This window comes from Perognathus longimembris, chromosome 3 (assembly GCF_023159225.1).
Source record: "Perognathus longimembris pacificus isolate PPM17 chromosome 3, ASM2315922v1, whole genome shotgun sequence".
Taxonomy (NCBI): domain Eukaryota; kingdom Metazoa; phylum Chordata; class Mammalia; order Rodentia; family Heteromyidae; genus Perognathus; species Perognathus longimembris.
This window is the reverse complement of record NC_063163.1, coordinates 86,975,474-87,082,776: the sequence shown is the minus strand read 5'-3', so window position 1 is coordinate 87,082,776 and position 107,303 is coordinate 86,975,474. Positions and strand designations below refer to the sequence as shown.

Here is a 107,303-nt window from a genome sequence, read left to right as displayed (position 1 = left end):
CTGGCCAAAAAAAAAAAAAAAAGAAGCCAGGGACAGTGCTTAGGCCCTGAGTCCCAAGCCCCATGACTGGCCAAAAAAAAAAGTTTATCCAACTAAAAAGCATGGGGGAGGGGAGGGGCTGGGAATATGGCTTAGTGGTAGAGTGCTTGTCTAGCATGTATGAAGCCTTGGGTTCAATTCTTTTTTTTTTTTTTTTTGGCCAGTCCTGGGCCTTGAACTCAGGGCCTGAGCACTGTCCCTGGCTTCTTTTTTTTGCTCAAGGCTAGCACTCTGCCACTTGAGCCACAGCGCCCCTTCTGGCCGTTTTCTGTATATGTGGTGCTGGGGAATTGAACCCAGGGCCTCATGTATACGAGGCAGGCACTCTTGCCACTAGGCCATATCCCCAGCCCTGGGTTCAATTCTTTAGTACCACATAAACAGAAAAAGCTGTAAGTGGTGCTGTGGCTCAAGTGGTAGAGTGCTGGCCTTGAGCAAATGAAGCTCAGGAACAGTGTCCAGGCCCTGAGTTCAAGCCCTAGGACTGGAGGAAGAAAGGAATGAAGGAAGGAAGGAAGGAAGGAAGGAAGGAAGGAAGGAAGGAAGGAAGACAGACGCACAGGGGATCAATGGGAAAACTGTTTGAGTGCTTATTTTGCACTAGTGTGAAACAATTAACTCCTGTAGTCCTACTCCTCATCCTGCTGTGGGACTAAGTTATTGTCCAGGTGTTAGGCTGGAACTCAATATGAAGGAGACAGTGTAAACTCAAATCAGCTAGGTGCTGGTAGCTCCTACCTATAATCCTAGCCACTCAGGAGGCTGAGATCTGAGGATCATGGTTCAAAGCCAGCCCTGGCAGGAAAGTTCATGAGACTTATGTCCAGTTAAGTACCAGAAAACTGGAACTGATGCTGAGGCTCAAAGTGGTAGAATGCTAGCTTTGAGAGAAAAAGCTCAGGGTCAGAGCCCAGAGCCTCAGTTCAGCCCCAAGACCAACAACAAAACCCTCCAGAAGTCCACTGTAATGCAGTCTTTAAAAATATAAAAATGCGGGGCTGGGGATATGGCCTAGTGGCAAGAGTGCTTGCCTCATATACATGAAGCCCTGGGTTCGATTCCCCAGCACCACATATATAGAAAATGGCCAGAAGGGGTGCTGTGGCTCAAGTGGTAGAGTGCTAGCCTTGAGCAAAAGGAAGCCAGGGACAGTGCTCAGGCCCTGAGTCCAAGGCCCAGGACTGGCCAAAAAATATATATATATAAAAAGAAAAAAAATATATATATAAATGCGGGGGCTGGGAATATGGCCTAGTGGCAAGAGTGCTTGCCTCATATACATGAAGTTCTGGGTTCGATTCCCCAGCACCACATATATAGAAAATGGCCAGAAGTGGCACTGTGGCTCAAGTGGCAGAGTGCTAGCCTTGAGCAAAAAGAAGCCAGGGACAGTGCTCAGACCCTGAGTTCAAGCCCCAGGACTGGGAAGAAAAAAAAATACCCCTTGGGAGGCATAGTAGACAGCCTCCTTTGAATGGACAGTTCCACTTAGCGTTTTCTGGTGGTATTTGGAGGTTAAGAGTCTCATGACTTTCCTGTTCCAGCTGGCTTTGAACCTCAATCCTCACATTCCAGCCTCTTAAACAGTCACGATTACAGTTGCAAGCCACCATTGCTAGGCCAGATCATAATTCTTAATGATAAACTTGTATGAATCAGTAGAGAAAAATGGCTTATGGCTGCACCCCACATTGGTAATATGTACTAGATTCTGAGACAAAGACCACCATCTGGCCTAGGGAAACGCTAGATATTAGAACATTAGAACGTGTGTGACTTAAGACTTGAATGGGGACGAAGGCCTCACTAATATATTTACTTTGTTAGGAATTTATTGCATTTCTAAAAGCATTCTCTTCTTGCCTGTCCAGCCAGGAAGCAAGATTCTTTGAATAAAGGTCAGGAAGTACCCTCCTGATTATGTTCTTCCAGAGGGGTGGGGTACCATAGAGGAAGAAGCCTGGGGTCCCTCAGCCACGAATGAGTCCTTGCAACATCTTGGGTTCCCCTGAGAGCTGCAGATTTCTGCCTGGAGCTGCCAAGCTTCTGGGGTTGCCATGGTCCATGGGAGTGAAATGCTGGCGGCCCTCTGTTTACAGTGGGCCGAGCAGGGGAGCAGGCGGCAGCAGTGTCTCTTCCAGTCCCTTTGAAAAGCTTTCATAGCCAATCCATGGGCGGGAGGAGCAAGGACAGGACGTGAACCTGGGCTTTGGTCCAAGCCACTGGGGAGAATAAAGGAGGCCTTTCTTAAATTCACGGTGCGATTGTTTCAAAGGAGCTTTAGACCCTCGAGGTTCCCCCCCACCCGCCTTCCTCGCCCTCCCCCCCTTCCCAAAGAGGAGCTGAACCTGCTGTGCAAGGAAACTTACGACTGGTTTCAAATCATTTCTCTCCCCGGCCTGGAGGGAAGAGGAGAGGGCCAACAAATTAATCCATCAGCATCCTCCTGACCCCGCCGGCCCGCCTCCCAATGGCTACGATGTGATTGGGAAGGAGGCCACGGTAAGGGGGCCACGGAAGGGGCGCGCGCGCGCGCGCGCGCGCGCGTGTGTGCGTGTGTGTGTGTGTGTGTGTGAAGGAGGTGACTTGCAAAATTCCGGGGACACTTTGCCGAAGCTGGAGAACCAAAATGATGAGGCGCCCGTCGCACGTGGCTCTCCATCCCCGGCACCAGAGGGTTTAGGGTTCGCTGGAGCTGGGGCTCGTGGATGAGGGTGGTAGATGGTGGGCGCAGACAAAGGGGCGGCGGCGGAGGTCAGGGTCGCGGGGGCGTGGCCACGAGCGGGGCGTGGCCGCGGAAGGGGCGTGGCCACGGCGGCGGCGGCGCGTCACGTCCCCCTCCTTCCCCCCTCCCCCCATCCACGTCCTCCCGGAGACTACGCGCCGGGAGGCGGGAGGAGGAGGAGGAGGAGGTGGAGGCGGCGGCGGAGGCGGCGGCGGCGGGAAGAGGAGGCGGCGGCGGCGGCGGCGGCTGCTGCTGCGCTGCTGCTGCGGTGAGGCAGGTGGCGACTACCCGCGGCGTCCGCGTCCGAGGTGGTGAGCTGGGGGCGCGTGGGCCTCTCCCCTTCCTCATCCTCAGCCGACTCGGAGGTGCCGAGTGTGTGTGTGTGTGTGTGTGTCTGTGTGTGTGTGTGTGTGTGTGTCTGTGCGGAACCGAACCCCGCGTGCCGGCCCTCCTCTGAGAGAACCCGGGGGAGCCCCAGAACCCCGGCCCCCGGGGTGAGCCGGCCGGGCGTCTGGACGGGCGTCGGGTCCGTCCTGTCAGCGCCTGGCCGGGCCTTGGCGTCTTTCCGCCCGCCTCAAGATGGAGCGTGGATCCTTGCTCTGTGCCGCCCCGGCGCCGCCGCGTCCTCGCTTCTCTCCTCGGTCTTCCGCGGCCGTGGTGGGGGGGGGGGGATCGCGGGTGGCGGGACCCTGTCCTTTCCCGGGCCTTCGCCCGGTCGGACCTGTTGCCCCCGAGCGCCGCCGCGGCCGCGCTACCTGTGCCGGGCTCGCGAGCCGGAATGGAGGGCGTCTTTGCCGGTGCCGCCCCAGCCTGGCCCGGCCCGGCCCGGCCCGGCCCGGCGCCTCGGCTTTTGTTTTTTTCCCGGGCCGAGTGGTGATTGTCAGAGAAGGTGGGAGGTCGGCGATCGAGGGCGTGTGTGTGTGTAGGGGGAACGTGGTCTCCGAAATCACCGCTGCCGGGTAACCCGAACCTTCTGGGCCCGGGCTCAGAAAGACAGATGACACTTGGTCCAAGCACAAGCTTCTTGGCCCTCCTAATTTGAAGGTCTTTCTTGCTCTGCGAGAAATCTGGGTTTCGATTCATAGGTTGGGGGTTTAGCCCTCCAAATCTGGAGGTCCCTTTCACTTTAGGTGGCTTTCTCAGCGGACTGGAGCCTGGAGAGCGCCACCCCTCCTTCCCCGGGGCCCCACCTCGAATGACACGTTAGGTCCGGGATCCGTGTGGATTTGTTTTTAGAAAAGAAAAAAAAAATTGGGCGCCAATGACTGCTTTTATAAAGGAGGGTGGGGAAGATACTGTATTTTCCTCGTGTGTGTGTGTGTGTGTGTGTGTGTGTGTGTGTGTGAGAGAGAGAGAGAGAGAGAGAGAGAGAGAGAGAGAGAGAGAGAGAGAGCGAGAGCAAGAGAGAGAGAGAGAGAGCAAGAGAGAGAGAGAGAGCGCAAGAGAGCGAGAGTGTGATTCAGCAGCCTGGCCTCCTTCCTCTTCCAGGACTGTGTCTGACTGGTTTGAGCTCTCTTTTAAGTATCCGTGCTGCGGCTTCCAATTGCTTTTATGGTTATTATTCTGGGATTTTATTATTACTACTCTTAACGATGTGTCTCAGAATCGGGAGAGCAGTGTGTGTTTGGCTTCCAGGTTTAATGATAACCTTTTGCAAAATTTCTCAAGTATGTTGGTTCTTCAGCTTTGGAGCAATTTTTTTTTTTTTGGTTATTGTTCTGAAAACAGTGATACTGAACACTTATTGAGAGCTTCTTATGGCTAGATTGTGGGCAGGTGTATTAAAAAAAAATCTCATTTAATCAGCTGTCCAACCCGAAGGCAGTACTGTCATTATCCCATTTTACAGAGAGGGCAGAGAAAGGTCAAATAACTTGAGAGTCATGCTAATGAAGGATGTTGTCAGGATTTGTACCCAGGTCCTTTGACTCTGGGTGCTTATTTTTGTTAGTTATGTGAATCTCGGGTGAAGACCAAGGCTAGCTTTTTGAAAGCAAAGGAAAGGGGTAATTGGCGGAGGGCTTCAGCCCCGTATTTTTTTTTTTTTGAGGTAAGTGGGTAAGCACAGCTTAGGCTTCTTCAAAGGGGTAAAAACAAACTGGTGGATGGCTGAGTAGGTGTCTGTGTGAAGATGAGGATTTTATGTACTTCTCTACTCTTTGAATCATTGCTTGAGCACAAGAAACCAGCCTGGCTCCTGTCCTTAAGGAGTTTAGAACTTGGTGCTCATCTTATTTACCTTCTTTTCCTCTTATTTTAACTAGTAGTACCCTGTTTGATACAGTGTTTATGACCCATAATGGGTATGAACTGACCCAGTAGTTTGACTCTTGTGTTTTTCTTTTTCCTTTTGTGTTGCTAGGGAAGATGGCAGGGCCCTGGGCATGTTAGGCAAGCTTTCAACTACTGAGCATCTCCAATAGCTCTTGTGTTTCCAAGTGCTGTCTGCTGGGTTTCAAAACCTGGTGGGCGGTGTATAGGAGATAAATTGGGCCTCTTACATCCTTTGCAGAGGTAGGCCCCTTAGTATTTGTCCCATATTGGTCAGACGGTGTTCATTATTATGACAAGTGGATTTGTGGTCTTCATCAAATGTATTTATCTAGGGAAAGGACCTCATCTTTTACTTATAGTATCTTCTATAAAATTCCTGTGGTGTGCTATGCATGAGGTCCATAAATTTCAAAACTGGTTTTACAGAAGTGAAAGCTAAAGAAAAACAGAAACAGAAGCCAGTGTAGTATAGACATAGGAAGATGTTTAGTATTTAACATTAAAAAAAAGAAAAAAAAACTTGGTCAGCCAGTTGTAGTGCATGCCTGTAGTCCCAGCACATGAGAGGCTGGCGTAGGAAAATCATTTGAGCCCAAGAATTCAAGTCTAACCTCAGAAAATTAGCAAGGTTAAGTCTCAAAAAGATCAGAAGCAGCCCAGTGCAAGTGACTCATGCTTATAATCTAACTATTCAAAAGGTTGTCTCCAGGACTGGCAGCAAACAAACAAATCAGAAACAAAACCAGGGGCTGGGGATATAGCCTAGTGGCAAGAGTGCCTGCCTCGGATACACAAGGCCCTAGGTTGATTCCCCAGCACCACATATACAGAAAACGGCCAAGAAGCGGCGCTGTGGCTCAAGTGGCAGAGTGCTAGCCTTGCGCGGTAAGAAGCCAGGGACAGTGCTCAGGCCCTGAGTCCAAGGCCCAGGACTGGCCAAAAAAAAAACAAAAACCAAAACCAATAAACCCTTTGTTTATGTAGTGTTAACTGAAGTGAGAGTTTTCACCTTATGTAATTTTTTTTGGGGGGGGAGGGGTTGGTCATGGGCTTGAAATGAAGGCCTGGATACTGTCTCTGAGTTCTTCTGCTCAAAGGCTAGTTCTCTACCACTTTGAGCCACAGTTCTACTTCAGGTTTTCTGGTGGTCAATTGGAGATAAGACTCTCACAGACTTTCCTGCCCCAGCTGGCTTTGAATGGCTTCCTCAGTAGCTAGGATTACAGGTGTGAGCTACTGGTGCCCACTTAAGAATGTGACTTTTGGGTAGAAATGTAAAGGTACTTAGGGAAGGTCAGTTCTAAAGGGAAGTGCCTCCTAGGAAGGAGGAGTAGCATGTGTAAGGTTCCTGAGGTAGAAAGCTTTGAGGGGGCAGATAAAAGATACAGATGATTTTGATGCTATGTTACTTATTAATTTATTTTCATTTCCGGATCAAACCCAGGATCACACATTTGATAGGATGTGTTGTCCAGGTTGGCCGGAACTTGTGATCCTCCCACCTCAGTATTTATGATTACAAGTATGCATCATCATATCTGGCAGAGTTAATGATTAGGGAAACTGAGGCCCAAACATTTGGACCTGAAAGGTTATACAGCTAGTGAATACAGAGCTAGAAATTGATTGAACTCTGATTTATGGTACAAAGCACAGAAAATCTTAGCAATAGAACTTCAAGTAACTGCTCAATTTTCATTCAGACTTGCTATTGAGTGTATACTTTCCTATTTGTATGTATTTATTCAGGATTTTTGCTTAATCCAGGGAAGGCATGTAATGATATTGCCACATATAGCCCTCATTTCCAGTTGTGGTCATGGCAGTAAATCCTTCCTTTTTAGTCTTAAACATTGCATGATATTTGCAGGATACTGGTAGCTCAAGCCTGTTATCCTAGCTAGTCAGGAGGCTGAGATCTAAAGATCATGGTTTGAAGCCAGGGAGGACAGGAAAATCTGTGAGACTCTTAAATCCAATTAACTACCTAAAAAACACAAGTGTGTGACCTAAAGTGGTAGAGTGCTAGCCTTGAACACAAAAGCTCAAGGACAGTGCCCAGTCCCTGAGTTCAAGCCCCATGCATGACCAGGTTAAAAAAATAGCATGATGGGGCTGGGAATATGGCCTTGTGGCAAGAGTGCTTGCGTCATATACATAAAGCCTTGGGTTTGATTCCTCAGCACCACAGATATAGAAAAAGGCCAGAAGTGGCGCTGTGGCTCAAGCCACAGAGTGCTAACCTTGAGCAAAAAAGAAGCCAGGGACAGTGTTCAGGCCTTGAGTTCAAGCCCCAGGACTGGCAAAAAAAAAAAAAAAAAAAGCATGGTTCAAACTCTAGGTTTAGTATGTCTTTATATAATTATTAGGGAGGCTTTAAACACTGACAGCATCTTAACATATTTTTAACATATCTAGTGTGTTTCCCATTTAAGTGAAATTCAGATAATACATATGCTTTAAATCAGCATTTGAGTTACGGTGCCCTGTCAAGAGAAAACACATTGACTGATGATACTGTACAAGAATTTCAGGGAAGAATGACCTCTTTAGATTTTAATCAGGAGAACAGAGGGAGGCCTTTTCTAGTAGGTTGGCAATCTTGAATTTGGCTAGGACATCTGGATTAATATCCTGGTCCTGGCATGAAGTACCAAGGAATCTTGGCCACAAGTAGGAAAGAGTTGTGTGGTTTTTTTTTTTTTTTTTCAAATCTCCATCTGGTACTTCTAGAGGGACAGATTCCACTAACACTAACTCAATGGGTGGGTCAGTTTTTTAATTAGCCATTTATTATGATCTAGCAACATCTTAAAAGGATTATTTGTGAAAACTTTGAAAAGAGAAAGTAGTCATATTACAGAATTTTTGTTGGGAAACTTGCCCTGTATCTTAGTGTCTGGGGAAAGACAGATTCTCATCTGCCTTTTAGAAATCCTGGTGAGACTAATGCAGACATTTTGCTGTCCTGCTGTTTTTATCTGAGTATAAAATCTAATAAGTGTCCAACTTGAATTAAATTTGATATTTGTATTGTGTTTTGTTTACTATATCTGACTGTAACTTAGATAAGATCTCAGTTTAACTGTGCCCATTTTTGACACTTAAAAATTGCCAAAATCTTGAATAATAGTGTCATCTTTGAAATTAAGGGTCTGAAGATCCAGATGTTAAGATGTGCACATCATCTAGAATTTGAATTTTATATATAGAGGGAAGGCAGCTTTAATTAGTTTTCTCCCAGATTATACAAATTCTTTTCTTTTTTTTTTTTTTTGCCAGTCCTGGGGCTTGGACTCAGGGCCTGAAGGCACTGTCCCTGGCTTCTTTTTGCTCAAGGCTAGCACTCTGTCACTTGAGCCACAACGCCACTTCTGGCCGTTTTCTGTATATGTGTATAAGAGACAAGCACTCTTGCCACTAGGCCATATCCCCCAGCCCTATACAAATTCTTTTACACAAGGGATACACTGAAATAAATGGTATATTTTCTCCTGTCCCCTTTTCAGGAATAATAAGCGATATTAAAGATGCTTTCCTCCTCCACCTTTCTTCCCTTGCACCAGGGTTTGAATTCACAACCATGTGTTTACAAGTTTGGCACTCTACAATGTGGGCCACACTTCCAGTTCTCTTTTTTTTTTTTTTTTTTGCCAGTCCTGGGCCTTGGACTCAGGGCCTGAGCACTGTTCCTGGCTTCTTTTTGCTCAAGGCTAGCACTCTGCCACTGCCATGTGGTGCTGGGGAATCGAACCCAGGGCTTCATGTATACGAGGCAAGCACTCTTGCCACTAGGCTATATTCCCAGCCCCCAGTTCTCTTTTTTTACTAAGTGGATCAATGAATGTAAAACTCAATAAACGTTTAGAACTCTTGTTCTCCTATTCTTGTAGTCTTGTGTCTTCCCAATTTAATTTATTTTTGTTGGTGGTGGGGCTTGAATTCTGGGCCTGGACACTGTCCCTGAGCTCTTCAGCTCAAAGCTAGCACTCTACCACTTGAGCCACAGAACCACTTCCATTTTTCTATTGATTAATTGGAGATAAGAGTCTCATGGGGACTTTCCTACCTAGGTTTGCTGCAAACCAGGATCCTCAGATCTCAGCCTCCTGAGTAGCTAGGTTTACAGGCATTAGCCACTGGCACCTGGCTTCAAATCTATTTTTATTCTATCTATCTATCTATCTATCTAGATATCTATCTCTCTTTCTATCTATTTTTTTTTTTTTTTGGCCAGTCCTGGGCCTTGGACTCAGGGCCTGAGCACTGTCCCTGGCTTCTTAAGGCTAGCACTCTGCCACTTGAGGCACAGCGCCACTTCTGGCCATTTTCTGTATATGTGGTGCTGGGGAATTGAACCCAGGGCCTCATGTATACGAGGCAAGCACTCTTGCCACTAGGCCATATCCCCAGCCCTCTTAATCTATTTAAAAAGAAAGTTGAGAGCCGGGTGCTGGTGGTTCACACTGTAATCATAGCTACTCAGGAGACTGAGATCTGAGGATCATGGTTCCAAGCCACTCCAGGTAAGAAAGTCCATGACATTTATCTCTAATTAACCACTAGAAAGCTGAAAGTGGAGCTAGTGGAGCTGTGGTAGAGCATTAGCCTTGAGCAAAAAGAGCTCAGGGACAGTGTCCAAGCCCTGAGTTCAAGCCCCAGGACTGACCAAAAATAAAAAAAAGTTGAGGTTTCAGCTCCTCAATTTTATTCTAATATTTAAATAAGAATGGGGGAGAAGGACTTTTCCTGGTTTAAGAAATTAAAACCTTCCTGCCATACTTTTTTTTTTTTTTGTGCCAGTCCTAGGGCTTGGACTCATGACCTGAGCACTGTCCCTGGCTTCTCTTTGCTCAAGGCTAGTACTCTGCCACTTGAGCCACAGTGCCACCTCTGGCCTTTTTCTGTATATGTGGTGCTGAGGAATCGAACCCAGGGCTTCATGTATATGAGGCAAGCACTCTTGCCACTAGGCCATATTTCTAGCCCCCCCCCTTCCATGCTTAAAAAAATTTTTTTTTCTGGTCTTGGGCCTTGAACTCAGGGTCTGGGCACTGTCCTTGACCTTCTTTTGCTCAAGGCTAGCACTCTGCCACTTGAGGGACAGCCCCACTCTGGCTTTTTGTGTATGTGGTACTGAGGAATGGAACTCAGGGCTTCATGCATGCTAGGCAAGCACTCTACCACTAGGCCATATTCCCAGCTCTTTATTAATTTGTTTAAGAAAATTATTATTTTAGAGGTGATAAACAGCAGGGTTACATTTACATACACCAGGTGACAAGTACATTTCCTTTTCTGCAGTGTTACCTGTTCCCTCATTCTCTCCTATTCTCTTCTTCCCATCTCCACCCACGAGTTGCATAGTTTACTTCCATCAATGTCCAGTGCCATTCACTGCTGCACTTTTTCCCCCTTTTTCCTTGGATTCTGTGCCTTCCACGTACCCTCCCACAGATGTGCACCGGAACAGTCCACATATAAGGTAAAGAATACAGAATCATCAGGGAGGAAAAAAAAAAACAAATTAAGAAAAAAAAGTCCTTTGTTTCCATGTTTTTACTGTTTATTTCAGTATGTATATTATTTTCTATACATATGAAGAGGTGCTTGGGTATTGGACCTTTGTGATTCTCTCCTAAGACTATCTTCTTTTGGTCTCACTGTATGTGAGTATGTAGAATCCCTGTAATTTGTCATATCCCAGTGTGTTTTAGATCTAACTTCTGCACATCAGGGAGAAGATACTCATCAGGGAGAACATGCATTTATCTCTCTGATCTTGGCTTACTTCACTCAACATGATTTGTTCTAGTTCTATCTATTTCCCTGCAAATGACATTATTTTATACTTTGTAATGTCTGTGTAAAATTCCATTATATGTAGGTACTACATCTTTTGGATCCACTTATCTATTGTGAGGCATCTGGGTTGTTTCCATATCTTGGCTATTGTGAATAGCATGGCAGTGAACATGGATGTGCAGGTGTCCTTATCATATCCTTGCTCATGATGCTCAGGGTAGATGCCTAGGAGTGGTATGAAGGTCTATGTTCAGTTTTTTGAGGAACCTCCAGACTGCTTTCCAGACTGGTTGTACTAATTTACATTCCTATCAGCAGTGCATATACCCCACCAGCATTTGTTGTTCAAATTAAAAATGTTGCCTGCCATGTTTTAGAAAGTTAATTTGAGTAGGAGTGTCTTGCCATTATTGAAGGGCACATTTTTTAATGAACATTTGTCAGTGAAGAACTTGTAATATATGAGAAGTTAAATATTCAGCATGGAAAAGCAACTTGTGCTCCTCCTGTCAGAACTTGTGCCTTGCTGACTTTCAGGCCCTTTTGGTTGTCAGATTTCTTTCCTATAGTTTAATTAAAGGTGGGGCTTTTCTTTCTGAAGTCTGCTGTGTGTATCTTAATAGAAGATTACCTAAACAAGTAAATTCAGCCAACACTAAAGGTGGGATATAAAATCTAAATGAAACCAAGGTATAGTTTTTACTGGCAGCTTCTAGGTTTGTTGTTCAGAAACTATCTTAGAGATTTGGGAGTGCATTGAGTAGACTGATGTTCTCTCTCTCTCTCTCTCTCTCTCTCTCTCTCTCTCTCTCTCTCTCTCTCTCTCTCTCACTCTCTCTGCCAGTCCTAGGGCTTGAACTCAGGGCCTGGACACTGTCCTGGAGCTCCTTTTGCTGAAGGCTAGCACTCTACCACTTGAGCCACAGTGCTACTTCTGGCTTTTTCTGTTTATGTGGTACTGTGGGCTTCAGGCATGCTAGGCAAGCACTTTACCAATAAGCTGCATTCCCAGCCTCTAGACTGATCTCTTTGAAATAGCCAAGTGGCATAGTATTGTGAAAATGGAAATGTAGTTGTTTTTGGCATGAGCTCTCAAGACTTACAACAATTATTAAATCTATTCATTTGTGAGTAAAAATGCAAAAATTTTATAAAATAGAGAGAACCAGTCTGGGTACCAGTGGCTCATACATGTAATCCTAGCTTCTCAGTGGTGTTGAAATCTGAGGATGGATGTTCAAAGCCAGCTGGGCAAAAAATTCTATGAGACTATGGGGCTGGGAATGCAGCTTAGCAGTAAAGTGCTTGCCTAGCATGCATGAAGCCCTGCGTTCGATTCCTTAGCACCATATAAACAGACAAAAGGCAGAAGTGGCACTCTGGCTCAAGTGGTGGAGTGCTAGCCTTGAGCAAAAAGCAGCCAGGGACAGTGCTCAGGCCCTGAGTTCAAGCCCCAGGACTGACCAAAAAACCCCAAAATAATTCTATGAAACTACCTTCAATTAAGCAGCAAAAAGCAGGAAGTGTCGCTATACCTCAGGTAGTATGACCAGCCTTGAGCCAAAAAAAAAAAAAAAAAAGCTAATGGACTGTGCTTAGTTTCAGCTCCTGAGTTCCAGCTCCAGTACTGGCACAAAGTGAGGAGGGAGAGAAGAGAGAAAGGATAGAAGAGAGACGAGACAATAAGGAAGTCTGTGATTGTTCTGAGTTTTCTGCGACCTTTTCTTGTTCAGAACAAGCAGTTGGTGTGCTTTTGCTTCTAGGGTGGGCCACATGTGACTGTTTAAGGGCAGGCAGCAATATGCCTTCCTTTGTGAAGACTGGAAAGGGAAGCCACTGTTAATGTGCCTCAAGAGTGTCTCTTCATCTGTCTGTCATATAGAATAGATCAGAAACATGGTGTTAGCATACTTTAGGGTCAGGAGTCCTTAATCTATATATGGAGGTTTAAATCCTAGACTAGACTCTCAAGTAACTGTGACCTCCCCAAGTGATTTTACTTTTAGAATTAGTTTCTTCAGTGGTAAAATGAGGAAGTTGAACCAGATTGCAAAGGTCTCTTCGGAGTCTAAAATTTTACATTGCTATATTAAGCACGTTGTTCCCTTTTATACATTAGTATAATTGAGTGCTGGTGATCTAGTAAGTTCTTCAGGGAGATACTAACCAGGTCTAGTAATGTTAATCTCTTTTAAGATCTGTTTCTAAGCCAGTGGTAAACAATAGCGTTACGAAGGCACAGGAATTTTGTAGAATGTGAAAATGAGCAGAAAAGCTCAAATTATTCAGCTTACCATGTTCCCTTTTTTCTTTTCTTCTAAATTCCCTTGCAGATGGAAGAACTTGTATATGTAAGCCATATGAACATAAAATAAATCCTCCAGCTGAGCTGTGCAGACATTCATAGTCTCAGGCAGTTGCATCATAGCACAGAGTCCATCTTTAAAAAAACATTAATATACCAGCCCTCTGCCTGGGTTGGTTTTTAACTTTCTCTTCTGACTTTTTAAAAAAACTGCTATGGTTACAACTTGTACTCCTTACTGTATAGTACACATTATGTTTTAAGAACATGTAATTTTCAAGCACAACATCATTTTTCAAAGGGTTACGATTACTATTGGTTTTGATGAAAGGTATTATAAAACTTTCTATTTACCATCAATATTGTATTGTGTGATATTTTCTAACCAACACTTAATGCTGACAGGTTAATTTTATAAATTGCTCTGTAAGGGCTCAGTTAGAAACTGGAAGACTTCCTTGTAATACTTTTAATTAAAGAGCCAATTAATTTTGTGACTCTCACTGGCTCCTGTCAGTCCTTTAGATTCTAAGCAAGCTTTTCACATTGATCCTTTTAAACAGTAGCTACTTTATTTACTTATATTTCGTACTAAAATTTAGCCTTGCTAATGATTAGCAGTTGACTTTTTTTTTTTTGGCCAGTCCTGGGGCTCGGAGCACAGGCCCTGAGCACTGTCCCTGGCTTTTTTTTGTGCAAGGCTAGCATTCTACCTCTTGAGCCATAGAGCCACTTCTGGCTTTTTTTGCTTATGTGGTACTAAGGAATCGAATCCAGGGCTTCACTCTGCCTCCATGCCAGAATCCCAGCCCCTGTGAGAATCCTATCTCCATTTAACTACCAGAAAACAGGAAGTGGAGCTGTAACTCAAAGTGTAGGGGTCTAGCCTTGAGCACAGAAGTTCAGGGATGATGCTCAGGCCCTGATTTCAAGCCCCATGACTGACAAAAAAAAAAAAAAAAAGAAGTTATAAATTGGTATGAAATGTACATACACACTAATGTAGAAAAACACTAGTGAAGGTAGACCTATGACAGAAGGTGAGCAAAGATTCAGAACTATGGCTTCAGGAATCATGTTAACAGTTTTTCTTTTGTTACTGTCTTGACAGGCTGAAAAGCGAACCAGGGTGATTGACTTAATGATCATAAATTAACAAGGACCCTCCCTTGTTACAAATGCATATGTTGAGAACCATGTTTCTGTGTGTAATACTGGGGTTTGAACTCAAGGCTTTATGCTTGCTAGGTTGGTGTTCTACCACTTGAGCTATGTCCCTAGCCCTGTTTTGCTTTATTTTTCAGATAGAGGGGTTTTTGTTTTTGTTTTTTTAACACTATTTCTGCATCTCTGCTTCCCGAGTATCTGGAATTATAGATGAGAGCCACTGTGCTTCACTGAGAACCATGTTTTTGAAGATAGCTGTGAGTACTCTAATTCTGACACCTAACTCATTAGGGTTGGTATAAGTAAATCTGGTAAAGACAAGATGATAAACATGTTATTGGAATGAAAGTATGAACACATACATGATAATTTTGTGGCTTCTTTTATATTTTAGTTTTATCTGTACCTTTCATGTGTCTTCTTTTATTCAGGAAGGGGTAGTATTGGGATTTGAACTAGGGGCCTTATACTTGCTAGACAAGCAATCTATTCCTGAACCATGCTCCCAACCTTTTTTTAAAAAAATTATTTATTTTATGTATTTATTTTTTGCCAGTCCTGGGCCTTGGACTCAGGGTCTGAGCACTGTCCCTGGGTTCTTTTTGCTCAAGGCTAGCACTCTACCACTTGAGCCACAGCGCCACTTCTGGCCGTTTTCTGTATATGTGATGCTGGGGAATCAAACCCAGGGCTTCATGTATATGAGGCAAGCACTCTTGCCACTAGGCCATATTCCCAGCCGCTCCCAACCTTTTTTTGCTGTAGTTTGTTTTTCAGATAGGGTCTCATACTTTGCCTAGGGTGGCCATGGACAAAAATTCTCTTATTTCCACCTTTTTTGGGGGACAAGGTTTCCATACAGAGTTGATAAGTCCAGCATCTAACTGGATTCTGCCTCATGGTATTACTCTGTCACATCTAGTTCTTTTTATTTATTTATTTTTAATTTTTTTTGGCAGTCCTGGGCCTTGGACTCAGGGCCTGATCATTGTCCCTGGCTTCCCTGCTCAAGGCTAGCACTCTGCCACTTGAGCCACAGCGCTACGTCTGGCCGTTTTCTATATATGTGGTGCTGGGGAATCGAACCCACGGCTTCATGTGTACAAGTCAAGCACTCTTGCCACTAGGCCATGTTCCCAACCCCTAGTTCTTTCTTATCCCCCCCACCCCTCTCTCTCTCTCTCTGTATGTGTGTGTGAGCACGTGCTCATATGCCTTGATGCTGGGGCTTGAACTCAAGTCCTCATGTTCTCACTTGCTTTACAAAAAGCTTAAGGCCTGGTACTCTACCCCTTGAGCCAAATCTTCACTTAATGTGCACTTTTTGTGCATATTAATTAGGCATGAGCTTCTCAGGCCCTTTTCTGCATCTCTGGCTTCAAACCTGTTCCTCAGACCTCAGCCTTCTGGAGTACTAGGATTGTGGGACGTGAGCCACTAGTGAGCCACTAGTGCTTACCTTTTTTTTTTTTTTTTTTTTGATATACGGTCTTGTTTCCTTCCTAAGCTGACTTCCCATTGTACCTGGGATGATAAGCACAAGCCATCATGCTCTGCTTCTTTCCATCATGCTCTGCTTCTTTCCATTGAAAGGAGATTTTTGTTTGTTTGTTTTGTTTTTTTGGCCAGTCCTAGGCCGTGAACTCAGGGCCTGAGCACTGTCCCTGGCTTCTTTTTTGCTCAAGGCTAGCACTCTGCCACTTGAGCCACAGCGCCATTTCTGGCCATTTTCTGTATATGTGGTGCTGGGGAATCGAACCCAGGGCCTCATATATACGAGGCAAGCACTCTTGCCACTAGGCCATATCCCCAGCCCCTGAGAGGAGATGTTTTTTAAACTGGCCTAAAGAGGGCTTGTGAGCTTACTGATTGGATTTTAGTAGTCCACTTGTAAAGTTGAAATACCTGACCTTTTTTTTAGTTCATTTCTGAATAGAAAATATGCAAATACTTTCAATTTTGTGTTTTCCAGACATTTCTGTTTATTTAGAAATGTGAAATTAAAAGAAAAACAAACGGAATAATTTGCCTTTCTTTTGTGGGGTACCAGGGAGTTTGGAAAGCTACCCAGTGTTGTGTAAGTGTTTTCAGTGGCTGTGGCCAAACAGCTCAGGTTACTCCTGTGTTGGGGGAGGGGACAGCAAGTGACACAGCATACAGCAGACACTTACATAACCATGACTTAAGGGAATAGAAATAAGCTGTGAATGAACTTCTCAAATCCAGGGAGATGATGTTAGAACATAAGGCTTTTAATTTTTCTGCAAGTCTGACTTAAAAGTCAGCATCAAGAGCATCTTTATCTCAAACTAGACTTCTGTGATTTCCTTTTGTTATTAAGCTCATGGCAACAGTACATTTTAGAATAGAAGGATGCTCAGAATTCTCAGACTGTAGCTGTCTGCAGGTTAATTACTGAACCTGTCCTTTGCTGTTTCCTTAGGGATTGTCCAGCAAGCCTGGCTTCCATGCCAGTCTATTTCTGGAAGCTTGGTGCTACACTCCCTCTCCTGGCAGGTTAAATTCATTGCAAATTCTTGAATCTCCTTTTGCAGCAGAGTAATTACCAAGTTTAGTAAATAAAGGAGTGTTTTCGTTTTGCTGATGAGGGGTGGGGTGGACTGAGCTGAGGTAGAAATGTGATTTGCCCAAGGCAGTTTAGCTATACTCAGTGCCAGGAGGCTGCTCTTGTTGGAAGTATCTTATCTGATTTGGGCTCCTTCTTCAGAGTAGTTTTACTTTGGCAAAGATAGAGAGCCTCCATCTCTTTCACTTCTGAATCCTTACCTTTCACTTACAGGGAAATTCAAACAGTAGGTGTTAATTAAAATCATATCCTCTGGTTGTAAGTGAGAATACTGGGGCTGGGAATGTGGCTTAGTAGTAAAGTGCTTGCCTAGCATGCATGAAGCCCTGGGTTCTATTCCTCAGCACCACATAAACAGAAAAGCCCTGAAGTAGTGTTGTGGCTCAAGTGATACAGTGCTAGCCTTAAACAAAAGGAAGCCAGGGACAGTGCTCAGGCCCTGAGTTCCATCCCTAGGACTAACAACAACAACAAAAAAAGTGAGAATACTGAATTCTGGGGAGGGGTTAAATAAGTTGTTCAAGGTCATGGAGCTGGGACAGAATCCTGGTATTTCATTTCCCAGACAAGCTTGTTTTTCATACTTTGTTTTTTTGGTGGGTCATGGGTTTCAATTCTGGGCCTGGGTCCCTGAGCTCTTCAGCTCAAAGCTTGCATTTTGCCACTTGAGCCACAGTGCCACTTCTAGTTTCCTGGTGGTTAATTGGAGATAAAATTCTCACGGACTTTCCTGCCTGCACTGGCTTCTTTTTGCTCAAGGCTAGCACTCTACTACTTGAGCCACAGCTTTTGGCATTTTCTATATATGTGGTGCTGAGGAATCAAACCCAGAGCTTCACACATGCTAGGCAAGCACTCTACTGCTAAGCCACATTCCTAGCCCCTGGCTTTTTCTTTTTATGTGGTACTGAGGAATCGAACCCAGGGCTTCATGGATGCAAGGCAAGCACTCTACTACTAAGCCACATTCCCAGCCACTATACATTTCTTAAGACTTATGTTGGGCTGGATGGGATAGATTTTCAGGTGAGTGAGTGAGTGTGTGTGTGTGTGTGTGTGTGTGTGTGTGTGTGTGTGTGTGTGTTGGTCATGGGGCTTGAACTCAGGGCCTAGGCACTGCCCCTGCGTTCTTTTTGCTCAAGACCAGCTCTCTACCACTTTGAGCTACAGTGCCACTTCTGGTTTTCTGGTGGTTAACTGGAGATGAGTCTTGTGGCCTTTCCTTCCTGGGCTGGTTTTGAACCTCGATCCTCAGATCTCAGCCTCCTAAGTAGCTAGGATTACAGGTATGAGTTACCAGCACCCAGCTAAAACACTTATTGAAAGTTTCAACACCTATACAAGAGTAGAGGAGTGGGACCATCACTCTACATGAATGCTGACAGCTCATCATCGTCATACTTGCCTAGGGCTGGAGTCATAGCTATTAAAAAAGCAAGTTGTTTTTTTTTTAATCCTTATTCTTTACTGGTTTGTAAATTCCAAAATTCTGAAAAGGGGAAACACCAAACACCTGGCCATTTTGCCTTTTCTTAGCAGATACATGCTGTCCACAGCTATAGCAAGGCCTTATACTTCTAACATTTTCAGAATGAACATTTTTACATCTTCACTCCTCTCAGTAAGGATAAATATTGGTGTTATTGAAGTTAGCAATATGTTAAGATGGCAAGGAAAGCTTATAATTTACTTCCTACTCAGAATTTTTCAATATAGCTTAATTTTCCAAGAGAAAAGCCAGAAAGTATTTGAAGTCAAACCAAAATAACAACTTGGAAATTTGCAGTCTATGTATGTCTGTTACTGATGTTGTTCTGCTTCTTAGGTGCGTGGGCTTTTCTCTACTCACCTGTTGCTTCTGCCTAGGTGGAGAGTGATGCTGCTCAACTCAGATGGGAAGATAAAAGGTTCATTTCATTCTTCATTAGCTGTAGGTTCCAGGATACAGAACCCCCCCCCCCCTTTCCTTTAACGTGATGAGGCTGCATCTCAGAGCAACCTCAGAATTTCTGTTTGTGAGGTCACTAGCATGACCTCAGAGCCAGATGGTTAAACATGTTGCCTAGCTTCTGGTAGTATGTGAGCTGAAGCCTGGCCTGATTCCACAGACACAATGAGGTACCAGTTTTTTTCCTACTTCCAGATGTGCATTGACTCTTCAGCTTCTGTAGATAAAACCTGAATAGTAGTGTCGCCCCCTATATTTTGCTGAAAGAGATTATGATAAGCAAATAAGGTTAGGCAGCCAACTCTACCACTTTAGCCATCATCCCTCCACTCCCTCTTTGTGTTGGTTATCTTGGAGGTAGGGTCTCAGTTTCTCCCTGGCTGGCTTGGACTGCCATCTTCCGACTTTTGATCCTTGCATTGCTAAAGATGACAGGTATGTGTCACCCAGCCATTAGTTGAGATTGTGTCTTGTGACCTTTTTGCCTGTGCTGGCTTTGAACTACTATTCATCCATCTCTCTCCCAAGTAGCTAGCATTAAAAGGTTGATTGAGTCACCTTCCCTAGCTAGATTGGGCCTGCCTGCCCCTCCCTCCCTCCCTCCCTCCCTCCCTCCTCCCTCTCTCCCTCCCCCCCCCCCCCTCTCTCTCTCTCTCTCTCTTCCTTGTCTGGCCTGGGAACTGTCCCTGAGCTGTTTTTGTTTTTGCTCAAGGCTAGCTAGCGCTCTACCACTTGAGCCACAGTGCCACTTCCAGCTTTTTCTGTTGATGTGGTACTGAGGAATCAAACCCAGGGCTTCATGCACGGTAGGCAAGCACTTTACCACTGAGCCACATTCCCAGCCTAGGCAGAGCTTTAAAGCCAGATTAATATCCCAAGTTGTGATATACCTCATATCTGGTCTAAATATCAAAGACAAAGGCCAAGATACTTACTTTAGAGAAAACCCTTAGAAAACCTTCCCTCTTAGGTTTTTCCAAATACGTGTATGGTTATACTTCTTAAAGTGTCAGCTTATCCTCCACATTAGGAGCATAGCATGTAGGAACATTTTATCATAATGTATAAAATAACTAAACTAAAAAAGGGCTGGCATGGCTCAGGTATCAGAATTTTTATTTTTATTGATTTATTTTTGTCTGTTGTGGGGCTTGAATTCAGGTCTGGGTGCAGTCTCTGAGCTACTTTGTCCTCAAGGCTAGCAGTCTATCACTTTGAGCCAGAGCACCACTTCCAGTTTTTGAGTAGTTAATTGGAGATAAAGAGTCCCATGGGGACTTTTCTGCCTAGCTGGCTTCAAACTTCTATACCCAGATTTCAGCCTTCTAAATAGCTAAGATTAAAGGCATTAGCCACTGGCACCCAACCACAGAAATGTTTTTAACAATGAAAACGGAGCTAAAACAATAAAATATTATTCACAAATAAAAATTTACTTCTAATTGGCAGTTTCAGATTTCTGTAATCTATGGGTATAGATTAGCTAATTCCTAAAATTTATAAGGTTAAAAAATTAGGGAGTAATGGTCTGGGAATATGGTTTAGTGGTAGCCTAGCATGCATGAAGCCCTGGATTCGATTCCCTTAGTACCATATCATCAAAAAAAGCTGGAAGTGGCACTGTGGCTCAAGTGGTAGAGTGCTAGCCTTGAACAAAAGAATCCCAAGGACAGTGCCTAGGTCTTGAGTTCAAGCCCCAGAGCTGGTTAAAAAGAAGTTTTACCTATTTCAGGTCTTACTTTGCCTCTTAAATTCGTAGGTAACACAGGAAACAAGACAAACTTCCTGGGGGCTGGGAATATGGCCTAGTGGCAAGAGCGCTTGCCTCGTATACCTGAAGCCCTGGATTCGATTCCCCAGCACCACATATATAGAAAATGGCCAGAAGTGGCGCTGTGGCTCAAGTGGCAGAGTGCTAGCCTTGAGCAAAAAGAAGCCAAGAGTGCTTGCCTCGTATACATGAGGCCCTGGGTTCGATTCCTCAGCACCACATATACAGAAAATGGCCAGAAGTGGCGCTGTGGCTCAAGTGGCAGAGTGCTAGCCTTGAGCAAAAACGAAGCCAGGGACTCAGGCCCTGAGTCCAAGGCCCAGGACTGGAAAAAAAAAAAAAAAAAGACAAACTTCCTCTAGTGTTGATGTTTAGCAGCATGGCTTCCTGTTTTGAGAGACAAGGAAGAGAGCAGAAAGGGATTGCCCAGCTCAATAACTTATGGTGCTGCCTTACTCCTTGGAACTGGGGTGCCTTTCTGGAAGTAGATCTTCTCCCTGACTCTCCTATTTGAGAATACAAGCAAAGTAGCTATTTTTTACTTCAGAGGTGAGGTAAGCGCAAAAGAGAAACATTTTAAAAGTAGTTCTTGGCTTCATGTCATTAAGCAAGGTATAAAACATCTTGATATGTGTATGTTACAGTATTATTATTTGGAAAGCAAGATTATAAAGCACTGTAACTGCCTTTATAAAAATAAAGTTCTTATACAGTTTCCTAAGATTTTTTTCATTTGGGGTGATCTGTTCATTTTGTCATAATGATGTAGCTGTTCTTTTTTGGAACCCTTAGAGCCATGAGTGATGAACATTGAGCAATTGAGCTAGTCATTACTAACTTGTGTTACCAATAAAATGCCAGTCACTGTGGCTCACACTCTAATTCCAGCTTACTACGGAGGCAGAAATTAGGAGGAGTTTGGAATGAGGCCAGACTAGGCAAAACGTTACAAAACTCCATCTCAATCAAGTTGAGCATGGTGATACACATTTGTGATTCCAGCTGTATGGAAGGTTATAGATAGGAAGATCAAGATGGCCCTAGACAAAATTGTTGAGACCCTACCAGAAAATTATCTAATGCAAAAAAAAAAAAAAAAAAAGACTGCGGTATGACTTAAGTGGTGAGAAAATACTTAGTAAGTATGATCCTGAGTTCAAAACCCCAGTGTTACCAATAAGTGAAAAAGCAAGTAAATAAAAATTAAAATGTGAGTGGAGTTATGTTCCCCTCTCAGATCTCAGTGAACTCAGTAGCTAGGATTATAGACATGAGCCATCTGCACCTGGTTGGTTTTTTAATTTTATTTCATTTTGGAAGAATTTAAGTAGCACATATAGCTAGTGGTGGCCATGTTTGAAAGAGCAAATGTAGAATACTGTCTTACAGTTTCTTCCAAGAAGATTTATAGTCTGGTGGAATCTGTAGTCTACACATAGATAGCCAAGTGTGCTGGGTGCTATGAAAAGTGTACAGACTTGTATATGAGCAATGGAAGGATGAACAGATTTGCACTGGTGAAGATCCTGGTAGGTTTTGTGGAGAAGGTGAATGCTGGTGCATACCCTCGAGTTAGGTGTCGACAGGTAAAGCTAGCTAGAATTAGAAAGGCCATTCAGGGTGGAAGGAACTCCTGAAACAAGCAGTGGGGAGGGCTCCAGGTGAGTCAGTCATGTGGATGATTCACATGCATGTAATTGAGAAATTGAGCCTCAGATCACTTCTTGATCAATAATTGAACAGTGGTTCTAAAATGCTAGCATTAGAATCACCTGCAGGGCTTGTTAGATTCTGTAGCTGACCTAACTGTTCAATAGATTTGAGGTTTTCATTTGTCTTAGGTTCTTTTTTTAAAATTTTATTTATTAATTTTTTTGACAGGGTGTGCAAAAGGGGTATGTCTTAGGTTCTTAATAATGCTGATACTGCACACTTTGAGTACCAGTGCATCCTGAGTTGTGTATATAAGTCCTTGGTGTTACTGCACACTGGAGTTCTTATGACTCTGAGTCACAAACCTGGTTTTATCATAGGTTGCAACCTCAGGCTTTCTGTACTCAGCCTCTTGCATTGCTGGAACATTAGTAATGAAAGTGGTAGGTACTGAACTTGTATTCTTGGCATCCAAGTCTTTAAATATCTCAACTGGAGTCACAAGATTCTTGACATTCTTTTAAGCCTTTGTGACCCCAAATGTGAAGCAAAAATGAATATAGGAGCAGTGGCGAAAATTCATATCTATTGATATTTGCGTATTAGAAATTACAACTGTTATTTTAAAATATTAATCTTCAAAATAATAAAATCATCTTACATGGGGCTGGGAATATGGCCTAGTAGAAAGAGTGCTTGCCTCCTATATGAAGCCCTGGGTTCGATTCCCCAGCACCACATATACAGAAAATGGCCACAAGTGGCACTGTGGCTCAAGTGGTAGAGTGCTATAGCCTTGAGCAAAAACCAGGGACAGTGCTCAGGCTCTGAGTCCAAGCCCCAGGACTGGCAAAAAGAAATCATCTTACATAATTTCTTTTTCTCTTTTCTTTCTTGGTACTAAGGATCTAACCCAGGATGTTGCACTTGCTAGGCAAGCACTTTGCCACCTTGCTACATTCCAGCCCTTATATAAGTTTTTTTTGTTGTTGTTGGTTTTGTTTTTGTCAGACCTGGGCCTTGGACTCAGGGCCTGAGCACTGTCCCTGGCTTCTCTTTGCTCAAGGCTAGCACTCTACCATTTGAGCCATAGTGCCACTTCTGGCTGTTTTGTATATATGTGGTGCTAGGGAATCGAACCCAGGGCTTCGTGTATACGAGTCAACCATTCTTGCTACTAGACCATATTCCCAGCCTTGTGGTTTTTTTGTTGTTGTTTTGTTGTGTGTGTGTGTGTATGTGTGTGTGTGTGTGTGTGTGTGTGTGTGTGTGTTTGGTTTTTTTTGTGCCAGTCCTGGGGCTTTGAATTCAGGGCCTGAGCACTGTCCCTAGCTTCTTTTCTTTGTGTTTTTTTTTTTTTTAATTAAATTTTATTGACAGGGGCTGGGGATATGGCCTAGTGGCAAGAGTGTTTGCCTCGTATACATGAGGCCCTGGGTTCAATTCCTCAGCACCACATATATACAGAAAACAGCCAGAAGTGGCACTGTGGCTCAAGTGGCAGAGTGCTAGCCTTGAGCAAAAAGAAGCCAGGGACAGTGCTCAGGCCCTGAGTCCAAGCCCTAGGATTGGCAAAAAAAAAAAAAAATATATATATATATATGTATATATATATATATATATATATATAGACAAGGTATTGTGCAAAGGGGGTACAGTTACATAATAAGGCAGTGAGTGCATTACTTGTGATATCTTACACCCTCATGTTTCTTTCCCTTCCCTAGATCAGGTAGGCATATATACAATATCCAGTGTACCAAAATCATATACAGTAACCATGTAGGTAGCCAAAGGAAATTCACCTAGAACTTTAAAGGTAATGGCAACAATAGAATCCTCCTGTGTCCTTCTCTTGGAGTTGTTTTTGCTTATCTTCATCTTATATGATTGTGTGTACATAGCTGTTGAGCTATTGTGATCCTCTGATAGGTCTATTCTAGACCTTTTATGTTTAGTAGTTGTTTGGTTTTAGATACATAATGTAAAGTCGCTGACCCAAACATGTGAAAATACCATTTGAAAAGAAGTTTGTTGTTTGGCAGACCTGGTCTCTACTGTCCCCCTCCCCCCAACAGTCATATATCAAGGAGACCATGCCCCTTTGTTCTCTGTGTTCTAGGCTTGTCTCACTCAATCTTTTTTTTTTTTTGCCAGTCCTGGGCCTTGGACTCAGGGCCTGAGCACTGTCCCTGGCTTCTTTTTGCTCAAGGCTAGCACTCTGCCACTTGAGCCACAGTGCCACTTCTGGACATTTTCTATATATGTGGTGCTGGGGAATCGAACCCAGGGCCTCATGTATATGAGGGAGGCACTCTTGCCACTAGGCCATATCCCCAGCCCCTCACTCAATCTTATTTGTTCAAGTTTGACCATTTCCCTGCAAATACCAATATTTTATCATTTCTAATCACTATGTAGTATTCCATTGTGTATAGGTACCACATTTTTTTAATCCATTCATTTGTAGTGGGACATCTGGGCTGTTTCCATATTTTGGCTGCTGTGAATTGTGCAGTGATAAACATGGATATGCAGATGTCTTTATGATATCCTGAGACCTGTTGTTCAGGATAGATGCCTAGGAGTGGTATGGCTGGGTCATAGGGTATGTCTATGCTGAGCATTTTTTTTTTGGCCAGTACTGGGGCTTGGACTCAGGGCCTGAGCACTGTCCCTGCTCCAGGCTAGCACTCTGCCAACTTGAGCCACAGCGCCACTCCTGGTCTTTTCTATATATGTGGTGCTGAGGAATCGAACCTAGGGCCTCATGTATAGGAGGCAAGCACTCTTGCTACTAGGCCATATTCCTAGCCCTATGCTAAGCTTTTTGAGGAACCTTCATACTGTTTTCCAAAGCAGTTGTACTAATTTGCACTCCCACCAACAGTGGAGAAGGGTTCCTCTTTCCCCGCATCCCCTCCAGCATTTGTTGTTACCTGAGTTCAGAGTATAGGCCATTCTAACTGGAGTGAGGTGGTATCTCAGGGTTGTTTTGATTTGCATTTCCTTTACTGCCAGGGATGTTGAACATTTCCTCATATGTTTCTTTGCCATTTTTATCTCTTCTCCTGTGAAGTCTGCCTTTAGCACCTTTGCCCATTTAATAATTGGTTTACTGAGTTTGGAGGGGGTTAGTTTTTTGAGTTCTCTGTAGATGACAAATATTAGGCCTTTGTCTGTTGCTGTGCTGGTGAAGATCCTTTCCCATATGGTTGGCTGTCTTTCTAGTTTAGTAGCTATGTCTTTAGCTGTGCAGAAACTTTTTATTTTGTAGAAGTCCCATTGTCGAGTCTCTCCCCTATCTGTTGTGCCCCTGGGGCTATGTTCAGGAAGTTCCTACCTGTGCCTATAATAAGTTCTAGTGTCTCGCCTACTCTGTCCTTCAGTAGTTTCAAGGTTTCAGGTCTGATGTTGAGGTCCTAAATCCATTTTGAGTTGATCTTGGTGCATGGTGATAGGCTAGGATCCACTTTGAGTTTTCTACATGTGGCTGTCCATTTTTCCCAGCACCAGTAGTTGAAGAGGCTATGTTTCTTCCATTGTATGTCTTTAGCTCCTTTGTTGAATATCAGCTGACTGTAAGAAGGCAGCTTTATTTCTGGGTCTTCTATCCTATTCCATTGATCTTCAGGTCTGTTTTTATGCCAGTACCAGGCTGTTTTTGTTATAATGGTTCTATAATAGAGTCTGGTATTGTGATTCCTCCTGCGCTGCTTCTTTTGCCTAGATTTGCTTTGGCTATTCTAGGTCTTTTGCTGTTCCATATGAAGTTATGGGTGGTTTTGTCTCAGTGAAGAATGTAGCTGGGATCTTGATGGGGATTGCATTGAATTTGTATAACATTTTGGGCAAAATGGCCGTTTTCACTATATTGATTCTGCCTACCCATGAGCATGGGAGGTCTTTCCATCTCCTGGTAGCCTCTTGGATTTCCCTTTTTAGTTTTTTTTTGCCAGTCCTGGGCCTTGGACTCAGGGCCTGAGCACTGTCCCTGGCTTCCTTTTGCTCAAGGCTAGCACTCTGCCACTTGAGCCACAGCGCCACTTCTGGCCGTTTTCTGTATATGTGGTGCTGGGGAATCAAACCCAGGGCCTCATGTATACGAGGCAAGCTCTCTTGCCACTAGACCATATCCCCAGCCCCCCTTTTTAGATTTTTATAGTTCTCATTAAATAGGTCATTCATGTCTTTGGTTAGGTTAATCCCTAGGTAATTTATTCTTTTTTAGCTATTGCAAATGGCATTATTTCCATAATTTCCTTTTCTGCTTTTACATTGCTGGTGTACAGAAAAGCTGCTGATTTTTGTGGGTTGATTTTGTATCCTGCTACTTTGCCAAAATGGTTTATTAGATCTAGGAGTTTGGGGACTGAGCTTTTTATATCCTTCAGATATAAAATCATGTCATCTACGAATAGGGATAGTTTGATTTCTTTTTTACCATTGTGGATCCCTTTTATGTCCTCCTCTTGCCTATTGCTATGGCGAGGGATTCCAGCACTATGTTGAATAGAAGCAGGGAGAGCGGGCATCCTTGTCTTGTTCCTGAGTTTAGGGGAAATGGTTTTAGTTTTTCCCCATTTAATATGATATTAGTAGTTGGTCTGTTGTATATGGCTTTTATTGTTTTAAAGAATGTTCCCTCTATTCCTGTTCTCTCCAGGGCTTTTAACATATATGGGTATTGTATTTTGTCAAAGGCTTTTTGGGCATTGGCTGAGATGATGATGTGGTTCTTGGTCTTAGCTCTGTTGATGTGGTGAATTACATTTATTGATTTGTGGATGTTGAACCATCCTTGCGTCTGTGGGATGAAGCATACTTGATCGTGATGTATAATTTTCTTGATCAGTTTCTGGATCCTGTTAGCTAATATTTTGTTGAGGAGCTTTGCATCTGTGTTCATTAGTGATATTGGTCTGTAGTTCTCTTTTTTTTGTTGGGTCTTTGCCTGGTTTGGGAATGAGTATGATATTAGCTTCATAGAGTTTGGTATTTCTCCCTCTGTTTCTATTTCGCGAAAGAATTTGAGGAGTATTGATTGGTATTAGCTCCTCACTGAAGATTTTATAGAATTCATTGGTGAATCCATCCGGGCCTGGGCTTTTCTTTGTTGGAAGGCTCTTGATTACATCCTGTATTTCGCTGTAGGTTATTGGTTTATTTAGTTGATTTATTTATTCTTGATTCATTTTGGGCAGTTTATACTTCTCTAAGAATCGATCCATTTCTGTAAAATTTTTGTTCTTTAGTGAGTAAAGAGTCTGGAAATAGTTCCTTATAATTCTTTGACTATCCTGTGTATTTGTTGTGATTTTTCTGGTGGAGTCCCTGATCTTACAGATATGAGTCTCTTCTCTTCTTTTTTTGTAAGTCTTGCAAGGGGTCTGTCCATTTTACTTATTTTTCTCAAAGAACCAGCTTTTAGTTTTATTTGTTGAGTGGTCTTTCTAGTCTCAATCAGTTTTCTCTCTTCTTTAATCTTTGTGATCTCTCTCCTAGTCGTTTTAGGTTCAATTTTTTCTTATTTCTCCAGTCGTTTTAACTGCATAATAAGGTTATTTACCTGTTCTGATTCCATTCTTTTAATGTGTGCGCTGAGGGCAATGATCTTGCCCCTCAGCACTGCCTTTGCTGTATCCCGTAGGTTTCTTTGTGATGTATTTTCATTGTCATTGTCACTTATGAACTCATTAATTTCGTCCTTAATTTGCTCTGTGACCCAAATGTTAGATAACAGTGAGGAGTTTAGCCTTCAAGTATTTGTGTAGTTTCTGTGGTATCCTTTGTTATTGAGGGCTACCTTGATTCCACTGTGATCAGATAGAATACATGGGGTAATGTCAATACTCTTGTATTTGTTGAGGTTCTTTGTGTGGACTATGATATGATCTATTTTGGAGTATGTTCCATGGGCTGCTGAGAAGAATGTGTATTGAGTCTCTGTAGGATAAAAAACACTGTACAGATCTGTCATATCCATGTGGGATATGGTATTACTTAGGTCTTTGCTGGGCTATCTCTAAACCCCGTTCCGTGGGGATCCCGGGCCTATTCGCCCCCTCTGTGTGTTCCCCTTTCGCTCTCACGCATATCCTCTGGCCAGTAGGAAGTAATGCAGAAGCGAGGGCCACGGGTAAGCTCCGGACTGGGTGTGGCCACGAGAATGCCCCCCCTCCCCCATACTCGCCAAGGAGGCCAGATACATGTGGACATCTAGGAGTAAGCTTCAGAAGCTTCCCAAAATTTTATTCAGGGGAGGGGTTTATATAACAGTAATGGTGGCAGGAAGAGGAGGGACTAACTGGGTATTAACGATTGGCTGATGAACTGTCCATCACGGTGATGTCACGGAACTTCCCGCAGAGGTGGAGATCACAGTCCCCCCAGGACCGGCCCCCTGGGCGCAGGCTGGTGCCATTAGGAGACAGGTGCTCCAAGATGAGAGGTGGGACTGGTTTGGGCTGACTTTCTGGTGGTTCCCGACTTGGGGAAGGTAGGAGTGGCTAACAGCCAGCAGTCCCAGGTCTTAAAGGTATAGCTATCCTCGACAGGTCTTTGGCTCCCTTGTGAATCCTCTGTGTGTTGGATCTGTCTTTTGGAGAGAGTGTAGTATTAAAATCTCCCACTATGATTGTATTTGGGTCTATCATGTTCTGTAGTTCTGAAAGAATTTGTTTGACATATTAAGGGCCTCTTTTGTTCAGTGAGTATAAATTTATCATGGTGATGTCTTCCTTCTGGATTTTTCCTTGTATTAATAGGCAGTGTCCTTTTTTATCTTTTTTTTTTGGCCAGTCCTGGGCCTTGGACTCAGGGCCTGAGCACTGTCCCTGGCTTCTTCCCGCTCAAGGCTAGCACTCTGCCACTTGAGCCACAGCGCTGCTTCTGGCCGTTTTCTGTATATGTGGTGCTGGGGAATCGAACCTAGGGCCTCATGTATCCGAGGCAGGCACTCTTGCCACTAGGCTATATCCCCAGCCCCCTTCTTTATCTTTTTGAACTGATTTTTTCTTTTTTTTTTTTTAACCAGTCCTGGGCTTTGACTCAGGGCCTAAGCACTGTCCTGGCTTCTTTTTGCTCAAGGCTAGCACTCTGCCACTTGAGCCACAGCGCCACTTCTGGCCATTCTCTATATATGTGGTGCTGGGGAATCAAACCCAGGGCTTCATGTACACGAGGCAAGCACTCTTGCCTCTAGGCCATATTCCCAGCCCTTGAACTGATTTTATTTTATTTTATTTTATTTTATTTTATTTTATTTTATTTTATTTTTTTATTATTTTTTTTTGGCCAGTCCTGGGCCTTGGACTCAGGGCCTGAGCACTGTCCCTGGCTTCTTCCCGCTCAAGGCTAGCACTCTGCCACTTGAGCCACAGCGCCGCTTCTGGCCATTTTCTGTATATGTGGTGCTGGGGAATCGAACCTAGGGCCTCGTGTATCCGAGGCAGGCACTCTTGCCACTAGGCTATATCCCCAGCCCCTTGAACTGATTTTAATAAGAAGTCTAGCTCGTCTGAAATCAGGATGGCTACCCTTGCTGTTTTGGTAGGTGCATTTGGAAGATCTTGCTCCATCCTTTCATTCACAGCTTGTTTTTGTCCTTTGCTATATGATGGGTCTCTTGAAGACAACAGATAGCTATATTTTGTTTGCGAATCCACTCTGCTAATCTTTTCCTTTTTATTGGAGAGGTTAAACCTTTTATTTTTAAGGAGATCATGGATAGGTGTGTTTTTTTCCCTTCCATTTTCCTGTTAGGCTGTGTTTTGCTTCTTTCCTTTCTTTCTTGTCTTTCTTGATCTATTTTTCCTATTGGGCTCTGGCTATTGTAGTTTCTTTCTGTTTCTGTTTGGAGGTCCTGTACATTTTCTGTTGTTCTGTTGAGTGGTTTTCTCCTCTTAGGATTCTCTGTAAGGCTTTTTTTGTTTTGTTTTTTTGTTTTTGTTCACATATTCCTTTAGTTTCTCTTTGCTATGGAAAGATTTGTTTTTTCCCCTCAAAATTAAATTCTAATTTTGCTGAGTGTCTGGGTTGGCAGTTGTTGGCCTGCAGGACTTGGATGGAGTTCTTCCATTGTAAGTTTGTATGGAGAGGTCTGCCGTGATTCTAATCTTTTTTCCGTTGTAGTATAGTCCTTTGTTTTGATTGCATTCAGAATATGTTCCTTGTTGTTAAAATCTGAGGCCTTGACTATGATGTGTCTGGGGGTATTTCCCTGGCTTCTTTTTGCTCAAGGCTAGCACTCTACCACTTGAGCCACAGCGCCACTTCTGGCTTTTTCTATATATATGGTGCTGACGAATTGAACCCAGAGCTTCATGTATATGAGGTAAACACGTTACCACAAGGCCATATTCCTAGCCCCTTACATAATTTTTTTTTTCCAGACCTGGGGCTTGGACTCAGGGCCTGAGCACTGTCCCTGGCTTCTTTTTGCTCAAGGCTAGCACTCTGCCACTTGAGCCACAGCGCCACTTCTGGGCTTTTCTGTATATGTGGTGCTGAGGAATCGAACCCAGGGCTTCATGTATATGAGGCAAGCACTCTTGCCATATTCCCAGCTCCCTCCACCCCTTTTTTTTAAGCACTGGTTATTTTTGGATGAGGTCTTGATTTTTGCCAAGGCATGTTCCTGGGCCATAATCCACCAATTTTAAGTTTCTGATCATGTGTGGAATAACAGGAGTATACTACCATGTCCTAGCTCCTCCCACTGAGATAGAGTCTTATGGACTTTGTTGCCAAAGCTGGCATAGAACCAAGATCCTAGCCTCTTAATTAGCTAGGATTACATGCCACCAGTGCTGGCATTTCTTTTTTGTTTTACAAATCTGTTTAGTGGCTGACTTATGGCAGTTTGATTTTGAAATGCATGAAGAAAATTGGACTCACAGATGTGTAGGAAAGCAAAAGTATTTAAAGAGTTTTAGATAGTCATGAAGTTTCTTCTCTGTTATCATTCAAAAGACTTGATAGGTTGTATGCCGGGCTAGCTTCACCTTCCCTGGGTCTGGGGATGCTACGATTATTCTCTCTTAAGTGTGTTCCCCTTTTCACCCTCTCCCCTGGGCTCCTGAACAGGGACGCCCAGGGTGGAGTGATGGGACACGTGTAAGCCTCAGTGCACATGACCGAACGAGACTCCTCAGGCCCTGCAAGAAAGACACTCACAGATGCATGGGAGTCTCGGAGAAGACCTCAAGGGCATTCTGATTTATTCAGATGAGGAGCCAAGAGATATACCCCCAAGGGCGGGCACAAGAGAGGGACTACAGGTTGGCCACAAGAGCTGTCCTTCAAGTGATGTCAGGGGACTTCCTTTGTGGGTGGAGACCCAGCCCCCCAAGAGTTGGGTTCTGGGTTCTTGGCCATCAGACACGTGCTCAACCCCAGGGGTACGGGCTTCTCTTCCTGTTAAAGGCAGAAGGGGAGGGTACAGGCTAAAGCCAGCTGTGGCCTCTTAAAGGCACAGCTGTCCCCAACAGTTGTCATTTTTTTTCTTTCTTTTTTTTTTTTTTTTTTTTTTTGCCAGTCCTGGGGCTTGGACTCAGGGCCTGAGCACTGTCCCTGGCTTCTTTTTGCTCAAGGCTAGCACTCTGCCATTTGAGCCACAGCGCCACTTCTGGCCATTTTCTGTATATGTGGTACTGGGGAATTGAACCCAGGGCCTCATGTATGCGAGGCAAACACTCTTGCCACTAGGCCATATCCCCAGCCCCTCATAGACTTTCTTGTCTGAGCTTGTTTCAAACTGTAATCCTCAGATCTCAGCCTCCTAAGTAGCTAAGATTAAAGGGATTATAGGCATGAGTTACCAGTGGACCATGTGTACACACATATGTGTATGTGTGTCTGTTTGTTCTTGTGTGTGTGTGTCTATATATATTTTTTGTTCTATTTTTTGCCAGTCCTGGGGCTTGGTCTTAGGGCCTGATCACTGTCCCTGGCTTCTTTTTGCTCAGGACTAGAACTCTGCCTCTTAGCCACAGCACCACTTCTGGCCTTTTGTATAAATGTGGTGCTAAGGAATCAAATCCAGGGCTTCATGTATACGAGGCAAGCACTCTTGCCCGTAGACCATATTCCCAGCCCCCTATATATTTATGTACATACATACTCATGGATATATAGCACATTTGGATCTAGCCTCTACAAATAAGTGAAAACATGTGACATTTGGCTTATCTTTCAACATGATGGTCTCCCAACTCCATTTTCTTACAAATGAAATGATTTTATTTTTCTTTATGACAGTATAGTATTCCATGGTATATATGTACCGTATTTTTTCTGTACTGATCTGTTGTTGGGCACTCTAATTCTACAGTTTGGGTATTGTGAACAGTACTACAATAAACCTGGATATGCAGATATCCTCCTTTTGTATATTGATTTATACTCTTGTGGGTATATACCCAATACTGGTATGGGAGGGACAGAATGTAGATCTGTTTTTAGTTTTTGAGGAATCTCCACACTAATCTTCATATTGTTTGAACCTAGTGATTGGGGTGAGATGGAATCTTAATATAGTTTTGAGTTGTAGCTCCTGTACATGGTAAAGGATTATAAATATTTTTTCATATTTCTCTTAGTCATTTGTATTTCTTCTTTATTTTTTTAAATTTTTTTAATTTTTTTGCCAGTCCTGGGCCTTGGTCTCAGGGCCTGAGCACTGTCCCTGGCTTCCTTTTTGCTCAAGGCTAGCACTCTGCCACTTGAGGCACAGCGCCACTTCTGGCCATTTTCTGTATATGTGGTGCTGGGGAATCGAACCCAGGGCCTCATGTATATGAGGCAAGCTCTCTCGCCACTAGGCCATATCCCCAGCCCTCTCTTAGTCATTTGTATTTCTTCTTAGAACTGTTTAATTCAGGGGCTGGGGATATGGCCTAGTGGCAAGAGTGCTTGCCTCCTATACATGAGGCCCTGGGTTCAATTCCCCTGCACCACATATACAGAAAACAGCCAGAAGTGGCGCTGTGGCTCAAGTGGCAGAGTGCTAGCCTTGAGCAGAAAGAAGCCAGGGGCAGTGCTCAGGCCCTGAGTTCAAGCCCCATGACTGACAAATTAAATAAATAAATAAAAATAAAACATAAGTAAGAACTGTTTAATTCACTTGCTCATTTACTAATTGGGTTATTTGTTCTCTTGTTTAAGTTTTTGAGCTCTTTTTTTGGCCAGTCTTGGGGCTTGAATTGAGGGCCTGGACGTTTGTCCCTGAGCTTCTTTTGCTCAAGGCTAGCAACTGTAACACTTGAGCCACAGTACCACTTCCAGCTTTTTCTATTTATGTGGTACTAAGGAATTCTAGGGCTTCATACATGCTAGGCAAGCACTCTACCACTAAGCAACACTCCCAGACATTTTGAGCTCTTTGTATACTCTGGTTATTAATCCTTTATCTGTTTTTTTTTTTTTTTTTTTTGGTACTGTGGATCGAACCCAGAACGTTGCACTTGCTAGGCAAGCGCTTTGCCACTGAGCTACATCCCAGCCCTAATCCTTTATCTGTTAAATAGCTTCAAAGATTTTTTTTTCCTACCTGATTCTGGTAATTTGTTTCTTTTGCTGTGCAGGAACTCTTTAATTTGGTATAGTCCCATTTGTCAATTCTTGCTCTCATCTGACTAACCTAGAGTCATATTCAGAAAATATTTACCTGTGCCCACAACTTCCAGGGTTTTTCCTACATTTTCCTGTAGTAGATATAAGGTTTCAGGTTTTACTTTGAGCTCTTTGATCTGTATGGAGTCAATTTTCTTTCTTTCTTTCTTTCTTTTTTGAATCAATTTTTGTACAAGGTAAGAGGTAGGAATCCAGTTTGTCTCTTGTAAGTGAAAAACCAGTTTTTCCAGTACCATTTGTTAAAGAGGCTGTCTTTTCTCTACTCTGTTTTTGTCCCTTTGTTATATACTAGTTGATAGGGTCTCTTGCTATGTTAGTTTTGCTGGTCTCAAATTCCTAGACTTGAGTGTTTTCTTTCTTCTGTACATCTAAGGTCATTTGATATATTTCTTTTTGCAGATTTCATCCAGCAACTAACTTCACCATAGAAACACCCACAGTTGTATTGATGGTTGGGGAAAAATAGTGGCAACAACAAAGGAGAAAAAGCTTTGACCGACAGAGAAAATGAGCATGCTAAAACCAAGTGGGCTTAAGGCCCCCACCAAGATCCTTAAGCCTGGAAATACAACCTTGAAGACACCTGTTGCTGGTAATGCTTTGTTTTTTCTTTAATACCTTATACTGTATGAAGACTTCATTGATTAAGACTTCCAGATAGCCAGGCATGGTGGTACATGCCTGTAATCCCAGTTCCCCCATGGACAGCCTGAGGCAAGGGAATTTCATATTCAAGACCAATCTGGGCCATGTCTCAAAAAAAAATAAATAAAAGAGAGACTTCCAGATATAAAATTCTGTCTTTCTTTTTCCTTTTTGTTTGTGGGTTGTGTGGCTTGAACTCAGGGCCTTGGCTCTATCCCTTTGAGCTACGGTGCCTCTTCTAGTTTTCTGGTGGTTAATTAAAGGTAAGAGTTTCATGGACTTTTCCTGCCCAGGTTGGCTTTGAACCGCAATCCTTAGATTTCAACCTCCTGAGTAGCTAGGATTATAGGTTTAAGCCACCAGTGCCACTAGTCTGTTTTAAAAGATATTGTGATACTAATTGTCCTGTGGTAAGCCACTGACATCAGAGGAGCAGGCAGGACAGTGCCTGTTCAACACATTCTCAAATTTTATATATCTATTTAGCCTACTGTACAAAATACCTTAGGATGGGAATCTGTGAACTACAGCAGTCTATTGTTTAAATTTCTTGGGCTTTTCCAACTTTGTGTGGTTCACTAATACTTGTTCAGGAGACCTTAGGCTTTCCTTTATGGCTTTTTCCAAGACAGAATTCTCCAGAGAATTCCTCCACAGAATCACCTCCTGCTGTTACCTGGTGTACTGCTTTTCTGTCTGCCTTCCAACTCCTTAATTCCTATCTCCATTAGGGCATAGGCTATATATCTCACATTGTTTTGTTTTGGGCTAGTCCTAGGGCTTGAACTCAGGGCCTGGGCACTGTCCCTGAGCTTCTTTTGCTCAAAGCTAGTGCTCTACCACTTGAACCACAGTGCCATTTCTGTTTATGCTGTACTGACGAATTGGACCCAGGGCTTCATGCATGCTAGGCAAGTAATCTACCACTGATTCACATTCCCAAACCTCTCAAGTTGTTTTTATAGGAACTATTTGTATACAGGACCTCACTGAAAATGTATAGAATCAATAAATACAGTATTTCACTTAATCCTCATTTTTAAAGCCCTTGAGAGATGTTACTGTCCCCTTATAGATGAATAAATTAAACTCAGAGAGGTTGTGTTACATCCTGAGATGATGATATGCCTTGTGAATGGTAGGATGTTTAAAAATATGTGCTTTGTCAGTTAACACTAAAATTTAATAAATTCCTCTTGGATGACTACATGGTTGAGTTTCCAGTATAAATATTTTTTCTTCTTGTTAGTCATGGGGCTTGGACTCTGGGCCTGGGTGCTGACCCTGAGCTCTTCCGCTCAAGGCTAGCACTCTACCACTTGAGCCATGGCACCACTTCTGGTTTTCTGGTGCTTAATTGGAAATAAGAGTTTCACGGACTTTCCTGCCTGGCCTGGCTTTGAACCTCGAACCTCAGATCTCAGCCTCCTGAATAGTTAGGATTATACGCGTGAGCCACTGGTGCCTGGCTAAATATTATTTTTGGCAAACTATAAGTGCCCTCTTTCTGATAGGAGAGTATACAAAGTTGTATTACTTTAGCCAGACATTTGGCCAGGTGCTATACTTTTTATTTACTGTGATTTCTATCCCTGTCATTAAAGGCAGGATTAATGCAGTACTTTCGTAGTAAAGACAGCTAGGGCCACAGCACTGACTCCTTTCCTTCATCAAATCTGATTACTAATCTGTTCAGTTAAGTGTTTTGAGCATTTTTCTTTTTTGGGGAAAGGCAGTGCCAGGAATTGAACTCAGGGTCTAGTGCTTACTTAGCTTTACTTCTCTGGCTGGCTATCGTTTAAGCCATGCTTCTAGCCTACCTGCTGGTTAATTAGAGATGGAATCAGGCAGACTTCTGCCCGTGGTGGGTTCAAACCACAATCATCCTCTAGATCTCACCTTTCTGAGTAACAGCTTTAATTTCAAAAGTTGGAATAAAGCCTGTCTCAGTAGATTCAGGTTAGAAGTGGAATCTGACCTATGGATATATAGGTCTTTGTGGGTTTGTGTTTTGGTCCTGGGGCTTGAGCTCAGGGCTTGGGCATGGTCCCCAAACTTCAACTTAAGACTAGAGCTTTACCACTGGAGCCACAATACCACTTCCCATCTTTTCTGAGTAGTTTACTGGAGATGAGAGTCTCATGGACTTTCCTGCTAAGGCTGGCTTCCAACAACAGTCTTCAGACCTCAGCCTCCTGAGTAGCTAGGATTACAGGCATGAGCCACAAGCGCTTATCAAGGTGATTGAGTTTTTACTCCCCAGCTCATTGAGTTTTGACCGCATTGAAAATGATAGAGAAAGTACTCTATTACTGGCTTAAAAATAAGTCAAAACAACTCTCTGTGTACTCCTGTTGCTATTGCTTTTTCTTTTCTCTTTTTTGCCAGTCCTGGGGCTTGCACTCAGAGCCTAGGCACTGTCCCTGAGCTTCTTTTTGCTCTAGGCTAGTACTCTACCACTTGAGCCACAGTACCACTTCTGGCTTGCTTTTTCTGTTTATGTGGTACTCAGGAATTGAACCCATGGCTTCATGCATGCTATGCAAGCACTAAGCCACATTCCTAGCCCCACTATTGTTTTTTCTATTTTACTTTGTTAGAGGATGATTGCTTGAATATGAAATTTAATCTTATGTAATTTTTCTGTTTTCAGCTGCAGCTCCAGTAGAAAAAACAATATCCAGTGAAAAAGCTTCAAGTACTCCATCTCCTGAGACTCAAGAGGAATTTGTGGATGATTTTCGAGTAGGGGAGCGTGTTTGGGTGAACGGGAATAAGCCTGGATTTATCCAATTTCTTGGAGAAACCCAGTTTGCACCAGGCCAGTGGGCTGGAATTGTTTTAGATGAACCCATAGGCAAGAATGATGGTTCTGTAGCAGGAGTTCGGTATTTTCAGTGCGAATCTTTAAAGGGCATATTTACCCGACCTTCAAAGTTAACAAGAAAAATACAAGCAGAAGATGAAGCCAATGGCCTGCAGATGGCTCATGCCTCCAGAACTGCTTCTCCTTTGTCCACTTCTGCAGCTAGCATGGCATCCTCATCCCAGGCCACCCCCTCAAATATTCCCCATAAATCATCCCAACCAACAGCAAAGGATACTTCAGCCACATCTCAGATCAGCAACCTCACAAAAACTGCCAGTGAATCAATTTCCAACCTTTCAGAGGCTGGCTCAATAAAGAAAGGAGAACGGGAGCTCAAAATTGGAGACAGAGTGTTGGTGAGTACATGCACGCATCCTCCTTTTTATAGAAATCTTTGGTTTAGAAATAAGAAACACTCAAAGGAAACTTAGAACTACCTCAACATCCCAAAAGTTTGGAATTGTGGGTGTGTGCCATCATGCCCAGCTTTGCTTCCTCCCCCAAATTATTGATCACCAAAATTCTAACAGAGCTGAGATGATCAGTTCATTAGTATGTAAGAATTTCCCCAGTGCCATCAATCACAGTGCTCACAGTGTATTGTTTCAGGCTTTTTGAATTATTTCCCTGAAATTAACAGCCGTTAAATGCCTCTTGGAGAAAACAGTTGTCTTGACAGTAACTTTGACTCACCCTCAAATAATTCAGAAGATTATTTGAAGAGATTACATCGTCTTTAATATGCTGTGTTTTGTTTTGCCAGTCCTGGGTCTTGAACTCAAAGCCTGAGTACTGTCCCTGGCTTCTTTTTGCTCAAGGCTAGCACTCTACCACTTGAGCCACAGTGCCACTTCTGGATTTTTCTATATATATGGTGCTGAGGAATCAAACCTAGGGTTTCATGTATATGAGGCAAGCACTTTACCACTAGGTCATATTCCCAGCCATATGCTGTGTTTTGTACATGTGATTTTGCTAAAATACTTAGGGTAGGGTGCCAATGGCTCAAACTGTAATCCTAGTTACTCAGGAGGCTGAGATCTGAGGATGGAGGTTCAAAGCCAGCCCAGGCAGGAAAGTTCATGAGACTCATATCCAGTTAATCACAGAAAAAGCCAGAAGTGGGGGCTGGGACTATGGCCTATGGCCTAGTGGCAAGAGTGCTTGCTTCAGCTCTGGGTTTGATTCCTCAGTACCACATATATAGAAAAGGCCAGAAGTGGTGCTTGTGGCTCAAGTGGCAGAGTGCTAGCCTTGAGCAAAAAAGAAGCCAGGGACAGTGCTCAGGCCCAGAGTTTGGCCAAAAGAAAAAAGAAAAAGCCAGAAGTGGCACTGTGGCTCAAGTGGTAGAGTGCTAACCTTGAGGAAAAAGGAGCTGAGTTTAAGACTCAGGACTGGCCAAAAAAAGGTAAACTGACAAGCAAACAAGAAACACTGAGATAAATTAACTTCCAATACTATGAATTTAACACAGTCTCATTAGATTTTTTTCCAGAATTAAAGCCAAATGATTTTAAAAACTTAAGCTTGCTTAAACTAAATGTCTATGACTAGGGCCTAGTTTAATAAGCTAGAGACCCATACAGTGGACTGAGATATAATTATAAAACCAAGAAAGGGTTTTTCCTGTTTTTTTATGAACCAAAAGTCAGTTATGGAACACTGCCTTTTGTTTAAAAGTAAAGAAATAAGAATCCTAGCTACCCAGGAGCTGATATCTGAGCATTGTGGTTCAGTGCCAGCCTAGACAGAAACATCAGGGAGACACTTATCTCTAATTAATCACACAAAAAAAGCTGGAAGTGGAGCTGAGGCTCAAGTGGTAAAGTGCCATCCTTGAGCAAAAGAAGCTCAGGGATAGTACCAGACCTTGAGTTTAAGACTCAGGACTCAGGACCAGCACAAAAGAAAAAAAAAAGATGAAGCTATAAAATTAGTTTATGTTCATTTATTCAGTTTTACAAAACTTCTCTTCTAGGTTGGTGGCACTAAGGCTGGTGTAGTCCGCTTTCTTGGTGAGACTGACTTTGCTAAGGGTGAATGGTGTGGTGTGGAATTAGATGAACCTCTTGGGAAGAATGATGGTGCGGTTGCTGGAACCAGGTAGGACTGGAATTGTATGCCATCATGTTTCTCTCTTGGACATTATAGTGCTGTAGTGTATCTCCCCAAAGGTGTATAATGGAAATGAAAGCTGGGTATGTAGCTCATTAGGAAAGCACTTGCTTAGCATACTCAAGACCCTGGGGCCAGTCCCCAGCATTTGGTGCAGGAATGAGTGTTTGAAGAGCTGTACTTTATTTATTTATTTTTGGCGGGTTGTCGGTCTTGAACTCAGGGCCTGGGCTTTGTTCCTGAGCCTCTCTGTGCTCAAGGCTAGCTTTCTACCACTTGAGCTATAGTGCCAGTGTTGCTTTTTCTGAGTAGTTTATTGGAGATAAGAATATCATGGAGCTTGTCACTGGTAGCTCACACCTATAATCCTAGCTATTCAGGAGGCTAAGATCTGAGGATTGTGGTTCAAAGCCAGCCTGGGCAGGGAAGTCCAGGAGACTCTTGTCTCCAATTAAGTACCAGAAAGCCAGAAATGACACTGTGTCTCAAGTTTTAGAGCACTATCCTTGAGTTAATGAGGTCAGGGACAGCACCCAGGCCTACAATTCAAGCCCCACGACTGAATTTAAACAAACAACAAAAAAAGAGTCTCATGAACTTTCCTTCCCTGCCTTGCTTGGAACTGCAATTCTCAGATCTCAGCCTCCTCAGTAGCTAGGATTACAGGTGTGAGCCACTGGCACCTTGCTGAATTTTTTTTTTTACTATACATTTACCAGATATTAAAAATATTTGTGCCCTTTGCATAGAACCTCAGCTAAATATGAGCAGTCTCATCTCTGTTTCATATTGTTATTAGTGCCCTAACTCCTTAGGCATATTTGTTAACCTACATACATGTGAATGCTGCATTGTGGCAAATATTAACCCCAGTTTGGAGTTAGAATTTTCAGAAAACCTGTCACATGTTATGAAGTAGAAGAGTCCTTAGTTATAGTTGTTAACTTTTTGAAGTTAAATTTTGTTTGCTACTGTTCTCATTGTTCTTGAAAGGTATTTTCAGTGTCAACCCAAATATGGCTTGTTTGCTCCTGTCCACAAAGTGACCAAGATTGGCTTCCCTTCTACAACACCAGCCAAAGCCAAGGCTGCCGCTGTGAGGCGTGTGATGGCCACCACCCCTGCAAGCCTGAAGCGCAGCCCATCTGCCTCTTCCCTCAGCTCCATGAGCTCTGTGGCCTCCTCTGTGAGCAGCAAGCCAAGCCGGACTGGACTAGTAAGCCTCCCTGCTGCCTTATTTTGCACTCTGCATTCTACTCATTTGCAACATCCTTAGTCGAGCCTTGCTTTGCCTGTCCTTGTTCTCAGTGTGGCCCATAGCTAGCTATGAAGTTCTGTGGACGTTTTGAAAAATTAACTCAGACTGCAGTAGGGTTTTTGAGATAGTTTTTAATAGCACGTTTCAGATTCTTGAAGGTTAAAAATCTACTAGTACTTTGTGAATCTGTAGTAAATATTGTTCTTTTCTCTAACATTCTAAGGAAAGTTTCCTCAATATGTAGATTTCATTTTGATTTCAAACAGTTTTAGGAGGAACCAGAGTGTTGAGAAAAGGTGTGTTCTTAGAAATGTAATATCATGTTAATACAGTCTGATCTACTGAAAACAGTTAATGTGTGAGGTGCTCCTGATTTGAGCCAAAGGCAGGCAGAAGGGCCTCTACTTCTGGAACTGGAATAGTGCTGGGAAATGTCATGTGGTGTTCAGTTTCCTCTTTTTTTCTTCACCTGCTCGCCCATTTAGAGCTATGAAAGTAGAATCATCAGAATTGAAATGATGCCTCATTCTTTTTGTTAACATGAAATTTACTGGGGTCAAAGGCTTTCTCCTGACCCCCTTGCGCTCAAGTCTACGTACTTTCTTTGATCTGCTTCACTAGGCAGATACTATTTACCCCAGAAATGGCAGCACAAAATTCTTTTCCAAATGCATTTTGAATCTCTGCTTTGTGATGGTGAGCTTCAGACAAGAATTACTTAAGTTGTGGATCTCTGGTAACAAGGTTCTAGCCCTTGATTTCATTTTGCCTTCTGTACCATCATGATTTGGCAGAGAAAGGCAGCAGCGAAATCTGTGTATTGGGGGGGGTGTGTGTGTGTGGTTCTGCTTCTCCAGAGTTTTTCTTTTTTCATAGTACTGTAGTTTGAACACAGGGTCTTGTGCTTGCCAGTCAGGCACTCTATCACTTGAGGCATGTCAGAGTTTATTCCTTTCAAGTTCAGGAAAAAGAAATACTGCTTCAACTATTTCAGTTTACATCTCAAAAGAAAGACTACATCTTCATAACAACAAGTATCAGTGGACTTTTCTGAGGAAGTCATAAAAAGCACAGTGGAAGGAAGTGAAGAACAAGCTCTAGTATGTAGACAAAGCCTTGTTCAGAGAGCTGTTGCAAACCTTCCCGAGCACCTTGTCCCACTGAAACCCAGGAGCCAGGACGAGAGCAAAGCAATGATGAAGACTGGACCATGGAATTGGTTTTGGGGTTCCAGGGGACCTGCTGCCCCTCTCCAGCAACAGATGCTGAGGGTCCCATGGACAGAGCTTTTATTCATTATCAAACAAGAGAGAGTACTTGCAGAAAGGTTGCTACATCAGAGACTACTTCAAAGAGATAAGGGTATCAGTTGGGTGTGTGTGTGTGTGATAATCCCTGGACTGGCAACTTCCCTTAAACAAGAGGTGATAAGCAAACAACCAATTTGCACAGGCCACCTACCAGCTCCAAAGTCCTGTGATGTTTGGGATTAACTGGTGGAAACTGTAGCCATTGTAATCCTAAACACAATAAGTCTTGACCAAGCCACCCTCAGCATTCCAAGGGACAGAGAATAGCCTTCCAATTCTCTAAGGCTGATCTTATGGTTCTTCATTTACTGTTTCCCACAGAGAGCTCAGAAAGTTCCAGTATGGATGATGTCTGTTCTGCTATTCTAGGAACAATTGGGAAATACTATGTTGTCCTGTTCCCACCAATCTTTCTTTTTTTTTTTTTTTTTTTGCCAGTCGTGGGCCTTGGACTCAGGGCCTGAGCACTGTCCCTGGCTTCTTCTTGCTCAAGGCTAGCACTCTGCCACTTGAGCCACAGCGCCACTTCTGGCCGTTTTTCTGTATATGTGGTGCTGGGGAATCGAACCCAGGGCCTCTTATATACAAGGCAAGCACTCTTGCCACTAGGCCATATCCCCAGCCCCAATCTTTCTTTTTTGTTTTGTTTTGTTTTGCCAGTCCTGGGGCTTGCACTCAGGGCCTGAGCACTGTCCCTGGCTTCTTTTTGCTCAAGACTAGCACTCTACCACTTGAGCCACAGCACCACTTCTGGCTTATGTGGTTTTGAGGAATTGAACCCAGGGCTTCCTGTAAATGAGGCACTAGGCCATATTCCCAGTCCTCCTCCCCCCATCTTTCTTCTTACATTCAGATCAGTTCTAATTTCTCTTAGCTCACTTTATTTATTGAAGAAAATTGATTAAAGAGATTAATCCCTTTGTTTTGTGAGACTACTTGTTTCTGTGTATCTTTTAAGTAGGGTGGCTGTAGTTTCTCAACCAAATATTACTGTGGAAAGAGTATGAAGAGGATATAAAATAATTGAAATTATGATTTAAATTTTCTTGCTCAGAGATATATTTCTGTCTTAGTAGAATGAAATTGAAAGAAAAATTTTATTTTATTTATTTATTTATTTTTGTTTTGGTTCCCTGACCGGGAATCAAAAAAATTATTTTTTAATAACCAGTAATTTACTAAGCACCCATTGGGCATTGTGTATATTGTTAAACCTTAGAATTATGTTTATCACTGTGCCCTTCATTAATGCTTCATTAGTTTTTTGGTGTTTTTTTGCCAGTCCTGGGTCTTGAACTCAGGGCCTGAGCACTGTCCCTGGTTTTTGCTCAAGGCTAGCTAGCATTCTACCACTTGAGCCATAGCGCCACTTCTGGCTTTTTCTGTTTATGGGGTACTGACAAATGGAACCCAAGGCTTCATGCATGCTAGGTAAGCACTCTAGCTAAGCCACATTTCCAGCTCTTCATTAGTTTTTCACAAAACTTGCTTTTTGTCTTGACCATAGTCAAAACTCGGCTTTGCAAAGACATGATGCTATTGAAGGGAATGGAGTACAATCTAATGTTGAAATTCTGTTGCCTTGATCTAGTCATTTATATGGTGTAAACTATAATTCTTCAGTTATCTCTGTTTTCCTTTAACATTTAAAATCATCCTTACCCTTGTAATGGCTCCTTGTTATCTCTGTACAGAGTTTGGGAGCATTTAATGTTCAGGAAGATCTGTTAAGAAGAAAAAGTATAATTTAAACTTATAATAAAAGTAGTAAATTGGTCAAATGAACGACAGAAATGGTAATCCTTTCCCTACCAATATGTTTATGTAAATCAGAGAATTTCCCAAAATAAAACATCAAGAACATCTTTTTAAGTTGCTCCATTTCTTCTGTAATTTCTTAAAACCTGTAGCTATAAGCTTAACACAGAAATGAGAAGGATTATAGTTCAAGAAATATAGAGATTGAAAAGGACATAGTCACAGACTAAAGACTAAGAGAAGAGCAGGAAATATTGTGTACAGTTTTCTTAGAAGAAATGGACAAGAGCCTTGGGCACTGAGACCTTTTTTTCAGAGATATCCCACTATGTTCTAGCCTCCATGACATCTTGGGTTTTATTGGAATTTTTGGCTCTCGTAGAAATCCAGTTGCTGAATTATTAAATGAGAAATCCCCACTACCTTATCAGTCTACACCCTGTAAAGAGGGCTCCACAGACTGATGAAGAGAACATTCAGACAAGTGAAGCTTTGTTAGCAGAAGATGAAGTAAAGGCTGAATTAATCCTGAGCCAGTGACTGCTGAGTCACGGACTTAGACAATGCTTGTCAAGGGAGAAGGCCAGGTCCTCACTCCCAGCTTCCAGAGCCTAGTATACAGAATATACCTTATTTTTTGTCCAGTTACAAGCTGACAGCATCAGAGACTAACAGGTGACATAACTGAACACATTCTTGGAGTCCTATGGGGGGTCATAGGACCCCTATCCCAGTGACCTCCCTCCCCTTGACTCTCTTTCGTCTCCGCTCTCAGTTCTTTTTTCCTTTTTTTTTTTTTTTTGCCAGTCCTGGGCCTTGGACCAGGGCCTGAGCACTGTCCCTGGCTTCCTTTTTGCTCAAGGCTAGAACTCTGCCACTTGAGCCACAGCGCCACTTCTGGCCATTTTCTATGTATGTGGTGCTGAGGAATCGAACCAAGGGCTTCATGTATAAGAGGCAAGCACTCTTGCCACTAGGCCATATTCTCAGCCCCTCAGTTCTTTTTTTTTTCATGCCTTCTCTCCTTTTATTTCTCTTTCTCCACAAACTTCTTATCTCTTTCCCATCCCTCCAACTCAGTGTATGTGTGTAATATTTTCATACATATATACATGTATACACATGATATATTTCTTAAGGCATATATGTCTGGATATATTGTCTGACATATACCTATACACACATACATGCTTTTATGCATCACACACACACACACACACCCTTATATAGCTTTCATTTACTCATGAAGGCTGATTTTTTTTTGTCAGTCCTGGGGCTTGGACTCAGGGCCTGAGCACTGTCCCTGGCTGCTTTTTGCTCAAAGCTAGCACTCTACCTCTTGAGCCACAGTGCCACTTCCGGCCTTTTCTGTTTATGTGGGGCTGAGGAATCAAACCCAGGGCTTCATGCATGCTAGGCAAGCACTCTACTGCTAAGCCACATTCCCAGCCATAAAGGCTGGTTTTTATAAATGCCTTTGGTGATTGGGATTGAAATTCTGGATACTGGATTCCTGGATGAAACTCTTTTGTGCTTTTTCTTTTGAAAGAATGATGAAGAAAAATTTGATAAAAATCAGTTGAAGAATTTGTAACTCCAAGGCTCCTCTCTCTCTCTAAGCTTTTTTGTTCAAGGCTAACACTGTACCACTTGAGTCTCAGTTCCACTTCTAGCTTTTAGCTGGTTAATTAGAGATCAGAGTCTCATAGAGTTTTGTGCCCAGGCTGGGCTTTGAACCATTATCTTGAACGTATCTTCAGATCTCAGCCTCCTGAGTAGCTACAGTACAGGTGTGTGAGCCACTGGTGCCCAGCAAAGGCTGGCCTCTCTGTTACTTAATAGTATATAGAAGCCTAAGAAGCTTTTAGAAAGTTTTAGCCTCAAATCTAAGGATCAAAAAATTGGCCAAAATGTCATCACAAGAAGATTATTTTATTTTATTTTTAGTGATAACCGAAGTTTGAACTCAAGGCCTTGTACTTGCTAGGCAAGTGCTGTACCGCTTGAGCTATGCCTTCAGCCCAGTAAGAAGATAACTCTTAAAGTCAAGCTGAAAGAGTTGAAACTTGTGAAGGGGGAACTGGAATTTTCCTAGATTCCTACAAGGCTTAGTCAGCCAACCTCAGAGTACCTACATCGATCCATATGTTCATCTTGCACATTGATATTGATGTGTTCCTTTCCTGAATACTTCGCAAACCTATGATCTGGGCAACACTCTTGCTTTGCTGAGGAGAAACCTGCCATGCATGCATCGCTTGCTTCCTGCCTTCCTGATAGCACCATCGCTCTTCACTTCTCTGACTTTCCTTTGCAGTTGACTGAAACCTCTTCCCGCTACGCCCGCAAGATATCGGGCACCACTGCCCTCCAGGAGGCACTGAAGGAGAAGCAGCAGCACATTGAGCAGCTGCTGGCTGAGCGGGACCTGGAGCGGGCCGAGGTGGCCAAGGCCACCAGCCACGTGGGGGAGATAGAGCAGGAGCTAGCCCTGGCCCGGGACGGGCATGACCAGGTGAAGTCTGGCACTGACCTTCTACTGGAGATGGTGATGTTTTCTCAACATAGTGAGGAAGCCAAAGATGTGCTCAGAGCCAGGGAGTTAGTCTTGAGACCAGAAATGCATATCAATTTCTTTGCTTGAAAGCTGTGATTTAGGTGTCAGTTTCTATTGTCATAAAAATAAAGTTTTGCTCTTTTTGATTCTACCTCAGCCTTCTGGTCATTAGGTCTAGGTTTTTAGACCACTCTGTTAAGTCACTTGGTTACTAGGACCTTAGCAGGTCCTGTTTGTGGATTACTGTTAACATGTGTTTCAACTTTGGAAACGAAGAGAGTTGTTTTAACATTGTCCTTTGTTGCCTGAGTGGTGTGGTTTTTCATCATCTAGTTTCTAGGATTACTGGTGAGAATAATCTATTAAAATAGAAAGCGGAGTGTTGCCAGGGTTTTAGAGTAATGCCATCCACCACAGTGATGCTTACCTGGATCTGTATCTGCATCAGAAACTGGCTGCTCACTGATATTTCTGCTTCCCTAGCATGTCCTAGAATTGGAGGCCAAGATGGACCAGCTTCGAACAATGGTGGAAGCAGCTGACAGGGAGAAGGTGGAGCTTCTTAACCAACTGGAAGAGGAGAAAAGGTGATCTCCTAAGTGTTCTCTTGTTCAAGTGTGGCCTTTTCCTTTTCATTTCTTAGTAAAAGTTTCCCAGCAACAATTTGATGTTGTCCACCCTTAAAACCAAAGAACCAACTTGTCCTTAGCAAAAATCAAGCTCACACTGGATGAAGAGTATGCTTCGATTTGACTTTATTTAAGAAGTTTGTAATCATTTAGAAATAACCTGATTTATTTAACATTGCTTTGTTTATTAGTTTGTTTGTTTACTTACTTATTTTGCCAGTTCTAGGGCTTGAACTCAGGCCCTAGGCACTGTCCCTGGGCTTCATTTGCTTAAAGTTAGCACTCTATTACATGAGCCACAGCGCCACTTCTGGCTTTTTCTGTTTATGTGGTACTGAAGAATCGAACCCAGGGTTTCATGCATGCTAGGCAAGCACTCTACCATTAATCAACATTCCCAGCCCTTAACATATATATATATATCTTTAAATTTTTATTTATTTATTTATTTTTTGGCCAGTCCTGGGGCTTGGACTCAGGGCCTGAGTACTGTCCCTGGCTTCCTTTTTGCTCAAGGCTAGCACTCTGCCACTTGAGCCACAGCGCCACTTCTGGCCGTTTTCTAGATATGTGGTGCTGGAGAATCAAACCCAGGGCTTCATGTATATGAGGCGAGCTCTCTTGCCACTAGGCCATATTCCCAGCCCCTAACATATATTTTATTAAGTATCCCCTGTATGCTAAACCAGTGTTTCTAAGTCAATAATATGAGTAATTCTGACTAGTTTTCACCTGGAGCTATTTCTGGTGAGAGGATATTTAGGTTATAGTTACCTACCCTTTATGAATTTATTTTACATTTGATGAGTGACATAAGGTCTTTGCCTTTGAGAATCTTGGAAAGAAAGAAGACTGTCTTACCAGACGCTTCATACATGTAATACAGCAATCAAAAGTTGAGGCAGAAAGATTTTGAGATTAAGGCAAGTCGTGTCTCAAAATAAAATGCTTCAAGTGAAGAAGAGAACTCAACAGATTATTTTCTAGGCCCTTCTGAATGTCACTCTACCTACTGACTAGCTTCCAAGTAGGCTTAAAAGCTCTGAACTTATGATGAGAATCTTTATTTAACTGCTGGGCTTATAGGCATCTGCTACTATGCCCAGTTCAGGATTTTTTTATTCTTAATTCTACTAAAACTGTTGGTGAATTTGAAGAACTTTATTATTTTAAATGTAGGCTGTGAACTTTATCCCTTTTTCCTTTCTCAATTTTGTAAAGATTCATAATGTTGCATGGAAATGTAGCTCAATGGCAGAGTGTCTGCTTAGCATGCACAGCATCCTAGGGTAAATTACCATGACCAAAAACAAAACCAGATAGCAACAGAAAAAGATTTGCAATGTGGTTGTTACTTAGAGTTTATAAATGTTCTGAATACCATTATATTTCATGTGATGACATTGAAATTACACAAAATATGAGAGATTTAAAAAGTGAGAAAACATGCATTTTTAGAATCAATAAGATCTTTGATTGCTTCTTACCCAAATCATTCAGTGGTCCCCCCCCCCCCCGTGTGTGTGTGTGTGTGTGTGTGTGTGTGTGTGTGTGTGTGTGTGTGTGTGTTTGTGTGTTTGCTTGCGTTTGCCAGTCCTGCGTTTGCCAGTCCTGGGGCTTGGGACTCAGGGCCTGCGCACTGTCCCTGGCTTCTTTTTGCTCAAGGCTAGCACTACCACTTGAGCCACAGCGCCACTTCTGGCTTTTTCTATATATGTGGTGCTGAGAAATCGAACTCAGAGCTTCATGTATGCGAGGCGAGCACTCTACCACTAGGTCATATTCTCAGCCCCCTTCTCCCCCCCATGTTTTTGGGGTTGTTTTTTTTTTTTGTGTGTGTGTGTGTTTGAATTCAGGGCCTGGATGCTGTTTTAGCTTTTTTGCTCAGAGATAGTGCTATACTACTTGAGCTACAGCTCTGCTTCTGGCTTTTGGGTTAATTGTACATAAGAATCTCACAACTTTTCCTGGGCTGGCTTTGAATCATGTTCCTCAGGTCTCAGCCCCCTAAGTACTAGGATTACAGGTGTGAACCACTGTCACCCACTTTTTTTTTTTTTGCCAGTCCTAGGGCTTGATTCTGGGGCCTGGGCACTTGTCCCTAGCTTCTTTTGTTCAAGACTAGTGCTCTACACTTGAGCCACAACGCCACTTCCTGCCTTTTCTGTTTATGTGGTACTGAGGAATGGAACATGGGGCTTCACACACACCAGCTCAGCACTCTACCACTAAGCAACATTCCTAGCCCCCCAACTTTTTTTGTTTTTGTTTTTGCCAGTCCTGGGCCTTGGACTCAGGGCCTGAGCACTGTCCCTGGCTTCTTTTTGCTCAAGGCTAGCACTCTGCCACTTGAGCCGCAGCGCCACTTCTGGCCATTTTCTGTATATGTGGTACTGGGGAATCGAACCAAGGGCTTCATGTATACAAGGCAAGCGCTCTTGCCACTAGGCCATATCCCCAGTCCCCCCCCCCCCCCAACTTTTTTTGGTGCCAATCCTGGGTACATTTTTGCTCAGGGATAGCACTTGAGCTACAGCTCCACTTTCAGCTTGTGTGTGTGTGTGTGTGTGTGTGTGTGTGTGTGTGTGTGTGTGTGTGTGTGTGTGTGTGGTTAAATGCAGATAGGACTCATGGATTTTTCTGCCTAGGCTGGCTTCAAACTACAACCTCAGCTTCCTCAATAGTTTGGATTTACATGTGTGAGCCTCTAGCGCCCAGCACTCACAATCCTTTTCTTCTAGTTTTGAAATAGATGTTAAAATTGTCTAGGAGGTGTTAAGACTGGGATCTCTATGCAAGAAACCCATTAATTCACTATAAAATATCAGATGTGAGTGGGGGCATGGGTGGCTCATGCCTGTAATTCTCACTACTTAAGAGGCTGCGGTCTGATGATTGCCGTTCAAAGCCAACCCAGGCAGGAAAGTCCGTGAGACTCTTATCTCCAATTAGCCACCAGAAAACCAGAATTCGTGCTGTGGCTTAACTGGTAGAGTGCTAGCCTTGAGCTGAATTGCTCAGAGATAACCCCCAGGTTCAGAGTTTAAGCCAATGATCAACAAAAAATAAAATATCAGATGTGAGAGTGGCATAATTTGTTTTCTGTATTGCTCTTCCTTATGTATTCTGTATTAAGAATAAATTTTGAAAATTTTTTTTCTTTGGTATCAAACATTATCCTTTTAGACTGATTTTATCTTGTTATATGAGTTCTGGTGTTTGTGACCAAGGAAACCAGTTGACTTAATTCCTACCTCATGCCTTCTGGAATCAGTTTCTAGATAAGCCTTTGCAGTTTCCTAAACTATTTGTTTTGTTTCTTGCCAGTCCTGGGGCTTGAACTTAGGGCCTGAGCGCTCTCCCTGGCTTCTTTTTGCTCAAGGCTAGCACTCTACCACTTGAGCCACAGTGCCGCTTCTGCCTTTTTCTATATATGGTGTGTTGCTGAGGAATCGAACCGAGGGCTTCATGCATGCTAGGCAAGCACTTTACCACCAGGCCATATTCCCAGCCCCAGTTTCCTAAACTTCTATCTAGAAGAATGCCTCACATCCATGTCTTTTTTTTCTTTGGCTCAAGGCATTTCTTTTCACCATCACCTGCTTAGTTCTCCATAGTACTGATTATAGTGTTCGGAGTGGAGTAGGTAAGGCAGACTGTTGTTTACTTACCTGCCTGCTTTACTTTTATTCCACAGGAAGGTCGAGGACCTTCAATTCCGAGTTGAAGAAGAATCAATTACTAAAGGCGATCTTGAGGTAAACTCTTCCAGCTGTCTAAATTCCTTTTGGGTAATAGTACTGAGAAATATGAGTGACCTACTGATCCTTGGGACCAGAACAATCAGCTCAGAGAATGGCAGGTAGCCTGCCTCTGGCCCATGTGGATTATAGTAATACTTTATGGCTGAGGTGATGGTGCTTTTCCTTGAGCCCACTATTGTGGTTTCCCAGTTTCTGAGGCAGAGCAAAATGTGCATTACTCTTCCATGCTTGAAAATTCAAAATCATGAATTAGATTTATCAAGTCATAAACCTGGCAGTGTGTCTGCAATTTAAGGCAGTCCTAAGTGAGACTGTTGTACGTGTTCTTCTAATTATTAGAAATGGCATTTTGGAAGAACAACCCAAAATAGCCCATATAAAATTTTTTGCTTTATCTCAACGGCTTTTATCACCTTAGAAAAGAAATAAATTATACATCCTAACAGCTGAATTTTTAAAGTTACCAGAATAAAAATAAGAGCAATTTATATTTCAGCTTATTTCTTTTTTCTTTTACTTTTTGTTGCAGGGTAGAATTTGAACTCAGTATCTGATACTTTGCTCTTTGGCTGGCACTCTTTTTCTTTTCTTTTTTTTTCTTTTTTCTTTTTGGTACTTGTCCTAGGGCTTGAACTCAAGGCCTGGGTTCTGTCCTTGGGCTCTTTTGCTCAAGGGTAGTGCTCTACCACTTTGAGCCACAGTTCCATTTCAGTTTTCTGGTAATTAATTGGAGATAAGAGTCTCATGGACTTTCTTGCCCAGGATGGCTTCAAACCATGATCCTTAGATCTCAGTCTCCTGAATAGCTAGGATTATAGGCTTGAGCCATCAATGCTCAGTCAGGTTTCTTACCTCTTAATAATTATTCATAGTTTTAGGAATAATTCATAATTTTACATTAAACACCAGAATTAAATGGTTTTGGTACTTTTTTTTTTTTTTTGCCAGTCCTGGGACTTGAACTCTGGGCCTGGACATTTGTCCTGGAGCTTCTTTTTGCTCAAGGCTAGCACTCTACCACTTGAGCCACACCTCCATTTCCAGCTTTCTGTATTATGTGGTACTGAGGAGTCGAATCTAGGGCTTTATGCATCTAGGCAAGCACTCTACCACCAAGCCACATTCCCAGCCTGGTTTTGATACTTTTTAAGCCACTGCCAGATATATGACAAATATAAATTATTAACTTTTTAAAATTTGGAAGATTGTGTAATTTTTTTTTTAGTATTTAGTTAGTTTTTGCTAGTCTGGGAGCTTCCAGAGCTTCTTTTGGTCAAGGCTAGTTCTCTACCACTTGAGCTACAGCACCACTTCTGGCTTTTTCTGAGGAGTTTATTAAAGATAAGAGTCTCATGGATTTTTCCTGCCTTAGCTGGCTTTGAACCATGATCCTCAGATCGCAGCCCTCTGAGTAGCTAGGATTATAGGTGTGAGCCACTGGCAACACCTGGTTGTAATGTTTTTTAGTCTGTAACATTTTAGTAAAAATGGCAGTAGTCTTGTGGTTTTCAGATCACATATTTTGGCCATTTAGAGTCTATTGGCTACCCTTACTCTAGAACTCTGATTTCTTTGAATACAAATGTATCTTCAGTGGAGAAGGGTAAAGGGACAGTTTCTGAATTCTGTAGGATCCAGAATTTAATGGTTTATTAACAATTTAATAGAAACAAGTGTTTCATTCATTTCATAAAGTCATATCCTTTAGTTGACTTTTGTGTTGTGCTCATCCATTTAAAAACACCCCATAGTCTCATTAGAAGTTTCACATCATCATCTAATTTCATATGAATTACAGCCTCTGCTGTTTTTTGGGGAGGTTTGAGTTAAAATATTTACACCAGAAGTAGTATGTCTGTCTGATAAACTTAACTTGAAATTAATCAGTTTTCTTGAAACCCTAACACATATTGAAACTTTAGTTGGATCTCTTTTTTGTTGTTGTTGCTTAATTTTTTTATTTTTTTACTGATAGCAAAAGAGCCAGATTTCTGAAGATCCTGAGAATGTAAGAGGGCACTTAACTGTGTGGATATTTCCCTTAACACAGATTGATTTCAGATTAAAATGCTCATTGATACACTCAAATACTAACTGCATACTCTGACCTTGGGACATTGACCTTAATATTTCTGTGCATGTGGCTTTCAAAGCAATTACATTTGTATCCTGAAGAAATTGTGTATAATGACTGAGTTCCATAAATTTATTTGTTGAGTGGACAGGCAAATATTTATTTATAAAGAATTTTTGCCAAAGATGAAAAATTGTCTGAAGGCCTATCCTTCTTTACCTAATTCACAGTGTCTTCTAAGGGATGACAGCTGATAAGAAACTTTAAGTACATTAGATGAAGAAGTTATAGAGAAGCAGGAGGAGGTATTCTAAATTGTTGGTTCTTCATCTAGAGCAGGAATCCTGAGACAACAGTACTGATTGCCTTTACACGTGCTCCCACTGCTGTCCAGGACCTGCTACTGCAACTGTCTTCAGATTTTCGTTGATAGTGTTTTCTTTGGTGTGTGACAGTGAAGATATTGTATTTTATTCATTTTAAATTTTTATCTGGTGCTGTTAAGCAAACACTCTATCACAGAGCTATTCCCCAGGCCCTCTTTTAGTTTTATTTTGAGACAAGATCTCACTAAATTGCCCAGCTGGCCTCAAACTTGTGGTCCTCTTGCCTCCCAAGTATCTGGGATTATAGACACACACTATTACACTTAGCTACTATGAGTTGTAAACTTATTTTTATTGAAGGGAGCTTTTCCTAGTAGCAGGGCTACTGGACATGCCTATTTTTTAATTCCTGCTTTTGAGATTGAGTACACAAAACAAATCTACCAAAGTGGGCTTGAGAGCATTGCCATTCTAGCTATGATGCCAACGGGATAGACTGTGAGCTTTTTGCCTTGGTTTATGTGCACAAGATCTCAGAATTAAAACAAAGAAGTAATTTTTTTTACCACCTTCTGGCAGCTGAAGTAGACCAGATGTAACTTATTAGATGGTCATCATTCTGAAGGGTTCCTTTTTGCGAAGCTACTTCAATGATCTGAGTCTCTTCTCTCCTTCCAGAACAGGCTCGCTGCCTCTAAGTGTCATTGTGCATGAGACTTCCCTGCTGCATCTTTGTGTGCTTCTCACAAGGCCTTGCTTTCCTTTCAAGCCCTTGCCCCAGGACTTTCCTCTCGGGATACCATGTTTTATTCTAGGAAAACAGTAGTTTATAAGGTAGTGTTGTCCTATTCAGTGTCACACTTTCACCATGGGCTGTGGAAGGGAGGTGGATTTCTGGTTCCCTTGCTTGAGGCTGATGAAGGGCTGATGTGGAGCCCTTGATCATTTGTGTATATTCCTGTCAGTGAGGAATACAGTGCATTTAGCTGGAAGATCTTTGGATAGGGAGGTCACAGTAAATTGATGTTTGCTCATTATCTGCGTGTAGTGACCTTCTCCCAAAGAACACCTAACTTAGGGACAAAAGAAGAAAGAGCTCTTGGCCTTTTGCAGTTTTCTATTAGATTTTAATTTCAGTTCCTGAAGCTGTAACCACAATTCCTTAAATTTGGATTAGATACTTAGGAAAGTGGATGAATTCAACAACCAAGGAGACTATCCAATTAAATTTTGAATTTTACTATATTATAGAGGAGTATAAAGAATGTGGTAAAGAATTTTTAGAAGTTTTTAAATTTACCTTTTAAATATCTCATAATGACTTGTTTATACCTGTTCATAAACAAAGCGACCCTTCAAATGTATTGAAGTTCCCTGGGGTACCACCAGTGGACTATGTGAAGACATAATTGTCACTTTCACATTTCAATTTCTACTCAAGTTCTGCTCTACTTGGTGTCACTTTGACCTCTGTTGTCATTTTCTCATTGTCTGTAATTACCCAGACTGATAGTTCAGGACAGTAAGAACCACAGAATGTTTAAGTTAGTCCAAGTAACTTGCAGCTGCTGAATGGGTTTTTGTCTATGGTATGTATCCTCTTGGGCAGGGGAGGTGGGCCAGCTTAGAGATACATTTAGACTGTATCATGAACCTGATAGGAAGAGGGTACCTTCTTGGTTCCCATTAGATAATCTGCATATTATCTGCATGATGAGTGAACTTGGAGCACCTGTGAGGCCTCTTAGGTGCTGGTTCTCACTGGGATATTTGTCTTGTCACTGTATCCTACTTTTCTTACTTCTGAGCTGGTACAAACATTTTAGAGTGAAAATTAGTCCCTTACAGTTGGAGATAAAATTTGTTTCCACCAGTCCTGGGGCTTGAACTCAGTGCCTGGGCACTGTCCCTGAGCTTCTTTTACTCTAGAGTAGCACTCTATCACTTGAGCCATAGCGCCGCTTCTGGCTCTTTGTGTATGTGATACTGAAGAATTGAACAGAGGGCTTCATGCAAGTTAGGCAAGAATTCTACCACTAAGCCAGATTCTCAGCTCCTGAGATAAATCTTTACTCTTTGTTCTTTGACACTCAAAGACAGAGATTGAGAGAGAATAAATATTTTCCTTCCCCATCCCTTGCACTCATATGCAGATCGTGTGAAAAGTCTCTGTTGGAAGAAATTAAAACTTTTGGGGGGGCTGGGGATATGGCCTAGTGGCAAGAGTGCCTGCCTCGGATACACGAGGCCCTAGGTTCGATTCCCCAGCACCACATATACAGAAAACGGCCAGAAGCGGCGCTGTGGCTCAAGTGGCAGAGTGCTAGCCTTGAGCGGGAAGAAGCCAGGGACAGTGCTCAGGCCCTGAGTCCAAGGCCCAGGACTGGCCAAAAAAAAAAAAAACAAAAAACTTTTGGGGCTCATTCCCATCCTGTGTGAGAATGTGGGTAAGAACCTTGCCCAGACAGTTCTCACCCCTTCCAACAGAGGCCAGTGTTGTGATTTCCTTAGCTCTAGTTTTTTTAAATTCCTTTATTAAGGTTAATTCTTGGCTCTTGCTCATGGCAAATTATATGCCAGGTCAGAGGGTTGGCTCTGAGAATGTGAACACTTGGAGAATTGTCACATTGTCTTTGACATACATATATGTACATGTCAGCAAAGATCATTCTGAGAGTTCATCCAGTTTTTTGTTGTTGTTGTTGTTGTTGTTCCAGTCCTGAGACTTTGAACTCAGGGCCTGCGCACTGTCCCTGAGCTTCTTTTGGTCAATGCCAGTGCTGTACCACTTGAGCCAGAGCTTCACTTATGACTTTTTTTTTTTATTGTCAAACTGATATACAGAGCGGTTACTTATGACTTTTTTTGAGTAGGTTTTTGTTTTTTTGTTTGTTTTTGCCAGTCCCAGGCCTTGGACTCAGGGTCTGAGCACTCACTGTCCCTGGCTTCTTTTTGCTCACGGCTAGCACTCTGCCACTTGAGCCACAGCACCACTTCTGGCTGTTTTCTGTATACGTGGTGCTGGGGAATCGAACCCAGGGCTTCATGTATACGAGGCAAGCACTCTTGCCACTAGGCCATATTCCAAGCCCCTTTTTGAGTAGTTTATTGGAGATAATAGTCTCGTGTACTTTTCTGCCCAAATTGGCTTCGAACAACAAACCTCAGATCTCAGCCTCCTGAGTAGCTAGGATTATAGATGTGAGCCACCAGGGCCCAGTTTTTTTGTCTACCTTTTGAAGTCATCAAGTGAGTTGCATACACATTAATGTCAAGTAGTCATTTGGGGGTGGAGGGAAGATGATAGCTTAGAGAACTATTAACTATTCTAATTTGTGCTGATAAACTTCACTTATCAATATAACATTTTTGGCTGCATGCATTTGATACTCCATCTTGCCTCATGTATTTTCAATTTTTTTCCTTTTTCAACAGACTAGCTCATATCCTCTGCCCACCTTCACCCTTTTATGTATAGCATCCATCCTCACCCACTCCTCACAATTCCATCTTTTTCCTTTCTCCATTACCCCTTTTGTTCATCCTTTGGCAGAAGGTACTGGTGGCTCTGCATGCCGCTCTCTCTCCTCTTGTGCTGGCATGTCATGGTGGCACTGTTGTGTTTTCTTCCTCTTCCTTTTTACTAACAGACGCAGACCAAACTGGAGCATGCCCGCATTAAGGAGCTTGAACAGAGCCTGCTCTTTGAAAAGACCAAAGCTGACAAACTACAGAGGGAGTTAGAAGACACTAGGGTAATGGTTTTCACTATTTAATGAAGCAGCCCCATGCGTGTGAATGGTGGACATTTCAGGTGACCTGCCTTGCTGTCAGCCTGAGCCTTGACCCAGTGGTTCAACCTGAGTTTGCTCAGTATTGCTTAGTATTGCTCACATCTTTATGCGCAGGGTAGGCACAGGTATTCTTTAGATTTTTTTTATCTGAAGTGAAGACTCATTCCTTAGGTTAACCCTACCGAAATTGAGATAAGAAACTTTATAACCACATAAACAATATGGATTCCACAATTGCACTTGAGGTTCTTTGTATTAATTCATTGACACATATTTCTTCAGTTTGCCACAAGCAGTCAATTGTCCTCTTGTTCTCATATTCCTTGTTAATTTGTTTATTTCCTGCCTTTTCCCTACACTGTTGGTGAGAGAAAATTGAAACATTGGTTCTTTTTGAGTTAAGGACTTTAATGAAAGTTGATCTTTTCTTCATATATACCTCTTTTGTGTCACTCATGATATTGACATCTCAGTGGTTAAGAAGGACATATGTGTTGGAAAACAGAATGGCTTCTTACTATCCCCAGTTCAATATGTTTGGCCCTTGGAGCCTGTTTTTGTTCACTTATAATATTGAATACCTGTAGATGCTTACATCATGCCATGGCATGAGTGCTTTGCAAGTAATATTTATTCTCAAAACAACCCTAGTAGTGGGGAATATTTCCTTTTTATAGCTGATAATACTGAGCACAGAGAGGTTAATTTGCTCAAGGCCACAAGTTCATAGTAGTGGTGAAGCCAGGATTTGCATCTAGGCTATTTGGCTCTGGAGTTTGTGCTCTTAGCTACCTCAGGATGGAGTTTATTGTGGAAGTAATTTTGTGCTGAGAGAGGTAACTGGAGTCACATATAAAAGTATTTATTCATATATACCTTTACATCATGAGTTTGACTGTAAGTGTCCTTAACTTTAAAATGTCAACAATTACTGCCTTCAATCAAATTTGGTATCCTGATTTTTTGCAAATCATTAGTATTTGTAGAAATTTCTCTTGTTGAAAAATGATTGATCTAAAAATCTAGAAAATTGAGTAATCTTTCTCTCAATCACGTTTTTATGGAAAAGGTTATCAGTCAGCCTAAAAATGAATGGCTTTCCCTGTATTTGGTAAGAAAAAGAAAGAAGTGTAATTTTGGTGCTATTTCTTCATTACCTGAGAGCCAAAAGGTTGATCTGGGAAATACAAGGGACTGCTAGGTCCTTTGACGTAACTGGATGATGAAGTAAAGTATTTGTGCTTTTCACTTTTAAACTCCTCTCCCATATCTTAGTTTCCCCAGCAACCAATGTTGATGCTTTCTTTTTATTATTTATTTATTTGCCAGTCCTGGTGTTTGGGACTCAGAGCCTGAGCACTGTCCCTGGCATATTTTTGCTCAAGGCTAGCACTCTACCTCTTGAGCCACAGCACCACTTCGGGCTTTTTCTGCTTATGTGGTGCTGAGGAATCGAACTCAGGACTTCATGTATGCTAGGCAAGCACTTTACTGCTAAGCCACATTCCCAGCCCTCTTTTTATTATTTAATTCATTAATTTTTTTGTAGGTCCTAGGCCTTGAACTCTGGGCATAGGAACTGTCCCTGAGCTTTTTTGCTCAAGGCTGGTGCTCTGCCACTTGAGCCATAGCTCTACTTCAAGCTTTTTGTTATAGTTAATTGGAGACATGAAGGGCTGGCTTTGAACCATGATCCTCAGATCTTAGCCTCCTGAGTAGCTAAAATACAGGCATGAGCCACTGGCACCTGGCTTCTTTTTTGCTTTAGATAAAAAGGCATCTATCTAAGACATGGTTCAACCAACTATTTCAAATTGAAACATATATTTCCATAAAAAAAAAAAAACCTCTGTGTCTTCTATTACTGATCTCTCTCTTGGCTTGCCAAGTATGAAATAACTAGTGACTCATGGTAAGTTTCATATACTCCATTTCTTTTTAGGAAGCACTTTAAAATTCTTTTTAGCCAGGGAATCCAATTTATGAACACTACCTGATGCTGTGGAAATATGAAAAACAATAAGCAATGCCTCCTGCCTTTTTTTTTTTTTTTTTTTTTTGCCAGTCCTGGGCCTTGGACTCAGGGCCCGAGCACTGTCCCTGGCTTCTTCCTGCTCAAGGCTAGCACTCTGCCACTTGAGCCACAGCGCCGCTTCTGGCCGTTTTCTGTATATGTGGTGCTGGGGAATCGAACCTAGGGCCTCGTGTATCCGAGGCAGGCACTCTTGCCACTAGGCTATATCCCCAGCCCTGCTGCCTTTTGGTTTTGACCAAGGGCAGGGAAAATAAAATTTCCAGTTGAAGTGTGGTTCCTGAGTTAGGGGTGTGGCTCAAGAGGTAAGAATGCCTACAAGGCCCTGAGTCTAAACCCCAATATTGCAAAACAAGAAGTGCTATTACATATGTGAATAAAATAAAATAATCATGTTGCTTGGCCTGCAGTTCTAGCTACCTGGGAGATTCAACTCTGAGATACTGAGTAGCTGATTATGCAGTTTCAAAGACCCTCATGCTTTTTTGTCCTCTTTCTCCTGGATGTGTTATCAATATTAGAATCTGTGTCAGAAGGCAGAGAAAACCTGTCTGTATTTTCTGTCCTAATAAAGGCAGTGTGAGAGAGGAGTCTCAAATTGGAGTAGTTTTGATCCTTGAAATTTGGAATCACTGGTATTTATAAATTATTGTGTTCCCTTTTATTTCCCAGGTCAGTCAAATAATTTTTATACCAAAAGCTACCCTTTTACATGTATTCCATGTACTGAGCTAATTGCCTCAGTAACAGTGGGGAATAATTTCCTGAGACTAAAATGATATGTAGATTAAGCTCTGGCATGTTTATTTAAAAATGTCCAGCTCTCAAATAGAACCAAAATATGTGGAAACAGATAGGACCTTGCATTTTAGGTGTGCATTCCAGGTGATTTATGTGTACTCTAATGTTGAGAACCACTGGGTTAGGAAATGAGGTACAGACATCAAAATGCTGATAGAATTATAAAATCCATAAAGAAGTCCTTCTGTAAGATTCTAATGCTTATCACAGGTAAGTAATCTTTCTTTGTCATTTAAAGAAAAGTTAGTAATTCTCCTTTTCCAGTTGAGGCCTTTATTCTATAGACAATATATTCACTGGAATACTTAATAGCAATACCAGTGTTAGCCAGTAGAAATGTCATGCAAGCCACATGATTTTATGATTTTTATGATTTTATGGTATCCACATTAATTGTTTAGTAAGTGACAGTTGAAAAAATTTTTCTTGGTTGGTCATGGGGCTTGAACTCAGGGCCTGGGCACTATTCCTAAGTTCTTTTGCTCAAGGATAGTGCTCTACCACTTTGAGTTGAAAAACAGGGCTACTTCTGGTTTTTGACTGGTTAATTGGAGATAAGAGTCTTACAGGGAATTTTCTGCCCTGGTTGGTTTTGAACCGCGATACTCAGATTTTAGCCTACTGAATAGCTAGGATTACAGGTGTTGAGTCACCAGCATCTAGCCACAGTTGAAATTGTAATAATATATTTAAACCAGTATATCTAAAATATTATAATTTCATCATGAAATCCTGACTAAAATAGTATTAACATTAAAATTGTTAACAAGGTATCAGACGCAGTTGACACACACCTATAATCCTAGATAGCTCAGAAGGCTGAGATCTGAGAATCTCAGTTTGGATCCCGCCAGGCAAATAAATCCAAACAACTTATTTCCAGATAACCCTCAAAAAAACGTGGAGACATGGTTCAGGTGGTAGAGTGCCAGCCTTAAGCAAAAAAGCCAAGTGGGAGCGAGAAGCCCTGTGTTCAGGCTTCAGTAGTGGCTTTAAAAGAAAAAAAAAGAATGTATGTGTATATATGTATATATATACACATGTGTATGTATATTATATCTATACATATATGTATATAATTATGTCTGTAGCTGTCTAATATTCTCAAAACCTGATATATGTCTTACAACACATCTCACATCAGATGAAATGAGCCACATTGTAGTGCTTAGTAGTCATATGTGGCCAGTGATTGTCCTATTAAACACTCCAGTTCTATAAATCACCAAGCACAGACAGAGAAGCATTTGTGCAGCCTGGGTGATGGGGAATAGAAAAACTGGCCAAGTAAGGAGCAGACATACTTGCGAACTGTTACCTTACTATAAGTTAATGGTTACTTCCATGACTTAAAAGTTCTTTAGAGCAAAGCAAATATTACTGGAGTAAACTAAGCTCAGTATCCATTCTTAGATGCATTTAGCATCTCAAAGTTGAAGTTTGCCAAAGTTTATAATTTTAAACTGCAGCTACCAGAATTGGGCTTAAGCTATTGTCATAGTGAGAGATAAGTTAACAAGCATTTGTGTTTGTAAAGATCTCCACCACTGAAAGAAAGTTTATCAGTGATTTGTTATTTAAATGATCTCTTTTTCTTTGGACTGCTGTCAATAGGTGGCTACAGTGTCAGAAAAGTCACGTATAATGGAACTAGAAAAAGACCTAGCATTGAGAGGACAGGAAGTAGCTGAGCTCCGAAGAAGGCTAGAGTCCAGTAAACCTGCTGGAGATGTGGATATGTCGCTTTCCCTTTTGCAAGAAATAAGCTCTTTGCAAGAAAAGTTAGAATCCACCCATACTGACCATCAGAGAGAAATAACTTCTCTGAAGGAGCATTTTGGGACTCGAGAAGAGACATTTCAGAAGGAAATAAAGGCTCTGCATGTAGCCACAGAGAAGCTTTCCAAAGAGAATGAGTCCTTGAGAAGCAAGCTTGACCATGCTAACAAGGAGAACTCAGATGTGATAGCTCTGTGGAAGTCCAAACTGGAGACTGCTATTGCATCCCACCAGCAGGCAATGGAGGAGCTGAAGGTGTCCTTTAGCAAAGGAGTTGGAACAGAGACAGCCGAATTTGCTGAGTTAAAGACACAAATAGAGAGATTGAGACTAGATTACCAGCATGAAATAGAAAGTCTGCAGAATAAACAAGACTCTGAACGGTCTGCTCATGCTAAAGAGATAGAAGCCCTGAAGGCTAAACTGATGACAATCATTAAGGAAAAGGAGGACAATCTGGAAGCCATGAAATTGAGACTGGACAAAGCAGAAGACCAGCATCTAGTGGAAATGGAAGACACGTTAAACAAATTGCAGGAGGCTGAAATAAAGGTAAAGGAGCTAGAGGTTCTGCAAATCAAGTGCAATGAACAAACCAAAGCCATTGGTAATTTTACATCACAGCTCAAGGCTGCTGAAGAAAAGCTCTTGGATCTTGATGCACTTCGGAAGGCCAGTTCCGAAGGTAAATCGGAAATTGAGACACTTAGACAGCAGCTTGAGGCAGCTGAGAAACAGATTAAAACTTTAGAGATTGAAAAGAATGCTGAAAGTGGCAAGGTTTGTATTGACAATCCTCCATCCTTTCTTTTCTTTTCTGTTGTTTCCTTGTTTCACATTGTTACTTTTGAGTTGAGATCATTCATCCCAAATTCCTGATTTCATGGAAACAAATTGCATGGCCCATCCAGTTGAGTATAGTTTAGAGTTTCTTCTAAGGATCTCAAGTATGGTTTCATCTGAGGAGATTAGAGAAAATAATGGCCTGATCATAAGTAGATTTATATTGGTTTCCTAGAATCTGATTACTTTAACTCTGAGTAGTGATGCTGGCTTCTATTTAAGCTTAATGCCAATCTATACTCTGTTTAAAATGGGGAACTCCCTGAGACCCTGGTGTTAATAAGATAAATGCATGTATGAATTACATAGAAATTTATAAGGTTGACTGAGCATAGTGGTTCATGCTTGTAATCCCAGCACGAAGAAGGCTGAGGCAAAGGGATGGCAACTTTGAAGCCAACTCAGATTATTCAGCCAGACTTTGTTTAAAAAAAAACACAACACAACCATATGAAGTCAGTTCCTCTGTTTATACCCACATCATATAAAAGCATAATATGAACTCTTAAGTGCTTCTCAACTCTTGTAAATTAATACGTGTGATGAGTAATATTCATAGCAGATGTAGTAAGGTCAAGAGCCCAATGGCCTCTGAATTACTACGTCATTTTCATTGGAGTTTCTTCCATGCCACATTGAAGACACCATCATCTTTTTGAGGAAAGTGGGGAAATGGAGTTGTGGCTCAAGTGGTAGAGCACCTGCCATGAACAAAAAAGCTAGTGACGGCACCCAGACCCTGAGTTAATTCCCTGCACCGGGACAAAAAAAAAGTGTATTTGAAGGATGACTAAGTGTACATTTTATCAAAGCATAGGAGATCATATAAATGCATTTGCTGATTGCATAACTAGTGCTGTTAACGGAAGTCTTTTTTGGGGGGGGGGGGGGCAGTTCTGGGGCAGTCCTCAGGGCCTGAGCACTGTCCCTGACTTCTTTTTTGCTCAAGGCTAGCACTCTACCACTTGAGCCACAGCTCCACTTCTGGCTTTTTCTGTATATGTGGTGCTGGGGAATCGAACCCAGGGCTTCATTTATACAAGGCAAGCACTCTACCACTAGGCTTATTCCCAGCCCTCATCCTCATTTTTAAGGACTGAGGAAGTTTTTCCCAATCCTATCACTAGTTGAGGTACTTGTGCTGGTGCTGAATGTACTGAGCATTCTGCAGAAGCAGCTGCTTTAGTGGCAGAGAAGGAAGTGTTATGATGGTTCACTAGAGACAGGTGAGGACAAATAGCAACATTTGCTATTTAAAGATAGCAAAACTAGCTACAGGAAAATTTTCTCTAATTTCCTCATGTAGTTCTGAAATATTAGTTAAAACAAAAGTTTATCAGAGAGACGGATGGTTGGGCCACTTTTTTTTGTATCAAGATTTAATTAGCTGGGTGCTGGTGGCTCACACCTGTAATCCTAGCTACTCAGGAGGCTGAGATCTGAGAATCACGTTGGAAGCCAGTCCAGGCAGAAAAGCCCCTGTGAGACTCTAATTAACTACTCAAAAACTGGAATTGGTGCTGTGGCTCAAATGGTGGAGTACTAACTTTGAGCCCAAAATACTCAGGGACAGTGCCCAGGCCCTGAGTTCAAGCCCTACAACCGCCCACTCCCCCGGGCCTGAGCACCATTCCTGGCTTCTTCCCGCTCAAGGCTAGCACTCTGCCACCTGAGTCACAGCGCCCCTTCTGGCTGTTTTCTATATATATGGTGCTGGGGAATGGAACCGAGAGCTTCATGTGTAGGAGGCAAGCGCTCTTGCCACTAGGCCATATTTCCAGCCCGACAACTGAGTTCTGATGGCTATTTTCTAGTACATTTAAAATTTTTAAATACTTTATATGCTGAAAGTATGGTGAATAACACAGACCACTATTATAATGTACCTACATTTCTATTTTAAGGTCTTTGGGGAGGAGGAGGTTGAGAATTGAGCCCAGGGCCCTTGAGCATGCTCATAAGCATGGGCTCTCCTATACTCCCAGCATTAAGGTTCTTGGTCTCTAGAAATAAAATGGACCAAGTAATAGAAATATATCTTTAACTTTCTAAAAATAGCCACTAGACAGTCATATCTAGAACTGATTCTTTAAAATGTTATTAGATTCTTAGAATTTAAAAGAACACCTTTTTATTCCTTTCAGTTTTGTTTTGTTGTGTTTGTTTCTCATGGATTTTTTTACATTTGTTTATTTTTCCCTTATCATTCTTTTTTGTTTCCTTTTTCATTCATTTGCTTCTATACCATGTAATTCTGTATGTTAGGCTAGTAGCATTACCAAAGAGCTCCAGGGGCAAGAGCTAAAGCTTACTAACCTTCAGGACACTTTGAGTGAAGTCAGTCAAGTCAAAGAGGCTTTGGAAAAAGAACTTCAGATTTTGGTAAGTACCTGTTGGGTATCTGAATATGAAGGTTTCTGGCCATTTCCAGTTTTTAAAAAAAATTCATAAAGAAAGATACTGCAGCTGTTTCTTTTCTCCTTCAAAATATTGATTTAAATTGAGCACATTAATCCCTGACTGATAAATACCTGTGGGAGCATGCCTGTACTCTTAGCACTTGGGAGGCTGAGACAGGAAGATCGACAATTTTAAGGCCAGCTTCGGTTTCATAGTGAGACCCAGTCTCAATAAACAAAAACCAGCCAAACAACCAAACAAACCTTCAGGGGAGTCTGATCAGGACAAACTAAAGGTAGGTATTTGCTTTTCTTTCTTTTTTAAAATCCTTTCTTTCCCGCTAATAAGAGTACTGCTTTGGAAAGCTATTGAGCAGTTTTACTAAACACAGAGATAATCACAGTTACAAATCCAGCATGGTTTGGTTTCGTTGATATTGATTTTGGAAACCAGGCATCTCACTCCCATCTCTTCACCTCACTCTTCACACCCACCATCTTGGTCCTCAGAGCAATCTGTTGATAAGGCAGGGTGCCATATAGTTAAAGCTTAATTATATTACACATTAGGAAATTACTTTTCCTTTGTGCATTTGTGTTTTTTTCCCTTGAAAGACATTTTTAAAAAACTTTCCTCAGCTTTTTCCTTTCCAACTTGTCTACACCAAAACCCAACTTCGTTTAGGGCTGATCATTGTCAGCAGTGAACTATAGTATCCCTGTGCCATGAAGAGGAAAGATGGAAGCTTACAGAGAAACTAGATAGGAGAAACTGTTTCTCCTTCACTTAACCTTTCTATTCTCCACTTACTAGACGTTTTTGCTAATGACAGTGGTGGATCAAGGTGAATACCTTAAAAAAATTTAGTGGTAATCATATAGCTATGCTGTTCGGTGATAGCTTCTCCAATTATTTAGGTAAAATTTGAAATTCAGTTTCTCTGAAAATTCAGTTTCTCAAATTATAAGTGCTCAGTAGCTATCTGTGACCATAGGTTATTAGAGACCATTTCACCATTGCAGAAAGTTCTGCTAGACAGTCTGGTATATAATGTTTTTGTTATTAAGTTTTGAGGAAAAGAATTGGCTTGGGAATCACCATTCTGTGTTTTTGGTGGGTTTTTTTTTGGCCAGTCCTGGGCCTCGGACTCAGGGCCTGAGCACTGTCCCTGGCTTCTTTTTGCTCAAGGCTAGCACTCTGCCACTTGAGCCACAGCGCCACTTCTGGCCATTTTCTGCATATGTGGTGCTGGGGAATCGAACCCAGGGCCTCATGTATACGAGGCAAGCTCTCTTGCCACTAGGCCATATCCCCAGCCCCACATTCTGTGTTTTGATTCCCTTAACCTGTGAAGCTTTTCAGTTTAAAAAGTTGTAGACTCAGATTCCTAAGGCACTTGACACAAATCTATCAGAAATATAAAGAATCGGGGCTGGGGATATAGCCTAGTGGCAAGAGTGCCTGCCTCGGATACACGAGGCCCTAGGTTCGATTCCCCAGCATGACATATACAGAAAACGGCCAGAAGCGGCGCTGTGGCTCAAGTGGCAGAGTGCTAGCCTTGAGCGGGAAGAAGCCAGGGACAGTGCTCAGGCCCTGAGTCCAAGGCCCAGGACTGGCCAAAAAAAAAAAAAAAAAAAAAGAAAGAAATATAAAGAATCCAGGCCGTGGAAATTTAGCTCAGTAGAAGAGTACTTGCCTGGCAAGTACAAGGTCTGAGTTTGGTCCTCAGCTCTAAGACAAAAAAAGGGGGGACCAGGAGGAATCCAGAACTCTGTCTATTGATGGGGATTTCTGAAGAGGAGGTTGTTATTAGAGGATCAGCACCATGACACATCATGTGCATGCGCACACTGTATACATGTACCTGTGTATACTTACATGGGTGTGCATGTCCATACATATGTATACAGGCATACACACATACCCATGCATGTGCACTATATGCATTTGGTAGTTTGTTAGTGCTTATATGTTTCAAGTATGTTAATTTACCAAAACAAAACCAGCCACAAACAGTAAATAGTATTGTAGTTATTACCAGTAGAAACTTAATGTTTTGAAGTCTTTGTATTGTGACTATCTGACTCTTTTTCTTTAGAAAGAAAAGTTTGCTGATGCTTCAGAAGAGGCAGTCACTATTCAGAAAAGTATGCAAGGTACGTCTGAACAGAACGTGTCCTTTCCTCACACTGCAACTGCTCTCTTTAGTGCAGGATAGACATCACCTGTAGTCAAGTCTTACAATCCTAAATTTTGTAGCATGCAGGAATAATGTATTCCATTGGCTTCCAGAAGCCTCAAAATCCTAATTCTTTCATTTCTTGTTCCATATTAAAATGTAAGTATTCCTGGGGAAAGTATCACTTAAGCTTTCATCATTGACAGCTTTCTTGAGTTTCAATTGGAAGAAGAGAGATGTGTGGAAAAGGCATGCTTGGGGTCTGTCTGACATACAGATATGGGGAGGTCGCAGAGATGCTCATTGCTTCATTTGTCATGTATATAGGTGTGATTTTTAATGAGACTTTTTAGTATTCCTGTGTTCTTAGGTCTCACAAGTGTATTGTTCAATTGGGTTATAAGTCAGACAAGTTCTAGTGACTGTTAAATATGAAACACATTAAACTTTCAACTTTATCTTAAATAGAAACTGTAAACAAGTTACACAAAAAGGAAGAAGAGTTTAACATGCTGTCTTCTGAACTGGAGAAGTTGAAAGAAAATTTAACAGGTAAGGAGATGTTTCTGATGACTAATCATTAAGTAAAGTAAATTTACTAGGATTAAGATGGTTGTCATTTATTAGAATAACATCTGCTATTCAGGCGTAACTGCTCTATTCATTATGGTTATATAATATGTGAGATCTGTAACCCTCAGCAAGTCTTTTCTGCTTGGTTTTTAAAAAACTTCAGAATTTAACACATCCCATCACTCCCTCGTCTTTGATCCAAGCTGAAACGGTCTCTATAACCTTAACAGCTGACCACTTACTTCCTGTGTTTGCCCCCTTCTTTCTGTGCTCAACACAGCAGACAGGGTGATCCACTTTTCTTTTTTACTTTTTACTTTGATATAGGTTCTATAGCCCAGTCTGGTCTTAAATTCTCAGTGGCTCCTCTTGCTGCCTTACAGATTCAATCAGAGGTTTGTGCTCCCAGCTGGGAGTGATCATGTTAACATGAAGTCATATCATGTCACTTTCCTGCCCAAGATGATTCAGTGGTTCCCATCTCACTCAGTAAAAGCTGTCTTCCTTACTCTCATCAAGCCCCATTACCTGGAGAATTTCAACTCAGACTCTCCTTCTGCTTGCTCATTCCACTTTGGCCATATCCATCTCCGTGCTGGTAGAGGACACTTCAGGCATGTTTCTGCTCCACAGCTTTTGTCTTTGTCTTTCTCTCTTCCCTCCTTTGCTTCAGATCTATACTTGTGTCCCTCACTCCTTCCCAGGTCCTTCTCCTGCATTCATCTTTTCTCTCTTAGCACTTCCTGTGTGTGTTACACCATTCTTTCTCCTTTTGTTGTCTATCTTCTTTGCTAGGGTGTGATTTCCATGAGGGTTAGGAATTGGCACCTGCCAATATTCCTAGTGCAAGATGTCTCCAGTAAATGTTTCTTGCTCTTAATACAGAGGTGCTGTTTTTTAAAATAAATTTTATTAAGTAGTTGTATAAGGAGGTTACAACTCTAAGTCCCATTATGAGTACAATGCATCTTGATCACTGTCACCCCCAGAAGTGCTATTTTTGTGTATTCAGATATGGAGGCCAAATTTAGAGAGCAGGATGAAAGAGAAGAACAACTGGTAAAGGCAAAGGAAAAATTGGAAAATGACATTGCAGAAATAATGAAGATGTCAGGAGATAATTCTTCTCAGCTGACTAAAATGAATGATGAGTTACGTCTGAAAGAAAGGTATGTGGATATGTTGATGGTTAGGCTCTGCTCTGTCTAAATGTTGAGAGGACAGAAGGCTCAGGGTTGTTGTCTTATATAGGTTCCAGTCTCCTCCTTTTCTCTCTTGATTTTGCTCTTGCTTTTGTGCTTGTAATGCTGGGATTGAGCCTGGGGCCTTGTACACATGAAGCAAGCACTCTACCACTGAGCTGAACTACCTGCCCCTACCCTCTGTTTCTTTCTATTACTGCTTTATTGTGTACTTAACTGTTTAATCTTCTAAAATGGACTTTGCCTATCTCCCTTGTCAAGATATATTGGTGTCCAGATTTTCTGTGTGTGTGTGCGTGTGTGTGTGTGTGTGTGTGTGTGTGTGTGTGTGTGTGTGTGTGTGTGTGTGGTATTGGAGATTGAACGCAGGGCCTCAAACATGCAAATACTCTACCACTTACTTGTGCTATTTCCCTCAATCCTAGTTCCTTTAGTATATGTATTTTTCATTTTCCCTGACTAATTGATTAATATAAGACAATAAACCTTCACAATATAGTATTTCTTACTCTGAATAATGTATAACTACCACACTTGTTAAAATCATCCTCCAGGCAAGTCATTTTTTTATCTGCCTTGATTTCAGAGATTATTACTCATAAATTATAGAACCAATGATTATATAAACCATATAATCATTAATAAAATTGTTGTTCTTGGTGGCTCACACCTATAATCCTAGCTGCTCAGGAGGCTGAGATCTGAGAATTATGGTTCAAAGCTAGCTCTGGCAGGAAAGTCCATGAGACTCTTATCACCAGTGGAGCTGTGGTTCAAATGGTATAGCACTAACCTTGAGCACAAAAGTTCAGGTACAGTGCACAGGCCCTGAGTTCAAGCACCAGGACCAGCATACACAAAAAATATAGTTCTTACTGGGCATGGTGGTACACAGCTATAATCCCAATGTTCAGGAAGCTAAACTGGGAGCATCCTAAGTTTGAGGTCCATCTGAGCTACAAAGCAAGTTCTTGACCAATGGGGAGACTCTGTCTCAAAAAACAAAAATAGTTTGTTTCTAATATAATTCTTAAATTTAAAGTGTCTTTATAAAAAATGACATCTCACACTGAATCTTGTTTTAGATGTGTAGAAGAATTACAGCTAAAGCTTACAAAGGCTAATGAAAATGCGAGTTTTCTGCAGAAGAATATTGGGGAAATAACTCTTAAAGCTGAACAGAGCCAGCAGGAAACAGCCAAAAAGCATGAAGAGGAAAAGAAAGGATTAGAAGAAAAATTGTTGGACCTGGTAAGGAGGGAATACATGGAACTGTTTGAACTTGTAAGGAGAGCAGGGTGGTCCATATATGGCCAAATGACTAACTCCTTCCTTTGGGGGGCTCTGCAGGAAAAGAAAATGGAAACAAGCCACAACCAGTGTCAGGATCTGAAAGCCAGGTATGAAAAAGCTAGTTTGGATATGCAAACAAAGCATGAAGAAATCCTGCAGAATCTACAGAAGATACTGTTGGACACAGAGGAAAGGCTAAGGACTGCACAGGAGGAGAACAGATGCTTGATGCAGGAGATGGACGAACTGAAAACACAGGCTGAGAAAGCCAAAGTAAGTCTGAGAGCAGAAGTGATGCCGCTTTGTGTAACTGTGTTCTAGCTGGCTTGAGTTCTGCACCAAGGCTGCAGGGGAGCTTAGAAAGCAGCAGCAAATGTGAGACATTGACTTGTCCCCACAGATGATAATCTCTCCGTATCTGGTGGATGGTGAATGGAATTTCCTGTGGTCCCAAGTGGTTTTTGTCCTTGCTCTTCCTTCTCAGAGATGGTGATAGCTTTCCCCTAAGTGTGCCTGGTAGCCATCATTACCCCTATGCTGCTTGTCCTCAGCTGTCACATAGCCTCTTGTTGCCTGAGCTCTGTTGGCTTGCTTGCAGTAGACTCTCCTGTGGGTGGGAAAGCATCTTCCTCTAGTCTTGGCTGAACCTGCTGCTACCCCTCACTGGGTTTAGGAAAGACAAACTACAGAAAGCAGAAGGCAGCAAGGGAAGCAAGTGAACAGAATTAGAACTGGAGAGTCTAGCTGAATGAATAATGCTCTACAGAGCCTACAGTGAGAACTATGGAGGGGACTTTCACGTGGGCCCATAAAGTCTCTGTGAACTTAATGACAAGGGGCTGGGAATATGGCCTTAGTGGCAAGAGTGCTTTCCTTGTATACATGAGGCCCTGCCAATCAGGACTTTCTCTTCTCTCCTCTTAAAAATATCTTTAGTGACTGGGTACTAGTGGCTCATGCCTGTAATCCTAGCTACTCAGGAGGCTGAGACCTTAGGATCGTGGCTCAAAGCCAGCCCAGGCAGGAAAGTCTGGGAGACTCTTACCTCCAATTAACCACCAGAAAACTGGAAGTGTAGCTAAAGTTTAAAGTCGTAGAGAGCTAATCTTGAACAAAAGAGCTCAGGGACAGTATGCCCAGGCACTGAGTTCAAGCCCTACAAATGGCAAAAACAAAACATAACAATTAAAAATAACAACAACAACAAAAAACAACCTACCTCCAGTTTGATGAGCCATTTAATGCTGGATATGATTCCCAGATCTACTATCTATTGGGAGAGTTCCATTTATTGGGATAAACTCTAATTTTGTAGTATTCCTTTTGAAATGTCATTACCTGGCCAAACCACAGCATTCTAGTTGCTAATGTGAGGTTTTACTGATTTTATCTGGTAGTTTTGTGTAAAAGTCATTTGGTTAAAATGTCATAACTCTTCCCTTCCCCCAAGTTGCCATGTGCATGTTTGATTGTAATAAATGTTAATGTTTTATAGACTCTGGAGAATCCAATTAAACCTAAGGTTATTACCTTAGGGAAGTTTATACAATATTCAACAACTTTTATACTCCATTCCAGGAGGTCATAGAACTGGTGAACCTGGCTTATGAGTTACCGGCCTGTAATTCTGCTGTCTAATACAATAGTCACTAGTTCTGTAAGACAATTTAATTTTAGATTTGTTGCATCTTAAAATTGCAGACCAGGCTCCAGTGGCTTAATCCTAGCTAACTCAGGAGGCTGAGATCTGAGGGTTGCAGTTCGAAGCCACCCCAGGCAGGAAAGTTTGTGAGACTCTTATCTCTAACCACCAGAAAGCCATAAGTGGCTCTGTGGCTAAAGTGGTAGAGTGCTAGCCTTGAGCTGAATAGCTCAGGGACATTGCCTAGGCTCAGAGTTCAAGCCCCACAACCCACCAAAAAAAAAAAAAAGATGCTATTTCTTTCTTGTAGGGAGTTATCAGGAATAATTTCACAAGTTGTTTCAAAGATAAGACAAGCTAATAAGCACTTTGCAAAGCTAAATTAATTTGCCTTGTATTATCCCTTTTTTCTTTCCTTCTTTCTTTCTTTTTCTTTCTTTCTTTCTTTCTTTCTTTTTTTTTTTTTTTTTTGCCAATCCTGGGGCTTAAACTCAGAGCCTGGGCACTGTCTTTGAGCCTTTTTGTGCTCAAGGCTTCTGCTCTAACACTTGAGCCACATCACCACTTCTGGCTTTTTTGAGTCATTTATTGGAGATAAGCATCTCACGGGGACTTTTCTGCCCAGGCTGGCTTTGAACTGCAGTCCTCATATCTCAGCCTCCAGAGTATCTAGGATTACAGGCATATGCCACCAGCACCTAGCTATATTACTTATCCCTTTATGGGATCTGTCTCTTCCTATTGTTATTTTATGGTTTCTATGCAGCTGACTGTGGAAAAGTTTAAACTTTGACAGTCTACATTAAGTTATTTGGGCTTGCATTTGTCTGCTTGATTTCATTTTGTTTCCATTCTTTCCATCTTGTGTTTCTGTAGTCGCTAACTTGTTTGTTAACATCAGCCAAAAAAGAAATTGAACTAATGTCAGAAGAGCTGAGGGGTCTGAAATCAGAGAAGCAGCTTCTTGCACAGGAAGGAAATGCTTTAAAGGTAGAAAAAGGTTCGCTTTTATCAAAATTGATAGAAATGGAGGCCAAAGTAACTTTGCTTCAGGAAGACCAACAGAAATTATGGTCAGTAAATGAAACTCTCAATGTAGAAAAGGAAAAAGTTTTTAAAGAAAAGCAAGATGCTGAAAAGCTTTACAAGCAGGAACATATTGATAAAGAAGCTCTGGCTATTGAGAGAGAAAAATTGCTTAAAGAAATCAGTGTTGCACAGGAGGAGCTTTTGAAGATCCATGTGGAAAATGACTCTTTGCAAGCCTCCAAGGTGCACATGCAGGCACTCATCGAGGAGCTCCACTTCCGCACAGATACTCTGATAGCTATGTCTGAGAGGGCTCGACTAGAAAAAGACCACCTGGAGGATCAGATCAAGAAGCTTTCTGCCGAAAACCTCATCTTGACAAAAGACAAGGACGATATCATTCAGAAACTTCAGAGTGCTTACGAGGAGCTTGTCAAGGATCAGAAAGCCTTGGTCCATGAGATTGAGGAGCTCACATCAGAGAAGAGGTCAACAGCTGAGAAGCAGTTGAGCCTTGACAACATGTGCCTCGCCCTAAAGGCAGAACGAGAGAGCCTTCTCCAAAGCAACAGAGACCTGCAGGTCGAGAAGGACACACTACATCAGGGTCAGGAGAAGCTGAGTGCCAGCCTGGAGGCTGCCCTGCAGGTCAAACAGCTCCTCAGCACTGAAGCTGATGCTCTGCACACACAGCTGGACTGTGCCAGCAAAGCACTGAGGAAGGCTGAGCTGGAGACAAGGCAGCTTCAGGCTACCAATACAAGTCTTACAAAGCTCCTGGAAGAGATTAAGACAAGTCGGGCAATCACGGACTCTGAATGCATCCAGCTTCTCCATGAGAAAGAGACTCTGGCTGCCTCTGAGAGAAGGCTTCTGGCTGAGAAAGAAGAACTTTTAAGTGAAAATAGGATCATTGCAGAGAAACTCAGCAAGCATTCTGAAGAAGCCACCCATCTCGAGATGAGTCTCAATGACAAGATCACATGCCTAACTTCTGAGAAGGAGATGGCTTGTCAGAAAATTACTAAGCTTAAAAAGCAGCAGGACAGCCTCTTGAAAGAAAAATCAGCACTGGAAGTACAAAATGGAGATTTACTTTCAGAGAGAGAAAATTCCATCAAAGCAATAGGAGACCTTAAAAGGAAGTATGAGCAAGAGGCTGCAAGCCGAAGAATAATTGTTCAGGAGAAGATGAAACTACTCGGTAATATCGATGCTCTGAAGAAAGAGCTTCAGGAGAGAAAACAGGTAAACCAAGAGTTAGAGGCCAGTAAGTGTGACCTCTCTTTAATGCTGAAAGAGGCTCAAAATGCCAAAAAGGATCTTGAAAAAGAACACACCAACATGATGCAAGCAAAGGAGAATTTGAATGCTGAGCTTAAGACTTGTTGTTGTGAAAAGAACATGTTGCTAAGGGATGGTTTGAACCTGCAAGAAGAATGTCAGAAATTAAATGAGGAGATTCATACAATGCAGCAGTCTTTAATCTTGGAAAAAGAGGCCAGAGCGAAAGAAAATGAGTCATCCTTGTATGAAAACAATAAACTTCATGGGAGAATGGTGCTCTTGGAGCAGGAGGTGGATGGGTTAAGAGTATGTACAGAGCAGCTTCAATCTGAGAATTTTGTACTAATCCAAGAAAAGACCAAATTGGAACAAGAAGTGGTGGAGATAATTAAGGAAAAGGAGCTCTTGAGTGTGGAAACAGCTCAGCTTGCTGCCAATATAGAGACCCTGAAAAGTGATTTTGCTGCTCTGTCCAAGTCCAAGTTGGAACTGCAGGAACTACACAGCTGCCTCACCAAGATCCTGGATGATCTTCGGCTGAACCACGAGGTAGCTGTGGCTGACAGAGCAAAGGCACTGCAGGATAACAAGAATGTCCTGGCTGAGAAAAGAGAAATGATGCTGAGAAATGACGAGCTCCTGAAGGAGAAGGAGAAGCTGGAAGAAAGCTACTTTCTCCTACAGAAAGAGATTAGCCAGCTGGCCAAGACCAACAGCCACATTTCAGCCAACCTCCTAGAATCTCAAAGTGAAAACCGTACTTTGAGGAAAGACAAAAGCAAGCTTACCCTTAAAATTAGAGAGCTTGAGACTCTTCATTCATTTACGGTAAAGTGAGAGGTTCAAGTATCGAACACTGGGACTACTTACTAACCCTCTGCACTAACATTAGTAGCTTACGTGAGTTTTTCCCTCATTGCTACTTATGAAAGTCTACCCAGTGCAGTCCCTTCATGTCTCATTTGTCTCCAGCTGTTCATTGCAGTCTGAAAGGGCAATTCTTTACTAAATATCTAATTGTAGTAGTCTCTCCCCTGTTTAGGAAAAGAAAGGCAAACTGTGAATAAAAAAGATTTCTTTTTTGATTTAAGGGAAAACTTTGTGAAAAAGCTGTGGTTGGGGCTGGGTTCAATTTCTCATATATATATCCAGAAGTGGCGCTGTGGCTCAAGTGGTAAAGTGCTAGCCTTGAGCAAATAGAAGCCAGGGACAGTGCTTGGGCCCTGAGTTCAAGCACTAGGACTGGCCAAAAAAAAAAAAAAAAAAAAAGTTGTGGTAAGGGCTTAAGAGCAGTAATACAATGGGAACATATTGAAATATAATATGTGCTATTTGGCTTTTAACTGTTCCATTGAGTCTTTTTGGAGTTAGAAGATTCCACTGAAACCTCTATTGCTATAACTGAGTATAACATGGAATTCTTATAAACCTTATTACATAAGCCAAATAAAACTGCAGGCAGTACATAGGAAGATTTTCTTTGGGGGATTATTATTTTTTTTATATTTAGAAGCCAGCATGCATTATTTCCATATGTTGTATACATCTTTTTTATTCACAGCCACAATTCATTACCCACAGTTTCTCATAGACTTTCCATTAAATAGTTTTCATGAAACACTGAGCTTTATGTTGTAATTGCCCAAATAATTTATGTTTTTATGTGAAAAAATTGTCATCCTAAATCAAATGATTTCAAGAGCCTTAAATTTGAAATACCAAGAATAGTATTTTTAAACTTAGCAGCAATAAATATGATTAAGAGACATTCAGCTCTATGGGGAATTATTCTTTATTATCACTAGTCTTTTCAAATGATGAGAGCAAGCTTGCCAGTGCAACTTGGAACTTAGATGTAGGTTTAGAGGAATATGGAAATGAATTACTCAGAGATGGACTAGAAAAGATTTGTAACTTGTTCTACTTCAGAGTACAGATCCTTCATGTGTCTGTCTGCTTCAGGGTTGGGATGATGGCTTTGACCTCTGTGTGCCTCTCTTAGCCACACAGATACTGAGTGCTGCCTGAGCAGCATAGCCTGATTGTGCCTGATGGCATCAGGGAGGGTACTAACTTCCTTCCTCACAATGTTTTCTTGTACTTAGGCTGCTCAGACTGCAGAAGATGCCATGCAGATAATGGAACAGATGACCAAAGAGAAGACGGAAACTCTAGCCTCCTTGGAGGACACCAAGCAAACAAATGCAAAACTACAGACCGAAGTAATCAGATTTAAATGGTTTTTTGTACAAAGAACAGCTTACCGGCCTCATGGAATGTTTGATCACTAACTCAGGACTTTGTAAATTTTTGATGCATGGACTCATACAGGTTTCATCTGTGTTAGAGTCTAATGCATACCACATTCACGATAAAACTAAATAAAATGGATTACTTCACTACTTATTTAGTAGGACCAACCTTTAAAAATTGAGGGAGAGGGCTGGGATGTAGCTCAGTGGCAAAGTGCTTGCCTAGCAAGTGCAAGTCCTGTGTTCAATCCCCTTTACCAAACAAGAAAAGACAAAAAAAAAAAAAAGATATGAGGGAGAAACCCTAATAGTGTGGCTGTCAAAGATAATTATTTAGTGATAACACTAGAAGAAGGAGGTGCTGATGGCGTACCTAGTTTTTGTATCTTTTATCTTATGGCACATTGTTTTTCCTCAACTCCTTCCCCATTGGAACCACTAAATTCCAATCCCCAGCCCTGATCTTGATGCAGGCCTTTTCTTGGCCTAGTTCAGTACTGATTCCCATTTATGTCATTTTGAATTAGTCACTTCAGGAGCTGGGAAAAGTTTATGACATGCAGGTTCTATCCACAAGTAGCACTTCTTGCATAATTCCCTAATTGTCCCGATCCCCCTTCCCATCTCATAATAACTTTTTTTCTTCTTGGAAAGCTGCTACCTAAATCCCTAACAGACAGACTCATGAAATGGGTGTATAAAGTTCTGTACACCCGGCACTTGGCAGTGAGTGCCTCCTTAGCAAACTTGAAGCCCTAAATCCAAACCCAAGTACTCAGAGAGAGAGAGAGAGAGAGAGAGAGAGAGAGAGAGAGAGAGAGAGAGAGAGAGAGAGACCAAAAATTCATAACAGGCACTGCTGGCTCACTTCTGTAATCCTAGCTACTCAGGAGGCTGAGATCTGAGAATCTTGGTTCAAAGCCAGTCCAGGCAAGAAGTTCTGTGGGACTCATCTCTAATTAACCACCTGAAAAACAAGTGGAGCTGTGGCTGAAAGTGGTAGAGTACTAGCCTTGAGCAAAAGAGCTCAGGGATAATACCCAGGCCCTGAGTTCAAGCCCCACAGCCAGGGGGAAAAAAAAGGACAATCAAAATTTGAAGCCCGTGTGAACACAAGTTTAGGAAATGTCTCTGACCTTTAAGGTTGAGATCAGAGAAAATTATGCATCTGTTGTAGCCAGACCATAAATCTGGATGAGCCTTGAACCACATCTTGGGTCCATTGTGATATTTCGTTTTTCTTTTTTCCTGGTCAAGGGGCTTGAACTCTGGGCTTGGGCACTGTCCTTAAACTTTTTTGCTTAAGGCTAGCACTCTACCACTTTGAGCCATGGTGCCACTTCCAGTTTGCTGGTGGTTAATTGAAGATGAAGAGTCTCACGGACTTTCCTACCCAGGCTGGCTTTGAACTACAATCCTCTGGTCTCAGTCTACTGAGTAGCTAGGACTACAGGTGTGAGCTGCCAGAATCTGGCTGATACTTTGTTTTTTTCTTGATCATAAATCTAGGAAGTTGGTGGTATTAAAACTAAAAAGATACTTTCTAGATTCCTGGCTGGTGACATGAAAGAACTCTTGTTATTGGCAGTAGAAGACAAAGCCACCAAGGCCCAGAGAACCAGCCTGACCTCAGGATTACACCATGTAATTGATAGACTCTTTGAGCTCTCATCCTTGACAGGTGCTTTGCACACTAAGCTCCAGCCACCTGCCAGAGCCTCCCCTTAGCCACTCCCATATTTCAGCAACTTACCTGGCTTTCTCACCAGGAGCCAGACCCTTGGCTAGCTATATCCCTTAAGGGAAGTGCTGGGCCTGAATGTGTACAAATTCCCTTTGGTTTTATGTGGCATATTTCTCTTCATATAAAAGTTCAAGTGGATACCTAAAACTTTTTCCAGTCAAATATGTTAACTCAAATAATAGTTTTTTATAGAAAGGACTATGTAAATTTAGTACTGACACTGGGAAATTATATCCAGCATCACTAATGTATAGGGAAGGAAAGGAGTCTTATTTAATCACAAGGAATAATCCTTGCCTTTTTTTAAAAGATGGATTATTTTGAAATAGCAAGCTTTATTTATTTGGGGGGGGGGGATCAGTTAACTCAGGACTTGGGTGTTAGCTCAGCTCAGGGCTTTCCCTGAGCTCTTTTGCTCAAGGCTAATGTTCTACCACATTGAGCCACAGCACCACTTCTAGTTTTCTTGTGGTTCACTGGAGACTCAGACTTTCCTGCCCAGGCTGGCCTTGAACCATGATCTTCAGATCTCAGCTTCCTGATAAGTACTCGGCTTTGTGTTCCTCAGCTTTGTGATAAGTACTGGGAATTGTACACAAGATGAAAGAGAGCCAGATGAACAAGAAATATAAGGAAGAGACTTGGAATTCATAACAGACTTGTCATTTGTAATCTTTTTGCTTAGGTGAACTGCCCCCCACCTTTTTTACAAGTGACTGATTTCATCTATTTTAAAATACAATTTTTATGAATAATTTGTCTATCCAGCCAAGCTATTGAAAAAGGAAATAATTTCATCAAGCGTTTTTTTTTTTTCTTGGTCTTTAAGTTGGATACACTTAAAGAAAACAACCTGAAAAATGTGGAAGAGCTGAACAAATCAAAAGAGCTTCTGACAGTTGAGAATCAGAAAATGGAAGAATTCAGGAAAGAAATGTAAGTTTATGTTCTTTGAAAGAAATTATGGAACTTATTTTAAATTGCAAAAAGGAAAACAATGCTATTTGTTTGTTTTTGGTGCAAGACCCTGGGCTTGAACTCAGAGCCTAAGCACTGCTATGTTCTTTTCCCTCAAGGCTACTGCTCTAGTGTACCACCACTTGAGCCACAGCTCTAATTTCAGCTTTTTGAGGGAGGGCAGTTAATCGAGGTAAGAGTCTCACAGACTGCCCTGCCCAGGTTAGCTTTGAACTATGATCCTTAAATCTCAGCCGCCTGAGTAGCCAGAATAATAGGCATGAGCCTGACAATGCTAATTGTTTCTCATTTGTTTTTTTTAAATTTTATTGTCAAGGTGATGTGCAGAGGGTTGCAGTTACATACAAAGGTAGTGTGTACATTTCTCATCAAACTTGTTACCGCCGCTTTCATTTTGGTAATAGTTTTTTAAAAATTGAAAACTGCCTGAGGGAACAAACAATTGCATTTCTGCACCCCAAATGCTACTATATCCTCCAGAAGTAAACTCCTTAACCATTATTAACTCAGAACTACAACTAAATTAAAGGAGCAAAGGTACCTGTGTGTTGGCTGAGAAGTTATGACATTTAGCATTCAAGTATGACTTGAAAAAGCTATGAAAATTTAAGTCTCATCAGAGGTTTGAAGTTGTATATGTTTAATAATAGGCAGTCTCCACATTTAGAACCCTTATGCCCTATAGGAAAAAATACCCCAGCAATATCAAGAACAATCATCTGACCAAGAAACTAAATGATCAGCATTTTGAATGACCATAAAAATAGGATTTATGAGCTCAGAGCTGGTGGCACCAGCCTGTAATCCTAGTTACTCAGGAGGCTGAGATCTGAGGATCACAGTTCAAAGCCAGCTGGGGCAGGAAAGTTTGTGAGACTGTTATCGCCAATGAATTACCAGCCTGGAAGTAGCTCTGTGACTCAAAGTGATAGAGGCTAGCCTTAAGCAAAAAAGCTCAGGGTCAGTGCCCAGCCCCCTGAGTTCAAACCCCATGATTGACCCCCTTCCCCCAAAACAAAAAGGATTGGGCTAGGGAAGGAAAGAAATGAGGGCGAGGAGAGAAAGAGAGACTGGTTACATTCAGAAAGAGTCACTTCAGTTAGTTTTCCCCTGTGACACAAGTAGCTAAGCTAACCTTGGGTATTTACAATGTTGACTTCAGTTCATTTGTGTCACACAGGCAGCTGGTAAGGGAAGATGGGAGCTACAGAAGAATCCCTAACCAATCTTTCACTGCCAAAGCCCTAGTCCTCAGCTCTCTGGGCCATGTTAGGTAATGAATGAGCAGGACCAAGATGAATGTAGCCAAGATCTCTTAGGATTTAGATATTATTCCTGAAGTGCTCCTTAGGAGTCTTGTAGTGCTCCTTAGATCCTTCTAGACTTTCACTGAGACTACCCGTTAATGGTCAAAGTCCTTATTAGGTCTTGCCATCTCACTCGCCCCAGTTTGTGTTGGATTGGTTTTACCTCTATAAAGAAATCAATTGTGGCTGAGACTGTATGTAGTTCAGTGGTAGGGTATATGGCAAGCACATGAAAAGTTCTGGGTTCAACCCTCAGCTCCAACAAAATAGAGCTAACTACTCTTTGTATTTGGCTTCCTGTCTGTGGAATCAAAGGCATGTGTAAAAATCTTTGGCCCAGCTGTTGACACAGTAACTGTAGCCTGTCCTTCCTGGTGTTGTCCACTGAAGGGAGTAGTTCAGCTAAGGGAGGAGTAGGCACCAGGTCAAACCAAGCATCCAACTTTTTATGCCCCAGGCTTGAGGGAATCCTGTCTTCCACTCAGTTCCTGGACACCTTATGGCAAGAACAGAGCTTCCCTCAGAAGCTGGTGAACAGACAGGCAGCAGGGAAGGGACAGTTGATTGACACTTCTCTAGACTTGGTCACATTTCAAGGACCATCTGCTATGGCAGGCTTGTGTGATGGGAACAGCACTTCTCCAAACAGTGTGGTTGTTTTGTGTTCTTTAGTTGCATTCCTTGGTGGCAAAATCTAGAGATAAAGGCGTGCCAGTATACCCTGGGGATTCTAAGAGGAACCCCACTCCCATAGAATACATCCCTCAGCACTGGAAGTGGAAGTTAGTACTTGTGACCCATGATCCTTTTCCTTGGTGCTACTTTTTAGCTGGTTTTATTTAGGAAAGCCATTGATTTTGGTTAGCCAAATGTTTTCAATGAAAGAGTAACAGTTTATTTCCCATGGTGACACATTTGTAATGGAGTCATGAGTAGAATATTATCGATTTTTTGTTTTGTCTCTCAGTTTAAAACTGCAGAATCTTTTTTTTTTTTGCTTGTTTCAGGCTATCTTGACATATAGAATGAAAAGTAGCTTCTTTAAAAGTTGTTAGAAATCTTTGTTATTGTTCTTTGCAGTGTTGAGGGTAGGACCCAGTGCTTTGAGCATATTAGGCATTGAATATCATCTCTAGTCCCTAGAAATGTTTCTGTATTTTCAGAATCCGTCCTGAGTGTCTTAGGATCCCTTTTTATCCGTGAAGTATATCTCCCCACTATGCACTGGAGACAAGTCAAAGAAGTGTCCTTGCATTTGAAGTGTGGCACTGGATCAAAAGATTAATGGCACTTTTTTTTGTCAGTCATGGTGCTTGAACTCAGTGCCTGGGCACTATATTAGTTACAGAGCCACTTCTGGTTTTCTGGTGGGTAATTGGAGATAAAAGTCTCACAGACTTTCCTGTGTGTAGCTTCAAACCATGATCCTCAGCTCTCAGCCTCCTGAGTAGCTATCATTACAGGCATGAGCCACCAGTGCCCAGCTAATAACACTTTCTATAGGTTATTACTGTAGGATATTTTGGCCAATTTTAGATTGCTATGTTAACTTTAATTTGCCTTACTTCAGTCTTTTAATGTAAACAATGAAGTGGTGCTGTGGCTCAAAGAGATAGAGCAGTAGCTTTGAGCTGAAGAGCTGAAGAACAGCACCCAGGCCCAGAGTTCAAGCCCCACAACTAACCACCCCCCCACCAAAAAAAAAAGAATAAATTAATGTAAAAAGTGAGTTTTTATTTATTTTTTGTTTTTTTGGCCAGTCCTGGGCTTGGACTCGGCCTGAGCACTGTCCCTGACTTCTTTTTGCTCAAGGCTAGCACTCGGCCACTTAAGCCACAGCGCCACTTCTGGCCGTTTTCTATATATGTGGTGCTGGGGAATCGAACCCAGGGCTTCAGGTATACGAGGCAAGCACTGTTGCCACTAGGCCATATTCCCAGCCCAACAGTGAGTTCTTAAAAGACTTGCAAGATGAGAACTGTTAAGAGAAAAGGAAGTGGAATGCAAGTATCATTATGACAGGCCATGCAATGCTGAAACTACATAGGCTCTGTGAGGAGAGTACCATCTAGAAAATATATATTGGTTTATGGTGATTGCATCTTAAGTAAAATCTTCTGATTGGTCATGGATTGATGAAATGAACTCTGCCTGCTGTGTGTGTGCACATCATCACATTATTAAAATTCTGGGGGCATTCAAAAATTCCGTAAACACCCACAAAAATATTTCTAGAAGGTAGGAATGTAGGTATATGTGCATGCACACACATATATACACATATGTACACTACACACATATACACATATGTACATACACATTTATATATGTGGGTGGATCCACAGTTAAAAAATCAATCATTTCAAGCTGGGCACTAGGAGCTCCTGCCTGTAATCTTAGCTACTCAGGAGGCTGAGATCTGAGAATTGTGGTTCAAAGTCAGGTCCTTCAGGAAAGTCTTTGAGAGTCTTATCTCCAGTTAATCACTACAAAGCCGGAAGTGGAGCTGTGGCTCAAGTGGTAGAGTACACTAGCCTTGAGCACAAAAGCTCATGGACAGTACCCAGGCCCTGAGTTCTAGCTTCAGGACCAACATAATAAAAAAATTAATCATTCTAGCTTTTGGATTACTAATTACTTGGGACTAAAATTCCTTCTCAATTTTACTTCATTTGCTAAATAAATAAAAAATTTCTGTAAAAATCTCTATTTAGTGTGATAGGAGAATTTTTGTGTAGATTTGTACCCCTAAATCATTGAGGCCATCCCAGAGTGCATCTTATAGATATGTGGAGAAATAAAAATCAAGAAAATTGAAGATGTCAGGCATTGCCACCCATTAGGCAATTGGGTTAAAAATAGATGTGTTCATGCATCAGCAGATGGATTCACATCCAGATGACTGGATTCAGAATTCAGCCATGCAGTTTTCTAAGTGGAGTTTAACCACCATAGACTAACTTGAAATTTAAAATTGCTTCGAAACCTTCTGTAGTATAAACTAAAATCCATTGATCAAGCAAAATATTTTTAATATCCATGTGTAAAGGATAATATATTCTGTAGGTTTCAGGTTAATTTTAACAATGAGAAAGTGTTTTATAAACATATGTACCCTGTTTATAGTTTATATATTGATTGTATTTATGTAACAAGTTAACTAGCAGGTTGTGTTATATTTTTAACTTTGTTTGGTTACATATTAGCATTGTGGAAATAATACCATCAAAATATAATACCTGTCATTTAGAGAGCTATTTCCTTTGGCATTTTACCTCTTATGTACTAAATACATACTCAGATTCATGTCAGCAATTGATTCTGAAAGATACTGGTAAATTAGATCATTGAACTTCTATTTCTGCCAGAGAAAAACATCACACATCTATACAACTAGAATAGAATGCTGTGGTATCACATTATATCACTAATAGAAATGTTCCTAAAAACAAGGATATAGTGGACCATTTCATTTTTTTTTAAAATAAAATTCCTTGTCGGGGTAAGCGGGGGTGGTGGGAGGTGGATATTGTGTTTGTTAGGTGTTTGGTTTTTTTTTAATGTAGTAATTATGAGTGGCTATCCTCCTTTTGAGATGTTAGTGCCATGTGGCCTCTCCTGCCTATAGCTAACACTGTCTCCTGTTGTTATAGATCCTATTGAGCATGTGACCCAGATCTATTTTCCTCAGTGCTGTGAAGCTGGTTGTCTCCCACAGTTTCCTTGCCTGTCTTGTTTCTATGGTAACTCTGCACTCACTGTCCTTGCAGAGAAACCCTAAAGCAGGCAGCAGCTCAGAAGTCCCAGCAGCTTTCAGCATTGCAAGAAGAAAACGTCAAACTTGCTGAGGAACTAGGGAGAAGCAGAGACGAAGTCACAAGTCATCAAAAGGTCAGTGAACCTTTGGCATGGCGGGTTTCTAGATCTGTTGTGCTGATTTCTATATACTTGGAGACTGCTCAGAGATATGTTTGATATGTTGGGCCATTCCAGATGGGATTTCAAGTTGCCTAGGCTGTATGTCTCCTTGTTTTTAAGCATGCTGCTTTTAGATACATTTTTAAATGAATTGACAGGTCCACTAAATACACACACACACACACACACACACACACTCACTCTCTCTCTGCTGTATCTGATAAGCAATTAGAAGATAAGATCTTTATTAAAAGATAGTCTTCCAGCAAGGCATTTAAGTGAAAGAGGACACTGTCATAATCTCTTAGCACTGCTTGGATTTCAAAATGATTTTTCACTTAGTTTTTTTTAAAATTGGTTTAAGGCAAAAGATTCCAGAATATGGATTTGGTGTGAGGGTCAACTGATTTTAAATAGAATTCTGCTTCCATTTAAATTTAAAGAAAATGGTTAAGTCTTTCACTAATAGACCTGTATGTGTGCATTCATGTGTGTTGATATATGTGGAATGTGGGTTATAACTGGGATGAAGCATAATCCATTTGCCTTTTATATTTAAAACAAACACAGAGGTTTCTGACACACATTGATTAAACATGGGGACAGAACTGGTTGTAAAGGAGGAGATATTCTACTTTGTATTCTTCTCTAATGTCAAACCAAAGTGCAGAATTAGCCACATCTGACCTAGAGCAGCAGCTTGAAATCACAGCTTCAATTAAGACTTTTGTAGTTAACTCATTCATCCTTGCTTTGTACTGCAAAGAAACCCTCTACCCAAGTACTTGGATAGAGTACTTTGGTGTCACTGTTGAGTGCCGTTTTTGGTGAAAGCACTTTCTGAAGAGTTAATTTCAGACTTTAAGATGTTCATTTTGGCTTTTCAAAGTTTTCTTGTTCTTAAATGCCACATTCTCTAGACTTCACAGTAATGTGATGCTGATGACTGAGAGTAGCAAGCTTACTGACTCTTACTTTGTGGCAGATACACCTAGATGATAGCTGTCATCTCACTTAATCTGCACTAAAATTCTATATACTAGCACTCTTTTTATCCCATGTGTAAAAGAGAAAATGGAAGCAAAAAGAAGATTGTAATTCAGTTAACATCATTTGGCAAGCAGTGTCAAGGGATGTGTGTCATCTTCTGATTTGGGTCTGGGAAAGAATTAAAGAATGTTGACTTATATAGAGTTACTGCTGTCTTCTGTGAGAAACTGGAGTTCATGAGAAATAGAAGCCCTTTGACCTGAAGAGGTTCTTTTTCTCCTGGCAACTAGCTAGAGCATCTAAAAACATTTATGTATCCACAGAACTTAGAAGAAGAGTTAGGATAGTTCTGAGTCTTTTCCCTTCTTGTTTTTTTTTTCATTTCATTGTCATTTCATCGAACATCTCTGGTGAGAGAGTAGTTCATAGTTGGAAGAACACAGAGATTACCCTCTCCTGTTAAGTTGTGACCTGCACTGGACTGATGATTATGTTTCCTCTCTGACACTCAGAGCTAGAGCTGTAAGGAACTCTAGAGATCTGACACCTGGAGCATAGGTTTTCAAGGCTTTTCTCCATCCTAACAGCTCTGTTCTCTATAAGAGGGATTTCAATTGCTTCTTGCTGAAAAGGCTTTGTGATTAACAGTTTTAAAATAAGTCATTCTGCAGGGTGTTAAAAATTAGTGCTCTCAAAGAACAGCTAGGAAAGTAACTTCCTTAATTTTTTCCCTTTGACAGTTCTGGGGTTTGAGCCTTAGCCTCATGCTTACTAAGCAGGTTTTCTACCATTTGAGTCTAGCCTCTAGCATTTTTGCTTTAGTTATTTTTTTAGATGGAGTCTCACCGAAAAATCCTTGGCTGGCCTTATACCACAATCTTCCTACCTACACCTCCCCATAGCTAGGATCACAAATGTGAACCACTTTGCCTGGCTCGAAGTATTGTTTTATCTCTAAAATTGGGAATTTTTGCTGGCTGCTGATACCTAGCTATTCTTTTATTGCAAACTTTTGTAAAGAGTAATCTGATGTCTGCCTTTGTTTTTCACCTCACATTTTTCCTAACCCCCTGCTGACTGCTGTTTGACCCTAGTGTACTCCTGCAATGACTCTTGCTAAGGTCTTCACTTACCTAATGATTTTAAAATCCAGGTTCTTACTTTCTGTTATCTGTGGACATTTGGTCTTGCCAGCACCCATACTCTCAACTTTCCTCCTTGACACCTTCCTCCTGATTTACTAGTATTATTTCTCCAGCATCTCCTGGCCTCCTACCCTTCCCATGTCTATTTCTGTCTTCTCTTTTCCTCTTCCCCCTGGTGAACACTTTGCCACTGTCAGAGAGCCACCCTACCTCTACTTTCAAGCTGAGGAGCTGCACCTTTTCTCCACAGGTTTGCCCATGCTCCTTAACTACATCTGTCACCATTCAGACTATGAGAAGGAAGGAATGCTGGAGTGTAAGTGACATAGAGTTGGAGTGAACAGACACATGAGTATGGGATGAGTATCTTGTTTTTAGTGAGGGTCCAGGTGCTTTATAGATTTGAGATATATACTTCATGTCTACTCTTGCTACTTCTTCACATGATTCCTGTTGCCTTCAGTTTCATAGCTTTTGTTGCATAGCTGAGGTTGTCAAAAGCTTTATCACTAAATGAGCACGGCATTTCTACACATCGATGGTGGAAGTGTTGAGTTGAGTGTGAACTTAGGCTGGGTCATGTAGTTTCAAAATCAGTGGGAACTATACAGAGCATTCTTTTCAGGAGAAATTCTAAAAATAATGTGGATAGAAGTCACTTCAGGTGGTCATATTGGAGATGTCTGGTTTGTCATTTCTAAACCTCACATGTATTCTGCCTTGTGAAGACAAATTCTAAAAATAAAATAATGTGAGTTCTTCAATAGAAACAGGCACCTCAAGTGGTCATCATTGAGATGCTTGGTCTGTCATTTTCAAACTTTACATATATTCCACCTTATAAAGATAGCATATTACTGATCTGTCACTATGGGAACAGTGCCTAATTCCCCCTGGTAATTTGCAAAATGAGGCTTCAGCTTGCTGTTGGAAACTGGACAGGGATTAGATGAGTCAGTACTGTATATCGTCAGCAGCTTTCTCAACAGAGGTCAGAGCAGAGGCAGTATATAAAAACTACGGTTAGCATCTAAATTGATTCATGAATAAAGGCCTTTTAAATAGGCTGAATTCCCAGACATGAATGTTTAAAAAAAGAAAGGCTATTTTTAGCCTCTCATTATTTTAAAAAATTAGTGATGATCCACCATCAGAATTTTAATTTGCTCTCAGGATTCTGGACAAATAGAGCTGATTGAAGTTGGATTACAGAATCTCCTCTTTCAACACCTAATGATACATAGGGTCTAAAAAAATACCAATTGAACAACAAAACTGTTAAACTTGTTTTGGGTAGCAGGAAGGGAAAGTGATAAGAGGTAAAATTGGAACATATTGTAAACATATGTGGACAATACCAATGAAATCCCTTTCTATATAGTTAAATGAAATAAAAATATATTTCAGAGTAGTGTTAAAACTTGGTATTAGAGCACTTGCTTACATCTTCAAGGCCCTGGGCTCTGTCTCCAGCACCACAAAAAGAGAGAAGGAGAAAGGGAGAAAAGGAGGCAGGGGAAGTAAGGGAGGGGAAGGGAGGCATTGGTGGTCCTCGCCTATAATCTTATTTAGGAGGCTGACATCTGAGGATTGAGGTTCAAAGCCAGCCCAGTCAGGAAAGCCTAGGAGATTCTTATCTCAGTGGCTCAGTGCTAGCCTAACATGCTTGAGGTCATGGGTTTAATCTCTGTCATTGCAAAACATAATTTTATAAAATAAATGCACAATATAAACCTTTATTATTATTATTATTTTTTTTTTGGCCAGTCCTGGTGCTTGGACTCAGGGCCTGAGCACTGTCCCTGGCTTCTTTTTGCTCAAGGCTAGCACTCTGCCACTTGAGCCACAGCGCCACTTCTGGACATTTTCTGTATATGTGGTGCTGGGGAATTGAACCCAGGGCCTCATGTATACGAGGCAAGCACTCTTGCCACTAGGCCATATCCCCAGCCCATAAACCGTTATTTATTTATTTATTTTTGGCCAGTCCTGGGCCTTGGACTCAGGGCCTGAGCACTGTCCCTGGCTTCTTCCCGCTCAAGGCTAGCACTCTGCCACTTGAGCCACAGCGCCCCTTCTGGCCGTTTTCCATATATGTGGTGCTGGGGAATCGACCCGAGAGCTTCATGTGTAGAAGGCAAGCACTCTTGCCACTAGGCCATATTCCCAGCCCTATTTTTAAAAATCCCCCTTACTACTTGTAATGGGTATGTCATTCAGCTAATATTGATAATGGTTACTTGTAAGTGACAGAATTGAGGAACTTTTTTCTTTTTCTTTTTGAACTTTTTCTATATAATATTGTTTAAATTTCTTTAAAAAAGAGCCTGTATTGGGCTGGGAATATGGCCTAGTGGCAAGAGCGCTTGCCTCATATACATGAAGCCCTGGGTTCGATTCCTCAGCACCACATATATAGAAGTGGCACTGTGGCTCCAGTGGCAGAGTATATAGCCTTGCGCAAAAAGAAGCCAGGGACAGTGCTCAGGCCGTAGGCCAAGCCCCAGGACTAGCAAAAAAAAAAAAAAAAAAAAAGTTTAATTCTAATTAACCACCAGAAAACTGGAAGTGGCACTATAGCTCAAAGTAGTAGAGTGCTAGACTTGAACAAAAGAGTTCAGGGACAGTGCCCAGGCCCTGAGTTCAAGCCCTGTGATGGGCGGGAGGGGGATGGTAAGGGGGAAAAGAAAAAGTATTCTCTGAAAAATTGTATTTTATCTGCAACTTAAGTAATCATTTAAGGACAATCATGTCTGATCTCACAGAGTTCTGGGTCTTTCTTATTTTTCCCAAAGTTGAACAGAGATAGCCTTTTTTTTATTGTTGTTGTTTTGCTTTGTTTTTTTTTTTTTTTTAGTTTAGCCAGATGCCAGTGGCTCATGCCTGTAATCCTAGCTACTTAGGAGGCTGAGATCTAAGGATCATGGTGAGAAGCCAGCCTAGGCAGAAAAGTCCCAGGAGACTCTTATCTCCAATTAACCACTCTAAAACTGAAAGTGGAGCTGTGGCTCAAAGTGGTAGAGCTCTAGACTTGAGCAAAAGAGCTCTGTCTGATAGGCAAGACTGGAAAACCTCACACAAAGGGAATTTATTTTGTGTTGTCAAGATTGAGCTATTATTTTGGACTTCAGAACACCTGCTTAGAGAAGAGACTAAAATATCTCAAATGAATCACCTCAGCAAGGGAATTGGTGAGAAAAGAATTGGGTTAGCATTGGCTCAATTACACTAGTTCAGTAGGGAATTCCTCATTCTGTGAGAGCCTGGCTTCCATGTGCTACTGCTAACTCATTGAGAGCAGGGCAATCTGTCTGACACATTTGTTCACTCAGTGCTTGGTTACAAGTGCCTACTAAGTCTGTTCTGAAATAGGAGATAGCAGTGAAGATTTTTATTCTAGTAGTTCAAGCTTACAAAAGCAAGAATTCTATATGTAATGACTTTGAACATCTACACGGTTCCCATTTGTTATCAACCGGCCTCTGAGGACTTGTTCTGAACTGAATTCTTTGTTTTTGTTTTCAGTTGGAAGAAGAAAGATCTGTACTGAACAATCAATTGTTAGAAATGAAAAAGAGGTAGGTTTTTTTTCCTGACGTGTGTGTGTGTGTGTGTGTGTGTGTGTGTGTGTGTGTGTGTTAAGGAAAACTTCAGAAAGTGATGTGCAAAGTAACTTAAAAAAAACAATGACCTTTTTATATTTAGAAAGTAGCATGTGTTCATTTGGTATGCTTATCATTAAAAGATTATGAAAAGTTCCATTGCATTTACTCAGAAGTATTCTAAAATCTGATTGTTTCACATACTACCCTTTGCTCCTGGTCCTAGTAACTAAAATACTATAATTTTATTGATAATAATTGCTGCACATAAAATACTGATCTCAATTAGATAAAAATTATAATTCTTCAATAATAATGGCTAATACCATTTTAAATGTTTATATTTGCTTTCTAAAAAAATAACTTACTCTATAATATTCAAATGGAAACCTAGTGGGCTGGGGATATGGCCTAGTGGCAAGAGCTCTTGCCTCAAATGGAAACCTAATGTAATTTTCCTGGTACTTTTGAGAAAGTATGACCATGGCCCACAGAAACTCAACATTCAGATGCCTGATGCATGCATCCTGATTGGTTTTTTTTTTTCCTTTGAAACATACAAATTTAGGTCTGGGAGTATGGCTCAAGTGAGAGAAAACTTGCCTAGCAACTACACTCTGAGCTCAAATCCCAGTGCCACAAAAAAGTATATATTAGAAAATAAAATAAGCAGATTTGTCTAGAGTAATTAGGTTTCACCTGTGCTATGTAGGTATAGAGTATGCAGTCATTGAGAACCACAACCTGTCTAAAGGTTTGCTGCAGAAGTATGACTGCTTGTGGATCACAACAGTAGCATGGGTTTTTCTGAAGAAAGGAATCAAGGGAGGAAGGGGATGAAAAGGAGAGAGGAAGGAAGGAAGAAAGGAAGGGAGGGAGGGGAAGGAGGGAAGAAGGAAAGATAAGAGAAGGAAGATAAGAGAAGAAAGCTGAAAATACAGCTCAGTTTTAGAGGGCTTGCCCAGCGTGTACACAGCTATGGGGGTGGGAAAAGCAAACCTTTAAGAACCGCTACGTAATAGGAGCCAAACCTAGGTGGCTCATGCCTCTAATCCTAGCTACAGAGGAAGCTGAGACCTGAGGATTGAGGTTTGAAGCCAACTGGGGCAGCAAAGTCTGTGAGACTCTTTATTTTTAATAAACTACTCAAGAACATAGCCTAGTGGCAAGAGTGCTTGCATCGTATACATGAAGTCCTGGGTTCGATTCTCCAGCACCACATATATAGAAAATGGCCAGAAGTGGCACTGTGGCTCAAGTGGCAGAGTGCTAGCCTTGAGCAAAAAGAAGCCAGGGACAGTGCTCAGGCCCTTAGTCCAAGGCCCAGGACTGGCAAAATAAATAAATAAACTATTCAAAAAAAGCCAGAAGTAGTGCTGTGGCTCAAATGGTAGAATGCTACCCTTGAGCAAAAGCTCAGGGACAGCACCCAGGCCCAGAGTTCAAGTCCCATGACCAGCCAAAAAAAGAAAAGAAAGAAACTATTCGTCCATGCTCTTAGCTTAGCAGTGTATTGTTTCTCTTGTCAGGACAGAGGGAGGGGCTTTCCCTGTTCACTGGCCATGGATGCATGTGTCTTACAGTTAGAAATCAGGATTTTATTTAGCCTACAAAGATACTTGGATTACACTACATTCTAAAGGATATCAGGGCTGGCTATGGAGGTGAACACCAGTAATCCAAGCACTCAGGAGATGTTGAGGCAGAAAGAACAAAAGTTTAATTCCAGCCTGGACTACATAATGTGCTGCAGACCAGTCAGAGCTACAGATTAAGAACTTGTCTCAAATAAACAATAAAAGCCAGTGGCTCACACCTGTAAACCTAGCTACTCAGGAGGCTGAGATCTTGGGATTTTTGGTTGAAAGCCAGCCTTGGCAGACAAATCTGGAACTCTTTTTCCATTTAACCAGTAAAAGGCTGGAAGTGGAACTGTGTGTGATACCCTTGAGTGAAAAAGCCAAGCAAGTATCAAGCCGCAGTATCAACATGAAAGCATATAATAAATAAATGAATGAATAAATAAGACCAGAACTACAAGCAAAGGATCCTGGAACAGGGTGCATTTCTTTCTCTGTTTTACGTTAAGAAATACTTAGATTCCTTCTTTCAAATTTCAGTGAGGCCAGGCACCATGGTTCACACCTGTATTCCTAGCTACTCAGGAGGCTGAGATCTGAATATCGGGTTCAAAGCCAGCTGGGCAGAAAAGTCTGTGAGACTCCAATAAACCACTCAGAAAACTGGAAGTGGTGCTTTGGCTCAACTGGTAGAGTGCTAGCTTTGAGCTGAAATTCAGCTCAGGGACAGTGCCCAGGCCCAGAGTTCAAGCCCCATGACCATCCAAAAAAAAAAAAATTGTTTTTTTTCAATGAGGCATGAGCTGGTGTTTACAATCCAGAGCACAGATGTTCGCCTTGCCCACAAATGGGCCGGGACGGTGGGGGGCGGGGGGGGGGGTGGGGGGTGGGAGGGGAGGGCGGAGAGCCTGCTGTGCCTCTCTGCAGTCACTGCTCTGTCCCATGGGCCTTGGAGTATTTAATTTTATACTCTGTTGCCTTCTTCTTCTTCCTCCCCCCTGCCTCCTCCTCCTCCTCCTCCTCCTCCTCCTCCTCCTCCTCCTCCTCCTCCTCCTCCTCCCTCCTCCCTCCTTCCTCCTCCTCCTCCTTCTTCCTCCTCCCTCTTCTTCTTCTTCCTCCTCCTCCTCCTCCTCCCTCTTCTTCTTCCTCCTCCTCCTTCCTCCTCCTCCTCCTTCTTCCTCCTTCCTCCTCCTTCCTTCTTTTTCTTCATCGTCATCATCGTCGTACTTGAGATTGAGGGCCTCATGCTTTCCAGACAAATGCTTTTTTTTCTTCTTTCTTTCTTTTTTTTTTTTTTTTTTTGCCAGTCCTGGGGCTTGAACTCAGGGCCTGAGCACTGTCCCTGGCTTTTTGCTCAAGGCTAGCACTCTGCCACTTGAGCCACAGCACCACTCCTGGCCGTTTGTATATATGTGGTGCTGGGGAATCGAACCCAGGGCTTCCTGTATACCAGGCGAGCACTCTTGCCACTACCATATCCCCAGCCCAGACAAATGCTTTCTACCACTTGAGTCATGCTCAGTCCACACTTCTGCTTCTTTACATTAAAACCCTCACTCATACAAGGAGTTACCTAGAATGTAGGGAAAACCCAAGACTTGTTCCTCTGGCTTTCTGGTGTGGGGGGAGAGATGGTGAAGTATCGCTCTACATTTACGTAACACTTCATAATTCTCAAATTCATGAAGATGTGGTGGAGCTTGTGTCTTAAAATAATAAAACTGAAGTCCCTGAAGTTAGGCAGCTTCAAGGACTCAGGACTAAAGAATGATGGATGCAGACTTCAAACTCACATCTTGAGGTTTTTATATGAATTCTCTGTACTTTTTTGTTTTGTTTTTTGCCAGTCCTGGGGCTTGAACTCAGGGCCTGAGCACTGTTCCTGGCTTCTTTTTGCTCAAGGCTAGCACTCTGCCACTTGAGCCACAGCGCCACTTCTTGCTTTTCCTATATACGTGGTGCTGAGGAATCAAACCCAGGGCTTCATGTAAATGAGGTGAGCACTTTACCACTAGGCCATACTCCCAGCCCCGAATTCTCTGTACTTAAAAAAAATAGTGATTGTTTTTCCTTTTATTTTATTAATGTTATGTTTCTGTGGTTCTGAGAAATCAAATCCAGAGCCTCATGGATGCTAGGCAAGTACTCTACCACTAAGCCACATTCTCTGCCCTTTCTAGACCCTTAACCTTTTTATTTATGTTTATGTTTTTTTATGATTCTGTTTTGTTAGTCTATACTTAACATGTGATTGACTAAATTATATGCTTTTCAAAACCTAGTTAGGTCTGTGACTTTTTTTTATGGCTTAAAAAGATGCAACAAACGAGGCCTGTGAAATTCTCCTTAATTCACAGTCTGTTCCTATTTTATATCATGGATGTTTTAAGAAAGTATCTCTTAAAAATTATTGCTAATTTTGGCCTACTGTGGTTGGCATACGCCTGTAATTCCATCACTTAGGAAGTGGAGGAGGATTGCAAGATTCTGTCTCAAAATCAACAGGGGAGACTGGCTTGGTTCAAGTATAAGACCTTGAGTCAATCCCTAGTACCACCAAAGAAAACAAGAAACAAAACAAAACATCCTTTGACCATATAAGGCCCCTTGAAATCATTTGGTGCAAAACAGGACAGACACGCTGAGTGCTTCTGGTCAGCTTCCCTCAGTCATTTGCCTCTGTTGATAATTTTGTGCAGCCTGTTATAATGTTATAAATGTTCAAACGGCCCCTGGCAGAAAAAAGTTCCCACCCCTGAATGCCTCCCAAATGTCATTTTGGTAAGGATCTGTATGTGGCTGTCTGTACATAATGGTGAAGTAAATTTATCTATTGGTGTAGAGTTTTGAAAAGAACTTGATGCTCTCAAGAGCCTTGCAGGTGTTTAGATCACAAAGGTGTTTGAAATGTGGTTTATATAAAACCTGAAAGCCTGGTCAGTGGTTTAATTTAGAAGTGGTCATTGGACATACATAGTCAAGACTGGATATACTCATCTCCCCCAAATGGCACAACACAGATGTATAGAACATACTCCTGACTGAAAGATGACACTAGCTAGTAATTACCACAGGTATCCTGGACGTTTTTGGTATAGGTGAACATTGGGTTGCAAGCAATATATAGTATGGGATTTTCTCCAAATTCCCAAATACAATCCTTTGAAAAACTGGTTGGCAGTTTTGGAATAGGTTTCAAGGTGCAAATGGATGAGAGAGTAAACTTTGACTTACTTGAACTGCCAAAAGTGCAGGGGTCTGCTCCTCCCTGGCTCCCCAGCCTGGTGTAGACTGGGGGACTGGTTTGGCACTTCCCTTTCTGGGCTTGGTAATGTCAAAGGGACACCACGTCAGAGTCTTATAATGGGGTTTGGAGAGTGAGATTTCATTCTGGCAGCATAAATGCAAGATCTCTGTCAGAAGTACAAACTGGTTTGTAATACTGCACCAGTTCTGAAGCAGTCCATGCCACCCAGCTCATTTGGCTTACTGTGGGTTGTAACTGTCTGACTGTCTCCGAGCTTGCGCTACTTACCAATGCTCATTTCACCCCTCTCTTTTCCCTTTCCTACTCTTGCTTCCTTTGCTATATCTGTGTGTCTTTCATGGTAAGACTAAAGAAAGTCTATCCACGTTATAATAAATAAATTTCATATATTTTTAGTAAACCAAATTGTTGTATATATTTTGGCTGCCTTTGTCCCTCTGTGTCTTGCTTTTGTTTTGTAAAATATACTCAGTAGTGTATACAAACACACACACACATTTCTTTTAGATGTCTATATACAGCAAAGAACTTCAGTGCAAATTTAGTTCTTACTGTATTTGCATTTCTCTTCATGTTTCTAATATTTGGTTCTTGTTATCTTGCATTTTTTAACGCTTGCCCAGTAACACTTTAAGGTATTTGCTTCATTATTGGAATTTATTTCTTCTGTAAGTAGTAAGAAAAGAATCTGAGTGATCTCTTCCCTTGGGGAATGGGCAAAGAGATTTCTGGTTCTGTCACCCTTCTTTCATGCTGTGTTCCTCTCCCCTTATAGTATTTTTAGTAATATCAGGCCATTCTAGCCAACAGGGTTTAAACATGTTGCAGTTTGCAACTCGGTGTCAGTGATATTGGCATAGTGGAACTAGTGCTTTAGAGATAGACCAAGAATCTAGCCGTGAAGCTGTCACAGAGATGAGCTTCCAAGGGCCCTTGTCTATCCTGTGGCAGATCTCTTTCTTAATTGTGCATCCTATGTATGGTAACATACAGAAATGGTCTGCTGGCCGTCTTTTTAGGGAACAGCCTGACTGAAGGGTTGGGCGAATTTGGGATGATAAGCACAGTGTGATTGGTGGTCAGAGGACCCCGGGCCTTTTTCCCTTCTGCCAGCTGGTAATGTTTATCCTTCCCTGGTACTAAGTGTCTGAGGATTGGTGAAGTATATGGGAATCCACATCTGTCCTTAGTGACCCCAAATCTTGATATTTTTTAGTAAAAATATTTAAAATGAGAGTTTTCAAATTTGAGTTAGACTTTTAGCAAGTGAAGGTCCAGAAATCATTTCTGCAATATAACAAACTATCAAATAAGTTTACTACATCTTTGGATGGCATCAGATACTCTCCATGTGGCAAAATTTCATGGATTAAAGTTATTTTGCTTTAGCCTAAACAAAGGCCCATTTCTTAGCAAAGTGACAAAGTGTTACTCCTTAGTGACTCAATACATCTGAAGCTCACCCTTTTCCCATATTTTTACTTCAAGAAATTTCTTTTAAGTATCAGATTCTTTTCTTACTACTTACAATTCTGGAGTGTTAAGTGTAAGCCACACAACAAAATAAAAACAACACTTATATTTTCATCTTTGTGTAGAATCTCAATTTATCATAAACTATGAGAATTCTGTAATTCGTGTGCCGGATATCTTGGGTCTCACTAACCAGACATACTTTCTGCCATTTCTAACCTGAACCTCAGTTTCCTACTCCTCCAGTTGTTTCAAAACCAGACTACACTTCATGTGCCTTGCATTCTCCCAGTTGCTTGTAACAGAGCCAGAATGACTGCATGTTAACGCTGCTGCAGGCTCTCCTTTGAGGAGTGTCTGAGGTTGTGCTGCCTAAGGGCTAGCCTAGGACACTGCTTCAGTTAGATTGTGATACAAGGACGCTTCCTCCTGCTTTACTGTGCATGTAATATGTATTTCACATTTATAAAAGGGGTGTACTAGTAGTGTAGGCAGACCTCAGTACCCAGTCCATGCCCCATGCCCCCTGAACATCTCACATAGCCGTGGCAAGACCATAGATTTATTCAACTTTCTCAGTTGGTCACTCACAGACTTTTCTCATCCAGAATCCAAACTAGAAAACCACATTGCACTTGGGTGTTCTGTCTCTTTGTAGTCTCTCCCAACCAGTGACAGTCCCTCACTCAGTTTCTCCTTTCATGACCTTGACCCATTTGTACACATGTAATTTTACCACAAAACTTCAAGTATATACTTACGTAAACATTGTACAAGCCTGCTCTCTTGGGCTGACTTTCAGCTTGCCTTCCCTCCCTGTGTCCCTCCTCCTTCCCTTTCTCCACTCACTGCCTAGACTCTAAGGGGGCTGGCTCCCCCACTAAAGACCTTACCTTCCTTCTGTAGAGCCAGAGTTTGTTCTTTCCCTCCTGACTCCAGCCTCCATTCTCCCACTGAATCACCTCCTTCTAAAGGCAGTCTTTGTGCAGTGTGGTTTCTGTGAGCAACATAATGTCCTCTTAGATACTGCAGCTAAAATAATCATCCTTCAGTGTGAATAGTAACCATCTTTGCTGCTGTTTGGCCCTCACCATCTTAAAACTCATTCTGAAACTTGCTAAAAAGTTACTGAAATTAGTGAGAACCAACTGATATTTCCAGCATAAAACTGCTCTGCATGGCATCTGTGTAATTGCTTTGCATGTATGTATTTTAATTGTCATTGCTTGGTTATAGTTCATTCCAGATGTAACAATATTCAACTTGGGGCTCTATTTTGATATACTTTTTTGGGGGGGTGCAACAGTTTTTTTTTTTAATTTACATCTTCCAAATTTATTAACTTGTCTCTTTAAGTTCAAATGGATACAATGATAATGCAGATTCTGGCATGTCTCTGCATAGGTAAACTTTTTCTCCCCTCACAGTAAGTAAAATTTCAAGTAAAAATTTGCAAGCACAATACCTTTAATGCCCTATAAAGCTTCCTATTTATACTTTTTTTCATTAATTAAAGTTATTTGTCTGTTTTAGAAGAGTTGTGCACTGATGACTCTCAGTTGATGTCTGGAACTCTTTTTAACTCTTTGGTCTTTTAGAGAATCCGAGTACATAAAAGACGCCGATGAAGAAAAAGCTTCCTTGCAGAAATCCATCAGCATTACTAGTGCTTTACTCACAGAGAAGGACGCAGAGCTGGAAAAGCTGCGGAATGAGGTGGGCTACCAGGGGGATGTGTCCTGAAGCTGCTTTGGTCCTACCTCCCATCCTAAACCCAGCCACTGTGTTTATTGCAGGTCTCAGTGCTCAGAGGAGAAAATGCCTCTGCCAAGTCCCTGCATTCAGTCGTTCAGACTCTGGAGTCTGATAAGGTGAAGCTTGAGCTCAAGGTAAAGAACTTGGAGCTTCAACTCAAAGAAAACAAGAGGCAGCTCAGCAGCTCCTCAGGTAAAACAAAGCCCACCAGACACTCCTGCACGCCTGGCACCCCCTACCTCCTTTCACCCCCTCTCCTCCAGAGGCCCTGGTCCTCCAAAAAAGCTAGCTCTTGTACAGCCCCTGCTGCCCTGTCCCTGGCTGTCCCACACTAACTCAGCAGGGCTAGTCATAGTCCAGCCCCATGGCATGCTTGATGCTTCTCCTGGGCCTCTGTGGTCTCTCAGTACTGCCACACATCAGACAGCTGCCATCATGGCAGCAACCACAGCAGGCTCTGAAAGTACATGCAGGGAAGGAGGACCATGAGAGGGCCCCTGCAGAGGAAGTGGACCACTTGCTTCCTAAAGTCAGGTGGAGGGGGCAGACATCTGTACACAGTAGGTGACTAGCCTGAATGGGATAGGATGGTGTCTGTGAGCCCCGCGGGCCTCTGGCCAGAGCACAGTGGGCTACGTGGGAATTAGTTTCTCACACCATGATTACTGCAGTAATGAGAGTGGACTCTACTTTTTCTTATTTTACTATCAGGTAATACTGATGCTCAGGCAGAAGAAGATGAGAGAGCCCAGGAGAGCCAGGTAATGTCCCTTCCTTACTGCTTTGCTTTCTTCCTGGTTTTCTTATGAGTAGGCAATACACTCATATCCAGACATTCAACACTGTTAAAAATATGTACAGTAAGCAGTCTCCCACACCCTCTTCGGTTCATTTCCTCAACCCTCAAACAGATAATTACTGTTACTCCTATCTTATTTTTGCAGAGATTTAAAGAAATGGGATAGTAATCTCTGTAGTCCTGGCACTTGCAAGGCTGAGGATTGCTTGGGCTTAAGAGACCAGGCTGAGTAGCATAGTGGGACTGACACACCACACACATACATGCCTACATGCACATATATATTAGTACAATTTCCCCCTCACTTCATTGTTTTACATAAGTAAAAAAATACCACATAAACAATTTTGCACATATCTTTTGTAGCTGTATAGTATTCCATCGTATGGATGTACCATAATGTTAGTTGGGTTGACATGGCATTTTGGATATTTCCAATCCTTTGGGTGTATTATAAACGATGTAAGGAATTATCTCCTAACAGCTTTCAATCTCTTAACTTTCTCTAGGTTAGTTCTGTCTGCTTTAGTGTGTGTCTCATGGGTGTAGCAGAAAATTAACATTGTTTTCTCTCCCTTTCCTTTCTGCTTCCATTTGTTTCTGCTGCTGCTGACAACACTTTTCTTCCCATCAGCAAATGGTTTGTTTTATGTTTCATAATTTGTGTGCACATGATGTGTTGGTGTGTATGTCTTTCTGCTCTATGTATGCCCATGTTGTGGCTTTTTCTTCTTCCTGAAATGGAGCTCCTAATAGGACCTAGAAAATGCAGTTTGCGAAGTGAAAATAGATTCAGCGTTTGCCTTCAAAGGTGCCTCGCTGATGCCGAGGGTCGCAACCCACACAGGACTGTGGCAGTCACCACTTTTGTTTCATACTATGCCCCAGCAGAAGAAAGACCAAATGCTTCTTTAAAAAGTAAAGTATGCGTTTCCAGTATTATAAACTGGGAGCTTTAAGCTTAGAGAATGAGGCTTTTGTTTTCAGTAGATGAGGGTTGGATGCTCTGTATTTAAAGGGCCCTACGTCTGGAAGGCATCGGGACAAGAGTCCTCCTGATGATCGCCTTCCTGTGTGTGGCACCGGGACACCACTCTGGCCTCCGTAGAAAGGAGCCTTGGCTCGCCTACTCTGCGTGAAGCCCTACTTTGATCCCCAACACTAAGAAAATGATTGCTTCCGTTTGAAAACCCTTTATTTCCCTCATACATACGTGTACTTGCTCTTTCACCATTACAGATCAGTCAGGAAATGGTGGTCGGGAGTGAACTGTTATGTCAGTGTTTCAGATCTTCAAATCAGAAATGTCCTGAATTACTTCCAGAACTTAATGAAAGCATTTCCTATATACTTCATAAAATTATATAGCCAGGCACCAGCGGCTCACCCCTGTAATCCTAGCTAATCAGGAGGCTGGGATCTGAGGGTAGTGCTTTGAAGCCAGCCTGGGCAGGAAAGTCCATGAGACTCTTATCTCCAATTAACCACTCAAAAAATGGAAGTGGTACTGTGGCTCAAGTAATAGAGTACTAGTCTTGAGCATTCAGGGACAGAGCCTAAGCCCCAAGTTCAAGCCCCACAACCAACAAAAAATAAAATAATATACAATTTATACACACACAGATACATGTATGTACTTCTGTGGTAGGAGAAAAATTAAAGCTCATACCCCTGAATACAGAAATGTGAGCTTATGACTTTGGCAGTGCAAGGTGGGTTTTTTTTTATCCAATTGAAAGAAATGTTTCTTATGAACTTTACCAACCCAAGGGTTTAGTTATATAAGTATAATTTCATTGCCTCAGTGACAAGTTTATGTATATCTGGAAGCATTCAGTAAAATGCCATTTAAACTGGTTGTCACTATAAAATAGTTACTCAGTAAGAAAAGTTAGAGGAGGGGCTTGGGAATTGGGCCTAGTGGTAGAGAGCTTGCCTCGCATACATGAAGCCCTGGGTTTGATTCCTCAGCACCACATATACAGAAAAAGCTGGAAGTGGTGCTGTGGCTCAAGTGGTAGAGTGCTAACCTTAAGCAAAAATAAGCCAGGGACAGTGCTCAGTCCCTGAGTTCAAGCCCCAGGACTGGCAAAAAAAAAAAAAGTTAGAGGAGAAATAAGCAACCTCCTGAGTCCCTTCACTTAAATTCAGCTATGTGTCAGACAGCCCTGGTTCCTGCTTTAGGGAGCAGGGCCAAGTAGCTGCAGTTTCAGCCCCTCTGACGTCTGCATTTAGCCTGAGGGTGTACCCCACTGCTGCTTTGTGTCTTGGATACACACTTATAGATCATTGTTTCTTTTTCTTTTTTAATAAATAGATTGATTTCCTAAATTCGGTAATAGTGGACCTTCAAAGGAAGAATCAAGACCTGAAGATGAAGGTAGAGATGATGTCAGAAGCGGCTCTCAACGGCAATGGAGATGACCTGAACAATTACGACAGGTACTGTGTGTGGAGCTAGCTTAAACATGTGTGCCCAGGATGAGCTTCTCCTATAGATAGTCAAACCAAAAGAAAGAATTAGACTTCCATAAATCTGGCAGACCTGTGAAACCCACAAATGAAATGGTATAGATTGAACATTTTCAAAGTCCTAGAGGCTCTCTTATTAGACTACCACTAATTTCTTGCTTGTTTTTTTTTTTTTTTTTCTGTTCTGTTTTTTTTTTTTTTTTTTGGCCAGTCCTGGGGCTTTGACTCAGGGCCTGAGCACTGTCCCTGGCTTTTTTTTTGCTCAAGGCTAGCACTCTATCACTTGAACCACAGTGCCACTTCTGATTTTTTCTGTTTATGTGGTACTGAGGAATCAAACCCAGGGGTTCATGCATGCAAGGCAAGCATTCTATCACTAAGCCACATTCCCAACCCTTTCTTTTTTTTTTTTTAAAGTTGTTATTAAAAAGATGATTTATAGAGAAGTTAGTTACATAATTAGGTAAAGAGTACATTTTTCTCTGGACAATGTCACTGTTTTTATTTTCTTTTTGAAATAGGGTCTTACACATTTTTGCTCAGGCTGGCTTTGTACTCACAACCCTCCTGCCTTGGCCTCCCATGTAGCTAGAATTACAGGTGTTCACTACCACGCCTGGCTTCTTATTTTTCCAATTCTTTATAAGTGCAATCCTCTCTTGAATTTCTTTTGATAAAGTTTCTGATTTTTCATATTAACATTTGTAGTGATGACCAAGAGAAACAATCCAAGAAGAAGCCCCGCCTCTTCTGTGACATTTGTGACTGCTTTGATCTCCACGACACAGAGGACTGCCCTACCCAGACACAGATGTCTGAGGACCCTCCCCACTCAACACACCATGGCAGCCGGAGTGAGGAGCGGCCATACTGTGAAATCTGCGAGATGTTCGGGCACTGGGCAACCAACTGCAACGACGACGAGACCTTCTGAGGGGCATCAGGTGTCGAGCTGGGCTTTCTCAGCAGCACTGGCATCGAAGCAGCTTAACACCAGCATTGCGTGTGCAACTTCAGGAGAACTCATGTTATTTTGACCCTGGTCAGCAAATCTAAAAATATTTTGATCTTCAACAAATCACCTTTAATCTCCTTTTAAGTTAAAATAGTAAATAAATATTTAGTAGGTGAGCTTTCACCTTTCATTTTGTTTTCTGAATTTTTAAGTTTAAGATACTGCAGCAGGTGCTGTTACGTTTATTGTCCCTCATAGAACAAGCCTGACCCTTACCATACCTTATTTAAGAAACTTTAAGTTATGCCGTTATTTTTCATATTTGCACTAAAGTATTTCTGGGCTGCATTTTGTATATTTAGATTTTCTTTGTGGTTAAGCTTGACACTGGAACGAGTTGCAAAAACTGTATGATTTTGTGTTTCCATAAGTATCAGCTGTCTGCACTCCCCGCTGTCAGCAGTGCCTTGGCGCCAGGCTTCACAACACAGGTGTGATTCTACATCACCAAGCGGGTAATGGAGGGAAACCCCCAACTGCTGTGGGACACTTTATAATATTTATGCTGCACCCACATTCTCGCTGTGTGGTGTCTTCTCTATTGGGTTAATAATTTCAGCTTCTATATATTATATGTATATATTTTTTAAAGAAATCTATATTTTGGGAAAAAAAACGTATACAGTGTGTTTTTCTTTTCAGATTTTTTTTACCTTTATGAGAAAGCAAACACCTAAAAATCATCAGGGCTAGGCCAGAAATAGCATCATGTGGCTCCAAAGCTTTTTTTTTTTTCCTTTTGTTTCCATTTTGTTTCTTTTCCAAATAGAAATTGCTGGAAAAATTTTTTTCCAGTTAAATTTTTTTCCCCTTCTCTAGTACTCATCCTCAGCAGTAAATTAATTTTAAAACACATAAATTAACCAACTACAATCTTTCCTTACAAGTTTTTTAAACTATATTTTTACATGAATGTATGATGAGAAATTCAACATGGATTTTCTTATCACAAGATGAGAAAATGAAGGGCCTCAGCCCCCAGGACATATTAGGGAATGTAGTGGGAATGTCTTCTAAAAGGCGTTAAGACGATGCACCGGCCACACTGCCTGTATAATAAGAACTTGTATAATTGTAGATATGCCTTTGATGGATTTCCTCTCTATTATCAACAGTGTGACAAGTGGATATTAAACACATCTGTTGCCAGTTAATAAGACCATAGGAATTGTTTCACAGACATAACATTTAAAGCAGTATTAAAACCTGCACAAACAAGTGTTCTGTATCTACTTTAATAATAAATGGTTATTTTTTTTCAGTCATGGTAGTCATTTGTGTTATTTTTAGATTTGTCATCAGGGTCTTTCTTCCAGTAAGCAAGCCTTAAAGATCCAAATCATAATTTCCTCCCTCGCTCCCTCTTTCTCCCTTCTTTTCTTGCCCTCTTCCTCCATTCTTCCCTGTCCCTCCCTACGTCTCTTTCCTTCCTGAACCCAGGGCCTCTTGCTTGATAAAAACACTGAACAGCACCCCAACCTTCCAAATAGTAATATCTACTGCACTCTCGTTGGTAACTTATAAAAACAAGTGCCTGGACTTGCAGACCTGCTGTGGGGGAACAGCAGAGGGAACAGCTGAGGGTCATATATCTGGAGATTGAGTCTTGGGTATGTGGGAATGCAACCTGAATAATTAAGAATTGTATTTTTATGTTTGTTTTGTTTTGTTTTTGGCCAGTCCTGGGGCTTGGACTCAGGGCCTGAGCACTGTCCCTGGCTTCTTTTTGCTCAAGGCTAGCACTCTGCCACTTGAGCCGCAGCGCCACTTCTGGCCATTTTCTGTATATGTGGTGCTGGGGAATTGAACCCAGGGCCTCATGAATACGAGGCAGGCACTCTAGCCACTAGGCCATATCCCCAGCCCCAAGAATTGTATTTTTAAAAAAGTGGGAGTGGGGATGGGAATGTGGCTTGGTGGTAGAGTGCTTACCTAGTATGCATGAAGCCCTGGGTTCCATTCCTCAGTACCATATAAACAGAAAAGGCAGAAAGTGGCACTGTGGCTCAAGTGGTAGAGCATTAGCCTTAAGCAAAAGAAGCTCAAAGACAGTAGCCAGGCCCTGAGTTCAAGCTCCAGGACTGACAAAAGACAACTATAAAAAAAAGGAAACAAGGCATTTGTGGCTTTGATTTCCTTAAGACATAACTCTAGATCATGTGCTGGGCATTCAGGTGATGTCATGGACTTTAAGAATTGAGGGGAGGCTGGGAATATGGCCTAGTGGCAAGAGCGCTTGCCTTATATACATGAAGCCCTGGGTTCGATTCCCCAGCACCACATATATAGAAAATGGCCAGAAGCGGTGCTGTGGCTCAAGTGGCAGAGTGCTAGCCTTGAGCAAAAAGAAGCCAGGGACAGTGCTCAGGCCCTGAGTCCAAGGCCCAGGACTGGCAAAAAAAAAAAAAAAAAAAGAATTGAGGGGAGGGCTGGGGATATGGCCTAGTGGCGAGAGAGCTTGCCTCGTATACATGAGTCCCTGGGTTCGATTCCCCAGCACCACATATACAGAAAACGGCCAGAAGTGGCACTGTGGCTCAAGTGGCAGAGTGCTAGCCTTGAGCAAAAAGGAAGCCAGGGACAGTGCTCAGGCCTTGAGTTCAAGGCCCAGGACTGGCCAAAAAAAAAAAAAAAAAAAAGAATTGAGGGGAGAGAGAGATGGAATGATGGCACATAGTGGTGATCCCAGGCTGAATCACAAGAGTCACTAGTTCAAGGACCAACTAGGATACAGAGTGAGACCCTCTCTAAAAAGTAGTGAAAGGGAAGACAAAGATTGAAACCTGAAATAACTCCTCTTCAACTTTGCAAAGGAAAAGTCCTAGCGGATTGTAGAACCATATGTCATAGGATCCTGAACCTATAAATGCCCATGAAATAGCTGCAGCACCATGACTTCACCTCAAACATGACTTAGTGTATCTTAAAAAATAATAAAAGAGGGCCAGCTATTCAGGAGATGAAAGTAGAGGGATCTTACTTTAAGAACTGCTTAGACAAAAAGAGCTTATCTTGAAAAACAGGCTGGATGTGAAGGTTCATACCTGAAATCCCAGCCATGTGGGAGGCAGAGGTAGGAGGATCAGGGTCCAAGGCCAGCTGTAGTCTAAGATTGAGAGTATCTGGAGAAAGAAAACAAAGCAAAAAAGGCTGGCTTAAGTCAGAGCCTTTGTCTTGAAGTCTAAGGTTCTTGAATTCAAAACCCAGTATTCAAAGAAAAAGGAAATTGGTATCACGGCATTTTCTGATCCATTCATAACAAATACCTGAGGTGATTACACACTGTTTTATCACATACTATCTAACAAAAATATAAGTGGCAACATTAACACTATATAATACTATCTTGCAGTTCCAAGGACTTTGCACAAGGCTGGGAATATGGCCTAGTGGTAAAGTGCTCGCCCCAAGGACTTTGCACAACTTAGGTGAGCACTCTACCACTGAGCTATATTCGTGTGTGTGTCTGTGTCTGTGTGTGTGTTGCAGTGCTATGTTTTGGAGCACTATATATTTAAAAGAAATTTTTTTTGCCAGCCCTGGGGCTTGAACTCAGGGCGTGGGCACTCTCCCTGAGCTTCTTTTGCTTAAGACTAGCATTCTACCACTTGAGCCACAGCACCACATCTGACCTTTTTTGTTTATGTGGTACTGAAGAATTGAACCCAGGACTGCAGGCATGCTAGGCAAACACTCTACTACTAAACCATATTCCCAGCCCCATCACTATACTTTTATCCTGCTTCATTCCCAAGTTCTGGCATGTGTCATGCCCAGCTTCTGTTAATCTATGAAATCCTAGAAACTGAAAATTGCTAGGATTTTGTGTGTGCTTGTGTGCTGGTCCTGGGGCTTGAGTTCAGGATCTGGATGATGTCCCTGAGCTTTGTGTTCAAGGCTAGTGCTCTACCACTTGAGCCACAGCTCCACTTTTGGCTCTTGGATGGATGGTTGGAAATAAGAGTCCTGGGACAAGCACTGGTGGCTCACACCTGTAATCCTAGCTACTCAGGAGGCTGAAATCTGAGGATCACAGGAAAGTCTGCAAGACTCTTATCTCCAATTAGCCACTAGGAAACCAGAAGTGGAACTCTGGCTCAAAGTGGAAGAGCACTAGTTTCAGGAAAAAAACCTCAGGGACAATGCCCAGGCCCTTAGTTCAAGTCCAACGATGCCCTCTCTCCCGCCCAAAAAAGAAAAACTGGCACAGAAACTTTGCTGCTGTGATCCTCAGGTCCCAGGACTCTTATTTCCAACCATCCATCAAAGAACCAAAAGTGGAGCTGTGGCTCAAGTGGTAGAGCACTAGCCTTGAACACAAAGCACCCAACAATTGCTGGAATATTTACAGAAATGATTAGTAAACCAATTGAGTGCTGGGCCTTTGTACACAGGCTTACAGTTTCTATTCAAGTAGGAATAATTACTCTTTTATAAATAATAGTGTTCAACTTTAGTATTGACCCGAGGTGAATAAACTGCGACACTGGGTCAGGTGAAGTGATACATGCTTATAATGTCAACACTTGGGAGGATGACATAGGCTGACACTCTTCACCTATATGTGAAGAGTTTTTTTTTTTTTTTTTTTTTTTTTTTGGCCAGTCCTGGGCCTTGGACTCAGGGCCTGAGCACTGTCCCTGGCTTCTTCCCGCTCAAGGCTAGCACTCTGCCACTTGAGCCACAGCGCCGCTTCTGGCCGTTTTCTGCATATGTGGTGCTGGGGAATCGAACCTAGGGCCTCGTGTATCCGAGGCAGGCACTCTTGCCACTAGGCTATATCCCCAGCCCCTATATGTGAAGAGTTTTGAGGCAGGCTAAGACACACTGTGAAAACTGAGTTCAGACATAAGACATGGAAGAGTTTGCATGTGTGCTACTGAGTTAGGTTAAAATAAAAAATGACTGTGATTGTGGGGCACTGGTGGCTCACGC

The 107,303-nt window shown here is 41.9% G+C and overlaps 1 protein-coding gene and 1 long non-coding RNA gene across 11 annotated transcripts; both read left to right on the top strand.

The window, feature by feature from the left end:
* Positions 1-2,965: 2,965 nt before the first annotated feature.
* On the top strand, positions 2,966-103,629 carry Clip1 (CAP-Gly domain containing linker protein 1). Of its 10 annotated transcripts, XM_048343016.1 has the most exons (28): positions 2,981-3,075; positions 14,453-14,572; positions 34,308-34,500; positions 37,207-37,778; positions 39,401-39,525; positions 40,531-40,753; positions 46,181-46,378; positions 46,904-47,007; positions 50,747-50,807; positions 52,789-52,821; positions 56,864-56,968; positions 61,455-62,399; positions 64,728-64,844; positions 66,964-67,021; positions 67,513-67,596; positions 68,630-68,786; positions 69,905-70,070; positions 70,170-70,385; positions 72,631-74,898; positions 76,176-76,292; positions 78,896-79,002; positions 84,122-84,242; positions 89,930-89,982; positions 97,926-98,043; positions 98,124-98,274; positions 98,794-98,843; positions 101,199-101,323; positions 102,062-103,629. In XM_048343016.1, exons 3-28 carry the CDS (start codon positions 34,416-34,418, stop codon positions 102,285-102,287), a joined length of 6,585 nt encoding a protein of 2,194 aa, XP_048198973.1. In that variant the 5' UTR covers positions 2,981-3,075; positions 14,453-14,572; positions 34,308-34,415; the 3' UTR covers positions 102,288-103,629. The 10 variants fall into 10 exon arrangements, with proteins under 10 accessions (XP_048198974.1, XP_048198973.1, XP_048198975.1 ...); XM_048343017.1 differs by lacking the exon at positions 14,453-14,572 and having other exon boundaries at positions 2,966-3,075; XM_048343018.1 differs by lacking the exon at positions 14,453-14,572 and having other exon boundaries at positions 2,981-3,072.
* Positions 80,897-83,899, top strand: LOC125349168. The gene is made up of 2 exons (XR_007210470.1): positions 80,897-81,942; positions 82,304-83,899. It is a non-coding gene; the product is annotated as an uncharacterized LOC125349168 (long non-coding RNA).
* Positions 103,630-107,303: the final 3,674 nt, after the last annotated feature.

What these genes read in the sequence shown, in the direction of transcription:
- Clip1 (XM_048343017.1), top strand. Translation starts at nt 34,416, where the DNA reads ATGAGCATGCTAAAACCAAGTGGGCTTAAGGCCCCCACCAAGATCCTT. An exon ending in GGGAGTTAGAAGACACTAGG is followed by an intron (nt 56,969 to 61,454) that starts GTAATGGTTTTC and finishes TGCTGTCAATAG; the next exon opens with GTGGCTACAGTGTCAGAAAA. An exon ending in AAGAAAAATTGTTGGACCTG is followed by an intron (nt 70,071 to 70,169) that starts GTAAGGAGGGAA and finishes GGGGCTCTGCAG; the next exon opens with GAAAAGAAAATGGAAACAAG.